Source organism: Medicago truncatula, chromosome 4 (genome assembly GCF_003473485.1).
Source record: "Medicago truncatula cultivar Jemalong A17 chromosome 4, MtrunA17r5.0-ANR, whole genome shotgun sequence".
NCBI classification, from domain to species: Eukaryota; Viridiplantae; Streptophyta; class Magnoliopsida; order Fabales; family Fabaceae; genus Medicago; species Medicago truncatula.
In genome coordinates this window covers 55,230,290-55,374,468 of record NC_053045.1, presented here as the reverse complement: position 1 = coordinate 55,374,468, position 144,179 = coordinate 55,230,290, and the positions used below count along the sequence as shown (strand labels likewise).

General features: G+C 32.4%; 10 protein-coding genes, 1 long non-coding RNA gene and 1 pseudogene across 16 annotated transcripts; 3 read left to right on the top strand and 9 right to left on the bottom strand.

Annotated features, from left to right (window-relative positions):
• Nucleotides 1-17,836: 17,836 nt before the first annotated feature.
• On the top strand, nt 17,837-21,621 carry LOC11439230 (axial regulator YABBY 5). The gene is made up of 7 exons (XM_003609305.4): nt 17,837-18,274; nt 19,327-19,446; nt 20,445-20,571; nt 20,833-20,881; nt 20,992-21,067; nt 21,198-21,266; nt 21,350-21,621. Exons 1-7 carry the CDS (start codon nt 18,188-18,190, stop codon nt 21,395-21,397), a joined length of 576 nt encoding a protein of 191 aa, XP_003609353.2. The 5' UTR covers nt 17,837-18,187; the 3' UTR covers nt 21,398-21,621.
• Nucleotides 21,622-32,116: 10,495 nt separating this feature from the next.
• Nucleotides 32,117-35,097, bottom strand: LOC11441656 (uncharacterized). Of its 2 annotated transcripts, none has more exons than XR_005645648.1 (4): nt 34,978-35,097; nt 33,756-34,037; nt 32,661-33,375; nt 32,117-32,573 (listed from the first exon to the last, which is right to left on the bottom strand). It is a non-coding gene; the product is annotated as an uncharacterized lncRNA (long non-coding RNA). The 2 variants fall into 2 exon arrangements; XR_003011141.2 differs by having other exon boundaries at nt 33,913-34,037.
• A 2,445-nt stretch (nt 35,098-37,542) lies between these two features.
• LOC11441219 (equilibrative nucleotide transporter 8) lies at nt 37,543-42,806 on the top strand. Its single transcript, XM_003609303.4, has 3 exons — nt 37,543-38,308; nt 40,277-40,817; nt 41,867-42,806. The coding sequence occupies exons 2-3, from the start codon at nt 40,319-40,321 to the stop codon at nt 42,562-42,564; spliced, it is 1,197 nt and encodes a 398-aa protein (XP_003609351.1). The 5' UTR covers nt 37,543-38,308; nt 40,277-40,318; the 3' UTR covers nt 42,565-42,806.
• A 9,954-nt stretch (nt 42,807-52,760) lies between these two features.
• On the bottom strand, nt 52,761-54,191 carry LOC11441218 (uncharacterized). The gene is made up of 3 exons (XM_003609301.4): nt 53,534-54,191; nt 53,261-53,433; nt 52,761-53,161 (listed from the first exon to the last, which is right to left on the bottom strand). The coding sequence occupies exons 1-3, from the start codon at nt 54,098-54,100 to the stop codon at nt 53,023-53,025; spliced, it is 879 nt and encodes a 292-aa protein (XP_003609349.1). The 5' UTR covers nt 54,101-54,191; the 3' UTR covers nt 52,761-53,022.
• Nucleotides 54,192-59,914: 5,723 nt separating this feature from the next.
• LOC11446648 (CBL-interacting protein kinase 24) lies at nt 59,915-70,955 on the top strand. Of its 2 annotated transcripts, none has more exons than XM_003609298.4 (14): nt 59,915-60,450; nt 62,688-62,750; nt 62,842-62,913; nt 63,061-63,168; nt 63,272-63,346; nt 63,624-63,677; nt 64,403-64,528; nt 65,460-65,549; nt 66,271-66,393; nt 68,464-68,583; nt 68,830-68,946; nt 69,376-69,432; nt 69,543-69,617; nt 70,483-70,955. In XM_003609298.4, the coding sequence occupies exons 1-14, from the start codon at nt 60,286-60,288 to the stop codon at nt 70,576-70,578; spliced, it is 1,341 nt and encodes a 446-aa protein (XP_003609346.2). In that variant the 5' UTR covers nt 59,915-60,285; the 3' UTR covers nt 70,579-70,955. The 2 variants fall into 2 exon arrangements, with proteins under 2 accessions (XP_003609346.2, XP_039689410.1); XM_039833476.1 differs by lacking the exon at nt 59,915-60,450 and adding an exon at nt 60,797-60,977.
• A 5,950-nt stretch (nt 70,956-76,905) lies between these two features.
• LOC11446646 (EIN3-binding F-box protein 1-like) lies at nt 76,906-82,662 on the bottom strand (annotated as a pseudogene).
• Nucleotides 82,663-86,483: 3,821 nt separating this feature from the next.
• LOC25493959 (uncharacterized) lies at nt 86,484-88,644 on the bottom strand. Its single transcript, XM_024780794.2, has 2 exons — nt 87,050-88,644; nt 86,484-86,610 (listed from the first exon to the last, which is right to left on the bottom strand). Exon 1 carries the CDS (start codon nt 88,078-88,080, stop codon nt 87,325-87,327), a length of 756 nt encoding a protein of 251 aa, XP_024636562.1. The 5' UTR covers nt 88,081-88,644; the 3' UTR covers nt 86,484-86,610; nt 87,050-87,324.
• A 751-nt stretch (nt 88,645-89,395) lies between these two features.
• Nucleotides 89,396-92,676, bottom strand: LOC11444427 (EIN3-binding F-box protein 1). The gene is made up of 2 exons (XM_003609295.4): nt 92,239-92,676; nt 89,396-91,730 (listed from the first exon to the last, which is right to left on the bottom strand). The coding sequence occupies exons 1-2, from the start codon at nt 92,261-92,263 to the stop codon at nt 89,854-89,856; spliced, it is 1,902 nt and encodes a 633-aa protein (XP_003609343.2). The 5' UTR covers nt 92,264-92,676; the 3' UTR covers nt 89,396-89,853.
• A 12,898-nt stretch (nt 92,677-105,574) lies between these two features.
• On the bottom strand, nt 105,575-109,445 carry LOC11441654 (uncharacterized). 3 transcript variants are annotated; one of them, XM_024781011.2, is made up of 5 exons: nt 109,138-109,445; nt 107,301-107,562; nt 106,591-106,681; nt 106,111-106,258; nt 105,575-106,006 (listed from the first exon to the last, which is right to left on the bottom strand). In XM_024781011.2, exons 2-5 carry the CDS (start codon nt 107,470-107,472, stop codon nt 105,953-105,955), a joined length of 465 nt encoding a protein of 154 aa, XP_024636779.1. In that variant the 5' UTR covers nt 107,473-107,562; nt 109,138-109,445; the 3' UTR covers nt 105,575-105,952. The 3 variants fall into 3 exon arrangements, with proteins under 3 accessions (XP_024636779.1, XP_013458086.1, XP_003609342.1); XM_013602632.3 differs by having other exon boundaries at nt 107,301-107,557; nt 109,138-109,443; XM_003609294.4 differs by having other exon boundaries at nt 106,111-106,177; nt 107,301-107,557; nt 109,138-109,439.
• Nucleotides 109,446-111,993: 2,548 nt separating this feature from the next.
• LOC11441217 (uncharacterized) lies at nt 111,994-116,586 on the bottom strand. Its single transcript, XM_003609293.4, has 3 exons — nt 116,429-116,586; nt 116,125-116,281; nt 111,994-112,516 (listed from the first exon to the last, which is right to left on the bottom strand). Exons 2-3 carry the CDS (start codon nt 116,274-116,276, stop codon nt 112,363-112,365), a joined length of 306 nt encoding a protein of 101 aa, XP_003609341.1. The 5' UTR covers nt 116,277-116,281; nt 116,429-116,586; the 3' UTR covers nt 111,994-112,362.
• A 6,887-nt stretch (nt 116,587-123,473) lies between these two features.
• On the bottom strand, nt 123,474-124,487 carry LOC11441653 (uncharacterized). Its single transcript, XM_003609291.3, has 2 exons — nt 124,183-124,487; nt 123,474-124,084 (listed from the first exon to the last, which is right to left on the bottom strand). Exons 1-2 carry the CDS (start codon nt 124,430-124,432, stop codon nt 123,804-123,806), a joined length of 531 nt encoding a protein of 176 aa, XP_003609339.2. The 5' UTR covers nt 124,433-124,487; the 3' UTR covers nt 123,474-123,803.
• A 10,820-nt stretch (nt 124,488-135,307) lies between these two features.
• On the bottom strand, nt 135,308-139,596 carry LOC11441216 (TBC domain-containing protein C1952.17c). Of its 2 annotated transcripts, none has more exons than XM_024781528.2 (9): nt 139,213-139,596; nt 138,620-138,712; nt 137,550-137,654; nt 137,273-137,425; nt 137,089-137,187; nt 136,875-137,003; nt 136,090-136,269; nt 135,890-136,006; nt 135,308-135,778 (listed from the first exon to the last, which is right to left on the bottom strand). In XM_024781528.2, exons 1-9 carry the CDS (start codon nt 139,483-139,485, stop codon nt 135,596-135,598), a joined length of 1,332 nt encoding a protein of 443 aa, XP_024637296.1. In that variant the 5' UTR covers nt 139,486-139,596; the 3' UTR covers nt 135,308-135,595. The 2 variants fall into 2 exon arrangements, with proteins under 2 accessions (XP_024637296.1, XP_003609338.2); XM_003609290.4 differs by having other exon boundaries at nt 139,141-139,595.
• Between the last annotated feature and the right edge of the window lie 4,583 nt (nt 139,597-144,179).

The window sequence follows — 144,179 nt, the reverse complement described above, 5'->3', positions numbered from 1 at the left end:
ATGGATGTGCATGAAAAAAAATCTTGTCTAAGGGGGGGCTAGGGCTGATTGCAATGAAGTTGTGGCAAATGTTAAGACGTTATCATTGTCTTGGTTTATGTTAAGGGGGTGTTTAAGACTTTAAGAGTAAAATTGAAATTGAGATTGATGTTTCTACCTACTTGAATGTTTACGAATTGAAAGATGGTGCTGATTAGTTATATTCACTTATTCTTGATGTCACGTGTAGAAGTATTCCATATATATAATCTTATCTTATTGGAAGATAAATTTTACTAGTAAAAAGAGGAAACACATAGGGACAAAGTTACTTGTGGTAGGGGAAAGCACATAGTCATATATAAATAGGGAGCTTCTACGGTGGAGTCATCAAACTGACTTTTTTGAAAAAGTTAATTTTAATCTTAATGATTGATTCATTTTTAAATTGTTGATTACTGATTAATGATCAATAGTAATTCATCTAGTAATGCTTGCAACATCTTAGACTTGCATGTACTATTTTATTGTTGGCATCTTTAACATGCAAACAGAGTTGCTGATATCATGTGATAGTCTTAAGTGTTACACTTTGTGGGGTGTTACACTTAAAACAAGGTAGGATAAAATTAAATTAAGTGTATTCTTGTTAATCTGATGATACTATGAGGACTGAACTTTTGATGTCACTGTATAAACAATGGGTGTTACTCACAACACTTTTGATGATATAGTGTTAACTTCACCAAAAAAGTCATTCTCATGACTTCACCATAGAATTTTTCACATAAATATATCTCAATTATTAGATAACAAATAATTGAGAAACATATATCTTAAATTATACATCGTTGCATATAAAGAAATCTTGTCAGTAAAAAATAAAAAATAACAATTGACAAGAATTCTAAATTTACTAAATTAACTTTTGTTCTGGATCGATCAGAAGAACAATCCCACGTTGACACGTGGTCCAAACTTGCACCGCCTTAAGGCTCCGCGTCTGAAGGAACACATCAACGTTGGTGCACCACATCACATCCAAGTACGCCTCCGCGCGAGGATCACTCTACATGTGTCCTCTAATTGCTCTCTAATCACACACCGCAAAACCCGGAGACAGTTATTATCATGCGCGCCTATATAAGGGTGACTTAGCTTCACCCTCAAGGTATGATTCACTTTTCACAACACTTTTTACACACTCTTTCTCAGTTCCATTACTGACTTGAGCGTTGGAGTGCTAACATGCCTGCAAGCACCTTTTGTCCCACCCCGAAGACTCGTCGCCATCGTTGCCTCTCATCCATCCTCACCGGACATATCAACTTTAAAATACATACTTAAATTATTCATTGTTGCATCTTCGCTAAAGAGTGTTAGAACGGTTCAAAAGAATAAAGAAACGGTAAATGTAAAACTTGTAAACAAATAAACATACGATGTTGTGTAACGACATTTAGTAAGTTTTGCCTATGCCTCTTGCTTGAAAAGTAGATATAGTTCCTTTGTATTTTGGGCGAAATATTAGAGTTTTACGATTTTTTTGCTAAGTATTTGAAGTGTGTGAATCTTGCTAGTGATGTGCTACGATCAAGACTATGATTGTATAGTTTTTTTTGGGCAAAGTGTGGATACCAATGGAGTTTCTAGCTAGGACTCTATATATAGATGTTGATATGAACGTTTATCCTCAGCATGACTATGATCATGCTCATCGTGTGTTATGTCATAACAACTAGTAAAAGAAGAATAAAGAAACGTAAATCGCAAACAATAGAACACAGTTGTTTGCTTATGCAGTCAACCAAGTGTTCCTAGCTCTATGACTACATATCAACTCTTGATATGTATATTACTTAAGTGAATTAGGATTTACGGTGTTACAAGACATATCTATACTACTACAACCTAGTTTACAACATTACTCCTCAACTGTGCCGTGAGATGATTGGCCTTGCAACCCCTCAGTCGCCCCCCACAACAAACAGTTGAGCCTAACACACATGTGGGTCAAACGCAAGGGCAAGGTAGAAGGGAGCTTCACAACACTGGCTCAACTTCCTCGCCCCTCTTATGTGCCTATGAACCATACTCAACAGTCAACACTCGGATAATTGTTGTCCTTTTCCCTGTTACAATCATGCTTATGTCTGGATTATAGGCCAATATACTCGATGATGGCCATATGAGTCTTGGGTGATAAGAGTCGAATAAATATTTTAAGTTATGACGATCGCAACCCCAAACACGAAGTCTGTATGAAAATAACAATGTTTAATTAGTCAATATTTTTAGCTTACGAACCTTATGATTTAGCATTAATATACAACTTAGACTTAAATACTACAATTCAGATTAGAACATTATATTTGATCGTCCTTTGTTTGACCCGATCCTTTTATCAATAATAACTATAAGCCATAATCAATCAAAAGATTAACTCCAACAATTATTCCTTGGATCAATTAAGACTTGCCAGATAGGAAATGTGCAGATTTGGTAAATCATTTTGTTGTTATTGTTAAAAATAGTAAGAAGCATATCACATGAGAATTGAGGAATTGTGAAGTAGAGCAAGTCCCACCCACGGCCAAAACAAAAAAAGCCATAAAACAGTCCTTTAAACTTTAAAGCAGGTACTAGTACTACTATTAAATGCCTTTCTGGTACCCTCTCAACACTGTCCTCTGCCGTTTCCCCTACAACTCATTCACTACTACCTATCATCTTTCAACCTCATGTTTTACTATTTATGTGTACCTCTCCACAAACACACACAAACACTAGTTAGCTAGTGACACATTTTCCAACCTCCACGCACCCTTTAGCTAGGAGAATATTTTTAAGCAATTTTATATACTACCTCCGTTTCTTTTTAATTGTCACATTTTATCATTTTACATAAACCAAAATAATCAATGATTGTTACTACTTTTGATGCAATAAGTTGTACTTTTATTATAATGACCTTATTCATTTAATATCTCATTTCATATATTTATCTCTCCGCAATAAATAGCTAAGAATAATATTGATAAAACAACATTTAATATTGCATTGAACTTTGAAAGTGACAGTTGAATAGAAACAAAAAATTTCTTCAAAAGAGACAGTTAAAAAGGAAAGGAAGGAGTAATATATTGTAGAAAATGCAATTAAGTTACTGAATTTGATTCACCCCACCAATTTAACAGTCAATCATACAATACCATTACCACATATTGCTCCCATTGCCCCCTGCATGTTTCAATTCTTCCGTACATTTCTTACTTTCACTTTCTTTCATATATAAAAATAAATAAACATTTGTACCAAAATATATATATATATAAATAAACATGTTTGTACTTTGTTTACTTTCACGCATGCTAGGTGGCTGCTAGTTATCAGTGATCTTTTTATGTTGTAGAGAAATAGATACATAGAGATGCAGCTAGTCACTGTCCATTAACTTGCTACTCTGAATTTCGTTCACCTCCCGTGACACATAATAGAGGTCATAGCTAGCACTTCCACTATTTTTATCTTCCAAAAATTGAAAATATATATTTAGGGCATGTTTCCATTCACATTGAATTTAGAGGAGTATCAATGGTTACAAAAGTTGCCATTTCGAGTTTTGATGCGATTTTGTGATGTTCAATGTGAATTCAAACCTCCATATAGTATGTGTTTGGATCTCGGTAACAGAAAATTGATTTTGATTTAATTGATTTTATAAAGTTAAATTTTGTCCATGTGAATTCAAACTTGCATACTTAGTCAATGTGATTTCAAACCTGCATATATTAAAAAAAGTAATAATTATATTCTAATAATAACACTAATATTCTAAAAAGGTGGAAGAGAGTCTCCATAACGGATTTGTGAACCCACCATAGCATACGCATCTCTCAGACCAGAGATAAGTTGAAGAACCAGCCACTATTCGCATGGTACTTAGCATTGCAATATCCAAATCATGGTGTCTCCATCAACTAGATGTCAAAAATGCTTTTTTGCATGGAAATATTGACGAAACTGTGTATATGCACCAGCTTCCTAGATTCCGTGATCCACAATATCCTAAGCATGTTTGTCTCCTCAAGAAATCTCTCTATGGTTTAAAACAAGCACCGCGTGCCTAGTACCAAAGATTCACTAACTATGTTGCCACATTGGGTTTCTCTCGCAGCATCTCTGATCACTCTTTATTCGTTTTTCATTGTGGCCTTGATACTGCTTATATCCTATATGTGGATGACATAATTCTCACTGCTTCATCTGATGCTCTTCGTGACTCTATTATGTCTAAACTTAGTTCTGAATTCGCCATGAAGGATTTGGGTCCTCTAAGTTATTTTCTAGGAATATCTGTCACTAAACACACAGGTGGTCTTTTCTTGTCTCAAAGAAAATATGCAGAGGAGATTATAGAACGAGCAGGCATGTCCTCTTGCAAACCATCACCCACTCCAGTCGACACCAAGGCAAAACTCAGTGGCTCTTCTGGGAATCCATATCATGACCCAACTGAATATCGGAGTCTTGCAGGAGCACTATAATATTTAACTTTCACAAGACCCGATATCTCTTATGCAGTACAACAGGTATGCCTATTCATGCATGACCCTAAAACGCAACATATGTTAGCACTGAAGCGTATCATTCGGTATATTCATGGCACTATTGATTTCGGCCTTCACTTACATCCCTCCTCTGTCAGCAAATTGGTTTCTTGCACTGATGCAGATTGGGCTGGTTGCCCGGACACCAGGCGATCCACCTCTGGTTACTGTGTTTATCTTTGTGACAATTTAATCTCATGGTCTGCCAAACGCCAACACACCCTATCTCGGTCCAATGCCGAAGCCGAGTACCGCGGAGTCGCCAATGTAGTATCTGAATCTTGTTGGATTAGAAACTTACTGTTGAATACATTGACATCACTGACTATTTATTGTGACAATGTGAGTGCTGTCTATTTATCCGGCAACCCAGTCCAACATCAACGCACCAAACACATCGAGATGGATATACATTTTGTGCGTGAGAAAGTCACCCGTGGCCAAGTACGAGTCTTACATGTCCCTTCACGTTACCAAATCGCTGACATCTTCACCAAAGGACTTCCGTTGCAACTCTTTGATGATTTTCGTGATAGTCTCAACATTCGTCAGCCTCCCGTTTCGACTACGGGGGTGTATTAGAATTATTAGAATATCATTGTCATTATTAGAATATTATTGTTATTATTAGAATATAATTATCATTAAATAGTCATGATTGTATAGCTAATAGACAGAGAAACTGACATTGTATATGTATCATTAGAAAATCAATAGAAAGGCAAGGCCTATCATTCCAATAGTAATAATCAATTTTATACTTCTAAAATTAATTTTAGTCCTGAAGTGAAATCAAAACAAACACTCAATTTTGAGAGCTTGGAAGGCAAACATAACAAATTTGTACTTAGATCATGTTTGATAGCCCCAATATAGATTTATTTTTGTTAGATAGACGAAATGTCAAAGTCATTATAAACTCTTACGCATAAGTGGAGGTGTTGAGGTTCGAACCCCCGTCATAACGTGCGGTCTAACAATTTCGACTTTTTACCGGTTGAAAGGACTTGTGAACACCCCAATATAGATTTAAAGGGTCCAAGAAGAGTGTAACCAAACATAGGCGTAAACAATCATGGTCATGCGATAATCTTCATAAAATTTGCAAAAGCCAACACATTGCACTGGCAGTTAAAAATCGTATTACATTATAATTGGGTTGCAAAGAACCTAAGACATTTGATAATTCTCACATTGGGCTAGCCTATAAATATTATCAGATTTTCACTATAAATCGTAAAATATTAAGCATATAAATTTCCTCACTTATATATACCTCTCAACATAATTTTTTTTATCTCCCTCAACAAAAAATTATCTGATGGGAAACACTTCACACGCTAACCCATGAATATTATTTGCTGAATCCATGTGATAAGATGACTTAGGTGGTCTAGATAAGAACATAGAGATTAAAGTAATAAAAATGTCACTAGTTCAACTTCCCTCCTTCACTAACAAAATAATAACTAACAAGTGCAACATTTGCCATTTAAAAGATACTAGTATTTTATAAAAAAACATACATAAGTCTACTGCATCAGTTTATATGACGATGTTTGGGAGAGACTTTGCAAAGTTCACAAATTTTGGTGTAATAATTTTTGCGGGAGGTCTATATCGGCTTATATAATTTTGTTGGAAAATGTTGAAGAATCTCAATTATATGAGAGGTGATCGGAACACCGTTGAAGTGTCAGATGATCAAGTGTTAAAGTGTTTAAAAATGGGATAGTCTTCACTCATAAACTAACTTTGTGAGATTGTGTTAATTCCACCACAAGTTTTAGAATGGTTTCAGAGCTTAGGTCAAAGACGGTTGGACCATCTGCCATCAGATTTATGCTATCTAACTATCCAGTGACATATCCATAAATTTTCATTGGTTAGGGCAAGATTTTATACTGTAATTTTTTTATATAAAAAAACACATAAGTATTTAAGTATTAAAAATAACAACATAATTATTGTTGGGTCTTGTTTTTTTTTTGAAATAATTATTGAGTCTTGTTAATGAGTGCCCTGAGGTACTATTTAAGCATTATAAAATAAGCAATTATTTATTAAAAATGTTATATGTTTCAATTTTCAATACATTGGTTACAAATTTTTTCATAAATACTTACAACTTATGATCCTTAAAGACTTCTAAATATCTCTTACATGTTTTTTCAAAAATTTAGACCAAGAAAGTTATACTACAATTTTATATCTAAAAAATTCAAGACTTCTAAATATCTATGAATTATAATTCTTATTTATATTTTAAAATTATATATGATTTTTTTTTTTCATTTTCAATACTATCAAATAATTATTTTTTTATGTTTCTGATCAAATAATCATTAAACAATTTATCTCGTACAATTGTATACGTGATTTTTCACAAATAAATTTTTTAAATATTTTTATGTGGGGCCAGTACATAATTCTTAATGCAACAAAAATAAAACTATTGAATACTTTAGAATAAAATAATTAAGTAAGGGCATCTGCCCCCAAAGCAACATACATAGATTTGTGCCTCCAGCCCCCACCATTAATATCCACGCATCATATCTAAGAGAGTTGGGTGTGAATATATGTGTTAAAAAGTCTCACCTCATATAATAAATAGTTTAAACATGTGTTTATAAATTGGTGTAATTCACATTTTATAAGTTGATTAAGGTTGTTTTTTAAAAAAAAAAAAAAAAAAAAGTTGATTAAGGTTATGTTAAACACAACCACAATTTTAAAAGAAAAGATTTTGGATAGTCTAATTGCTTGTGGTTTTTGGTGGTTCAACAAGACATTTGGTGCAACATCATTGTATATGTTTGATGGTCGGTGTATTAGTTGGCTCATTTTCTTTTTTGATATAGTGTCTCATTTTTTTTTCTTTTTCACTCTTCAGCATCGTTTAACCTATTATTCATATGATCAAGTGCCATTTGTGTGATTTGATTGGTTTCAATTTCACTTTCTAAAGCTGTAAACCGATTCAATCCTAAGTTCAATTATGTTTTTCTGAAGGAAGTTCATTTTATTTTATTTTTTATCCTAAGTTCAATTTTATTTGTTGCTAGGTTGTTACGAAAACAAAAATAATCCGCATGGTCATCGTTAAATCCTTTTAAAAATAATTTTATTTGAGACACGATTAACTAAAATATTATTTTTTTAATAATTTCGTTGACACAACTAAATATACAATTTTAAATTATTATTTTGGAAAAATCATAAGTAAATAAATAATTCTATTATATACGTTAAATAAGCTAAATAAATATATGATATTTATAGCACACATTAGTATTGTTGCACTAATGCACTATTAACAAGTATTGTTGCTAGTATTTGTGCATCAGTAATTTTTTGTTATTTTTGATGACGTGTCGGCCCTTTTGGCATCAGGTTGTTTGTAAATACTTAGCGGTATCGTACTCTTTGCACATCTTGTGCATGGTGTTCATTCGCAATATTATTATATCTCATTTTAACTTGTGCAAAAAACTACTAACATCTAGAATATATTCAAAAAAAAAACACCTAAATTGTTACACTTTATTACTAAGTTTCAACAACCCTTTAACTACTAAATTATTTGGATTAACTACAATACTTTCCCTTAATCCAAATTATCAAAACAAACTACACCAATTTAATCTCTAAGCTTGAAAATTTTGTCTGTTTCACTAACTTAGTCGTCAAATCTCCCAACTAACGTTCAGTTGGACAATAATACACCACCTTGAGCATCTCTTTTTTACTTGATCCATTAGAAAATATTGAAACCTAGTCTCAATATTTTTTTCTACCATGAGATAATATTTTTAACTTGACTTATTGTTGTGAATTTTTTTTTTTTTTTAGAGCAAAATACTTATAGCATTTTATTACTTAAAATGTGTTCAATAAATTGTATTTCACTTATTGTTGATTTATTGTCTATAAGGAGTGGCAAAGATAAATATTTTATTGGTTTCAACTCTTGGTCATAGCTAGTTACATTTGGCTTATTATATGGCCTTTACAAATAGTGTTCGATCAAGGATATCGTTGGAAGATAGTTGATGGCTCATCTATCCAAATATGTTTTGATGCTTGGTTGTAGAATCAAACACCCTATCCTGCTCTTAATTAATACATTATACTAGATTGCAAAAAAGTGGTGAATGATATTCGCTTGATAACAATGAGTTAACTAGGTTTGAGTCAAAAATATATAAACCTTATAGGCTTTGTCCGATGTGCACAAGAAAAATTGTCCTGCACTATTGATAAGTGTGTTTTTAATCATCTAATCAATAAATAAGTCATATCATATCTCATTCAATTTAATTATATAACTTATTATTCTAATAGTAAAAATCAACGTATACATAATGTAATACATATTTCACTTGTGCATGATAGAATTAGCCAACCTTATATACCTATAACACAAATAATATTTTAGGTTTGTCGATCATGGACCCACATTGCCATAGATTGATTCTAAAAGTCATGTCCTCTATGCATTCAAATTTAAATAATTTCACATTCAATTCATTTTTATACATTACATAAAACTTTGAAAGTATGTAAAAAAATAGGTGTTTTTCTGACGGGAACTATGGTAGCATCCAGCAAATATGAAAACTATATACTATATGTGTTGGAACATTGGTGTGAAGATGGAAAGAAATTGGAAGGTTGAAAGATTAAACACTAAGTTATTAAAGTTTGATCTAGTATTGTGTGAATTGAAAAAATAGTGTGGGGATCCTAAATAAAATAGAACACACACATTATTAGTGTTTAAATAGCGATATTTAATTTTAAATAACTGATATTGATGAAAATAATTATAATTATAATTCTTTATTCATAGATATCATTTCCCATAATTTTAGGTTATGTTTGTTGTGATATGATTGAGAATCCAACTGAATTTCCTATACTTCCTTCATTAGTTTGTTTAAGCTAATCTTGTGGATTTGTTTCTTTTTGAACTTATCCGATTAGTTTGTTACTTGAGCTTATCTGTGGGTTGCTTAATTTTAAAGTTTACTTAATTCTTAAGTTTCTCCAAATCAGTTACAAATTCTCCCTATAAAAGGAGAGCTCATCTAGTTAAAAAAAATACATCAAAGAGTTTCATTTAGTTGTCGGGAACTCTTTCTCTCTTCTCCCTTTATTGACTTGTGTTGACGAGTCATTCTCCACTTCATCTCATTTTTCTGTCCCTTCGAAATTAAGAGTGTTCTTAAGACTATAGTTCCTTTTCGGTTTAATGTCCCTTCGGAATTAAGAATGATCTTAACGATATATATAAAAAGTATTTTAATATTTTTCTATTTGAGGAGAAATGGTGGTATCACCATATTTAAGTGGTCGTAATGTCATATTGATGTTTTGGAGAAATTAAAGTTAGAATGGTGGCAACACCATATTTGAGTGGTCTCAACACCATAACAGAGTGGTAACAATACCATATTAAAGTGGTTTCAGTATTAAAGAGTGGTCTTAGTACCATATTTGGGGGTTTAATTCTCGAACGGTTTTCTACAGTGCAGTAGTTAACCGCACAGTTGTAGTTGTGCTTGTTTTATCCTGGAGGCGGCGTGGTTGATAGTCTTTCTTCAATAATTTTGAACAGTGCCACGAAACGTCTTAAAGAGGGCGACCTGATCGTGACTCAACCTACTAACAACTTCGATAGATAATATAATTTGGAAATCCAAATACAACAGTTTAGAAATAATTCAAAAACAACAATATGAGATGATCCAAAAGAGAAAACTGGGTGGGGATAAAAAAGCTTATAAAAAAAATAGGCTTAATACATCCCTCGATCCCTTAATTTATTTTAATTTCTCAGTGTGGTCCCTTAACTATTAAACATTTCAATTTGGTCCTTATCTTTGTTTTCGTCATCGATTTGGTCATATTTTATTAATTTTAAATCCCTAAAAAAGAAGACCGTTGGATAAAGGAAGTTCATCATATCTAACCGTGTACCACAAACACCTAACTATCTGAAATTTAATTTTTAAAAATAATATAAATTCATTTAAATTAATTTAGAAATAAAAAATTTCTAAAAAATTGGAAAATTAATTTTCGAAAATAAAAAAAAACTAAAAATTTTGAAAAAAATTCAGGAATCTGGAAAATTACTTTTAATTTGAAAAGAAAACTCTGAACTTTTTTGAAATATATTTTCTAATAATTAGCCAAAATGGATTTTTGTTAATTATAATTCAGATTAAATATAATTCAGAGTTTTTTCGAAAATAAAAAGATTTTAAAAAATTCAGAAATTTAATTTTCAAAATACAAAAAAAGCAAAAATTCAAAAGTTAAAAAAAAATGTCAGATTTTTTTTCGAAAAAAAGCTTTTAATTTTTTTTCTACAAAATTAAAATTTTGGAAAATATTTTAACTTTTAATAATCTTGATACAAAATTAGAAAAAATTCAGATTATTATTTTTTTCAAAATTTGTTTATTTTCGAAAAAATTCAGATTACTTGAAAAATCATTTTTTTACGAAATTATGAAGATTTTACGATTTTAGCTGATTCTAACCAAAAGCCATTTTGGCTAATTATTAGAAAATATATTTTGAAAAAGTTCAGATTTTTCTTTCCAAATTAAAATTAATTCTCCAGGTTTTTTTTCTAAAAAAATCCTGAATTTTTTTTATTTTTAAAAATTAATTTTTCAATTTTTTAGAATTTTTTTATTTCTAAATTAATATAAATGAATTTATATTATTTTTAAAAATTAATTTCAGATACTTTGGTGTTGGTGGTACACATTTAGATATGATGAACTTCCTTTATCCAACGGTCTTCTTTTTTAGGGATTTAAAATTAATAAAATTGGACCAAATCGATGACGAAAACAAAGATAAAGACCAAATTAAAACATTTAATAGTTAAGGGATTAAACTGAGAAATTAAAATAAGTTAAGGGACCAATGAATGTATTAAGTTAAAACAATAATAAAAAGACATGGATAGCAACTATCAATAAAACCAAAAGGAGGGTGATGAGCAAAGAGAGTTATGTAGAATTTAATACACCAGACATTGAAAGGGACTAAAGCTAGATGGGCAATGTAACAGTACCTACGTGGCTAAGTCGACAAAAAAGAAATCCCAATAATGTAGTGCTTTTCTCATTTTCTTCGGTTATGTATATCTTTATTATATTTCATTCACAATACTTCATATTTTTCTATATATGTATTATTCTCTTTTGTCTTCTACAATAATTTTAAATCGATTATTTTACCAACTGGGTAGTAGACATCTTAGTGTATCTTTGGTTTTACAGTAAAAAAAAAATTATAATTTCCCTAGTAATATGAAGCTCAATCAAAAGATGAATAAAGTCTAGTAAAAAAATTGTTCTACTCTAGAATTTCAAAGTCAAAATTAATTATGCTCGAGAGTATCAAATCATATCAAAATTAATTTTACATTTCTACAATTAATATTGATTCTTCTAAAATAACAATTTTTGCTTAAAAACAATTTAATAGTTGTGATTTCACTTCTGCGTGATGTGTTTTCACTCTAAGTTTTGCTTAAAAACAATTTAATAGTTCAAACCTCATGATTATATGTTACTAATATAACAGAGAAAATAAACTATGTAATTTGAAGAATTTTAGCTATAACTAGGCATTAAATCTATATTTATTAAAAATTTAGAAATATAAGAAGTAATAATAGCAATTATGTATTTATGTTATTCTATGATAGCCAACATATTAAGATCAAATAAAATATACTTACAAAAAATTTGACCATTATGTATTTATGTTATTTTAAAATTTATTTTGAGCTAATGTGAATTTCTAACCAATGTCCTCGGGGAACTTAATTTTTTACGTGGTAAAGAGTGCATTTCCGTTCCATTAGATGTGTCAAATTTATCGATGGAGCAAGAATTTAGTTAAGGTTCGTCTTATGTCCTAAACTGTGATTGTATTCAAGTGATAACGTTGTTTCTCGGTTGTGGGTTCCCTAACTATGTAGAACGTTAGGTACAATTGTTTTTGTGTTTTTGAGCTACACTAAAATTTATCGATGGAGCAAGAATTTGGTTAAGGTTCGTCTTATGTCCTAAACTGTGATTGTATTCAAGTGATAACGTTGTTTCTCGGTTGTGGGTTCCCTAACTATGTAGAACGTTAGGTACAATTGTTTTTGTGTTTTTGAGCTACACTAAAAAAAGCATAAAAAGATAGATGAATGCAGACTGATAAAGAGTTAAAAACATCAAAATAAGCTCTGCATTTGATTGATTATGTCTAATTATAGTGTACAAACTGAGTATTTATATGCAAAAATTATCTCTTTTAGCGAAACGATGTTGCCTACAGTTTCCAGTCTCTACTCGGCTAATTTTGCGGGGTAATGTCTAAGTTTTCCTTGATGAAGGGGTTGTGACGTCCTATGTCCGGCTTTGAGTCTCGTCGTTTACAATATGATACGTTGACATAGTCTTTGGTGCACAACTCCACTATAAACATGTGTTCTCTCTCATTCTCTTTGCGGTTAATGATGCTACCAACATGGAACATGAGTTTTGTGCATCATTGTTCAATTTCACTTAGTACTTAGTTTTGACTCATTTCGTGGTGTTTACGACCCACGTACTTTGTTAATGGTCTTGAGAAAAAAATCAATTTCCTTCGTTCGTTGTCCTAACATCCTCCTAACCTTCAATCGACTGTTTGATCTCTTCACCTAAAATTCAATCTATCTTTTGATTTTAAAAGTTTATTTTTCAAGGTGAGAGAAGATTTAATGTTTACATTATAACATTTATTAACATAACTAGGACATGCATGTTGGTAAAGAAATATCGAATACAATTAAAAATATGATAAAAGTCTTATAAAATGGATAAAGGAAAAAAAAAAAAACTCAAGAATTAATGTTCTATATATAAGAATGAAGATCTGGTCAAAAAAAAATTAAAATGAAGATAATATATAGAATAAGAGGAGTGTTATTTGAACAATCAATTTGATGACAAATAAATAATACGAGTATGAGAGAGAAAGTTGTTGCAAAAATTGTCAATAAATGAATGTTCAAATATCATTTATCATAAAACAACAGCAAGATAGTATAAAGAATGAAGTATTATTTTGCCTTGAAAAGTTAAACAACCGTTATTGAATCTGGACAGTTATAAATTATCGCCCCCCTAGTCCGCTGTGGGAGTTGCAGGTTTGTCTGAGGATGGAAGTGATCACCTTCATTCCGTAGAATAGATGTTAATAAATAAATCGTACTTATTTCCTAATACTGATTTCACCCCTGGTCACTGTGGAGTTCTGTCGTCATTGAGTTCATCAATAGAATTTTAAATTCTTTAAAACAATTCATCTTTTAAGTGGAGCAAACAATTCTTTTTGAGCTGGATGATTTGATTTTCGTACATGTTTTTAACTTGATATATGCATTTAAAAAAGCTTCATATATAGAATTGCTTTTATAAATTTTAATTATTTTTGTATCTTTTCAGAAAATTAGTAATTACTCCATATATTATTGTATTATTAAAAAAAACTTCATATATGGAGTATTTATGCATCTTCTCGCAAAATTAGTTGGTAGATTAATTTTTCTTCATTGTTTGTTGGAATTTGAATCTAGAACATTCAATTGCTTATATATATTAGTTTAAATCAGTTGAATTACTTAACCTTTCTATATTGTAAATTATCGTTAAGTAGTCTAATGACCATAAATTCATCCTTAAGACAAATAAATAGAGAATTTAAATTTAAATCGAGTTCGGTATATATAATACAATGTCCATACCAACTAAATTATCTTCATGGTGACGTTTTATTTATGTTCAGACTAGCAGAAATATATATATATATATATATATATATATATATATATATATATATAAAGTTAGTTTTTGAGTTCTCTATAATTATAGTGTGTATTTAAATCGTAAAAAATTGAGTTGATAAGGGTACATTCGTAAAAAAAAGTGTGACCAAAACCTAAACAATTGGAGTGAACTTTGAAGAATAACCTTCATATAATGGTAGGATTAGGCATGGCAATGGGGGGGGGGGGGTTTACCTTCCCCGTCCCCATATCCGATTCTCATATATTTATCCGTTACCCTATCCATATCAAACGGGGATGAGAAATTGAATCTCATCCCCGTCCCCGACGGATTTGGGTATTCCCACCCATCCCCATTCCCGTATCGAATAATTTTTTTTAATAAAAAATAGAAGTTTTTTTGCATCCTCAAGAGCAACGTTGTAAAACATTATCCAGCAATATGCTCACTTTAACATTTGATAAATGAAATGATTTAGTTGATCCTTTAAATATCAATGATAGTTTTTATTAACATGACAATTATCAAACAAAATAACATGACATATCAACATAAAATAATTTTTTACATTTGGGACAGGTATGGGTATGGGTTCAGGGTGGGAACCTATATACCCGTTACCCGTCCCATACCCGTGTTTTAAAATCGGAAAAAATCCATACCCATATCCAAATCCAATCAAATTGAGTTTGGTTTGGACGGATAACCGCGAGTATGAGTTTTGTTGCCATGCCTAGTAAGGATTTCCCATTAAATTTTGACACACGAAAATATTCCAACTCAATAATTTTTTTAGCAAATTCAATAATTAGTTTTTTTAAGTAAACAAACGTATCACATATCGTTATAAATAGCTTGCACAACTCAATTGGACATCAACTCAAACAAGCCATGAATATTGAAGCTAGTTGCCCTGGCTAACTCATAAAAAACTACATTGACTTGTCTTGTAGAGAACTCAACGAGTTCAGACCATAAAAAAAAAAAAAAGATAAATAATGAATTGTCTAACAATTAAACCAAAATAAGATAATTCGGGAATAAGTTTATTGAAATTATTCATTTTAGCTTGTTCAAAAAAGTTTATTATCAATCACTCATTTAGCACCGATATCAAGTTTAAAGGTGACCATTTTTGAAGGAAGTTTAAAGATGACATTAACAAGCCACATTTCAGCAATTCAATTTACAGCATAACTATTTATACGCCACCTTCTTTAAAGGATTAAGACAAAAAAAATGAGATATACGACTTCTTTTGAGTTAACTTTTATCTTAAAATGGTTATCTAATATATATGGATCTCTAAAAAATGGTTTAAAGATGAACCCTTGCTTTTTTCAAAAAATTGAACTTAATTGAACAATTGTTTGAAAATTTTACTCATAACAATTTTGAAAGTTTTTTTTTTTTTGAAGGAAACAATTTTGAAAGTTAAAATTTAGTGTAAATTTATAGGGTCTGTATCGTGTATGGACATTTAAAAAATAACGGTACCATAATTTTCGGTAAAAAATGAACCCCATAACAATAAAAGTTGAAACAACAAGTATTGTTTAAAAAAATGTGATGGTAGTTTCTTTTAATGGATATGCTACTTCGTCCTAAATAGTAAATATACAATCTTGTTGTCGAAATTACAGTAGTTAATTTTTTTTTTTTTATAAATTAAAAAGGTTAATAGTGATATTAAATTTGTCGAGAATTAATATTATTTTTAAAAGTTTATCCTTCAAGAGATAGAATCAGTTAATGTGATCATTATAGTATTGTTGTTTGCAGAAAAAATGTAAAAATAATTATGGGCATCTTTGTAAAAAAAATTAGCATGTTTACTATTTTTTTGATTCATTAATGAAGTAAAAATAATTAATGCATTTAAATTTTTGGAACATGGTCATGTAAAAAGGCGGAAGAAAATATCTTAAGAAGATTCTATATTTTTTGTGTTTACTTGATTCTCAAAGAAAATAGGTTCGGATAATTTGGGATTCTGTCAAGGTAAGATATTTAAGAACAAGGATAATATTATTACAAATAAATTAAAAATAGTACAGATTTAGGTGCTCAAATCTATAATAATGTTTGACTTAGATAATTAAGATCTTACTATATTTAACTTTAGAAGGAATGCTATCAACACTCTCTTTTGAACACTCTCTCTAGCATTCACTCTTTTATTGGATGAAATCAATATATGTCCCACCACTTTATATAAGTTTCATTTTCAAAGTGTAGGTTCTACATGAATTTCATCCAATAAAAGAGTGAGTGCTAGAGAGAATTAATGCTCAAAAGAGAGTGTTGTTAGCATTCATCTAACTTTAGATATGGTCGAATCTAGCTAACCTTCGGAATGCATCCTCAATTAACATGTTTTATGGAAGATTTTGTTGACATTAATTGTAAGGGCACTTCTACGATGCAGTCAAAAAACTGAGTTTTTTGAAACATTTATTTTCTTTAGTCAATTTGATAACTGTTGATGCCATGTCAGTTAGTGTACTGCTGATAAACCATTTTAAGTCTAAACTTTTCCTTATTACAAATCGGTCCTCATAGAAAGCATTAATTACTTTTGATTTATTAACTTATTTTATTAATTAATTATGTAGAAACTCTTTAATCATTTTTAAATTACAATTTCACTTTCCTCTTTCCTCGTCTCCATCTTCCTCGTCCTTCTTCATACAAACATGAATTCAAACAAAAGTGAAAATTCAATTTCGTTCGTGTTCGTTTTCATTCGTGTTCTTCATATCTTCCAATTCATATGCGGAACGAAAAATCACCAACCTATATTCATCTTCCAATCTCAAATAACGGTGTTCTTGATTTTCATTTAAGGTACTGAACTTTGTTAGTGATTTTTCGACCTCAATTCATCTTCCTCAAATTTCAACCTCAATTCATCTTCTTATTCATTTAAGATTAGGGATTTTCATGGAGTTCGCCCTGATTTAGGATTTTCATTGTCTTCCAAAATAAAATACTAATAAAAATGTTTAATTTCGATTTAATCAGGTGCGCAATTGCAATAAGTAAAAATCTAATGACACACATCATGGGTAAATCTGCAAAACACCATATAATTTGACGTGTAATGGATTAAATACGATCAATAATTGACCATATGGTTAACTTAACCAAAAAAATCATTTTCATGATTTCACCATAAAATTTTTCTAATTGTAATCTTATCGTACTCATGATATTATTCTTAACCGTTGCGCACATATGATACTGATTTAAATTATTTTTTAAAAAAGTGATGGAATTAAAATGAAAGTAATTATTGTCCACTGAAATCTGGTTTTCCAATATGAACTAAAAAACCAACTTTAATTTCCATTCCGGTCCCAGCATTCCCTCACTGCCGTGGACACTTTTTTATATCACATTGCCTTACCCTATTTATTTTCTCCTTCTCTCTTTCTAATATAACTCATCCTTTGGGTTCCAAACAAACCCCTTCATCAAGCTCTTTCTACCGTAATTCTCTATATATATTACTATCCACCCTTCCCTCAGCTTTTATTTACTGTTCTCATATCCAACCTAGCTTATAAATATACACAAACCAAGTAGAGGTTTGGAAATAAAGAGAGAGAGAGAGACCTTTCTCTTCAACTTTGGTATCCCTTGCAAGATATTTAATTATCTTATCTATCTATCTTCATCTCCTTCTTCTTCGTCTCTCTTACATCTTTGTTTTTGTAAAAGAATCTTCCTTGTAGAGACATGTCTAGCTGCAGCATCGATGTTGCACCTGCAGCTGCAGAGCAACTTTGCTACATCCCTTGCAACTTTTGCAATATTGTTCTTGCGGTATATATATATATATATATATCTTTCATTTCAAAAACTCCTTATAGTTTACTTGGATCTGATTTTTCACCTCTTGCATGCTACATATATATCTTATAAATTTATCTTCTTTTTATTTTAATTGCAAGAAGGTATGCACAAACGCACGCATATGTTTTGTATATGTTGTGTACATATCCAAGTATAAAGGAATTCATTCAGATCCTGAAAAGGAAAGCATGTTGTGTTTGTGTGTGTATGTGTTTGTACTTTTGATGTATTACTAAATACTAATATATATATATATATATATATATATATATATATATATATATATATATATATATATATATATATTTTAATTCTCTCTTTCTGGGCTTGTTAGTTTTTTTCTTAGAGTCAAGTCTCAATCTCCCTGGACTTTTCTTTTACAGTCAAAGAAAAAGTCATACCCTCTCATCAAGGTTATCAAACACACACTCACATGGTTTTTACCCTTTCTCTTTCTCTTTCTTTCAAGCTAAACAAGGCATATAGAGAAAGGGAGGACAAAGTGAAGGTGTGGCTGATTGTACTTGCCACTGAGCTTGCTAGTTTTGATGATAAACATAATGGAGATGTCTTCTTCATAACGCCAAAAACAAATCACTAAATGATAAAATTAAAACACTGTTGATATGACAACTCCTCTCTTCTTCTCTATACCCTTTATTTTCTACCTCTTGGCTACTATATGACCTAATTAATTATCTCTTGTTTAAACTTAAACATACAAGGAATAATAAAACCCTTCATCATAGCACCTTTTTTCTAAAAAGAAATCCTCATTTCTTAAATTCTTATTATCATTTTTCATTTTTCAAGATCAGGTCCCATAACAAGTGTGAAATGTGATGTTTTTTATGGGTTTCAAATATTTGTGTACTTGTTTTAAGTGAGAAACCCTTGATTTTTTTTATTTTATTTTTTGTGTGTGTCTAGAGTATGCATGTATGTAATTGAATTTGAAATATTGGGAAATAATTAATGAAGCTAGTTAGTAATTAATCAAAGGTTGATTTGACTTGATGCAGGTGAGTGTTCCATGCAGTAGCTTGTTTGACATAGTGACCGTTCGATGTGGTCACTGCACAAATCTATGGTCAGTAAACATGGCCGCCGCGTTTCAGTCACTGTCATGGCAAGATGTTCAGGTGAATTACAGTTATATATACATGAACTAATTAAACACACATATTAATACTAATAACTTTTTGTAAATAAAATAGATCTATCCTAGCTAGGCTTCTTTGATTTCTGGATCCTAACCTAGCTAGGGTTTCTGGAAAATTATTCTTTTTTGAGAAAATCGAAGTATCTTGGTTTGGCTTTGGGGAGCTACACAAGCTAGTTAGTTAGGATTTTGAACTTCAAAGCATTTTTGTCTGTCATTTCATTTCTACCTGATGAGCTAGCCCTAGCTAGTTAGGCAGTAGCTGCATACACCGCCTGTAAGTAAGCCGCCATAAAAACACAAACCTATTTTCCTTTTTCATAGACTCGTCAGAAACTGTCCTAACCCACCAAGCCAAACCATACTGAAAATGTTTTGCTTATAAAGACTTTTAACTTTGCTTTGGGTATTACCTTCAGAACTGATTTGATTTGATTTGATGTGTAAGAAAAGTTCATATATCTAGGTTTAATGATTTCTTTTCAACATGTCCTCATCCAGCCAAACACCCCCTAGACCTAGTTAGCGAGTTGAGAGATTATATTAATTAATTAGTTTTAGAAAAAATTATTTATTATATTCATTGAATAACTTATATATTTTGTATATTAAAGGCTAGATACATAATTTATTAAATGAATTTAAAAAATAATTTTTTGTTTATTATATATCTCTGGTGTAGATCCCTAAGCTCTTCATTCATACCAACAACTGTCAATTGGGCTAGGTTTTATGTACTTGAATTCAGATTATTAGTTGTTGTATTCATGTCATACTATGCTCAGTGATTTTAAAGCTGCTTTCATTTCATTTCTATCTCTGTACAAAGCATTGATGAATAAAGCTAAGTTGAAGAAACTAGCTCATCCTAGTATTTCTAACTTAACAAGAAAGAACTGTTTGTTTGTATATATATTGTGTTGATGCTTCTTCCTTGGTGGTACTAATTTACTTTATTGTTTCATTGATTTTCTTCAGGCACCTAGCCACTGCATGAATCCAGAGTATAGGATTCGAACTAGCTCCACTCCCAAATGCAACGATAGGATTGCAATGCGTTCTGCACCAACCACCCATGTTACTGAGGAAAGGGTTGTTAACCGCCGTGAGTTTACTATATAAATTAATAACTCTCTTCTTTCCTTTTTTTCCTATCTATTTAAATATAAAATAACTAATGGTACTAGATTATTAGATGATGATTAAGTACTTAATCAAACTCATCAAAGCCACATAGTATATCATAGCCACGTAGTTTTTCTTTCTTTCTTTTTTCTAAATTAAGAATTGTCCTTAATGAACATAGAAATACTACTATATATATATTGTATTAATGATCTCATGAGTTGTTATTTTCTATTTCCAGCTCCCGAGAAGAGGCAACGTGTCCCTTCTGCTTATAATCAGTTCATCAAGTAAATACTAAAACATTATACTTAATTTTATTACTTGTATATATAGTTGATTTAATTGACAACATAAAATTAAGGAGAAAGCATGATCTTAATAATCTGTATTTATACAGGGAAGAGATTCAGAGGATCAAGGCTAATAATCCTGATATTAGTCACAGAGAAGCTTTTAGTACAGCTGCAAAGAACGTGCGTAAAATTCAAATTAAATTCATTCAACTAATCAATTACTTTATCCAATATATATATATATATATATATATATATATATATATATATATTAATTTATTAACTGAAATTATTTCCTTAATTTTTTTAGTGGGCGCATTTTCCTCATATTCATTTTGGGCTGATGTTGGAGAGCAACAATCAAGCTAAGATAGAGAATGTAAGTATTATTTTTCCATCATTTATATTTTACATCTTAATCTAATGAGATGATAATAATTTGATTATTTTTATTATTTTCAGGTCTCTGAGAAGCGTTTGATGTCTAGGTCTGCGCTAATGAACAAATGAAAGCTATGTTGTTCATATTATGTTAACTAGGATTGCATCAATTTCAATTAAGTGTGTCATGTTAATATTGTCCTGACTTTTCATAAGTTTTAAGGACAATTAATTGACTCTTTTTATTTGTGTTTTTCTTTGTTAGAGCAGTTTGTCACTGCTTACTACTTGTTTAATGAATGCTTTACTTAATATGAAGCAAGAATGCTACTTTCCCTTGTCATCCTTATCAATTTCTATCTTTAATATATAGATGATGATAACCAAATTTGGCTAGTGTATTATGTTAATCATCCACTGTTATGAAGGGTTTGTCTTTTTTTTTTCCTCTTCTATATAAGAACATTTTTTTTATCAAAGAAGTATAAGTAAAACTCCATTCGGTTATAAAATAATAAATAAACAACAAACATCATATAGCCAACCTAAATAAAATGCAATAAATAAACCAGATAACTATCTAACGAGTACACACTATATATTCAAGATTGACAACACATTTAATAAATCGTACTTTCTGATGATTCTGTACGAGCTTATGAGAAGAAAACTCTACTTTTGAAGATTATGATAAGCATTATGAAGATTAAACATTATTGTTGTTTTTATATAGTTTATTCCACTTTAGAATGCATTTAATAATTTTTGGATACTTTTATTTTCATTATCGGGCGAAATTTTATTTATGATTTTTAATCAATATTTTGTTTTAATTTTTTTTAAAATCAATACATGATAGCAAAATTTATGATTTATAAAATTTTGAATTTAATATTGAATTCATCTTTTAAAGTTAAGTTTAATGTATTAGTTATTGTATAATTTTCCTCAAATTTTTTACTATATATTTTGGTTTTATTGCCTTTTTTTGTAATGGATTGGAGATATTTTGATGACTCGTCAAACGTTGTATTGAGACCTGAAATAATATAGGTTATTTTGATGGCAATTTTGGTTTCATTTTGATGGCAATTTTTTAGTATATAGCTTATTTGATCTTATCTCTCTCGTTTTGGTCACCAAACTAGCCGTGATATATAAAAAAGGGAAATGCTAACCGGTGCCCCCGGAGCACTGGTTAAGGATGTGAAAAAGGAAATTATATAATAGTTAATGCATTGAAATAATGTAATTAATTGATAATAAAGTCAAAAACAGTTTCCTTTTATGATAATAATTCCCTTTTATGGTATGTTTAACCAATACCCCGGAAGCACCGGTTAAGGACCCTATAAAATTTTTTATCAGTATAAAACAAAGGTTCTAATACTAGAAGTTTCCCTTACAAAGGTTCTAACCATATGTTTATTATATGTATTTTATATTCAAAGATGTTACCTCCTTCAGTCCTGTATATAAGATTTTTTTTTTTAAAATTGTGGTTTTATTTATAAGAAAATGTCAATACTTTTAAGATATATTTATTGTTTAAAAGATTTTTTTACCTCTTATTTAATGTTGTCTTTATAATATTAACAAGTGTATTTAATGATTCACAACTTTTTATGAGGTATAATTGTAAAAATATTCAAAAAGTTACATTAATTAATGATTCCATTGGTTTTCATGTTTTTTGGTATTTCTTCCATAAAGTAATTAGTACTAGAAGTTTGTTTCCCTTACAATGTGAAATGCTAAGATATGTTTTTAGGACATGATAAGGTATTAAAGACATAAATAATTTTTTGGAAATTGTGCTAATTTATTTTTTAAAAGTTTAAAAACTACTTCACCTTTTCTCAATAAGTACTTATATTATTTATAAAATCTTTAATATGTGTTCTTAGACCATCTTTAATGGGGTGAATTAAAGTGAGTAAACTAAGTTATTTTTTGTACGGTCAAATTGCCATATAGGGTTTAATAAATCCATAGTTGATAGAAATAGTTCTTAATATGATTTTTTTTATAGAGAACTCAATTATTATTTTTTTTATTTGTAATTAGTTTTGATTCAAAATTAATATTAATTTAACTTTTTTGATAAAATGCATAAAAATATCAAGTATTAAAGTTGTAAAAAATATTTCAATAAATTTTACCAAAACAAATTGTAAATAATAGGAGTAATAAATATATAAAATTAAAAAAGATACAAAATACACATTAATAATACATAAAAATTATGCTCGTGAGCTTAGCTCAGTTGGTAGAGATATTGCATATGCAGGGGTTGCGGTTCGAACCGCCCCACATTATAATGTGTGAGCTCTAGCCACTAGGCTACTTGTAGTTTTTATGTTTTTTTTTTGTCAACTAGTCTAGTGGCTAGAGCTCACACATTAATTATAATGTGGAGAAGTGGGGTGTCCGTGGTTCGAACCACGGTCCCTGCTTATGTCATATCCTTACCAAATGAGTTAAGCTCACGAGGATAGTTTTATGTATTATTAATGTGTATTTTGTATCTTTTTAGTTTTATATATTTAGTACTCCTATTATTTACAATTTTTTTACGTATATATTTTTTTTGAAGAAGATAAATTAGCCCACCTAAATTGGTACTAGAAGAATTGAATTTGAGACTTCGATGAGGAGCACACTCACATGTCTCAAGCCAGTACCACCAGACCATCCCAAATGGGTTAAAATAATATTAAATTAATGATATAATATAATAAATTTAATGCTTGTGATTTTTTTATCAATGATTTCAATGCTTGAGTTTTTTTTAGGCTGATTCTATATTTGATGCACACTAAGTTTTTGTTTACCCTTTGTCATGTCATGTTTACCACAATGCAAGTTTTCTATAGGTTCTTATGATCTATAAAAAAAAAATTGGCCATAATATATCATGCACTAAATTTGCTCTTAGGGCACGTATTAGTATGATCTTAGAAAATTTAAGAGGAGCAAAGGTAGCTTAAAGAATTATTACCCAAAATTTTATTGTAGATATTTCTTTTCTTTTATTGTTTACATCTTATATTCAACACCAGGTTTATTTGTAGTACAAAAGGGAGTAAAAAAATGACTTTTTTTGGTTTTAAAAAAAAATATACATCTATAGGAAGATTTGTCCTTTATAAAGCAGACTCGTAATATATATATATATATATATATATATATATATATATATATATATATATATATATAAAATAAAAATAAAAAAACTCCAACTCATAAATCAACAAAGGCCTTTTCAAAAAGGAATTTTTGGACCACATTTTGCCATCATGGATCCCCTCTCTTTGTTGGAATCTCCATGAAAGCACTAAATTGAAGTTGGCACTTTTGCAGGTTGTTTCAAAAAATTGGTAAGAACTTTTGTTTTTAATGCTATGTTATTTCTCAAGGTTGACTGAACTCATCATTTCATATGCAGGTTGGATGTTCATGATTGACAATTTTGATCAGTACGGCTATAGAAATGAATTGAAAGGAGTGGAACTTACTTCAACTTGAGCTTGACACTAATCATTTTATTTACTATAAACTTAACAAGAAAATATAATTTAACTCGTTAGCTCGAATCACTTGAATCAAAGATATATATAATTTGAGTTAACAACCTCCTAGTGAAAAAAAAATATAGTAAAGTTCATAACATTTGCACTGTATGACTCTTTATCCATTATCATGATCGCTCGAGGATCTATTACTCTTTGATACCCCTAGTTCTTTGAGACATATTTGAGGAGGAGTACATTTAAGATTTTAAGTTAACACCACCAAACCAATTCAATTGAGTTTCTATAATTATAATATTATTTACAAAAATTTGCATGTTACTAAATATATGTCCAAACAAATTTTAAGATGCATTTATTAAACTTTCAAAGAAAACAAGCTCAAGTCCAAAAATAAACAATAACAATTTGTTAGATTTGGAATTTGAAATTTATGATCGGTTTTTCCACTTAGGCATCATAAAGTTTAAATTAGACTATCGTATTTTCAGCCCTAACTACAAAATCATTTTGGCATTAAGAAAAGAGAATATTTTATATTTTGCATGCTTCTATGCTGATTATTTTAATTCCTTATATTATTATGTTCATGAATTCTTTCTTCTGACTTACAGAATCTGAAACGTCAAAATCAAGTCTGTTATGCATTGATTTCAATTTTCTTTATGAATGTCATTTCATCAATCTCTGACTTTCCAAACATCCAACCACGGAAACTGTACATCAGTAGTAGCAGAGAAGCTCAGCCCCCTTCTATTTCGCACTCACTCTCCCACGCCTTCAAGTTAAGGTCATAAATGCTAACTTGTGCCTTAATGACTTAAAAATAGAAATAATGTATTGGAATGCGTGAATTAAATTTAATGTTTAATGTTTTTATGAATTGGATGCACAAAATTTTAGAAAATGTTTTTATTTTTTACTTCCTCCGTCCCTAATTATAAGACCCTTTTGAGAATTTTTTTTGTCCATTTTTATAAGACTCATTTGTTATTTCCAACTACATTAATTAATTCTTTACATACATGCCCCTATTTATTATACATCTTTTTCTTCAATCAACAATAAATAACATGTTGAAAACATAAACTAACCTTCTTTCTTAAAGGATAAAATTGTAAAAACAATAGTGATTACAAACAACTTTAATACAAATATTCACTATCTTAATTTCCGTGATTTTGGCAAAAGGGTCTTATATATAGGGACGGAGGGAGTAACATGTATCCTAAGGGCACAAGTTAACATTATTGTTAATAATACTAACATCCATCGTTTTCTTCAACATATTGCTTCGTATCTTCTTTATCAACTTAGCGATAAATGCATCACAATCCATCTTACTTTCAATTCTCATTTATTATATCAAATCGTACCTTTCTTTTTTTGTTGAAGGAATATCAAATCCTACCTATATCCTCCAACAACTTTGCAAGGGTATTGTTATTTATTTTAATTATTTATCTCAATAAATAGTTGCTCTATTTGAAATTCTTAAAATTTGTCTTAGAGCATATGTGAGCATGAGCCTTTAATACTTATACTCACTCACTTTATGTAATAAAAAAAAAAGCTTAGATGCACTTGAAAAAAAAACAAAGTTTTGGTCCCCTTAATTTAAAAAACGGTTTATGGTCTCCTTATTTTATTTTATTTTTCAAATTGTTTGCTCTTCATATCATTTGAGTCATTTTTATTAACATGGATATTGAGTGAAAAAATAAACGTTATCACACCATAATAAACATGTCTCATCATCAAAAGTGAATCCTAAATGAAATGAGAAACCAATTTTTTTCTTTTTTAAAAAATAAGACCCCCCCCCCCCAAAAAAAAAAAAAAAAAAAAAAACGACTTTTAAAGTAGGAGGATCAAGACTTCATACTTTTAAAATAGAAAGACCAAAAATTGCATTTAAACAAAAAAAATGAAACTAAATCACACATATCAAAGAAACAAATTCAAACTCAAAAGTGGATGAATGAGACGAGGCTCTTTCAACTAAACAAATGTTCTAGATTCAAATTATTTAAAAAGCCCCTTAACTAATGTTCAATATTCCATCAAAAAAAGAAACTAACTTCCAACATTTATGTGACCTACTATCCAATAATTAGGTTTGTCATGATAGGGTTGAATGTTATGTGGCTTGCTTGCGTTTAGAGTTTGGACTATGTGGAAAGAATGTAATAATATCTTATCTTATTTCAATAAAGGAAAGTATTGATTGTAAGATGATTGAAGAGATTAGGTATTATCATGGTGGTGGCTTAAATCCAAAAGTAAGACTCTTAATTGAGAGTGTGATTAATGGGGATGCTTAAGTGGTGCTAAGCTATATTTTTCGGTGGTTTCTCTTTGCACGCCTTGTGCGGGTTGAATCACCGTTGTTTATATTAGTATCTCATTTTGATTTGTTCAAAAAAATCTCTCTTTGTTGTTGTTTTGGTCGGGTTATTTCAATTGGAATTAGGAGTAGTTTTATGTCATCGTTGGTTAGCATTTATGGCGCTACATTTATTTGATATAGTTGTAAGTTGTAACTCTTGTACATATTTTTTGGGCATATTTTGTGCTTGAAAATTTTGGTAATAATTTAATTTTGGATTTTTAAACAATGAAAATTAATGCTAAATTACAGGGACAATCTTTTGGGGACTTTTTTTGTTTGAGAATATGACATTTATTATGGAACGGATGAAGAAACATAGAAAAATTGAGGAGTCTCAACTCTCAAGAAGCGGATGAATTTATAGTACATTTTTTTTTAATTTTTTTTAGGCGTCTCAAGAAGAAGCAGACTGGTGCGCATAAATTTTAGTTCCTTCAACAAGAAAATTTGTTTTGGAAATCTTAAAATTTGAGTTTCAATTCATAAGTATAAATATTTATTATAGTTGGTAAGGATAAAAGTGATACTTCATATGGCTTGTGGGGTATGAGGTCTAATTTAGTGGGTATAAGGGGAGATTGTTAAGCTCACAAATGTACCAGTAATTGATATCTAGAAGGTCCAATAGGCCCAAGTTATGGTAGAGATTCAAAAAGTCCAATTGGTCAAAGTGAAGCAAAGAATAGAATGCAAGTTTCAATACCAATAAATAGCATGGTGTGGTTACCAAAAGAAAGTTGGGATTGTTTCATTTGAAGTTTAACTTGATATTTTAATTAGTGAATTTTAAGTCAAATATTGTTTTGGAGGGGGAGGTAATAGTCTTACTCGAGGCTTTTCACTTTGCTGATGCGAACAGATGAGATCGAGTTGTGTTCGAGTCCGACTCATCTACTTTAGAGCAAGCTCTATCGTCTTCAGGCCATGGTGATTCAGATTTATATGCTATTGTTTCTAGTATTATTTATCAATTATCTTTACATTCCAACTTCAAAGTGAAGAATGTTAGGCGACAAGCAAACATGATTGCTTATAGTAACTAGGGCGACATTTTCTTGGGCTAATCACCGTATTTTTTATTCTTATCTTTTTTGTATTGAACATTGGTTGATTAATGATAATAGTTAACTTGCTTCGGTAAAAAAAAAAAAGTCAAATATTGTTTAAAACAGTTTAATTGAATGAGAATTCTTAGTTTTGAATTTTTTTTAAATATGTTTTAGATTAGAAAACATATTTTACAAAAGAAAATATTGTTAGTTTAGAAATATATTTCTAAGCTAATAATTTTTAGAAACATATTAAATATGTTTTCTAAACTAACATTTGTCTCATTTAATTTTGTACGACAACTTATTTTATCGAACGATAGTTTGAAAATAATTGCACTTACATGAATAAGGTGAAGTTAGTTACATTGTGCTTTGTGCATGTACTTTGGTCCACCAAATATTGCTAATTTTTTGTTTATATTTGATTCCATATAGGTATACATTTACTCTATTATTTTGTTCTCATTATTATTCTAGTCAATTGCAATCTAATTGAACCCTAATAAAATCCTTCCTCATTGTTCTCCCTTTCACATATTTTCTTTGATTCCCCAATTATCTATGTATTATTACTTCTAACAAAATCAAGACATTCCAATATACCCTTACCACCTTGTACAACTAAACCTAAAATTTCCACCATGCTTTACAACCATTTAAAAAAATGAACCCTACGAGACAAGATAATGCTCTTTGAAAGCATATCCCAATAGCAAAAACATGATGAGCAAAGCAAGGAAAGGTTGGACCCATTTCATGCAAATTGATGATCTTTAGTGGGGTACAAAGGAATTGCAAGTTAGCTAAAGGGGTTATGGGGGAGATGATTGAGTGGTAGTAACACGTGATTCCTATGGGGTATGGCATCCCGTTCCTATCGCAGTGTTGCTCAATCTTTATTCAAAATGCTTAACTTTGTGATACACAAAGTAACACGTGGTGTCTCAATCTTTATTCCAACCTGTGTTGTCTGTAAGGACCACATAAATTCACCGTATCATTCCGTCCTCTTCTTGAAATTGTCTGTCACTTTGAGACTTGGCATCACCATCACCTGATCAACATGGAAGCCGGAATGTGATTTCATTGTTTTGCTAAAGAGAGCCGATTAGTGTTCATCGATGATAAATATCAACACATCAACATCAAAAAAACGTTCTATTTCTTTTCTCAGAAGTTATAATTAGACTTGATTAGGAAATATGAGATGGAAAGTACTTTGGAGTGGACCTAAAGACAATAGCCGGAGTTGATCACGTGCGGTGGAAGACAATGTTGTTCCACTGTGTGGGGCGGTGCATTTGCAATTACTCTAACACTCAAGTTAGCGAGAGTTTTTAGAAGTCAACTGTTTAAAATAAATTGAGAATGTACATTTTAGCATGGGTCGGAGACCTTTTGTGGATGCCATGTAAGAAACTTTTGGTTTTGTGATAGTTATTTTGTTGCAACATTTCCGACGTATTTTACGAATCGTCGTCGGATTACTCTAAAGGGTTGTGATTTGATCACATGGATTTATCTAGTGCATCGTCGAACAATACAACGTTGCTGACTTAGTTTGATCATGAATCCTTCGTGACTTGGGCCAAGTCCAAGGCCCAGTCTAAACCAAAAAAAGTATTGAAAAAATAAAACATTTACTTTGAGTTTTTCAAAAATCAAATTTTCCAAAAATAAAACATGAATCTGGATTTTAAAATCCGGATTACACAGGCAATTTTGAAAAATTTACAGGGCACGCTAGAAATGTATAGGGTGGGAAAAGTAATACTCTTACTTTATTATAATAATGACTATGTCTAATGTGTATAGTTAAATTGTATATATACCATTTGATTTATGGATGATGCAAGACATGTCTCACTTTTTTTAAGATGATGTCTCACTTATGAATCATATAATTAGCCTATATTTTAACTCTACATTTAATCGGCTTAATGGGTGCTAGTATTGACACTCCCGTTTTCGATACTACATCTAGGGATGGCGAAAAAATCCACATCCGCGTAAAATCCGCAACAAACACGAAGCAAATACCTTAATGAATATCCAAAGATAAAATAAGTGGATATTTCAATTATCCACTATTTAATGGATGCAGATGCAGATTTGATGGTATTTCCACCTGCGGATATCCATACTCGTTATTAAATTAAGTAAATTACGTAATTAAACTTATCACTGGGAATTTATTGAATTAAGAAGCTTTGTTTTTGTTAAATATGAACTTTATTTATGTTTTCTTTAAGAAAGGAACTTTGGTTCTATTAAATGTAATGAACTCTATTTATGTTTGTGTTAAATCAAAGAACTTAGTTTTTGTTAAATGTGATGAACATTATTCATGTTTTTGTTTAGTCAAGTAACTTTTTGTTTTTGTTAAATGTGATTAAACTTTTTTGTTAGAAATAAAATGTATGGATATTAGTATGTATGTATATTGTTATTATAATGTATGATTGTTATTATATTTTTGTAAAAAAAAGAAAATAAATGTGATAAGCTTTGTTGTTAAATTTTATGTAATTATAAAAAAAAATTAACAAAAATATTTTTTTTAAAATGTTATCCATGAATATATGTTCTTCTGGACCGAGCAAATAACTTAGGCCCAATACAAAAATAAACTCAGCATTTGGTAAATTACTCGCAACACCCCCCCCCCTCCTTGGGGTGTGTGCTCGGAGCAACCGGGACCTGTTCAAACTAAACAATAACGGTCACCATCATGGTTCCCGTAAATCTCTCCTCGGCGGTTACGATTCTCACAAATTCGTAACCGCCGAGCCTTACATGTGTCTTACAACAAACACAATCGTTATGCAAACACACACCTCTATATAAAGGGACTCTCAGCAGTCCTCAAAGTTAAAATCTACTCTCTCTCTCTAAACCCTCATTCTGATCTCATACTGACTTTAACGTCGGAGTGTTTGCAGGTACACACACCCCCACCGTTCCAGTCAACAACTGAGGCTTTCAAGCACCGTACAAAACTGCACCAGTAGTCACCTTCTGATCAGGTACGATCATATGTGTATAACCGTGATACCTAAAAACTGTGGATTACCTGCATAACGGATATCCGCACGGATATGGAGAGGGCACAAATATCATATTTATCCAACGGAATAGATATAAATATCATACTATCCGCACTCATGGATATCCATTTACATCCCTAACTACAACTGTTTTTTAAAAATTTATTTCCGGAATAGCAAAAGTTGTCCAAATGTTAATTTAACAAACGACAAAATGAATAAAAAAAAACACTTCAAATGATAAAATTTTAAGGGAACTAGGTGTAGCAACAAAAACTTGATTGTCAATACCAGCGCCCCACCCTGAATATTGTACCCCTATTACCAAACTTGAGTTAGAAGACTCAAGCACCAACAGAGATGCAATTCATTCCTTAAAATAAATGGACATTGTAATGAAGTCTAATTGATGTCACTAATTCTAAAAAGACATTCACTTATATCATTAATTTACTTCAAAACTATAGTAATAGACGTCGCTATTTCTTTTTAGAAATGGAAGGATTCCAACTTATTTGGTGGGATTGATGTCCATGTTGTGCATTATGTGCGAATGAAATGGGAAAATTCATTTTTGATGACTTAAAATGATCACTAATCAGTCCACAACCTGTCAATCTATCTATGACACCATCATGCACACAACAGCACAAGGTTGATGGCCTAATCTAGCATCCAAATTAAAGTCCAACGTGACTGGTACAAATTACATGTGAATTATTCGTGAATGTCCTTTGGATTGAAAACACGAGGGGAGGGAATAGAAAAATAGGACCAGTAACATGTTCTCATTCAAAATGTTTTTTTTTTTCTTATCACTCACCTTTACCTTAATTCTGAAGAAGAACAAAGCAGTAACATAGTATACAATTACATAACCAACTGAAGCTTTGTTTGGGAGTTTAAAGCAGAATGAAACAGAGAATAAACAGAGAAGGAAAAGGAAGAGTTTCCCCTCACTTTGCATGTCAATTTATTTACTTTTTATTGGACTGAAACACTCCAAAATGGAGGAACTCAAAAAACACAATGTGAAATGATTTTTGAGGGTATTGGAGGATTAGAATAAAAAATTCCTAATCATTTTCTAGCACATAATAATACTATCAAAACAATGAAAATATTGCTCATAAGTATTTTCATCCCCCAATCCTTTCCAAAAACACTCACAAACAAAGTGAATGATTTCTTTCCTTTTTCTTTCCTCCCTTTCCCTTCAAAGTCCTCCCTTATTTTTCCATCTCACTCCCAAACAAAGCCAGAGAGAAGGGATAAGGACAACTGTCACAGGAAAAAAAATCCTACTATCAGTATCGTTGTATGGAGAAACAATAAGAAAATAAACAGGCTTCTGTTATCATTTCTTACGTATGATGTTCCAGCATGTCTTTCAATTGATTGATATTGTAATTAGGATCTTGTATATTTGTACCATTTTCTACATGTCGATCAAGTGAAACAATTAGTCTTCCCTCTTCTCTATTATCAAGTGAAGGAATTGCGAAAATAACTACTTAAATTAACTAATACTAAATCTTGTCATTACATCATAGCTTTCCCCAGTTTGGAGAATGCATCCGCGAATGACATTGTATACAAATAAATTATCTAAGTGAAGCAATTTGTGTGCTCCCTATCATGGCCCTATCATATGCGAAAAATATTTCCATCAAGATCTCCGACTATGATAGAAGAATGCAAAATTGGTGTTGAACATAGCCTTTTTTATATTAGTAACACCTCTTCATCAACAGCCTGAAGCCATTGTTACAGAACCGGAGCATGGCATCTCTGAGCATCAAGCACATTATAGAAGGCTGCACCGAGCCGGAAGTCCGGGTATGTTGATCGAATGATGATCTGGATACTAGCATATGACTCTATAATCAACTAGTCGCTTTCTATTTCTTCCTGGCCTGTTGTTGTCAACGATCCGTTTCCTTGAATGAGAGTTGGTCTTCCCGATCCACGAATACTGTTTGTTGTCCTTTACTTAAGTCAACTCACTTTTCAAGCCACTCCAGGAACTTCTCTATCACGATAAAGAATGCCGCACAAACAGCACATGCAGCGTTTGGACCACCTACAAGCACACAAAAGCATTGAAATCATTAACAAAACTCGTGACGAAAAAAGGCAGAGAACAGGTTAAAATAACGAGCAACTATAACAATTCTCAAGTCTTTTATCTCTTTAAATATCATTTTTCTTTTCATCTTTGCAAATTGCAGCTTCCAATGCATAACTTTCTTCAATGAAGGGACAAGATGAATGAAAGAACAAGTAAAATAAGAATCGCATTTACAGTGCTGATATCCAGCCCTACAACCATGATACTACTGTCAAAGACCCATGAAAACTTGATACAAACACTTATTCTTATTTTCAGCTTTCAACAACAAATTAAATTATTTATTTGAACTGAAAGCAATTTTGAAAAAGGGGTGAACAAAATTATTTTACTAGTGATTTTAACTTGACAGGTTTTCAAGATTAAGTGTTCTACTGCCTTGGATCTCGGGTGAAGGAATAAGGCGCCCCGAAGTGACGAGCAATCACGGTCAAAACTTGGCTCTAAGCGATAGGCTAGCAGTAAGCTTCGTTACAGAGAAGTGATTACCAAGTATGAAACCCAAATCCTAAGACTGAAAATGTCCTTTCTCAATAAAATGTATGCACTAGCATCTTTTTCCCTATTACTTCCAACCGCTGCTGCACGCCTGTGTTTCTGTAGTAAAATTTGGGCTGGCGGATTATGATGGAATGAAGTGAGATGGAGTTCCAATGTTTGAAATATTAAAAAATAAATAGAATAAAATGGAACAAATGAAATTTATTTCATCTCAGTTTTACCAATTTTTTTCTTACCCCAACTCGGGGGAATGAGATAGAATCGTTAATTAATTTATAATTATCAAATTACTAATTACCTATTCTCCCTCTCTCTACCTCCTTCCTATCGCTCTCTCTCCCACTCTCTTCGTGTCATATTAGCGATATGGATAAAAATGAATAAAATAGTTATAATTTATTTTATTCACTTCTCAAAATGTTGTCAAATAGAAGTTGAAGTGGCGCTATAGCACCATTGCATAGCGGAATTTTAATGATCCGCTATTTACTGCAATCTGCGTTCGACAACATTGAATGTCGGTCACCAGCAACTCTGCTCTGTGACGTTGCTGTCGTGCCATTGATCGTGCACTATAAACAACTGTTTATACAAGGATTTATGAATTTTGTAGGATTTTATGATTCCATTGTTTACAATATTCATTCCACTTCCTGATCCTAAGCATAATTTCGATTAGAGTATTAGCCAAATTTTGGTTTTAGTGGCTATCAATCAATCACCCAAGTCCTTACAACCAAAAATGAAGCAATGATTAGGCTAGTCACTTTGGGTCATCCAGCATTGGAATTTTATAAGGATCATTATGCTCTCATTCACAAATGCATAAGAAAGAAAGATAATCCCAATTCTGAGAACCAAACTGATACCTAATCCTTCCTTCCCCTATAGAGTGTATTTGGTTATCTATGTTTACATCCCTTCCCTAACTAATAACAGAGGGTCTATCACCCATCATTTCTTAAATAAAGGAGAACTAAAAACATAATAAGATGACAGAAAGAAAAAAGCGAGAAAGAGGAAATTGAGAACAAGTAGAGTAATAGACTAAACCTTCATCTCCAGTAGAAGACAAGGATTTACCGCCGCCAATTACGTCGCCACTCCTATTTCTCTTCCGTTCCAACTGCCTAGTGCCCTGAGGGGTATGGGCATTGTTCAAGGAGTCAAACATTTGTTGAAGTTATAATAGTATAATTTCCGATACAAAAATTGTTACTTTAGATGCTTAAACAGGGTGAGGTTATGGTGCATAAGGAAATTCTTATGCATCCATTTCCACAGCAAAATAGTTTTGGTTTAATTTTAGGTTTAATTGCATTTTTCACCTCTATCTTTTGCTAATTGTGCGATTTTGCACCTTATGTTTTTAAACCAGCGATTTTACACCCCATCTTTTTCCCTCTGATTTGGAGGCCCTCCATGTGTTTTAGTGATGATGTGTTTGATTTTGATGACGTGTCCTCATTTAATGTTTGCCACGTGTGTAAATGTAATTTTAAAAAAATAAAAAATTGATTTTGGAAATTAAAAGAAAATGCAGATCTTGTTAAATTAAAATTAAATAAAATACAAACAAAAACCAATTAAAAAAATAAAATTAAAACAAAAATCAATTAAAAAAATCTAATTATTTATTTTAATTTTTTTCCATTTGGATTTTATTCATAGAATTTTTTTAAAACAAAAAATATCGATTACCGGTTCCGTTCATGGCAGAGCTACTGTCAATTTTTTTCCCTTTTATTTTTGGTCACCAAATTTTTTTTTCCGTTTCTTTTAATTTCCAAAATCAATTTTTTGTTTAATTTTATACAAAACATACTATGATATATACATGGTGCTGGAAACCATTATATTAAAACAGTCTGAATATATTGGTATTTTTAATCCAAATTTTAGTGTCAAGTTGTTAACCTCAACAAGGTAGTGTGTAACAAAAAAAAAACCGTCAACAAGGTAGAGTACTACACAATGATAAAAAACAAAAACTACCATTTTAGCAAATTTTTCATATTTTAATTTCTATAATTATTTTCTTGCATCAACTTTGTCTAATTTAATTGTGTGATTTGAGAGTAATTAAAAAGTAGAACCGAATTGTTGAACTAAATCAAACTAAACAAAAAATTAGTTAGGATTTAGGGATTTAGAGTGATATTTTTTTTGATTTGATTTATGTCACTTTAGTTTCGAGAGCCCGAGAGCCATGTTACACATTCTTGCGAGCCGTTGTCAACTCAGCTTTTAACGTCTAATTTTAACGTTAAGGATTAAAGTGGCTAACACATGTGCACATTCAAGGACTCTAGTTTATATTTGTTTCTCGAGTCAGTGACTAATAGGACAACGAAATGTACATTCGTGGATTAAAATGGTTGTTTCCCCTTAATTTATTTGTTTAAGAGGTATAAATATTCATTCTTCTCATTCTACTTGGGCTTTTTTTGGTAGGTACATGAAATGTCAATAGTCATTAGAAATTCATACACACAAGTGGATGACCCAAGGCTTAACAATTTTGATGTTTTGTTAGTCGAGTTAGAATTTGTGAAACTATTCAGAACTTTTTTAACTAAGGATAAAATGCAGAAGTCTCAAATGGATAATACCAACAAAAAACAGTTTTAAGATTCTCCTTATTTTTCATAAAAATAGTGGGCTCTACTTATGAGAAATAGATGAATATGAAATATTAGTGGGTAATCTCTTATTTGTGTCTTTTTCTCACATAAGCGAATCTAAATTGAAGTCCTGGAGTGTTCAAAAAATAATAATAACGAGAGCTTGAGATTAGAAGATTGGCTTCAAAAGGGTAAAAGAAAAGAACTCTCGCAGTCTTACACAAACAAGACTCTTAAGCGAACAATACATCATAAAAGTAGTGATTTGCCTGAATGGCTCTCTAGCCATACCCGCACACCAATGGCTTTCTAGCCATAACTTCGTGGAACTTCACATCCTAGCATATAAAAACTTTTTGCATCTCTATAATGTACGATTCACTCTAACTCTTACCTCTCGTTCTTGCTCTCATATTGACTTGAGCGTTAGATTGTTCGCAGTTATTCACAACTCGTAGATCAACAACATAAAGATCGTCGAACATTGTTCTCATCATAAATCTTAATAGTTGAATTGCTTTCCATTCTCATTTTTGTTATTTCAAAAAATGATTAAAATAAATTAAATGTTTATAACAAATTAACATATATTTGATACAAATGATTTTAAAACTAGTGAAAAATTTGTGAGTAGTATGTTTCGTTCCTTATAAAAAAAAAACATAGAATCTTTTATTTATTAATGCTCTAAAACCAAAGCAATATTAAGTCTAAAGGAAATCTTTTGCTTATAAAAGAAGTCTAGAGAAAATCTTTTGTGACCACGCGGGACACAATGCTCTTATTGTCAACTTTCATCCAGTCAAATGCAATACATATTGGGACCATACCAGCTCATTACAAAGCTATACATTGAAAAGTCAACAAAGAATCAAACAAAGATTCTATGTATAGCTGTTACAGTGAGCGTTGACATTGACCACTTTCATTAGTTGAGTTTTTTTGGCAATGCTTTCATTACTTAAGTGGAGCGGAGCTTTTCCTTATATGACCAAGGAAGAAGGTTTCTCTTCTCTATAACATAAAATCAAAATTCCAATTTTGCAATATGTGTCGAGCACTGGCTATATGTAATGATCAAAATCAAGAATTTGATACTACACAAAAATATGAAGAAGAAATTAATAGTATTTTAGCAGCCAGACAAAATGACATCAACTTTTTCACATAGTCTAATGGAGGAGTGTCCACAAATCCAAGTGATTCTTTAAGAAGTGGATGGTTACATAAATTCTTTCATTAGCACAAAGATTTCTTTTTTCTTCTTTTGATGGCAGTGTGCTTTTACTCCTAACATGGACATCATTCTAAGTTTGGCCCAGCCAATGTTGTGTTTGTACTAAAGAATATTCTATTCCAATGGCCAATTAAGTCTTGGCAGATATATGTGATACTATTAGATAAGAATCCTTAAGATTTAAAAGCACCCTTTTGACAACATAGTTTACAACTACTTTCCTTTCTAATCATCATTCCTTCCTCCTAATGGTTCTAATTATAATCATTAAATTAAACACTGAAGTTATGCATATCTATCTAACTTCAAAGATTAACCAATACACTGTGGGGTCTACGGTACGCAACTTAAGTTTTGTGTACAGATACACAAATAGTCAAAAATTAAAGTCAAGATGGTAGGATGAATGGACAAAACACTCCAAACGACTGGCTTCAAGGTGAGGCATTTGATTGTTTGTTTTACTGGTTGGATTGTCAGTTGACCGAAGCATGACAGTCGAAGTGAATTTCATAAAAACAAGGTAAGGTTTTCCGAACTACGATAAGAGTGCTAGATCATTATCCGAACTAAGCTTAAATTGTTTACAGATGTTATTTATAGTGTTGGAAAGAATTAGAAGCAAACTAATATTATTGGATCTTAACAAAGAACATTAACAATATAAATCAGTCAGAATCACAATCTCATACCGGACACACTAAAATCTTTATAGTAAAGCTCATCTTAACTTTACCATTTTGAACGGTTGATAAAATTGAATGAGACATCTTGCACCCCCCAAGAGATAAGCTCCTTTGAGAAAATCACTTTATTTTCTTATGTATCATTGTCCTTTTTTCACCTAGATTTAGTTGTATCTTTTGACAAAACTACCATGAAATGAATAGTTTCTTTTGTCATTTTCTCACCCCCCCCCCCCCCCCCCCAAACTATTGATAGTTTCCAAACCAATAATAGAATTTAAGGAAAACTTGACAGCTCACACTTGAAAATATCCAAGATATATTTCTTACCATTAGTTTCACATAATTCCTCTGCAGCTACTATAACTTTATTCTTCATTGATTCATTATTCTGTATCAATGACTCATGTTCACATATTTGTCTGAGCCACATTATTTTCAAGAAAAAGGATGATTGCTAACTACTATGGGGAAAAACCTGAGACAAATGCATAAACAAAAAAGGAAAAAAAATTATGTTAAACTTGACTTGTGTCAAATAATTGCAGCTATACTTTTACAGTTGATAATTCATGTCCATCCAATTTGTACTACATACTGTTAGGTTCAACTCTTGTAGCAATCACTATCATTATTGGGTACTTATTTTGCCTTCTCCACTCACTAAATGACATAAAGAAAAGCTCCACATACTCCTCACTCATAGAGTTGACCCAAAAAATAAAATAAGTTGAAACTTGTAACATTTGTTTTGAACTTTATTTTACAATGTTGTATTCAGAAAGTTCTTTTAAGATATGAATGAATCTTCGAGTCCAATACCGACACTAGTCCTACAGACATCGTGACATGATTAACGTCCAAAATATAGGACATCAGACACATAAATTGGATTCGGATCCACTACCTTTAAGATGGGAAAGTCGCTGTGACATTACAATTTTCATAAGAGTGTATATTATTTCTGAGAGAAGTTCAAGCTAAAAAAAGTTATTATTTATAATTAAACACTGTTATGGGAATCTAATTAAGGTTTATTGATAAATATTCATGCACCTTAACAACATACCATCATGTGAGGGTGGAAAAAAACTTAGGATAAAAGCAACTGATAATCAACTAGACATGAGTGGGGGTGGATGATTAACCTCTACTGTATAAATTCCCTAAAACAGTGTCAAATTCTGCTGAGTTAAACTGATAATCAAGCTTTAAGGGCCCCTTTTTCTTTTCTAAATAGTCATGCTTGACAAAACCTCCTTTGTTTGTGCTCCTAAGTCCATGGACTACACTCACTAAGTGTGTGTGACCATTCATTGGTAGCACATTATCATATAATCCACATTATTACTTTAAAATTTGTTCTAAAGTTTTTCAACTTGTGTAAGCAACAGTTATACTAATGGACTATTTTTCATGAATTATATCAAGCATCCAATTTATGTTAACTGAGTGTAAAAGTACAGAAGATTTCAAGACAGCTTACACGTGTGTGACTGTGTCACTAAATGGTATATCTAATTTCACCCATCCATTTTCTGTCCCCACAAAGCATAATTTTTCTTCTTCATACATTAAGCATATCTATTTCCCATCTCCACAACCCCATCAAATCACATCTATGTTTGTGTATATATATATGTATGACTGCTACAAATATTAGCCACTTTATCACCATAAGTAGAATTTTACTTGTATTAGTCACTTTGTCTTAAAAGCCAACATCTTCAAAATAATTTTAAGCTAGAGTTTTTTCACTAGAATCCCTTTCACTCTATTTATCAAAAGTCATTTACTTCATTCAGAACTTCGGTATAAACACGAATGCTATAAGAAAGTGAAAAAATATGGAAGCTGTTAAGCTAGCATCAAGTGATCCGAGCGAAACAAGAGACGCTTACAAAGTTGCTTACATAATCCATTTCTTGCTTGGAGCTGGTAACTTGCTACCTTGGAATGCATTTATCACAGCAGTTGATTACTTCGCGTACTTATATCCAACTAACCACATTGAAAAGGTTTTCGCGGTGGCTTATATGGTTTCATCTGTGCTTGTACTTCTTGTGATGATGAGTTGGGGAGGTTGGAGTAAAACAACACTGAGGTTGAGAATGAACTTAGGATTTTCAATGTTTGTTATGTCTCTCATGGTAGCTCCTGTCATTGATTGGGCCTCGAGTAGGGACGAGATGAAAGAGAGGCCAAGCGGTGCTTATGGCATGACAGTTGCAGCTGTTGTAATATGTGGTTTAGCAGATGGCTTGGTTGGTGGAAGTTTGATAGGATCAGCAGGAAGGCTTCCAAAACAGTATATGCAAGCTGTTTTTGCTGGAACTGCTTCCTCAGGTAAAATTACAAGACAATTATTATATATGTTCCCTCATAGTTGATCAATTTTACTTTCCTTTTTACATTACTATCGACAACAATGTCGTTAGGTAGGAGCTATAACGCGATATAGCGCCTAGTTAGAAATGTTGTTAAATAGCGGCTATGGCACTGTTGCATAACAGAATTTGAACAAACTTCAATTTTCTGTGATTCGCAATTGACAACACTGATACAAGAGACAGATCTTGTTTTCCTTATTCGAACAAATTCTATGGAATATAAAAAAAACTTTGCCTTAGATGAAGCATACATGAAATAAATAAATTTTAAACCATACCACAATGAGTATTTTATTCTTTGTAGTATATACACAAGCAAGCAATTGGAGGTTAAGAGGGAAAAAGGAAAATAGATTCTAGATCATAGACAGATCCACAGCTACCGTTATGGGGGCATTTGTCTTTTTAATGAAGGATGTGGGCATTTATCTTGGTATATACAATATATTATACTATTATATATCACATATTTGATTCTACACTCCCACTTGAATTTATACATGAGTATTGTTCCTGCAACTTAAAATTTCTAGATCCGTCATTGTAACAAAAAATTTACATGACAATTTATTGTTTGTATATTTAGCATATTCTCTCATGTAAATAATCCTATATATCTAGCAAAACTATGCTAGTAACAACTTACAGCATTTTGAAGCTGTGATAGATCTGATTATTTGAACATTGATTCTATAACACAGCTATTTTCCAAATTGAATTTTAAAGACATACATCGTAAATATTAAAATTGGAATTTAGATAAATTCAAATTACATGAATATTATGAAGCTGAATGAAATCAATTAAATTAAAAGGCTTATTATACAATAAAAAATAATAAAGTATACATACAACGAAGCACAGTAGATTGTTTTTAGAGAAAAACATGTTAGTGCTCATCTTTCCGCTAGTATGTTCAGAGAGATGGTTCAATTGCAACTTTGAAACTGGGTTGCTCTGTCAAACTTTGTTCTCATATTAATAAAAGCCTTTTGTGGTTGACAGGTATTATAATTTCAATCTTGAGGATAATAACCAAAGCATCACTACCTCAAACCCCAAAGGGTCTCAAAATAAGTGCTCACTTGTACTTCATGGTGGCCATAGTTTTCCTCCTATGCTGCATTGTCTTTAGCAACTTGCAGCACAAGTTACCTGTGATGCAGCAGTATCATCAGAGTCTACTTCAGGAGAGTCCCTTATGTTCAGGGACAAAGTTTTGTGCAGTGGCAGGGAAAATTAAGGGACCAGCTTTTGGAATTTTCATAATCTATATAGTAACTCTATCTATTTTCCCAGGATTTATTGCTGAAGATCTTGAATCCAAGGCTCTTAAGGATTGGTATCCTATTATATTGATTACAGTTTATAACTTAGCTGATCTTATGGGAAAATCTTTAACTGCTTTCTATGTTCCACAGTGTATCAAAAGGGCCATTGGGGCTGCCACAGCAAGACTATTATTCTATCCACTTTTTATAGTTTGTCTTCATGGACCAAATTGGTTGAAAACAGAAGTGCCAATGATGGTTCTTACATTTCTGCTTGGATTTACCAATGGATATCTTACTAGTGTTCTTATGATTTTAACTCCTAAGTCAGTGCATTTCTCAGAATCAGAGTTATCTGCTATTGTGATGACCGCGTTCCTCGGATTCGGCTTGGTTGGTGGTTCTGTCCTAGGTTGGTTCTGGATACTGTGAAGGCTTGTTTAGCTCAGGTGCAATAAAATGAGCAGAAGAAAGTAGCATTCATTGTAGCTTAATTTCCTCAAGTAGATTGTTTCTATATTAGTTGTCTAATGTTTTGAGTGCCAAATCATGAGAAGTGTGGACATTGTTAGGAAACTTCTAGGCTTGTAAAATATATATAATGTAATGAATCTATAAACTGGGAATGAAATTTATGATCTTTGTCAATAGAAATAATATACTGTTGGGATAAATGCATACATGTTTTCTATCTAACTGTGGACAATGCCTTATAAAATCATGTGAGCTAACTTAATCTATAGACATTTAAAACCTCTAACTATATAATGGAGTACTGTTAAGAGACACCAAAGAAGTTTGAGAGAGGTCAATGGTACAAATCCAAAAACAACAGTTATATGAAACGGAGGGAGTAATACACCGAGGAAGTAAGATCATCCGCATTGGAGCTCCTTCCTTTTGGTGTTTAAGCGAGTCACACCACTTATCTTATAAAACTTAGCAAAGACCAATTTTGATTCTTGTGACATAAACCCATCCAACAGCTGAGAATAAAATTGTGGGGAAAATTACAGCACCAAATCCGTGTCCAAATAAATTATTATTGTTGTAGTATGACTTAAAATTTGATGGATGGAGAATATTGTTGCTAAAAATATAAAAGATTTGTTTCAAATATATTTTGTGCTCAAAATATATTTATGGACAATAAATATATTTTTGTATCGTATGAAGAACGATTTGATGCAAATATATGCAAATATTCTTTCACTGAAGGAGAAAAAAAAAACGTATCTTCAGTGTGGTATTTGTTCCAAATTTATGAGTTATACTTTTACTATAAATATAGACCTTGTATCAGGCTAAACTTTGAGAGGGAGATAGAGGGGGCTGAAACAAGGGTTTAGAAAGGCAACAACAAAACTAGGGTTTGTATAGAGTTTGTCTCTTCGGAACAAACACTAGGGTTTGTGTTGGGAAACACTATTAGGATTGAGTCTCTTAGTTACGGGAAGAGGCTGGGACTTTGGGTAGAATTAGGCGGGAGACTTATTCTTGTAACCCATTGATTTCTCTTTTGTAACGATACTCATCATATAGTGGATCGGAGGGCTGCTCTCTCCCCCAAACTAGATCAATTTGGACCGAACTGAGTCATTGTTTTCTACTTTTGGCTTGTATTTAATTGTTCCATACACTTTGTTTTGGTTGCTTTATTATCTCTTGCTCCACACATCAAGTTGTTATTGGTGTGATTTCACAACGAATTCGCAACAATTACATTTCGAAACTCATCACACATTAAAGCAAACAGAAATTATGCAATGTAAATAATGTTTGCTCTCTAAATGCGGTATTAGAGTTAAAGTAAAAATCAACAATGATGGATTATCATAAGCTACACCACACAAGAAGGACGACAAAGCTAAAGAAGAAAAATTACAATGGATATCGTAAGTATGCAGCAAGACAACCCTTAGAAAAAACACCCAACAAAAAACCAAAAACACTTAAAGAATACCAAAGCCTAACCAAACAAAAGCTGTAGCAAAAGGCAATCTCTTGGATTTCAACACTACTCGTAGAAAATACAAGATGGAATCTTCAATCTATGCAAGCTCCATTGCCAAGACAAAATCTTGATTTCATCCACCATGTCATCCACCCCCTTGTTACTATCATTGAAGATTCCATCATTTTCATTTCTAATCTTTCATATCACCCATATAGATACATATCAAATCGACCAATAGTTTTTATGTAATTTCTTATTCCGCACTCCAACATTCAAAATGTACAAACAAATTATGTGGAATCAAGACGTTAAAATTGAGCCACATGAACACCTTTTCCCACTCCTTCATCACCACCTCACAATGCAAGAAAATATGAGCAGAAGTTTCCTCACCACCTGCACAAAAGCACATTCGGAACCAATAAACCAAACACGAAGTTATAAACCGATTCCACTGAAAAGATTAGTTTTTCCTCCGCACTCCAACACCACACTTCTTCCCCCTCCGTTGGCTTTCAAAACTCCAAAAAGTCCGTCAAAAATGTCGTTTTCCCACACAAAATATTAGAGTTAAAGTATATTGACTTTTTGAAAAGTAGGCCTATTACGAAGATTGAAGAGTATATTCAAAAGAATGCATTTCCATCATTTCTCTTTTTGATATCTTCTTTCAAGCTAATCGTAAATTTGGTATTTTTCCTCTTACTAATAAAACAACGTTAATGGGGTATCACTACGAAAGATATTGCAAAACATGTAATGCAAACATATCTAGATGCATTTTATATGAATCTTGAACCTAAAGTAATTACTTATAATTATTATATTTATTATTCTTGGTTTATATAATTCAGTTCCATTGAATAATTTAGAGTTTAGACTTTAGACACATGGATTGCATCAAATCTCCGGTTTTTCTCTTCCTTTGAAAGAATAAAAAAGAAGACAGCCTCCCAAAAAGCCAAAGGGTTTTGTCATAACCATGGTTGTTAAAATCGCGAGGAAACTTGTACGAATTTACGAGCTTTAGAGAGAAAAACTAGTGGAATCGTGCATAGAATTAGTTTTAAGTTAGACTCAAATATTTGATAGACATGAGGTAGACTCGTACAATATATGATTCATAATTGATATTGTTAAAATCTCTGGTGGAGATTATGGGAATATAATTTGGCTATTTTCACACATCCACCAAAGAAACAACTAAAGACAGGTTAACATGTTTTAAGCTATGGTATCGCACATTGAAGCAATGGACACTCTCATTAAAAGAATAATAACAAAATAGTCTGATTTGGTATTACCTACTCTTGCTTAAAGATATTAGGCCAAAGCTCGCACAGAAACTCTGCAAAATGTTTCTTTTACTCACTTCTAAGATGCATGAATACACATTACTGAATTTGAGCAGGAAAAGAGACATGATTCAGTGCATGAATATCTGCACATATTAACATGAGAAAAAAGAGAATTTATTATTCTTTGCTGCATTAATTTATGAATCAAGCTCTACAAGAAGATTTCGCAATCTTGATCAACGCGCATAAATTCATCAAATAAATTTCAATATAGAACAATTTCAACTAGTGACCACAATATACATCAGCACTCAATCCAGTTACACAAGTATAAATAACGGTGAATCAAAAAAACCAAGTTGTCAACATTTCCAACAAACATACTACAAATCATTGACAATGTAAAACAAGACTTTATTTATTGTTGCAGCTCAATGGTTTATAACACGAGATAAATATCAATAAAATGGTGAAGGAAAATACAAGTCTTTACTTATTGTTGCAGCTCAATTGTTTACAATACAAGATAAATATCAATAAAATAGTGCAGGAGAATATTTCAGTATCTCAATCTTCTTGGTCTTGCATGTTGTCACCAGGGAGTGAAAGAGAGATTCTGTATACACCACAAATTGGGATCCAGTTGAAAGTAATGGATCATCCCATAAGGAGGCATTCTCTAGAAGCTGTCCTTTGTGATTATACTTCAGCCTTCCAGTTTTGTCATCTCTTCCAATAATGTCACCACTTTTTGTAGAACATATTGGGATAAAGTACCGAGAGGGGTTGACATCAAGAGAAAGAATAAGAACTTTAGTCCAAGATGATTGTACTTTGTATTCTTTCATCACCCTTATTTCAAGCGTAGCATACTCCAAGATGATTGTACCCACAAATCATGTTTTGCACGGTCAAAATCATTTGGAAAAGGCATCATTAAAAGTTTTCTTTCAATTAAATCAAATGCAAGAATATCATACATCGATGACCAATGAATAGACCCATTAAAGACCAACCCTACTCTGGGCTGATAATTGGGACGGTACTTAATATCGGGAAAATGTGTACTCTCGATTACATGCCACATATTATCTCTCAATGAAAAAAACTCCAATCCTGACCACAATACGTCATCTAAGAATACTTCAAAATAGAACATAACCACCAAGTAATCATCTCTTAATTCATCGTACCCAAATCCATATAAATATGAATCATCATCTGCATAGCCATGTGATTCATTAGGAGAGAGAGGTATTTGTCTCTCAACTCCAGTGGATGGATTCCATAGGTAGTAGCTTGAAAGTCGATGCAAAAATATAAAGCCTCTACATGAACTTATAACTTTAATATAATATTTAGTCAAGAGGTTCTTCAAAATCTATTGATAGTGTAGATTTAACAATATTTGACATGAAAATAAGTCGTCTATGAGTGTGTGTTTTGGTGGTAAGTTCAAAATGTGAATTAGAAAAATGTGGGTCGGAGATGAGAGAAAATCAAGACTTCCAAACACTCTTAAAACGTATAAGAGACTTCACCGGTAACTATAATAGGATTAAGATGATCAATTCATGAGGAAGATACACTATCGTGTCTTACGCCTTTTTCCTCTGCGATTGTTCATCATTGTTTCAGGAGAGTGAAAAGTTACAATAGAACAATCACAATGTGATGAACTTTAGGTGATACAAAAGGGCTAACATCCATCAGGTTATTCTTATACAACTTTGTAAAACTTATTATAGTACAAATTTAAACTTTTACATTTTAGGGTGTTTTCCATAAACAATTTTACTAAACATCTTTCTTTTTGTTAAAACTATCCTTTTTAGCTTAGTCAAAGAAAATCTTTTTAATTTTTAACTAAATCGATTTTTTTGTCTTTTAAAAAAGTTTCTGTTTTTACTTTTGTCAAATTTTGTATTTATCCTGTTTTCCAATTTACTTTGAAAAATTATCTTTCTTATATTTACCCAAGAGCATTTGAATGAGATCATGATAATTGTATTTAATTTGATACCAAGAGAACAAATTCAGTTTAATGGATTAACCTCTACACATGTGTGTATAGGATATTCAATTCACACAAAAGAAATTTCTTCTTTGATAAAAGTTTTTTTGAATAAAAAATTGTTGATTAGAAAAGTTTGTGAAAAAAAAAGTATTTTTAAAATATACTAACAATTATTTAAGGTATGTTTTCAATTTATATTTATTTTATTTGAATTATTGACTTTGAAAAATGTGTGTCTGTGGAAAATTGTCTTTTTAAAATTGTCTTTTTTTAATTTTTATCGTTATAACGTTTTTTTTTTTAGTAAATCATTATAACGTTTTTAAAAAGTTGCCTTTTTTTATCATATCAAATTTTTATTTATTGAGAATTAAGCTTTTTAAAAGGGTTTGAATACTTTATTAAAAAAAATTGAATATTATCTTATTTTATTGGATTTGGATCCTCTCATGTGTTTTCTCCGCTGTCCTGTCATCATCTCAACCACTCATCAATGTGTTTTTCTCTTTCCAAAACTGATGTTTTTTTATGTATTTATTTCTTATGAACTCTCAGCCATTGGATGAAGCACGTAATTGATGGCTGAATAATAAAAACAGAAGAGGATCCATTTCCTATTTTATTCATGACGCGGGAACTCTATTTTAGTTTTCTTGTAATGTTAATGGATAATGTTTATTTTTGTACGTAACGAAGGAAGACTTTCAAATCTCATTTGAAAATGTTGTAAAATAGATATTAATGTTACCTTAATTAATAATAATTTCTCTTTTTCCATTTTTTTCTCTAAATGAATGGGTCAGAAAGTTAATTATCTTTTAAAAAACAATTTCTTTTATCTAAATATAAATATTTCTCCCAACCATGATTCAATGTTGTGATAATCTAATCTCTTCCATTACATTCAACCTATGTGGGTGACATAATTACACTTTTAGTCTTTATGATTTTAATCCGTCTCTTTTTAAAATTAATGAAATATGACCATATCATCCATTTTTCCATATAAATCTTTTAAAATCTCATTTTTAATAAATAAAAGGCTTAAATGCATTTTTCACCCTCTATATTTCAAAAAGTTACGATTTTTGCCCCCTTAAAAAAATGGATTTTTTTGACCCCTAACTTTTGCCCTCTTTTGATTAGCTGATTTTGACCAGTCAATGCCCAAGTGACAGGTCACTTAACTGAGAGGCAGACATCGTTCTTCGTCTTCTTCGACGAACCTTCATCAACCCACTTCATCTTCGTAAAAAACGAACAAACCTTGCTATTTCTAGAACACAATTGATTCAAACAAATGGGGCTAAAAGATCGATGAAACACAACGATTCGAGCAATAAGATGAGTGAAACAGACGAGTTTGAGTTGATTTTGAGGATTGGAAGTGATGAATGATTTTGGGAAGATAGGGGGTTGAAACCCTAGATCTGAAAAGGATAACATTGGAATGGAAGAAATCACGTGATTCTCTATATATTCCATCCTTTTTTTTATTTTTTTTAATTGCTAGAATACACGCGTGGAATTTCTTTTTATTTTTTAAATAATATTACACATTTATCTGTCACCTCAGTTAAGTGACCTGCCACATGGGCGTTGACTCGGTCAAAATAAGCTAATCAAAAGAGGGTCAAAAGTAAGGGGTCAAAATATCCATTTTTTTAAGGGGGCCAAAATCGCAAATTTTTGAAATATAGGGGATGAAAGTGCATTTAAGCCTAAATAAAACTGGTCTCGGCGAAATATTTTAGATATAAAATAAAATTAAAAGATTTAAAGACTTATGGTAACCACCAACTTCTATAAAAACTAAAAATGCTTTTCAACAAAGCTAATCTCACCTCTAAAAAAACAAAACTAGTCTTACCCCGGACACTCCCACGTATTCTCCCTAAAAAGGAAATTTCTAACCACTAGTTCCATGACAAAAAAAAAAAAAAAAAAGTTAGCCTTAAAGCTTATGTTTTAAAGGTTGAATCCGCAATGGTTGGATTAAAGAACATGATGAGTGTCATAAAATAAATCTAAGACGATAGAGGCAATGTTGACAAATACATAAGTTTTTTTTTTTGAGGGACAAATACATTATGTGGTGTTTTTTTATTATCGATTGGCTTTATTTAGTTAAAACAATATGTTCTGATGAGATGTGAGACAAGATGTTCTAGAATGTAGTGCATCTTCTAGGCTCAAGGTGGTGTATCATATTTCTCACATATTTTTAGAAATGTTGTTTGTTCTCTTATGCTCAAGTTACGTTGTGTTTTTAGAAGATTATTTATTGTCGGTTTAAGTTGTCGTGCACTTCAAGTTATTTTTAAGATAGATTTGTTTCAAATATATTGTGTGCTTCTAGACTATTGGTATCAAAAATATATTTATGGGCAACTTATGTGTTTAGCCCGTTGAAGAAAAAGCCCATGCAAATGAATAACTTTATAAGCAGACTCAATCCTAGCTACAATTAACGAAGTCAAGATTAGAAGAACTGGGTATTATAAGCAGACTCAATCAAAAGCATAGAGTTTGTTTGTTTTAGTGGAGTTGTAATCTGCCATTTTTAAATTGTGATTGAGTCAATTACTAGGGTTAGTGAAAGGGGTTTCTCATATTTAGGGGAAGTCCTAGATAGAAATACACATGTGGTATTAGGTGAAGATACATTGAACAATGTGTGTTCATATAAGACTAGGAACTAATACTATTGATAATGGATTTCCTTTATTAGGTGGATACTTCCGAGAATATGTGACGTTGTACAGAATTGAGTTACAATTCTTTGTGTTCTCCTTTATTGTTTTATGTTTATTTACTGTGATTCATTATTTTATTATCAGTATGTTATACATGTTGTCACATACATTGTGTCTAACATTTGTCCTACGTGAACGAAAATTTTGCATTAGTTAAATTCATTCTCTAAATTCATTTAATAACTGATGTATTTGACTTATTATATTAACTATATACATGATTTAATCTAAAAAGTGATTGTTTTGTTTATAATAATGATGTGTATCATTTTTATAAAACTCCTTTTCACTTTTTCTTTGTTCTCTAATACAAGACATTTTATATACATTAATAATTTTTTTACAAATTTTCTCCTATTCAATTTATTATTTAAAAATGTAAATTCATTTTCTATCTCACATTAATGATTTTAGAGGTAATAAATATATAAAATAAACACGCATTATGAATAAAAAAAAAATTACAAACATATAACATATTACATGCAATGTCTTAAAATAAAATAAGAAAATAGATTATGTTAACAACTTTTTTAATACCATGCATTTTTATTAGAGATTTATATAATAAAAGACGGTATAGGCCCTTAAAAAAACGGTATAGTATATCATTTCATGCGACCACACCTAATACACGTTCGAATTTTGATTTGTCCCTACGTTATGCCAGCTGACAAAAAAAAAAAAATCAAAAGCCATCATCTAATATATACATACACGTGTGAATACGATAACTCAAAAAATATGCAAGACTACAAGTAATGTATATCACTACTCCTATCCAAGCATAATACAGCTCTACACAGCAAGCATGCTACTAGAAGATAGAGATTTGACAATTCAATCAAAAAGGAAAAGGAAGGGATAAAGTTTTTTTTTGGGTCAAGAAAAAAATAGAGAGTTTTCTTTCTGTATAGTATACACGTTAGAGCATTTGACCATAAGGGCAACAAAAACCATTAATACAGTTGTTTTCATCTGTCAAAAAATTAATAGTAAGGTTAGTAATAAAAAGGGTTGGAAACTTAAAGACAGAGGATATCGTGTGACTTGCGGTAGTGGTATAATATGATTATGATCACTAAATTTCACCATTTTTATATACTTTGTCTTTTTGTTATTCAGGTGGAAGTATTAGTTTTAAATCTTTGTCTCTAATGTCTCACTCAATACATCACTCGACTTTTCAAACAGAATTATATTATGTAATATTAAACATGCAATTCTTTTTTTAGGAAATAAACATGCATTTTATTGTTGGCTCATAAATGTGTTTAGTAAGAACATCCAAAAATAATGTAAAAGGATAAGGATTTAAGGTCCCGTTTGGTTTGAACTTATTTTGAGCTTATGAAAAATAACTTATATAAATAAGTAAGCTTTTATTTTAATTTATAAGATCTCACTAACGAAAATTGTATCTTCATAAATGGTTTTTTCATAAACTACCTTAAAAATTTATAAGTAATACATAAAAACTTATTTATTTGCATAAGCTGTTTTATATAAGCTATAAAATAAGTTAATCCAAACGGGCCCTTAACCTTAGTGTTTGAGAAAATATTTTGTGGCTTCAATCCACTTCTTCACACTAATTAAAATTTAGGCAAATCCAAACATTTTTCATCTTTGGGGCTTTTAACAAAATCTTTCTCCTTCAGGAAAAAATATCTCTCTAAATACCTTATCATATGCGTCTTTTCCATATCGATAAAAAATAAGGGCAAGTCTTTTTTATCATTTGATGTCGTTTCATCACGCGTAGTAAGATAGATTTGCTTTCATGATCAACCTTCCTAACATAAAATCTATTGATTATCAATAACATTATTTTCTTACTAAATTTATTGGGTTGGCTTGGAACCTGGGAGTGTGCTCCTCCTCAAGGTCTCATTCTCTCTGATACTAATTTAAGAGGGTTAGTTTACCTTCTTCAAAAAAAAACTTTATTTTCTTACTCTAAGTTCAGTCACTCTTTCTTATAACTTTTCATTGTATATATATAGCCCATAAAATTGATTATCAATAATTGAAGTTTATTTTCTTAGTCTAAGCTCCAACACTCTTTCTTATAACTTCATTGTATAGCCCAAGTTTAATCTATCTATCTATCATTTACATAATGTTATAGATCAACCTTGTTCTTATTATTTGAACTTTTTTCCACTCGTTCAATATTTTGTTCGACCTCGTAATATCGTTAATAAAGCTTTGAGCCAATCAATGTTTCAATCTTCAAAGACTTTTTCATACCCCAACTATCTCTTGTTCTTGACTCACATGATAGAAGGTATAACATAAGTTCTTTTCTCTAATCTCCAACCTATTAGAATCTAATAAGAACTTATATCATTCACTGAATAATTTACAAAAACAACTGTTCCATCTATCTCTTGTATCTTTTTCATGAACCAAAATTTTATCTTCATCTTTAATATATTTCACTTGATTCAAGCCTTTTGTCATTCTTCCCCTCCCAAAAAAATCATTCACTTTCAACTTATTTTTCTTTCAATTCCGTTTACAATCCAAACACACCAAGTATCTTTTATTCCAAGCATAATACGGCTATACACAAGCATCCTACTAGAAGATAGAGGTTTGAGTTTGACAATTCAATTCAAACAAAAGTAAAGCTCTTCCTGTATATATACGATTCAACATTGATTGATGATAAGGCAAACAAAGACCATTATTACAGCTATTTTCATCGGCCAAAAATTTAATACAAAAGGTTAATTAAGATAATAATAATTAATATTAACAAGGTTAGTTGCCGAAATCAAGCTAAGTTGTGCAAAAGCTATCTGTTTAATGGCTCAATGTGATTTCGACAAATTCATCGTAATATCAAACATGCACTTAAGAAGCAGCAGCTAACTGCTGTGGATGTGATGGAGCAGCTCCATTAAAGAAACCAAAAGATTTTTCAGCTTCATCTTCTTCTTCCTCTTCTTCATCAGCATCCCAAAGAAAATGTGCATATGATGCTAGAACATAACTGTAACAACACCAAAAGAATCATTTCATTAATTCATTATTTTTCACGGATATAACAAGAATTTTAGCATATGAAACTTTGCTTGAAATGAATTATTACCAGTCATCAGGAGCTGCTTTAACTGCTTGATCAAAATATGTCTCAGCACGAGGAGCATCCTTATGACACTCCCATATCAAATCTGCGTAAAGTGATAAAACGTTACCATCGTTTGGATTCGCCAAAATCGCTCTTCCACAATATTCTTCCGCTTTCACATAGTCCTTACGAACCTATAATCATTCCAAAAAACCAAATTAACATCAATTAATACAAAATTAACATCCTAAAATAGTAATTAAGACATAAACAAACTTTGAAGTTCTAACGTACCTCTTTTAAGTACTTTGCGTAATTACCAAGAAAAAGCGGATTTCCAGGATTTGCTTCAATCATTGTACGGTAATACAAATCGGTGCTATCATTTCCATGATTTGAATCACCGAATCTTGAAACTCCACCGTCGTTTTTGTCAAATCCACCACCACCTCCTTCTTCAACCAAAACAAGCATCGAACCACCGTCTCTGGCATCGACTTCACTCTGGCTTTCTTCGAACTCGGTTAAAGAACAAAGCGCGGAACTAAACGACGCCGTTCTTGAACGAGCACCGAAAGTTCCGGTTCTGCTCTCTTCTTCATCTTCATCGAATTGACGACGGTGGAGAGGCTTCCGATTCAACTGCGATGAGAGATCGGTTTCTGACAGTGCTCGAGTCATTTTGCTCACTGAACCGCAAATCGGTGACCGTGAACTCGACGTCGACGATGAAGCAGAGAGAGTAACAGATCTGGATTTCGGAATTCGATGGAGGAATTCAGGTTCAGGAGATGAATCCTTTGAATTCGTATGTGGAATCCATGGATTCATCACCGGCGTTGAAGAACTTCTTAGAAGCATTGTTGTAAATTTGGTTATGGTGATGTATCTGGTTTTGAGATTTTTAGGACTCGGTCACAGAGGTTGGTTTAGGTTAGAGAAGAACTAAAATGGCAACAGAGTTTTATAGAAGAGGATATGAATTGATCTTGGCCGTTGATTTATTTGGCTCCAATCATGCGCATGTCACGTGAAATGGGACCCAAATGTGAGATTTAAGGCCGTTAGATGGATATGGACGGTAAAGATGAACGGATTCGCTTTCGTTTCCCGCGTGATAGAGAAAAATCATAAAAAATCAAGAGCTGGTTGTTGAAGAGGAGAGAGAGTGTAGATAGATTTTTTTAAGGCTGACGGCTGAGGCTGTAAATCGTTGAGGTCACATTCAAATGGGTTTGGACAAAAGTTTATGGGTTTTTGCTTAGGTCCGCCCGTGGAGATTCTCTTGGGTCCCTTTGAGGGTATTTATGTCATTTCGTTAACAATTATGAATTCATGATATGATATCAGCAAGCAGTATTACTCTGTTTCTGTGCGCCTGACACTGGCAGGGGATTCCATGTTCTAGGGGCTAGGCCGTTGGTTTCTTTTTTCTTCCAAAATAAATGAAATACTGTATTACTCCCTCCGTACCTGAATAAGTGATCTATTTGACCATTTCACACAGATTAAGAAAAGTGTAAAGATGAAAGAAAGAGAGTGATATTTTTATTGAGTTGCCCTTGTCATTATTTTAAAACTTTTTCACTTTTAAGTAATGATTATTTTCTTTGTTCCACTACAAACTTTAACATGGGGACCACAAAAAGTATTTATATGGGGTAAATCTGTTAAATTTTGCCTAGAAATCTGAGAAGGTCAAGTATTGTGGGACAAATATTTTTTACAAATAGGTCACTTATTCACGGACGGAAGTATAATTGTCCCATCTCATCAGCTTCTTTGGGTTCATTTCACTTATAGGTGGCATTTAATTTGGGAAAAGAGACTTCTTTCCCACCATAGGAAAGTCATTTTTTTACCATTAGATTGAGTAGTACCACCATTGTTATTATAGTCTATCCACACAATATTTTCTTTACATCATCTCTAACCTTAACATCAACATGGAAATTCAGAAGGACATGGAACATCACAACAAAACATCAACAATCAACATAACAACAACAACACACTCTTCTCTCCTTCGAAAATCAAAACACAACAACATGAAAATTAGATGTTTTCTTTTATTGTTACCTTTATCTTACTTTTCTTCTATTTTCATCATACAGTACATGCATTCATCTATACACCAAATTAAATTAGAATTAGATGTATCTGGATTAAAATTCAGATTTGATTGTTTGTACAAAAAAATCTTTATGTAGATATCAGTGTGTCAGGTAAGATAGTATAGATGGAAGAATCCAATATTCCAATCAAGATTGATGATAAATCAGCAGGTGATGTAAAAGAAGATAAGGTTGAGATAGAAAAAGATCTGGAGATTAAATCAGTAGAGAGAGAGAAGAAACATAAGGATGAAGATAAAGACGATGAGAAAAGGGAAAAGAAGGATATGGAGAAGAAGAAGGAAAAGAAGGACAAAACTGATGTAGAGGAGAATGAACATAAGAAAGACAAAGATAAGAAGAAAAAGGTGGAAAAGAATCCAAGTTTCAATGGTTAGTGAAGATAGTAAGATAAGAATCTAGTGTTGAGAGACTATTGTAATAGTGTGTTCTTTGTATGATCCAATGGTTAGAAAAGACTTTCCCATGGTGGGAAAGAAGTCTCCTTTCCCAAATTAAATGTCACCTCACTTATATAACTCAGTCTAGAGTTTGAAAAATGATAACTTATATCCTTAACTTATGTCTATCATGTATAAGTTAACATGATCCTTTACTTTACGTAAGTTATCTGAACTTAATTTACATGTTTTATGTAAGTTAATGGAGAAGAAGAAAGAGAAATATAGTTGTTGGTTCAAGAGAATATAGAAGAGGCAAGCGAGTAAAAATTAGTTAAAAATATGTTTGAATCAAAGGGAAGGGAAGAAGTTTTAAATGATTTAGTCACGCTTCCTTAAAAAAAAAAATATAATTTAGTCAAGCTCTCATCGTCCCATGCCCTTCAAATAATCCCCCAATTTGAGGGGAAGCGAAAACGAATTAAGATGAGTTTTGTTTCCCTCCTCTCCCTTTCTTAAAAATTACACCGAATGTTATGATTTAAACTATTATTTGTTTGCATCTACTTCCAACCAAACATACCTTAAAAATGATAAGAACAATATTTTTTAGTCTATTGGACAAATAATTCTTACAATAACATTATACGTTGCATTAAGGTTAATCTAAAAATGTGTTTAATAGTACTTAATCTTAATTAATTTCTTTTGGCAACAATATCTCAGTAATTTTTAATTAGCCATTTTTGTCTTTTGTTTTTTATTTTTGAAAATTTAGTTGTATCTTTACAAATTATGCATTATTGGTTCATCTATAAAGGTGTTATCCAATCGTTAGCGAAGGATGTTGATGTACCAATAAATGGACGTTGATGTGCCAATAAATGGATGCTGTTAGTGCATTAGGTTCATTTAGCATATGGGTGTTTATAACCAATCCAATTTGAATTTTTTTTTTTTAATTAAAGGGAAAGGAAAAAAGTAACAATAGAAAAAACAAATAATTACAACTTTTCTATTTTTATTTCTTGTCCCTTTATGTAAGGTCTCTTTCAAATTTTCAAATGCAATACACCTTTAATTGTGTTACAACTCGTGATAAATACTCTAATGAAAATATTAATAATCATCTCTACAAAATTGCAAAACAACGTCAACAATCAACAATTAATCCAGTAATGAATGTAAACTTCAATTGAATCCAGGTTTATTCCTAAATTGATTGACTGTTTTTGACTCGCTTAACGAAGCACATAGATAACGCTAACGGTAGCAAGTTACCGCTGGTGGTTCAATTCTTTGTTGCCTTCTCATTTATGTTTTATCTTCATTCACATATAAAAACAAGGACAAATCATTGTGATGATTACCATCCTCATCCTCATGTATCAAATCCTAATACTTAAATATATAATAGAGTGGGAAAATCACATGTTTTTCTATCAATCTTAGTTAATCAATGTCATGGAATATATATTGAAAACTACATAAATTTAAAACTTATCAGTTGGTTTGGCCTTCTTGATGTTGATGGTGCCGGTAAAGCCATACTGCCAAGACTTTTTACAACCTCGGGTGCATAGGTCAAACTTAGCCTTGACCCGGAGAACTGACATTTCCAGCGATGAAGATCGTATTGTCCCATCGAACGTGTCAAATTTGTTATCGAACTAGAGATTTATCTGAGGTATTGGTTGATAATCCTCAAATGTGATTCCTTTTCTTCAGCAAGTAACTGAGAAAAGAACTATATCCCTCAATTGTGGGTTCCTTAACTGCTCATGTAGAGCGTTTTTTTACTACTAAACTAAGAAATACATGAAAATAAAGATAAATTTAGAAAGATAAAAGGATAAAATAACGTAAATAGATTATGTTTGATTGATGTGGACTGAATACAATGTACAAAATGAGTATTTATATGAAAAAGTATTCATATTGGCCAAATGACATGATCTATATTGTTTAGCATTTCTCGGATATTTGCGTAGATAGTACATTAGTTTTCCTTAGTTAAGGGGTTCGTGGTATCCCACGTTCGGCTAACAACTTTCGACTTCACAACATGATCCGTTGACAAGGTTCAATATGCTCAACCTTTCTCAAAACGTGTCTCTTTACTCATCGTTCCTTGTGGTTATTGGCGCTATAAACATGAAACCTGAGTTCAATGCCTCATTGTCCAGTTCTGTTGAGCTTTGACTTAGTCTAATGTCTTAAATACCCATACACTCTTCAGTAGACTTGAGAAAGAATTGACCGACCCTTGTTCTACTGCAACAACACTCGCCTAATCTTTAATTGACGACTCAGAGGGAGGGGGAACTCCTTATTCTTCCAACTACTAAATGCGAAACTTTTATTAGTACTCACTTTGGCACAACAACACTAACAAACGATTTTAAACAATTTTGTAACTCGCTTACTGATGAGCCTTGCTATATGGTATGAGAGAATCGGCACACGAACTGCACGACGTGTTGATCTACATGTGAGATTCTCTCTTAATGGATACTAGCTTATAACTTTTTCAATATAAAAGACAAAAGAAGATAAAATAAACACTTAGAAGTGGAAACATCCTTGAATTGTGTACTCCAATATATATCCACTTTTTGACACATCATTGAAGAGGTAACTTAGAAGCTAGAGTGAGATATATATGAAAAAGCACCGCTACAAGAAAAAGGTGCATGTAATTTCTCAAATTCTTATAAACAAACATATACGTGATACTAACATGGAGTCAAATGACAATAAAAACTCAAATAACAATAAAAAAAAAAGTCATTCGTGCGTTTGCGACGAAAATACTGTCGTGCACTTAAGCTTTTCCCTTTACTAATAACATAAACACGTTTTAATTTGCAACTTTATATTTTTTTTAGAGGAATTTGCTAATATATTTTTAAAGTCAAAAGCCCCTATGTTACTCGTTTGTGTTGGTTTGTTGCAATTTGCACGTTTAACTCCATTCTGTTTAAATGTTATATCTATTTTAGCTTTTGGTGCGTCATGTTATGAGTTCTTGTGTTATGTTATTTTACACAAGTTTGGATGAATCATTCATGCTCATTGTGCTGTTGAAGGAATTCCAAATGCTCGCTCAAAACACATTCAAGAGTTAGCAAGAATACATGGTCCACACTCCAGGCATTTGCATTAAAAGAAATCACTTTCTGAAGGGTCATATATAATTTCATAATGCTATTCCTCCTGGCTTGAATTTGTAATTAATTTAGTTCTAAACCAATATAAAGTAGCCTAGCTTTGTTTTCCATATTGGTACTTAATTTCAGCTGCTCTTATATATGATGCACAAGAAACCTACCCAGTAGGGTAAGGTGATTAATGGTGTAAATAGATATAAAATATAGAATAGTTAGTTGCATTGCATCATCTACTTTAATTTGGTAAACTTTTTCAAGAACTGGTTGTTGCTATAAATGGATGGAGTATATGTGGACTCCAATAGATATTGGGAAAGTTCTGTTTCCTAATGCTCACCTTTGATCATACAATTACACTTTTAATGTCAACTTTGTTTACTCTCTTCCTCAAAAAAGGAAAAAGTTATTTGTGCACTCTCATAAATTAATTGAATAAATAAGTATAAAAACGTAAGTACAAATATGACACTATTGCTTTCGTATTCATTATTGTTCACCAGTCCCCCACCCCACCCAAATATTGTACTTCTACGAGGGCTCATTAAAAATACTAGCCAATGAACAATATAATTTGTACATAAAAAATATTAATATATATAAATATGATTTTTTTGGCGGACAATATATACATATGAAATTAAACAACACACACCAAATACAAAATGCATTTGTCCTCCTGAGTTTTAATTCAGTTGATAGAGACAATATATAACATATGTAAAATTCGTAGTTTAAATTTCAACCATCATCAAAAAAATAAAAATAAAAAATATATTTAATGTTCTAAAAAAATATATTTAATTATCTACAAACTTCAAACAGTTGCGCGCAGAGAGGATACTTGATTTAAAAAAAAAAAAAACTTAAACTTAAACAAATAAAACAAGTTTTTATGCATTATTCACCGTTTGTAAAAGTAATTTATAAAAAATTGTTCATAAATATACAATTTTCGTTAACTTGTTACTTTGTTAAGCATGAACATGTAAATTAACATAAAAACTTATTTTTGTTCTAAAATAAGCCTAATTCAAACAGAAAATCCTGTGCATCTATTTCTCTTCTGTCTCTTGTTTGTTGTTGAAGCTTCACTTCAATTCAATTCAACCTCTGAAGCTTCACTTTCAGTTTTTCTAGAATCTTCCATTTCCGTTCTTACCTTAACTCTTTCTCCGATCCTCTTCTTCATCAAACACCACAACCTCTACTTTTCTTTTCAAGGATCGCGTTCCAGAATATTCTTCCTCTCATAGTTCGGAGCTAGCAGAAACTCACCTTAACAATTTCCGTTGAAAATTCGCTAATCAATTCGTGTTTCTAGGTCATTTCAACTTTCTTTGAATTGCGAATTGGTCACAATAATGAAGAAAGTGAGGAGGAAGATTGGGAAGTATGAAGTTGGTAGAACAATTGGTGAAGGCACATTCGCTAAGGTCAAATATGCAAAACACTCCGAGACAGGGGAAAGTGTCGCGATTAAAGTCATGGCTAAAACTACCATTCTCAAACACAGAATGGTTGAACAGGTTCCATTCTTTTTTTCCTTTCTAAAACTATGAGGGAAATATTTTATTCAATTTTTAGTGTATTTGTTAATCATCTTTATGTTTTGGTTCGTATGAGGTTATGCTTTTCTTAACATGTTTTACTGCATTAAATTTTTAATCAAAATAAAGATTAAAACTAGGCTACTTTGTCTTGAACGCCGACTTCAATCATAGAGATTTCCTACTGTCTGTGTCGATACTAGAAACTGCACTATGGCTGAAACCTACACTGCTAATGAAGTTAAAAGTGATTGCCTGGTTTCTATGTCGACAGGTAGGTGGTTATTAGGATGTAGTCGAGGAGTTCTTCCTATAACATAAATTCAAAGAAAATAAAGATGTTGTTCACCGAAAGATAGGCAATTTATTGACTTCAAGAGCGGAAAGGAATACTTACCTATGCCTCGAGTCCCAGTCTCCTAGTGGTGGGGATGGTAAAGGAAAATGTCTGGTTCTGGCTATGAGATGTCTTTGCCAAGCCTTTCCTCCCTGGCGGTCTACACCAGGTATGAACTCAATTTAAACTGGGATCAGAGGAAAAAAAAGGCTCTTTTCCTTTCTACCATGCTTTAGGCTGCTTATAGGAAAAAAGACTCTAGTTCCTTGCTCATTTACGCTGTAGGCGTAGAGCTATGGGAATGCTCAAAGGATGAGCACCGACCGGCCTACGTTTTGACTAGTCATCATCGGTTTATCTGTGTGCTGAAACCACCATCCATAGTCAATTCAATGGGTGGATAGCCACTCAACTTTTCACTGTGCATTCAATCACGTTTGCTATGAAATACCATTCCTTCGATTGCAGGACTGCTCATTCCATTAAACATAATTGTTTGTTTGAGAATCATTATAAGGAAAAACAAAGAAGCTAGATGATGAAATTACATGTCATTTCAGTTAAGGTAATTAAGCTACGAGAACATGACAGGGCTATTGAGGTTCTGTAAGGAGTAGGACAGAAAGGTATTTTCTTAGAAAAACGGAGGAAAGACGAAGTAGTTGGTTAATTTTAAGAAGATTAGTTAGATTAATAATAAGGGGGAGAACGGGTTGGTAGATCTTTCAAGGAATTTTTCAAGAGAAATAGGTGTTAGAGATCACACATTTACTAGTGATATGATCAACATAGTAGTTATAAGTGGGGGTAAACTGGTTTAAAAAAAAGGGGGTAAACTGTCACTTCATGAGCTAGTCTTTGAGGTTGAGTCTAAGTCAACCCAAATTCTTAGATGGTAATAGTGTTGTCAAATATTGGCCATGGCAGATATCGGTGGCAGGTTTTTGGCTTTCCACCATTTCCAATTTTGTGAAGGACAGCGGCGCCATAGTGCCATGGTCGGATATGGTGACGCCATATGTTAGCTGGTATGTCGGAATTTTCGTTCTTCGCCGCGATCCGCCATCTGCCATCGACAACACTGTGGCGTTGGCCTGTACTAGATATGTTATTGGGCCTCTTATAGATGTCTAGCCCTGGTCAATATAGTTTTTCTTAGTAAGTGGGGGGCAATCCTTACCCCAGGAGTAAGGAAAATACCCTTGTGAAGGGAAAATATTTGGGGGAAAGATCTTTCTCTTTGTCCCTTTTAATTTTTATTTTAGACTTTAGTCAATCAATCAATAAAATTGTTCTTTTCTTTTCTCTCTTTACATTGCACACTCCATACAGGTTCAAAATATAATTTAAGGTGGGATTCTTTTTTTTCTTTTTTCTTCGGTCAAATAGCCCAGTGGCTGAGGCTCACACATTTTAAATGTGAAGGAGTCCAGGTTTCGAACCCCGGCGCCTGCATATCATTTTCCTTGCAGCTACCAACCGAGCTGTGCTTACAGTTACAGGACAATTTAAGATGGGATTCTATTTCACTGATTCTGGTTATCTCTCTTGAGTATACACTGGACTATTAATGCTTCTGCGAAGTTATTATAAATCAATGCAAAACGATTCGAGTGTGTCATTGTTATGATAGTGTGTAATTGTTATACAAAACTTATGATTCTTTTCATCCAGCAAAATTAAAAAAGCATTTCGTCATGATGATGCCTGTTAGTGGATCTTATGTTGCATCTGAAGTCAAAGTCCTGCTTATATCTTTATGTGTGTGTTCTGTATTTATGCAGAATAATGATGTAGTTTGTTATACTCAATGCTTATCGTAATTCTTTCACCTTTTTGCTATTAGCTTTTCTAACTTGAAAGTTGAAACATGTTACAGATTAAAAGAGAGATATCCATTATGAAGATCGTCAGGCACCCGAATATAGTCAGATTGCACGAGGTGCACATAGATATCTGAATATATCAGGAGTTTCATCGTCTTTCTTTCTTTCTTTCCAAATTGTTTTTCTCACATTGCTTACAAATTTTAGGTTTTGGCCAGCCAGACCAAGATCTACATAATTCTGGAGTTTGTAATGGGAGGGGAATTATATGATAAAATTGTAAGAATTTTCATGCTTATATGTTACGAGATATATAGAGGTCAATTCTTCTACACTTCAATAGTTCCCAACTCGGACTTTTTGAACTAGTCAGCATTGACAAGGCAGATATTTATGTTTACTATTACACCTATTCTGGATCTGTAGGTTCAGCAGGTAAAGCTTTCTGAAAATGAATCTAGGCGCTACTTTCAACAACTTATAGACGCTGTTGCTCATTGTCATAAAAAGGGCGTGTACCATAGAGACTTGAAGGTGAAAGACAAAATACAATATCTGGTGTTTATAAGGTTTCTGCTGTAATTATTTTAACCTAGTTAAGTTTTTATCTTGATAATTTTTTTTCTTTCTTTAATAGCCTGAAAATCTTCTTCTTGATGCTTATGGAAATTTGAAGGTTTCTGACTTTGGATTGAGTGCATTGACTAAGCAGGTAAGAATCTACTCTACTTATAAAAAGGTGAGAGAAAATTATGAAGCATGGATACAGACACGAACACCGGATACGACACGGACACCGACATGGATAATAATTTGCGAAAATGACATAATTTAGTGTAATCCTAGGTGTGCGTCGGTGAGTGTCCCTGCTTCATAGGTTTTATCCCTTTGGCATGTAGTTGTTCATTTGTCTTTGAATATTGATTGTTGGAGATAGCAGAAGCGGCAGATCTAATGTCTTCCTTTTTCTATCCACTTCTTTCTTATAGGGTGACGAGCTTCTTCACACCACGTGTGGGACCCCAAATTATGTTGCCCCCGAGGTAAAATTGATTATACACACAATTCTAATGCCATTATTAATTAATGCGTTAATCTTTTTCTCATATTCCTCTGGATGCTTGGTCACTGGGATCAGGTTAACGGTAACATAATTGTCTGCATCAATTTTAGTCGTGGACAAATAATTGGGGATGAAATAGATCAATGCTATTGATGTCCTGTGCGTTGTACAATTTTTGGAATTTAATAGAACCTGAAATGGAATAGACTATGAGAGAGATGTTATGTAAAGGAGGATGTACAATTGAAATATATATATATATATATATATATATATATATATATATATATATATATATATATATATATATATATATATATATTTGAAGAAGCAATTGAAATATAATCTGAATTTGAAATGTTAAAAGAGATAAACAAAGGACACATCAATCTTTGAAGCAGTGTAAAATAAGACATTGATCACTTCCAGTGAGAGTCATCTTCAGCTCAGTTCATTATTTATACATTTATCATTTGAGATTATGATTATTGTAATTTTCTCATCTCAAGACATTGATATATTCAATTTGTAAGCACAAGGCAAGATAGTCACTTCAGGTAGCAAATTTGTCTGTGTGACAAGTTGCATGTTTCTTCCAAAAAATGTACTTATGAGTTAATATACAATTCATTTTTCTGTTAATTGAATGATGCAAACATATGATTTGTATGTGCTCCAGTTTCTTCTTAAAATAATATCTCGCAGGTGCTCAGCAATCAAGGTTATGATGGTGCAGCAGCTGATGTATGGTCATGTGGAATTATTCTATATGTTCTAATGGCTGGATATCTTCCTTTTGAGGAGGCAGACCTTCCGACGTTGTTCAGAAGGGTAATTTTTGCCTTTTCCTAATAATCTTGAAGTAGAGACCTAAAAGAGCTAGAAAGAAGGAAAATGCAAGTAATTTGTGTACTAAATGAAAGAAAACTAGTGGAACAAAACTCTGCATTGTAAATCTTAATTAATCTACAGCACATGGCATCATAACCATTTTTACTTCTCTTATTTATCTGCATTTTAAATTTTGAATCAATCCCTTTATTTGCATTTTAAATTTTGAATCAATCCCTTTATTTGCATTTTAAATCCTGAACCAATCCTTATCATAAAAAAATAAAAAATAATCTCTATTTTTTTTTTTAAGAAACAAGGATGTTAACACTCATCTAGTAAAATATGGAAAATGCTAACATGTGCCCTTGGGGCACATGCTAAGAAATTTAAAATAGAAATAGTTGTCTCAAAAGTTGTGCATTCAACTTTATTCAACTTTTAAAAGTCAAAATTTTGTTGTTTTCTATGGAAAGTTTCTAATTTTGAATTCCTTAACTTGTGCCCTTAGGGTACAAGATAGCAAGACCCTTAAAATATTCATGGCAACTTCCTTTATAAATAAATATACAGATACAATTGAGTTGCTAAGCCGACAGAGTTCCATTAGTAACTGTAAACTTCCAAAATGAAGAAAAGGTCCAGTGACTTTAATCTTTTGTATCATCCTTAGTCGTTCCTTAGGTGCTGAATTGTACTATGAATGGATAAGATATTCTGTTCTTGTGTTCATGCTCATTATTAGAGCTTTGTAATAGTGAAAACTTAATTGATCCTCCTCTATTTCTTATTAGATAGATATCATTAGGGGGTACCTTTTCCTAGTGTCCTGAATGTTCATTTGAGGAGCGTGCTGCTGGTTAATAGTCAGCTGTTAACTCTTGCTCTTGATTTTGCTGTTGACTTCTCTTTTTGTCATTTGTACCTGTAGATCAGTGCTGGAGAATTTGTTTGCCCAGTCTGGTTTTCTGCTGGCGCAAAGACATTTATACATAAAATTTTGGACCCTGACCCTAAAACAGTAAGTAGATTGACCATTTATTATAGATTCTAATCATACATGCATTCATTATTGTATGAATTGCATTTCTTGTTGATAACCTTGACACATTATTATTATTATTATTAGGGTCTTGCTAACCATTGCCATCAGGGCAATGGTTAAGGAAGCCAAAAGTAGCATGTTTGCATTGGTTTCAACAACATTTTGACTTTTTAGAAGTTAAATTTATCACTTTTCACCATTTTCCAATACTATATGAATGCATGGTTAGCATTCTCCTTATTATTATTATTATTATTAAGTCCCCGTGTTCCTACTACATATGTAAATGTAAGTCTATGCAATGTACTTTGAACAGGAATAACCAATCCCTTTCAATTTAATTATTTTTCTTTACTTCTTTTCCTATCTAGGGAACATGAAAATTACAAATATTCAAAAAATAGATAAGCATAAATTTTCATCTTATTTAAGGATGCAAATTATGATCTATTTCAGTCTTTGTGTATTTTTAATGTTTAAGCAAACATGATTTTTTTCTGATAAATAATTGCTTTTTCTTATACATAGATTTATGTATAACATGGCTTCTGCCTTTGTATATCATTTCCTGTCCAATTAAGTACCATGTTTAAATCAAGATTTTCACTTATCTGTGAAATTCTACGGATTGCTGCAAAACTGCAAATTCAATATACTATTCGTCATAATTAATTATGATATAATTCTATAAACGCAGCGGGTGAAAATTGTAGAAATAAGGAAAGATCCATGGTTTCGGAAAAACTATTCTCCTATCAAACTCAGGGAAGATGAGCAAGTGAATTTGGATGACATTAAGGCTGTTTTTGATGATATTGAGGTCTGCTGTTTTTTTTAGTTCTTTTGTTTATTTATACAGACAAAACTTGTTTTTGCAAATGTTTGTGTTTGTTCTTTCTTACATATCCATTCACAGATGAGAAGGTTTGCTGCAAATACAATGCATGCACACAAAATGAGAAATGATAGGGTCACACATTCTCACACACTCTTCTAACACACACCAATAGTAATTAGCCACATCCTCCAACTTTTATATTCTTTTTACTGGCAACCAGTTTCATCTTTATTGTGTGTAACCCTTTTTATTTTTTATTAATATTTGGAGTTTAGCTATTCATCTTCTTCTCTATATCCTCTCACAAAGGTTATGGTCCCTTGAAGTTCTATGTTTCAACAATCCAACCTGTAAAAAATCACAATAATCCATCGAAAACTTGTTCCAGAGAACATTTGTTTACTTTTGATACAAATATGTTTAGGAAAAAAATTGAAATTGGATTGTTATTGAAAAAGGGATTTAACAACACGAAAAAATTGATGCTCTGCTGCTTAGAAGTTAGAACCCAACTTAAAAACGATTCAGAGATTGATTTGGAAAAACATGCAACAAAAATGGAATCTAATTTGAAAAAGTAAAATGAAACCCAGATATGGAGTCGTGGAGGAGAGTACAACTATGTTAAAGCTTTATTTCTGGGAGAAAAAAGAATCAAATTAATATATCTATGATGAATGAATGAATAAACATTTGAATTAGCGAAAAGGTCTGTGGAAGAAAAATAAGAAGTACGGCAGTGAATGAATGAATTAAGTTAAACAATTTGAATTGAACAGTATGAAATCAGTGGTGGGTGTTGAAGTAGAAGAACAACCCTCATGATCTTTCACCAGAAAACTTAGAAGCATCAAAATGAAGAATCATTGGGCTCTCTTCATTGGGTTGACAGTGAAAACGAAGAAGACAGGGGAAAGGGTAGAAAAAATTTAATTACAAAAAAAGAATGAGTGACCCTAGCATTTCTCATACAAAATATATGGTAATTACATGTAAACAATGTGGACATATGGGAAGAAAAATCTCATGAAAGCCTTGATATTGATTTGATACTGGATGACTGGAGAAAAACAATATAATACATTGTTGAAATAGGTTTTTAATTTCTGCTAAAGAATAATAAGACATGCTCAAATTAATATTATATAATTTTGATTAGTGATTGGATTATTTATAGAAATATGCAGTAAAATGAAAATATCTGCTCCTGATTATTAAAAGAGCATCCATACTATAGGGGAATAGCCCTCATGGTCAGTTACATCAACAGTAACCAGAAGTGGACTTTAAACTTGTGAAAAATGGAAATAATTCCTTCCAACCAGAGGATGAATCCTCGGTAACAAAGTGATACAGTGTTTGAGAACTAAAAAAGAGAATAAAATGGAGTAGTGCTCCTTGTTCAGCCTACGAAATACCTCCGTGATCGTCTACCTTCTTCACTACTCTCCCACTTTATATTAACATTCTCTTTTCTATGTATCTTTAGCCCAATCCCTTCTTGACATCTGTCCATTTTGTTAGCTCCCTCATTTCATCTGTAACAAAATTGCCCTTCTCCATTATGCCCTTATCCCTTTTTCTGTTTCCGTATATACTTTGATTGGAGGTCCAATTGACATTCAGATAAAATATGTCGTATTTTTCAAAACTATTTTTTTCACTTCATAGTGCAGGCATTAGGCTAGTTATCAAAACACTTCAGAAGCTTTATACGCCATTTATACAATCATTTAAGAGTTTGAAGGAAAATCAATTACGTCTTGGATTTATTTTTCTTTATGTAGATAGGAAGTTTGAATAAAAAACCGTAAGAACGTCATTTAATCTTATAAAATGTATCGTGCCAGTAGGCATACATGAGTGCATGTCAAGAGGGTAGTACTCAGTATGTATTAAAGACAACACCTATAAGATTCCGGTTGGTATTCACCCAGCTGTGCTCCATTGATTCTCATTTTTAGCAATTTAAATGTTGCACTTGTTAGACACAGTTAACATGTGTCTCATTTTCTGATACGAGATAGACTCACAATATTCACTGTCTTACAGGACCAATATGTTTCTGAACGGTCAGAAATTGCCGAGGGAGGTCCTTTAATAATGAATGCATTTGAGATGATAACCTTATCTCAAGGGTTGAATCTTTCACCACTATTTGACAGGCATCAGGTATTGTATCCATTCCATTTTCTTGCACAACAATATCATGGTCCCTTTTTTTGTCTCTGGCTGATATGTAACTTCTGGTACTTCCACCTGCCTAGGTTAGGATTTAACCATATTAATGTAACATGAACATAATTCATTATATATGATACTATTTAGCTTTCTTGGAACTTGGTTCACGTTCTGCCTTTTCAAGGCCGTCTGTTGCATTGCATTCCCCCTAATGATATTCTTTTGTTGTTTGAACAGGATTATGTAAAACGACAGACTCGTTTTGTTTCACGTAAACCAGCAACAGTTATAATTTCTTCTATTGAAGCTGTTGCAGAATCAATGAGTCTTAAGGTCCACTCTCGCAATTACAAGGTATCAATCTGCAATACATACTTTACACAATAAAGATGGGGTTATGCTTAGGCCGAAGATGCTTGAGCTGATAGTAACTGGTATTGAGACTGAAGCGGAAGTCTCTAATCTCCACATAATTCAAAGAAACTTATTTTTTGATGAATCCTTTTGTCATTAGTTGTCAATGCAAAGTTCCATTTTAGCTGTAGCTAAATTACTCTCCCTTGTCTGTTTTGCCATATTAGTCAACTTACATCTGAAATGAGAAATAGTATCCTAATTACACTTTGGCCTTCAAAGGAGGTAGTTCATATGCATGATTGTTGGCTGGTTTGATCTTTTAGACTGCGTAGAGATTTTTCATATTGATCCCAATAGAAATGTATGGTAATAATACTGACTTTCATTTTTTTTTCCATTGGTTCTTTAAAAATAATGTCCTGGAAGATGAGGATTGAAAGAGTTTCTTCAAATAAAGTTGGGCAATTTGCAGTGGTCTTGGAGGTAATTTGTTTTCGCTTTTGCTTTGGTTGTATATATTATTTGTGATATGAATTTGTTTTTTTCTTCTGTATGAGGCCCTAATTAAAATCATCGTTGTATCTTGACAAAAGGTGTTTGAAGTCGCACCATCCCTTTTCATGGTGGATGTTCGAAAGGCAGCTGGGGATACTTTGGAGTATCACAAGGTTAGCTGATTTTACATATATCTGCATCTTGACATCTCAAACCATAACACTTTCAAGCTATGCTATAGTCATCACTAAATTGAAATAACATATGCTAATAGAAAGAAGAAGCATTTGTAATTGTGGACACAAACATGCAATGTTTTTCTTATCAATATTTCTATTCTAATTATTTAGGACTTTGGTAAAAGAGGAGAAAACTCATTTAAGACTGCTAATTTTCTCTTTACACTAAAAACCAATTATTATAGGAACATAGTTTATTTAGCTATTTTAGTCATACTGCATATGGATAGAACTTTGGTCGCGGGTTAATCACAAGATTCACAACTTCTGTAGATTGAATGTGTTTCAACGTTCATGTCAGTTTGATGGTTGTGATCAACAGGGCTGGAATTTAGATGGGGAATATTTATATATTCTGATAATTCTTTATTTTCTGGTTTTCTAATATTTTATTTTGTAACTTGTATTCTTTGTTGTGCTTTCTTTTTACAAATTTTATATGATTGAATTGAACTTGATTTTGCTACCTTGAGATTTGAGGAACTTGGGAATATCATGTGACGTCGAAGTTTATTTTCAATTAGTGTGTCAGAGTGATACGATATTATTCTCCGTTTGATAGTCTCATTAGAGGTCCATAATGATTATATTACCTCAAAGCCACTGATTTCTGTGTGCATATTTGATACCAAGAACTTAGCTATATCATATACAAGTCTGATTGTCCTGTGATTCCTGTCTAACATGTCAGTTTCCAGTTACCGGATTCTGAAATGTTTTGTGTACTTATAAGTACATACGTATTTGTAAGTGCATGTGTATCAATTGACAGTAACCAAATCTATTTGTGCCCTTGCAGTTTTACAAGAACCTCTGTTCGAAACTAGAGAGCATTATTTGGAGACCGGCAGAGACTAGCCCAGATTCTGGTTTGCTTCGACAAATGACATTCTGATTCAATTCCTGAGTGTATGTTGCAAATCTAAATAAAAGGCCATTGAAAGCTGCATCTTCTCCCCAGGTTAATTGGAACTGGCATGCTTTCTAGCTATCATCAAAATGCAACGTGCACTTTATGAAACAATGTATACGGGAATGGGTGTCGCTGTCAAATTATAGCATGGCTTGATTACTTAGGTGAAGGAAAGGAAATACGTGTGATTGTAATGCATCCTATAGCGAACCAATTGTTTACAAAATAAATTGAAATTTTGGTTCGGGTGGATATTGTATAAAGTATAGTTAGAAACAATAAATTGTACCAATTTGGTGTTAATAGAGTTAAGAAAATAATTTGGTGAGATAAATTGGACATACTACTATTGCTACAAAGTTGAAAAGTAGTCTCATGGTGAGTTCAAAATGTTTAAACTGTGTGGATATCGTGATGCAATGGTTTTTTATATAGGGGTCAGTATTTTTTGAAGAAGCCAAACTTGTCCACCGAAATTGACACCGGGAAAAATCGAACCTGAGATCTTGAGAGGATCACACTCCAAGGTCTCAAGCCAACACCATCAGGTCAACTTAAGTGGGTTATCTTACGGATCAATTTTTTTTAGACTGGATTATGTTTTGTAAGATTTAAGTTTGATACATTTTGTTGGTAAATCATTGTAATTAGGGCTATTGTTCCCCTTTAGCTTTTGTGTCCTCCCAACAGGAGCGTCTACGTTAGAACTTGAAACCGAGTTCTCCCTCTGTGTTGAACGGAGATGCTATCAACCACAGAAATTGCTCTTTAGACTTCCCACATTGCTCACAGGCCCTTCAAAGTTCCAAAAAAGCCCCTATAAATAACCATCGGAAGTTACGTTTTGAAATTCTCTGAAGTTATCACGAAAGTTTCAATACTCTCTTTAGAAATTTAGTCGTTTTTGTTTCTAGTCTCTTTTAACTACTTTTCAATTCCTATTTGATAATGAGAAATTCTTAGGTGAATAAAAAACTTGTTTCTAGTTTCAATACTCTTCTAACCTACCGTAGGAGACTTTTTTTTTTTTTTTTTTTTGTAAAATGATTTTTTTTTTAAATAGATATAAATCATTGAATATAGGATGAAGCTTTTGAATGGCTGAGATTTCAGGTAATGTAATTCATTAGAATTCTATTTTTTTAAACATATAGAATGATTTAAAAAATTCAATTGATCTTGGAAACACATTTAATAAAGGATGTTTTTGACATTGTTGGAAAAATTATATGACCCAACATGTCAATTTTTTTTTTCTTCTAAGGACTAAAAACAATATTCGGTATATTTATTGGGACTAAAAACTTATTCAACCTTCCTCTCTATTGACCATTCAACTAATAATATTTGGATTGTGTGGAACGAACACAATGGTATACTTATTGTTATTAGAAAAAGTATTGTTTGGAAATTTAGAAAATACTATTCCACAGTTATTAGAAAAAGTAAAATATTTATTGTTATTGTGACTTAAAGTTAATAAGGTCAATTTTGTTTATGGCTCGTGGTTGAACCCGTTTAGGTGTTTGGGTATCGATTAACCTTTTTGTATATTCCTGGATTGACAACTTGTAATTATATGTGGTTTCCTTTATACACTTTGTGTTAAGGAGATTACACTGTCATTGCTAATATAATTTATTGTTAAAAAACCTAATAATATTCAATCATTTAAAAAAAAACTTACATTCAATCTACAGTAAAAACGTTAATATATTTTCAACTACCACTCATTATATAAAGTCATTATATTAATGTCTTATTGTTGAACGAGTTGGAAAATATTGTCTATATACTCTAGGTGAAAAAATATTATTTTATTTAAGAAGGAAATCACAAAATTGACTCTAGAATTATTTAAGAGTTGTGTTATTTGAACATCCATTTATATGACAACTTTTGAGACAACCAAAATTTTATAAAGAAAATGAGGTATTGACACAAAAACAATAGAGAGAGAGAGAGAAAATAAAAAATTAATGTAAACATGAGATAGAAAATTGTCACAATAATTATTAAAAAATAGTTGTTTAAATATTATTTCTCATTACTTAAATACAACTAACATGCAAGTAACTCCCTAAAAAAAAAGAGAAAAAGAAAGAGCGAGAATAAGAGTATAACGTGAGTATGAGAGAGAAGGTTGTCAAAAAGTTATCATAAAGTGGTTGTACAAATACACCATCTGGTCACTATTCTATTATAAGCAAAAATCAACGTTTTAGATACATTCATTAAATGATGTATGTAGTCTGTATTATAAACCGCATACATCATTTAATGAATGAATTTAAAATGTAGATTTTTGCTTATAATAGTGACCGGAGGATGCATCATTTCTAAAAAAATAATAAAAAATGCAACACTAGTATCTATTGTGCTAACCACCAACAAACACATGTCAATTTAGTTGTAAAAAAACTCTTATATGATCTCCTACGGTAGTTGACCTATTGCCCTCTCCTGCCGTAAACGCCGCCCTCTAATAAAAACTTGTGTAGTTTAGTAATTTGTAGGAACTAGAAAGTTGACGTAAAGACAATAAAATTCAGTAGAACTAATAAATTACATATTTTTTAGTCTCTAAAAAGGACTTAATAATATGTTTAGTAATTTGCAGGGACTAAAAGGTTGACGTAAAAACAAAATAAAATTCAAGATAATTATATTTGAGATAATTATAGATATTAGATCTCATTTTTATAAGTGTGATGGCCAACCTTGTTTTGTGTTGCTGCTAAGAAATAAACCACAGAGCTCCTCCAAACAACAACAACAAACTATTTCACTTTAATTAACCCAATAAGCTCCTCCAACCAATTTGAACTAAAAGCAAACAAATAAGTTTCTACTCAAGTTTGTTTGGAATTAACTGCTATTTGGAAAAGACATGGTTGTTATATTTGGTTCCATTTCATACTATTACTACAAACAAGGTACACAAAGAATTGCTCAATCTTTTAAACTATATACATAGGAATGCCAATGCCACTATATCCTGGGCACAATATCTACCCAAAAGTTTATAGCTATATAACAACTTTCAAGGTTGAAAGAACTTGTTACCACACTTGCATTTCCATGACATAAGATAGTATCCCTCATCTTTTTCAGCTGTTATTTTTGCTTTGTGAATTTGACCAACTTTGTGATGAGGAGAGATAACTAAAGTAGCCATGCAAGGTCTGCAATTCAAGCATTTGTTAACACACCTAGGAGGTCTTGATCCCAATACTGATTTCTTTTGATTTATAAGACCCTTACTTCTATGATATTTCTTCAAATTTTGTGACCCTTCTGTTCAATGAAAAGCAATAAACAAGAACATGAGTTAGACCAAGAGATATAAAATGGTATAAGCATAATTAGAGTACTCAATAGAATGTTCTATATATTTGACAGAGAAAAAAAAAGTATATGAACATTGATATGTGTACCTAAATTAGAAGCAAATAAGGTAAGAAAAATTATGAGAATCAGAGTAACTGAAGTTTTTAGTCTGCTGTGGTGTATTTTTGGTGAATCCATGAGTGTAAAAAAGAGAAAGAAATAGAAAGAATTGAGAAGAAGTTTTGGGAGAAAGAGAAAGGAAGGAATGGCTATATGCAATAGTAGTAGGGATGACGAGAGGTTTGCTTTTGATCATTGATACAAATAAATACAATAAAATGCTCAATGATTCAATGCATCTCATCAAGTTTTAAGGGAACCAAATAGCTAGAACCTAGAAGAATAAATTTGGCGTTTTTTGAATATTTTTTTAGGAGAAATAGAAGCTAGGTAAGCTCACAGAGATGAGGTTTTCAGGGTGAATGACTGAAGTCATCACAGTTTCTTTTCATCTTTTGCTGGCTGAATTGACTACCCTATGTTAACTTTTGAAATTATTGAAAGTACTTGCACCCTCTTTCTTTTGTCATCATACAAGGAGTGGATGTGTGTGAGTTTTTGGTCATTTTCCCTATAGCTCTCAGCACCAGTACTCAATAATAGTTTAATTCTAGAAGTACTATTAAATACTACATGTATACAGTGTTCATTTGCCTCTACACTGTTACAAAGTACAAATAAACAAATTCATGTATATAAATCAAGTCATTTCAATCAGTATTTACTATCCAAAAGAGCCACTGTATTGAATATATATACTAATTTGGCATCATATACAGCATATTTGTTACTGTTTGCATGATTTTGGCAGTTCATTTTGCTAGAGGACAAAGATATCCATTATCAGTCATTAGTTTGTGTATGATTGGTTTCAATTTAAGATGTTAAAATTGATTTTAGAGATGTATAATTGATTTTAACATGTTTGATGTTTTAGTAAAATTGTTTTTTTTATCTATAATTGATTTTAAATTGAAGTAAAAATTTATAGTTTTTAACTCGAACAAGTAATCAAACATCAATGTTATTGAAGAACCAAACATACATTTTGACTTTAATTCTTGTTATTTTCAACAAAACCATTTTAGGAACATGTTCAACTCTAGAAAGGACAGAGATGAGTAAATAAACATTTTGGTGTTTGAAATTGTAATGAGAGGTATTTTAGTCCCTCAAATGCTATAGATGTTGAATATAATTTTATCAATGGTACAAAACGGTCCATAGAGATCAGATTTAATTTTCTGAAGTTAGGTGAAAACATGCACAGCTTTGGCAGAGAAATATAATATAATGAATGAATGAGGCAGGGATTGGACAAGTGGTGTGGTTTCAATGTTTTTAGTGTACTATACATACATAATCATAATCATGTCAAGATTACTGCAAACTAGAGAAGACACCACTTCACAGAATCTTCTGAAATGCTGATCAATTTTGTTACTTATCGAAAGCATTCATAACTCATGTTATCTTCACACTGTTGCTGTAACTCAAAGATGTTCACCATGTTTTTATTTTATTTTATTATTTATCTCATTGAAAAATACATACTCCTTGAATATATTATAGAACGAATAATGCATCAAAACCAAGTTTAATTTAAAGTATTTAAATTTGACAATTTTATAATGACCAATACTTAAAATTCGTTCAAAACATTTGATGACGACTATAGTCGCCGTTTTAAGTAGAACATATACAGGTTGAATTTTGAAGTACTAATATTTGTTTTTTTTTTCTTTCTATTGAACCGACGTTGATTTGATCACCATTTCAATCGTGATGATGAGTAATACTATGAGCTCTCTCTCTCACTCATAAGGAACACCACAATTGTCGTTAGAGTTTCAAACAATTTTCAAGTATCAGTCAACCATAGACCATATACATGAAACACTTATCCACTCTAACTCATGTAAAGTGAGTTAACTCACGTTGATTTTTCACTATCATTTTCCTTCTATTCTTCTTCTTCACTTTTTTTTTTTTTTTTTTATCAAATTAAACGGGTTAATCACTCATTGTATCATCACCGACATCAAAATTGAGGTCGCTGCCAGTGAATTAAAAATTGCTGCTAGTGAAATTCTTCCTTTTTTCTTATTGATTGAACAGAGGGCTTCTAAGAAAAGTGAACACAAAACACCAGAATTTATAACAAAACAAATTGTACAGATTTAATAAAAATAAATAGTGATTAGTTTACATAAGATTAAAATTGATCTGTTAGAACTTGAGAATTGAGGCGAGAGGTTTGAGAAAGAGGCAGTTTCATATGATAGAGCCGGTGAGAGGGGTGCAAGGAAATAACTTTGTTATTAGATGAAAAGGGTAGTAAAAAGAAAGAACAAGGAGAAGAACATAAGGAAAATGGCACTGAGAAACCAAACGTGAGTTAACTCACGCGTGGTTAAATCCTGCGCGACTTAAGTCACGCTGAGCTAACACTAGCGTGAGTTAAGTCACGCAGCATGACTTAACATACGTAAAATATACACAAGCGTAACTTAAGTCATGTAGGGGTATTTTGGTAATTTACTTTGGGAACGAGCGAAACCGTTTGGGTCAAGAGCAGAATTCTTAATCGCTTATGCACAATGTTTTTAAGCCAATGTATGTTTCTGCGACAGCTAAGCCCATCAACGCGCGTCCGGTCAATGCTACTAATTTGTAGCTTTGTAAAAATCACGGTGGTTTCGCTTTGGGACACAGCGAACGAGTTGAAACAGAGTGCAATGTGCACATAAAGATTTTAGAGGGAAAATGAGAACTGCATTATTTTATGATAAATAATAAATTAAAATACTTACACAAATAAAAAATAATTACACCACAAAGTGCAATGTTTTAATGTGCAATATGCATAGCATAATCACAATAACCACCACTATCAAATCTGCAACCACAAATCCACAATCACAATTTAAAAACTTTTCATTGATCAAATACTAATTAACATTCTTTCCAAAGAATATACTCCTAATCATGAATAGTACAATCTTTTATTAGATTTCTAATATTATTTGCAATGAAAAAAAAAACTTGTCAGATGTCAGTGTTGAGACACATGTCAAAAGGCAAAGATAATTGAAGAGGGTATCCCTGGTATGGTACAAGCAGCAGCAATAGTTCAATACAATGCAGAGAGAGAGAGCCCATGGTGGTAGTTGTGATCTGGAGAGTCCAATGCAATGTGAGAGCATGAGGGTCCCACATTTTGCTTGCTTAAGCAGGACAAAATGGTCACCGGAGGAAAAGATATTATGAACATATAACAGCTCTCTTATACAATACAATAAATATCCTTTTTTTCAACATACATATTTTCTCAGAGAAGAATCACTTGCATATCTTGCTATAATAGATCTTACAGCAAAAAAGTAAAAAGTGTTGGTACAATGATTATCTTATGGTGTTTTGCTCTCCTTTGCTTAAGCATTTCTCTATACTTACATTATTGCTTCTGTACCTTTGTCCTTTTTATTTTTGTAAACTCTGAAACAAATTTTCCTTTGTGGAGTATGGGCAACTACCCCAAGTTCCAACACTGACATGAGCATCCATGACCATGGTCACCAAGAACATGAATGGGTCTGTGTGTGATGAATGATGATGCCTTTCTCATCATTGAAAGAGTGGCTGTGACGTGGGGTAGGGAAAGTCAATGCTCATTTACTCATAGTACTATTATTATTCATGAATGAAGGTGAGTGAGTGAGTTCACCTCACTTCAACACCATGATTTTTTTTTGAGTAAACTACTATTTTAGGTCCTAAAATTGTAAGTGTCCGACAATTTGAGATTCCAAATTTACGAAATATCAAACTGTTCCACAAAGTTGTCTAACATTAGTCAAAATGCTTCCTCTGTCAAGTAATCTTATGCTAATGTTAAATTACCGTGTCTTGTCCACGTTGATGTCAAGTCACACAGAACCTTAAACGCTCGTTTCATATCACTTAAAAACTTAAATTTGTATGCATATTGAATTCTCATCAATGCTAAGTGGTTTTAGGATTACGATGATGGAAGTCTAATATGCATAAAAGTTTAAGTTTTATAGATGAGTAGCCTGGTGGCCACACTCACACCCACCTGGAAGAAGGAAATGTGAAAACCTAATATTGGCATCAAATGTTCTCACAACCAACCACTAGACTATAACTACGAGACACTTCAACACCATGAGATGTTAAAGAAAATAGGCAATCACCTACTCACCATGAGATGTTAGAAGACCAAGCAATGTGCGATCTAGAGTGGATACAATCAACCAAGACTCGGTAACTGTATTCTCATGAAACTATAGCCAAAAGGGGTTGTGATAAACAATCATTTGTGTATTAAAAATGCTTGCGAAAAAAGGGCTAGTAAAGGAACAAACCAAAGCTCTTTGGAAAACCACCGTCCACACTTGATTGTCACATCAGCCAAGATAAGCATGCTGAATTTTACCACCTGCTGCTTCATTATTAATAACTTGATAAAATTAATAAATTATCATCTCCTTATTCAGCAGTTCTATTGCGATTAGGCCAGAATATCACATCTCCATAAATTCTCCACGAGAAACTCAATTTCGTTGCTGCCAATTGCATTGCAATATTTAATATTCAATCCCAACAACGCCTGGCCTAATTTCATAAGGAAAGGCACGCAGTTGTTCGATATACCAGAACAGTCAGACATAGAGAGCACACGCATACTAACATGATCAGCACGAGTGAGAACGGCTATGCCTGCATCGGTGATTGCACACTTTGAGACGTCTAGATCATTCAGCAGGAGGCAGTTGTCTTCAACTGCAACCAAACTTGCATCAGTAATATTCTGGCATCCATCGAGATTTAGTATTTCGAGAGTTCCACCATGTAGCCTGGCCAACTCGGAAACTATGTTGTCTGTCAAGTTGCAGCAACCTTTAAGGTTCACCTTGACAAGTCCAGCTTCACAATTCTCCAAAAGAGGGAGAAGGCCAGCGTCTGTTATACCGCAAAGTCCAGTCAGATCAACATCCTGAAGTTGGGGACACAATTTCCCAATCACAGCCAAGCTAGCACTGCCGAAACCAGGACAGTTTCGAATGGTTACAGATCGGAGATACCTGCAAGGTGAAAGCATAGATACTTCCACATCAATGTCTTGAATTCCCAAACACTTCACAAGTGTAAGTGATTTCAACTTCGTTTTGATGAAAGAAAGGGCATAGAAAATCCCACATTGGGTGAATCTGTTACACTCTTCCAACTGCAAGGTCCCGAGAAATATTGCAGATTTGGCAAATGCTACCAATCCATTGTCGGATACAACGCAACACCTACGAAGGCAAATCTGCTTCAGGTTTGGGAAACCTCTACCCATGGCTTCGATGCTCTTATCAGTTACCCCTTCGCAGGAAGTAATGGTAAGTGCCACCAGTTTCTGTAGACCTTCACCAAACCCCATGACCAAAAATCCTCTTTCGTTTACATTTCGAAGACCACTTAGAGCCAGATTCAATATCACTTTTCCACAATGGCCAATATTAGCCAGAGAAATATCGGTAATATTCAAATTATGAAGCTTTACCCTTGACAAGTCGGAAGCCGATGATAACAAACTACACACGCCAGGATCTCCAACAAGAGGACAATCCATGATAGAGATTGAATGTAACTTAGGACATAACTTTGCAACAGCTTGTAAACCCTCATTTCCAATCATAGAACATGATTCAATTTAAGGTTGTCAAGTTAGGGCAACCTTCAGCTATTGCAATCAAACCCTTGTTGGTGATCGACGAAGAAAGGCACAAGTCTAGCGTCTCCAACATATGACATCCTTTTGCAATCTAGACAACCTCTAGACACATTCACAATGAAAGTGATCTGAGAGAAGGGCAACCATGAGCAACTGCTGATAGACAGCTTTCCAAGTCCACCACGGTCTGTCACACCTCGAACTGGGTTGTTTCCTCTGATAGACAGCTTTCCAAGTCCACCACGGTAACCAGTCCCAACAGCAATAGCAGCAAGCCTTACATCAGTGGCTTTCCTCCCTTCCAAACGCCTTGTAAGGTAGCCATCACCTTCAGCATCTTCATCACTATCATCTGAAGAGACTGTTTCTACACCAGATTCGATGTCATCTTTGCAAATACTACTCATAAGCATAAGCCATCTTTTAGATACGCAAGCACCTGAGCTTCTCTCTTTGCCACTTGGAAGCCGTCTGAATATCTCAAAGAGACATTCATCCAAAAGGACCTCGATAGTAGGCTTAAGATCTTGCTCATGCTCAAGAGCTCCAAAGCTAAATGGGACACTGATTCGAGGTCTCTTTGTAGGAGAGCAATGCACATCACCAATAGCGTACACCCTACCCCCGGTATCCATAGAACCCCCAGGATACAGTTCAACATCACCTGGAAAATCCATTCACAATATCTAAATCAGCCACATGCACACATGATTGTTCCAAATTATTATTATCATATCATAATAAGATACCCCTTAAACAAAATTCACTATCTAACTCATATATCACACACAAGATCTATCACTTGCAGTCTAGCACATGCATCATGCATGTTCATTTCATGTCCATACAGAGATTTGCTCCAACTCTAATTGCGGCCCTGCTACTGGACGGTGGGATTGTTCCCCTAGTTGGTTCTTGGGCTGGATACCGAGTTTTCAAAAACAAAATATTTCACATATATCACACACAACACAACACCTATCACTTGCAATCTAGCACAAGCATCATTCATGTTCATTTCATTCCACCAAAGAAAATGAAAAATGTTCCTTTTTTGCAAAGTAACTTCTTTGTTCATAAAGAAATCACAATTAGCACTAGATTCAATCTTTTCTTTGTTATTCTTACTAAGGATCCTTATTTCAACAAGTTATAAGATAAAGTGTTTTTTCTAAGCATGCCACAAGATATACAACATCCATAGAAAGAAAAGAAAAAAAACACTTTGTGTCATGTTAATGTTATAATCCTATGATCAATTAAAACCACAAACTTGAAAACTTAAGAATTGAAGAATCAAACAACAATACATGCAGGAAAAAAAGAGAGCAATTAATCACAAGAAACACAAAACAAGAGTGAAACATTAAAGGCAAATGAAATGGAATGAAAAAGGGATGAAGTAAACTTACTACTCTGATTGACACGACCAGACATGAGCACAAGAAACAGTATACTACTCCAAGTAAAAGCTGAAAATCACAAAGGGAAGGCACAAGAAGAATACACAACACATAGAGGTATATAACAGAGTAAAAGGTCAAGAGCATTGGTTGTCAAAAACTCCCTAAGAAGAAAAAAATGAAAAAAAAAGGAAGAAGCTTTAAATCAGTTTCTGTATTGGGGGAATATATTTTTATGTCATGTAAATTGAAAATGTTGTCATGAAACAAACAAAACAAAGTGGTTTTATTTATTGGAAATTGGAAAAAAAAAATATTAGGTGTCATTCATGAAAAGGAATAAAAACACAGAATAGGTGCAATGCTATGCTGCAGGATTCAGAATGCAATGAATCCTTTCTTAGTCCAACCAAACCAACCAATACCATTTTCACAAAAACCAATACCAGGAACACAAAATCACTCTCTAATTTCTTTTTCTGTCTTCAGTAGTTTTTGGTCTTTAATATTTAACTAATTTATTATTCTTGAAATCTTTTCATTTTTTTCCTTTTTATGAAATAGAGCCGTTGAGGTTGAAGAACCTTGCCTTACAAGGTGGTTATTCAATTCATTATACTGTCAAATCTACAATTACAATGGCAATTTAAAAAGTTTTAATGCACATTATAAGATATGAAGAATCTGAAATCTTTTCATTGATCAAATACTAATTAATATTCTTTCCAAAATATACTCCTAATCGTGAGTAACACAATATTTAATTAGATTTCTATTATTATTTTGTAATGAAAAAAGAACTTGTCAGATGTCAATGTTGAGCCACATGTCAAAAGGCATAGCTAACTGAATAGGAGTTCAAGAAATAGCAGTAGTTCAATACAATGCAGATAGCAGAGAGAGTCCATTGTGATCTGAAAAGTCCAATGTGAGAGAAGAATCAGATAACAACTCTTATACATAATCCTTTTTTTTTTCTTTTTCCAACAGACATATTTTCTCAGAGAAGAATCACTTGCATATCTCATAGTACTATTATATATAATTCATGAATGAAGTTGAGTTGATTCACCTCACTTCAAAACCATGATTTCTTCTTATAGAAGAGTGGTCTAGTGGCCACATACCGCAGACCAATAAATTGAATCAACATATTATAATGAGGAAAGTTTGTATGAGTTTCAGAAACCCCCTCTTATGTTGTATTCCCTTTCTTTCTCCTTCCACCATCCCCCATGACCTGGAACATTCATAATGTGCATTATGGAAAGTGTTAGAATCAAATTCATCAATGCAAGAACAAATTCATAAAACATTGTTAGGTTTGAAGTATTAAAAGTAGACGAAATAATAACCAAAAATGAAAACACAAAACCAAATGGATTCCAAAGTTTTTGTATTACCTGCAAAATGACAAGGAGTTGGTAGCTGTAATGATTGGCACATGCAGGGACAGCTTGAAGAAGAGAGTGTGTGAAGGAATGAAAGTGATCGGCGATGAGAAAGAGATGGTGCCCCCATCGGACGGAGGCTCAGAGAGATATAATTGGGAAAATTGCATATTTCAGGGAAGGGAGGTCTAAGCATGAGGGTATTTTTGGGATTTGGATTCCCTTCTCTACCTTGGCTGGTTTTAAAAAAAAAAAAAAAAAGGAGAAATGGGAGTTGTCTATGACTACTCTAATGGTTGGATTAATTCAACGCGTATGATTAAAGATGAAAAACTAAGGATTGAAAAAACATGATGAATCATTTTTAAAATAAAATACTGATAATAATAATAATAATAATAAGGGTTAAATATGTTTTTAATCCCTATAAATATACAAACTTTTCGTTTTAGTCCCTCTAAATTTTTCCTTCAACTTTTAATCCCTATAAAATTTTCAATCACTACTTTTAGTCCCTATTTTTAAATTAATTTTAGTATTTTTTAGTGAAATTATGCAGAAATGTGTAGAATATTGTAAAAATATTTCCCAAAAAAAATTAGAACTTTTTAACAAAACATAAATTTAATATGAATTTTTAACCATAAAAAATAAAAAAAATCATATTAAATTCATGTTTTGTTAAAAAATTCTAAACATCATTTAAGGGTGCTAATTTCTATCATAACCCTTGCCATAAATCGTTAACTAACTACGGTTTGAGAGAATATGAAATTGAGTTTAAATAATTAATGAGTTCTACCAAAAGACGAATTGCTTATTAGAATATAAGTTTGATTTTTAGGTGAACAAATTTTCGTTAAACTTTTCTCATATCTCGTTTGATTTCAGATTACCATGACTCTTTTCTCTTGATAATCGAAAACTTAACAAAAAAAAAATGACATTTGTTTATTGAAATGGATTTACATCCTATTACTTCCTCCGTCCAAAATTGTATGTCGCTTTGAAAAAAAAAATTGTCCCAAATTATATGTCGCTTTACAATACCAATGAAATATTAATGTTACTTTTCCTATTATATCCTTAACTAATAATTATTCTCTCTTCTTTCAATTATTTCATTTATCTTTTCCATACCATTTATTAGGGATAATTTTGTAATACAACTCATAATTTCTCTTCCCCGCACAATATTAATTACATTTCTTAATACGTGTGAAATGGCCAAAACGTCATACAATTTGGAACGGAGGGAGAATATTACAGTAGAATTTTGATTAATTCATGATTTTAATACTCCAAACTATTGTATTATGCAATGAAGTATAGCAATTCCAAATTATTTTGTGTACAATAATGATTGAAATATGTATGGAGCTCTTTGAGTTTGAATGGAACTATCTATCTATCAAGTAATCAAATTGGGTCCTTCATGCTCTTATCTTATATCATCCTTGTGGTGATATTAGTATTTCAAGATTTTCTTAAAATTACTGTTAAAACAAAAAAGGTTTTCTTAAAATTTCAACGTGAGTTACAGAAATTCTTAAGAGGAGGTGCTGGAACGGAGGCTCTGATATGTCCCATTGATACTGATGGATAAGGGAAATTTCCTACCACTGTTATTGCGTTAGCCTCCGACGGTGGTTGAACACTTGAACTTGATAGGGTTTGTCATAGATCGTAAATAGTTGTTCAATATAGGCTAAAATATGATAAACCTTTTAAACATAAGATAAACCTTTTAAACAATATAGGCTAAAATATGATAAACACTTGAACTTGATAGGGTTTGTCATAGATCGTAAATAGTTGTTCAATATAGGCTAAAATATAGCACTTAAGACAATATGAGAGCAAAAAGTTAAAGGTGTAGTCGTATTGAAACAATGGAAGTTGTGTACCTTGTATTTGCGATGAAATATGTCTTTTATAGGTAAAGAATAAAGATGTGAAGTCGTTGAAAGGTTGACGGTAGACCGTTACAAGTCGTGCGCCAACAATGTCGAGATTGTGTATATGTTGGTGAGGCCTTACGGAATAAAGGTTCCTAAGATAGTCGTTGGTGTGATGATGGGTGGAATGGATCCAATGTTATTGAACTTGGTCCAATAACATGTTCATATCAGGATGCTTTTTGGGCTTAGTATGTGGAGAATTTCAAGCCTTGAACCAGTCTATAACATTATATAATTGTTGTCATACTTGAAAGTTAGCATAATAAATAGCTCTTAACTATGATTCTTTCTGCGCTTCAAACCATTATGCTTAGAAAGAAACTGTCTCTCAATTGCAGGTTTCTTAACTCTTTCAAATAGTGTTAACTACAAAGTTGAGTGTTTTTGTAAGTTACTAAACTAAGAAATGAATAAGTAAAAAAAAAAAGATAAAAGGATAAAATTGGGAAGAAAAAAAAAGTTTGTTTGGTTCACTGAGTGTACAATAAATTGTACAAGTGTGATATTTAAAGGTAACACTAGTTCTATTGACCAAACTATCATGGCATACAAAATTTAGCCTTACTCGCCTACTTTCATTGATGGTGCTTGATTCTTATGTTGCTTCAGGAACACGACACCCCACATTTGATTTGACTTTTCATCATTCAGGATGTTTTCTACTTCTATCCACATATGCATTCCTTTGAACTTGTTTCTGTGTAAATCATTACTTCAGTTAATGGCACTATAAATATAGAACTCGAATAAAATGATAAGTTGCCAAGTTTTGCTAAGCTATGACTGTTACTAACACTGCTACGATCTTCATGAATTTGTGTGACCCTAAACTAGTGGGTTATGCCACACATATTATTTTAGCAGGACAAAATGGTCACTCAAGGAAAATATATTATGAACAGTATACAATACAACAAATATCCTTTTTTTCCAACAGACAGATTTTCTCACAGAAGAATCACTTGCATATCTTGCACAGAAAAAAAGTAAAACTGTTGTGCAATAATTTTGTTATGCTATTTTGATCTCATATGGTTGAGTATTTCTCTATGCTTTACAGTTTACATTACTACTTGTGTACCTTTGTTATTTTATTTTTGTAAACAATGAAACAGACTTTCCTTTGTGGAGTATGGGCAACTACCCTAAGTTCCAACACTGACATGAGCATCAATGACCATGGTCACCAAGAACATGAATGATGGTGCATTTCTCATCATTGAAGGAGTGGCTGTGACGTGGGGTAGGGAAAGTCAATGCTCATGTTCTCATAGTACTATTATCATTCATGAGTGAAGAAGGTGAGTTCATTCACCTCACTTCAAAATCCGCGTGGGGACAATTGAGAAACTAAGGGGGGGTTAAATGTGCAATTAAGTTTATATATATAGAGAAAGGTGGAAAACATGAGATCAAACTCAAACATCTACATAAAACGTAATCATGGTGCAGCACTGGATTGTAACAAGGACAATTTAATTCAACACCATGAGATGTTGAAGCAAATAGACATGACAAATTGTTTCCACCAACTCAGCATGCATTATATGATACACCTTTAATTTGTAGTATTACATAACTTTTGGAAACAAATTTAGAGTCATTCATCAAAATACTTGAAAGATTAGAACAAACAATTTGGTCTTCTAAATCAATCTAGTAGCATTAGACATCGAAGACCGTCAATTAATGTTGAGTCAGTCAATCAATTTAGTCTTCTATTAGAGAATTCAATCAATGACATTACTCATCAAAATACAAAAGTACAAGCATTTCTAATGTATTTAATGTATCTCGCAAATAGAGAACAATAGAAGTTCAACTAAATGTTTAGAACCAGACTACTGTGATAGATGATGGATGTGCTAACACAGAAGCTTGAATGAGTTTTGATTTTCCAATAACTTTACACAATAACTCTTAATCATAATCTAAGCTCAGAGTTATCGAAGTTCCATATAAAAAATTGAAGCAATAACTATCATTATAAAGTACTAACTGGTTGATGGTCTTTACTCCGAACAAGTATAGGTCTGTCAACATTCTCAGGATCATAGGGATCGCCATTGAAGAAATCAGGAACAACCACATAATACCCAGTTGCTGCAACCTTGTCTGCAAACATCCTTCACAAACAGATCAACAAAATGTAAACCAAGGGAATAAAACAGCCAATTCTTTTGTAAGCGAAAAAAGGTAGGCATACCAAAAGTTCACATCTGGTTACTGAAAAGAATTTGATTTATTTCCATCATTCACAGATACTCAAATTCTTGAAAAAGTTTTTTTTTTTTTTTTTTTAAAATTTATGAACAATTGATGTACTAAGTTTAAATTTCTGTATCCCTGATAGATACTATATGCATAGCAGCAACAGTTGTATAAAAGCCAGGAAGGTGACCGATTTACCATACAAAGAGTAGTGAGTCATAAGCAGCTTTATAGACAAAAAACAAGTAGGGCAAAAATCAAACACACACAAGATATCATGCAAATCAGTGATCAACTCTCTAGATTTAAGTGTCGTTGTCCAAATCAACATATTCAACTAACTACAGAAGATACCTCTTTCACTCAAACACTGCTTATCTAAGAGTTCTTCTTAACCTCGCTCGAACAAGAACATATTCACCATCTAACCATACCAATGATAGGGTCATCCAGGTCCAGCACACTAAAGGATGCTAGAAAGCACCTCAATTTTCAACCAAAAAAAAAAGAAAAGAAAACGGCTGAAGCCAAAAAAAATTCTCATTATCTTCAGCAAAAATATTAGTCTTCTGAATCATCAGTCATTTTAATCTCATGATTCAATTGTTGCAGGTATTGCCATCTCTCACTCAATCCATGGTCCTGTCTTTGAGAATTTCATGCAGAGGTTTGGGATCCTGGAAACCAGCTGACGAGCTTTCACAATGTGAACTTTCACCGGACTTTTTCTTCTCTTCTTTTATTTCTGCAAGAGTCTTGGGCCCTGAAAATGCATTGGATTTCTGAATAGATCTCTGTTGCTTCACAATTGGTTTCCTGGATTCTTTAGAAGATGGAAATGGCCATTTAGCTGGTTTTTCTCTATAGTGCTTTCTTGGCCTACTTTGCTGGTAAGGCCTGAATAACCTTCGCTTGTTGGCAATTGAAAGATCTTCAACTTCTCTGATTGAACTAAATCCTACTTGTGATGTTAATCTTCTATTTTGCCGCTGACCAATGTCTTGCCTTTGATGCCTTTCCCGGTTTTGAACCATCAAAGAAGACGACTCATGTCTTCTTAAGAGACCTGTGTCAGGAGGACTATTGACCTCCCTGTGTCTTCTCAGATGGTGACGTAGATCTAAGTCAGAGTAATCACAAGCAGCCATCTCAGAAGTGGACATTCGAATACTTTTCCTGGAAAATATAGTATCTAAGACCATCTCTCTGGGATAACCACAAACTTTCCTTTCACTAGGACTAGTAAAATCCCTATCAAAACGTCTGTAATCATCATATGTTTTCCGTTCATAAAGAATATCAGCGCCTGAGCACATGGTGTCGTAATCATTTGTGTTTTTAAATTCATAACCCAAGTATTGCTCATTCAGTTCATGGTCATCCATATCAAGCACTGGCAAATATTCAGAACCGCCCTCATAACCCAGGTTGTTCCCAGATTCATCATGAACAAGAACATCAAATCCAGGGGAGGATTCCCATCGTTACTCAGGCTCTACTTGACTATTTTCTTGCTCTTCTGAACTCTGCTCAGTGCATGAAGAAGACATGTTATGAGCAAAGCAGTCGTCTGGTAATGGAGAGTCTGACCGAGTCACAGCAGCTTCTTTGAAGAAGAAATTTCGAAGCAATCACCTTGCTGTTTAACATTTTCGGGTAATGGTGGCGGAAGATCTTCCTTAGGCTGAGGTTTAATATCGGACAAAGCTTTTGGAGCAGATGAAGATTGGTTAAAATGTGTATCCCTTGGTGTGGATGATGCTACACTTGTTTTATTTCCCGATGCAGTTCCATTTTCTAAGTTGAGTTCATTAATGCTTCCTCACAACATATATTACACTTCCACTTCTCTAACTCTAAGTATGGTAAATAATTACTCCGTCTTGTTTTAAATATAAGCAAAAGTCAACCTATATTCGGTTTAAATTTGGCCAAATACATTTTTGACTTTTGTTCATATTTAAGACCAGAGAGAGCGTTTAGTATCAACATTTCATATTGAAAACGTGAGAATTGGTAATCATCATCATACCTTAAAATTGGGGCTTTATATCCTACAAAACAAATTAAGCAAGTGAAGTTAACTTGTATATATTGATTAAAAACAAAAACTGTTCAACATGTGATGTAGATGCATTCAATATATGAAACCATGACATACTCAAAATACTACTGATTTATCAAAATAATCAGCTAGATACAGCTATTAGATAACACATAGATTGAATTGATTGACAGCTTTTCATTTCAAGGAGTAGAAGATCAAATTATACACCCCAATAATTTCAAGAGCTAAAATGGTTATTCATTCAATAATTTTTTTTATTTTTTACCTTAAAAGGAACATAACTTTACAAAAGGAACTATTGCGAAATATGGCTAATTGAAAACCATTCAAGGTCCATCATCATAGAATAGCCGAAGTAGTCTGCAGAGTACCATTCATAAGATCGAAAAAATATGGTTGAGAGGGGAGATTAACCATTGACCAAAGTCGGTGGATACTTCACACCAATAACATGATTACGGAACAAAATAGCACAGTTCATAAGCAAGATAAACATAAACCTGCAAGAACAAAGACTTGATTTAAAAGAAAACAACCCAAAAAACAGGTTGTTGTGGCAGACCAAACGAAAGCCCTTGAGCATGACATTACCAAGCCTTATTAAAATTGAATTGCAAAATAACAGAGAAACATAATGAAAATAAGCTAACTCTTTATTCAGAATTTATGCGTTTTAACACGCTTGATTGTTATTACAATTGAAAAAAATGAAAAAATACATGAAAATAAACCTACAACAAACAGAATATAACATTCCAGTGATACAAAGTAAAACCCAGGCAATGTGCGATCTAAAGTGGATACCATCAACCAAGACTCAGTAACTGTATTCTCATGGAACTATAGCCAAAAGGGGTTGTAAGAAACAAGCATTTATGTATTAAAAATGCTTGCAAAAATGGGCTAGTAAGGGAACAATCCAAAACTCCTTGGAAAACAACCGAGTCAACAAACCGCGCCGCAAATCCACACTTGATAGTCATATCAGCCAAAAAAAAAGTATGTTGAATGTTACCATCTGCTGCTTCATTATTAATAACTTGATAAAAGTAATCCATTAGCATTTTCTTATTCAGCAGTTCCATCGCGATTAGGCCAGAATATCACATCTCCATAAATTCTCCACGAGAAACTCAATTGCATTGCTGTCAATTGAATTGCAATTTTTAATATTCAATCCCGACAACGCCGGGCCTAATTTCACCAAGAAAGGCACACACTTGTTCGATATACCTGAACAGTCAGACATAGAGAGCACTCGCATACTAAGATGATCAGCACGAGAGAGAACGGCTATGCCTGCATCAGTGATTGCACACTTTGAGACATCTAGATCATTCAACAGGAGGCAGTCGTCTGCAACTGCAACCAAACTTGCATCAGTAATATTCTGGCATCCATCGAGATTTAGTATTTCGAGAGTTCCACCATGTAGCCTGGCCACCTTGGAAACTATGTAATCTGTCAAGTTCCAGCAACCTGTAAGGTTCACCTCGACAAGTCCAGCCTCACAATTCTCCAGAAGAGGGAGAAGGCCAGCGTCAGTTATGCCGCAAAGTCCAGTCAGATCAACATGCTGAAGTTGGGGACACAATTTCCCGACCACAGCCATGCTAGCACTGCCGAAACCAGGGCAGTTTTGAATGGTTAAAGATCGAAGAGACTTGCAAGGTGAAAGCATAGATACTTCCACATCAATGTCTTTAATTCCCATACACTTCACAAGTGTAAATGATTTCAACTTCGTTTTGATGTTTGAAAGGGCATAGAAAATCCCACATTGGGTGAATCTGTTACACTCTTCCAACTGCAAGCTCTGGAGAGATCTTGTGCATTTGGCAAATTCTGCCAATCCAAAGTCGGATACAAAGCTACACCTGCGAAGGCACATCTGCTTCAGGTGTGGGAAACCTTTACCCATGGCTTCGATGCTCGCATCGGTTACCCCTTGGCAGGAAGTAATAGTTAGTGACATCAATTTCTGTAGACCTTGAGCAACTCCCATGACGCAAAACCCTCTTTCGCTTACATTTTGAAGACCACTCAGAACCAGATTCGTTACTGCCTTTCCATAATGGCCAATAACAGCCAGAGAAAAATCAGTGATATTCAAAATCTGAAGCTTTACCTTTGACAAGTTGGAAGCCAATGATAGCAAACTAGAGACACCATGATCTCCAACAAGAGGACAATCCTTGATACAGATTGAATGTAACTTGGGACATAACTTTGCAACAGTTTGCAGACCCTCATTTCCAATCATAGAGCATGATTCAATGTTTAAGGTTGTCAAGTTAGGGCAACCTTCAGCTATTGCAATCAAACCCTTGTTGGTGATCGACGAAGAATGGCTTAAGTCGAGCGTCTCCAACATATGACATCCTTTTGCAATCTCACAAAGACCCTTATCACCAATAGAAGACACATTCCAAAGTGAAAGTGATCTGAGAGAAGGGCAACCACAAGCAACTGCTGAGAGACCGCGGTCTGTAACACCTCGAGTCGAGTTGTTTCCTCTAATATATAGCTTTCCAAGTCCACCACAGCAACCAGTCCCAACAGCAATAGCAGCAAGCCTTACATCAGTGGCTTTCCTCCCTTCCAAACGCCTTGTAAGCCAGCCACCACCTTTAGCATCTTCCTCACTCTCATCTGAAGAGATTGTCTCTACACCAGAGTCAATTTCATCTTTGCGAATACTGCTCATAAGCATAAGCCACCTTTTAGATACACAGGCACCTGAGCTTCTCTCTTTGCCACTTGGAAGGCGTCTGAATATCTCAAAGAGACATTCGTCTGGAAGGCTCTCGATACTTGGCTTAAGATCTTGCCCGTGCTCAAGAGCTCTCGGAAGAGGTCCAAAGGTAAATGGGGCACTAATTCGAGTTCGCTTCGTAGGAGAGCAGTGCACATCAACATTGGAACTAATAGTGTACCCCCTACACCCAGGATGCAATTCATCATTACCTGAAAAAGTCACTCACACAATCTAAATCAGTCACACACACATGATTGTTCCAATTACAACTTATCATTACAATAAGATACCCTAGAAACAAAATTCACTATCTATCTTGTACATCACACACAACATAATATCTATCACTTGCAATCTAGCACATGCATGTTCAATAAAAAGGGTTCTTTTTCAAACAAATAAAATTAACTTCTTGTTCTTAAAGAAATCACAACTAGTACTAGATCCAATATTTTCTTTGTTATTCTTACTAAGGATCCTTATTGCAACAACAAGCTATAAGATAAGAGTGATTCTCCTAAGCATGCCACAAGATATACATAACATCCATATAATAATGATATAGAGAAAGAAAAGAAAAAAAACACTCTGCTATGTTATGAAACGATATGCTATAATCCTATGATGAATTAAAACAACAAATTTGAAAACTAAGAATTGAAGAATCAAACAACAATACAATTGAAATAGAAAGAAAAAGAGATGAAGTAAAGTTACCACTCTGATTGACACGGCCAGGCATGAGCACAAGAAACAGAATTCTACTAATCCAAGTATAAGCCGCTGAATATCACAAAGAGAAGACACAAGAATAATGAACAAGAAAGAGAGGTATATAACAAAGAAAAAGGTCAAGAGCATTGATGCAAAAAAAAAAAACTCCTTAAGGAGCAAAAATGCAAAAAAAGGAACAAGTTTTAATTTAGTTTCTGTATCGAGAAAATGTGTGAATATGTCATGTAAATTGAAAATATTGTCCTGGAACAAACAAAGCGGTTTTTATATGTTGGAAATAGAAAAAAATCTTAGGTGTCAGTCCACAGAATAAGTACAATGTTACACTGCAAAATTTCAGAATGCAATGTATACTTCCTTAAAACCGGATTTTTTAATGTAACACACTCACTTTCTTTCTTTCTTAGTCCAACCACCTCATCAAATACCACTTTCACAAAAAACCAAAACCACTCTTTATATTTCTTTTTATGTCTTCAATTGTTTTGGGTCTTTAATATTTTATTTAATTAATTTTGATTTTTTCTTTTTTACCTTTTTTATGAAATTTGGCCGTTGAGGAGGTTGTTAAATAACCTTGCCTTACAAGGTGGTTAACCATATTTGTTCTTTGACATTGACCGGTACATGAACATTGAGAAGAATGACACCGATTCCTCTATTCAACAACATTGGTATTTGGTTGGGTGTATTCAATATTTTTGTTTAGCTTTTTATGTACTTTACTTTATTAATTTTCATTTTTCAACCATTTATTTTTTTCCCTATATTAACATATTATTAATTTTAACCTTCATTTTTTTAAACTGTTAACTGTCATTAGTTGTCAAAAAATAACTGTCATTAGTTGTCATTAATACAAATATAGTTATAAAAACTGTAGTGGTCATAAAAAAAATATTGTAGTTATCAGATTTTATTTAATTGTAATTCTTGTTTGGTTTTTTCTCCATTTATGCCTTAATGTAATTTATTATCAATTTCATTATTATTTTTCACTATTAATTGTCATTAGCTGTCACTTATAAAATATGAAATGCTCTTAAAATAGTGTAGTGGCCGAGTTTTAATTGTAATTCTAGTTTGGTTTTTTGTCCATTTATTTTGGCCCTAATATAACCTACTATTAATTCTCATTAAACATTTTTTGTCAAAAAAATAAATAAATTCTCATTAAACATTTTTAACTATTAATCATCAATAATAAAAATATGAAATGTTTATCCCGTAAACGTAGTTCAAGTGACAGCTACCAAAAACATTATTTAAATGGGTCATGTTCGAATCTCGAATTCCCTATTTTTCATGTTTAAAATGTATGAATTTAGTCACTATACTACTTGATAAAATAAAATGAAATTTTTTATAATATTGTAGTGGTCAAATTTGAATTGTAAATTGTAATTCTAAATTAAGATAAAATGTCATTTTTAAAATTAGTGCTTATGATTTTCGGTCCATTTATTTTTGCCCTGGTAAAATTTGTTATTAATTGTTATTAAATGGAACGTTCTATAATGAAACTATCCAAAAATTTAGGTTCATTCAAATATAAAATAAAACATCTCTACCATTAAATAAAGTCGACTTCGATATACAAAGTTAACAACTTTTTGGGTAGACTTTATTTTGAACAATTATATTTCGCAACTCAATTCTTTTTAAATTTAAATTTAAATCTAAACCTACTCCAAAATGATAGTAAATCAGAAAGCTAACTAACTTTCTTTTAGTCGGATATTTTTCTATTATAAATTTCTTCTTAATAATCTAAGCTTATTTTCAAATTCAAATCTTAAAACACATAAAATAAATTAAACCAAAATAAATATTTTATAAGTTAGTTGGAGGAAAATGATTTGCGATAACCAGCTCCTCCAAAATATTTGCTTGTTAATTGGTTATCTATGTAGGCTAGATTGAATAAAGTTGGTATACATTGGGACCAATTGTGTATTTTGTGTAAAAAGGAGAATGAAATTCATTCTCATCTCTTTTTCAATTGTGAGTATTCTGATGTTGTTTAGACATATAATTTTCAGTAGAGTGACATAAGTATCAACGCTAGCAACCGATAATTAATAATGCAATGTGATTAGAGATGGTACAACGGGAACAATGACATGCATCAATCGAGCATAATGGTTGAGTGTGACTCGATATTTGATGTAAAGGAGAGAAATGGTAGACGATTTCAGAATTTGCATCAAGCAGTTGTTTACATTAGAGGATTGTAATCTAAGAAGTTGAAGTACTTGATTTTAAGTTTGTAAGACCTTTAGTTGTTCATGTGTTTAAAGCGGTGTTCAAGTCTCTTTATTTTTTTATTTCTCGTTTTCATGTAGTTTGTAATAAATGTTTTGGTTAGTGAAATTTATCTCTATTTACCAAAAAAAATATGTAATTTAATGTTGTTTTAATATATATATTCTTCAACTTTCTTCATTTTTTTTAAAAAAAAATTAGTTTTTAAAGAAAAAAAAAGGACGGTCCAATAAAAAAATAAGGTGTGATCTTCCATAATTTCTTATAAGAAATTGTCAAATGAAAAATTTTGATTTGTGTTAACAAAGTATTTGATATTCATTTTATCTATGATATTAGGGTCTGTTTGGTACTGTTTTTTTTTATTTAAAAAGACTTTAAATAATTTCAGCTGTTTGTTATAAATTTTATAAAAAAAGTTGCTGTAACTTCTTTTAAACATAATTTTCAATAAATGTTTGTTTCTTAAAAGTGATTTTTTTTATTTTGAAAATAAATAAAAATATATATAGCCAATTTTTTTAAGGGAGTATAGCTCCAATTTATTTCCTGTTTATATCTAAATTAATTATTGAATATTACAATTTTTTAATTCTTAACAAATGACCATTTTATAAGGTAAAAAGCTTGTTAAAAGTGCAAGAATATTTTAAATTTTTATTACTTTTAAGAACTCGTTTCGCCTACTCATACAATTTCATGGAATAAGAATGGTGAATTCATAGGTAATTCTTTCTTTTGATCTTTAGGTGCTTGTGATAATCAACTCGTGTCTTCAATAAAATTTTCAAATTTGTCATGCAAACAAAGTCAAGTAGGGAATTAAGGTCAGAATGAAACTTCTTACTTTACGTGAGTCTGCTGGGAAATGGTGAGACAATTTGCATAGTATCTCTGTTGACTTAGAAAAAGAAGAAAAATATGCATAGTGACACATATTCAAATTGGTAAATGCATGTACGAAATGAAGTTTGATGGTACTCAGTACTCACCTCTTTTGGACAAGTTTGTTCAATGAATTTGTTTCTCAGCCGTAACATGCAAAATTACGTAGGGTCCATTTAAAATTAAATGACCCAATGAAAGGGACCAATAGTGACTTGTTTAAAAGGATTCAAAACAGTGTGTAACATTTTAAGACGAAAAGAATATCAAAACTTTGGGTTAAAATCAATGGATCTATTTTGTTTTAAGCTTTTCACTTTTGCATGTAACGTTCACATTTTGGCATTTCCTATCCTAGCTATGCAACTTTACTATTAGCTGGTTGATGGTTGGAACAATTGTAGATGTTTAATTAATAATTTGGTTGTACACTTGTAGTCTTGTACTACTACTAGGTGCTGCCGACTTTGGCAATTGGAGATTAATTTAAATTTTGATGATTTATAAAGGGATTATTTAGATCATATTTTTTATTTATTTTTTTACAAAAGTAAAACGATATTCATTCATTCATTTAAATTGATAGAATACATCACAGACAATAACAAACTCACATCATCCAAGTTAATAGCATACAACGATAAAGTGCATACAAATAAATGATAATATCTAAATCAGCAGAATACTCATACTTTCAGATCTGCAAATGATGACGGCCAAATCATTGATTGAATCTGTGATTGTCTGAAGTTAATCTTTCAATAAGATCCAAACAAACAACACATAACAAGATGTGAAATCAAACAACGCGCACACGAACAACAAAACACCTCACTTAGATGACGAAATCACAAAAAACACAAAAGAAAAAACTTGATATATGTGGAAATCACTTATTTAAATTGAAAGAAAGTGAAAAAAAAGATGCAAATGAGTGATTCTAAGTAAAAAATGACGTAAAATCATCCATCATCGATGAGTGAAAGATAAAGTGAACTTAAAGAGAGTGAAATTTCTCTCACTAAAAAACTAGGGTCGGCTTTTCGTTTGTTTTGCGAGCTCTGCTAGTTTTTTATATTTTTTTTTATATCTTATTTGTATCGTATCATATTGGACATATAATCTTTTTAATTCTGAATTAATACATATATTCATGGTATTTATAATAAAAATCCATATACAATCTATTGACAAAAATGTATGAATTTGTACTAAATTACAAAAAAAAAAAAAAAAAAAAATGGTAGGTCCAACCGACCTATCTATATCAACTCTGTTGGTTAGATCAAATGTATAATCAAGATAGTAGATTGTTTTATAGAAAATGAAGATAGTAGGTTAAACTTGCATGAATCAATAATAAATGGATGACACGTTCCACCAAGGGGATGATACGATACATTGCATAAGTTAGAGCTTTTACATTTTTAATTGATACCAGAATCATTACGCAACTAGCCGGATGAGATGAACTCCTTCTATTTTTGGGAAAATGATTTATTCGTGAGACTCTTTAATTTGAAGTTGCAAATATTTCTTACCCACGTTCAACTCGAGGGAAGGAATATAAAAAGAAAATTGAAAACAACTTGAAAAGAACTTTTATTTTTAAGAAGTTAGAGTTTAAAAAACGGTGAATTCTAGGGTGAGGGTTCAATTAAATCCCTCACCGGTGGAGCACCTAAAAAATACCATTTGATTGAATCAATGATTCAGATTGATCGAAAACAAAAATGAGAACATTTTTATCTTTCCACACACAATTTCATCCATATTTCTCTATCATCTCCAACATGAGAAAGATGCAAATCTAATGAGGTTTTGTTTTTGATTTCTGGATCGTGACTAGCCATTATTTTTCATCAAATCAGCAAAATAATTAGCCATTAACAAGTAACATATGATAATAATTGAATTGAGGGTTATGAAACTAAACAAACAAGTCGAGAGCCCAATTGTAACTGTCAACATTCATTCATTTTAACAGATTTGCATCTTTTGGCCTTTGTTTGTGTGTTTAAATGTAGTATATATGCTTCACTGATCATAGTGGTAATTGAAACATAATTTAAACAGATGATCAAATTTAAACGTCAACTTTACCCTTGTTACTAAACCCAATCAAAACAAAACAAAAAACAACCACCATCTTCTTCAATTTCATACTCTGTGCCCAATTTTTATTTTTTTACGTTAATTTCATCATCACCAGTTCCATTTTATCTTCAACAAGCATGTTCTAACATATTCATGATGAATTTGAAAGAATGTAAAAGGAAAAGAGATATGGGTAGGATTCTATGTGAAAATGTATAAATGTTCTAATTTTAATTTTGAATCAATCTTGATCATTGATTAAATCAAATGGTGTTTTTTGGGTGCTCCACCGATGAGGGACTTAATTGAACCCTCACCCTAGAATTCACACTTACAAATTTTAAGCAGTTAGAGTTTAAAAAACACTTACAATTTACAAATGTATATATTTATTTATTATTTTTTAAATGTATTAGCAGGGTAGGAATTTGAATCTTTTAAGAGTCGAGGACATGTCTCTTTTTCACTAGACTAATTCTTTAGAGTTTCTAAATCATTTTTTATTCAAAATACAATTGAAATAACAAATAAGTAAACAAAAATTATATACTTTTTAAATATTATAAGAGAAATTAGTGAATAAAACTATCCATCAAGTTATGCTTATATACTTTTTAAAATACTTTTTAAATATTTTTTATTCATTTGTACCTAGTAACACTTTCAAGAGTTATAGAATTATGCACAGATAAGATATATAACTTGGACTATCCATGAAGTTTTTTTTTTTGTTACATCCATGATTTTTTTTTATTTTTAAATAATGGTTACATCCATAAAATGTAAGTTTAGTAAGAGTTTGACATTATAATTTTGACGAATGAAGTTCAAATCTCGTATAATAGGCTTTAAGTCTTTAACGTATTATTAGAGTTAATTTAATTTAATTTAATTTTTATTTTTATAGAAATGCATTTCCTATGTAAGAGTATATTTTTACTTTTATTTAGAAACCCTACACGTTATTTTTACTTATTTCCCATACGTTTTTAATAACTAGTGTCATATGTCATACCTATAGTCAGTTTCCTTTCATCAATATTGTGCATGATTAGTTTTTCTTAAATCAATAGACAAATATCTTTCTGAAGAAATGAGGATATATCTATCTATTTGGAATGGAGAACATGAACCATGGAAGCCATATCAATATAGATTGCAGTAGTGGCTAGAAACATTGGACCTCCCACATTGATTGAACCAACTTGCCACGTTCCCCACTTGCCACAAGCTCTATCTATTCTCTCTGCATTTTAATTTAATTAATTTAATTAGGCTTAGTAAAACAATACAAGATATTGAAGGAAAAAAACAAAAAAAAACAATCAAAGATAAAGCTACTCAAGAGTTCTTGCATGTAGTTAAGCTGTAATCAGCAACTAGGCCACGACATAAACTATAAAAATATAGTATGAATTGGGTAAGGTACAATATGTCTATCTATATTTATTACAAATTAATACTAAATTACAGGTAGGAGTATATAGAGAGTGATATTTATATAAAGATTTTACAATTAAATTTTGGAGAACCCACACTGGCTTAATTGTGAATTTGGGGCGTGTAACACTTTTCAGAATGTTTGTCCAAGGATCACGTTTGGTCTGTATACAATGATATCATATCAGTTTTCCAAATCTTTTCCTAATTGGATATATATTCTTTTAGGATTCTTCAAAACAAAAAAAAAAATCTTTTTGGATATAGTTTTTTTTTTTTTTTTGACTAAGATATAATTCCTTATTGGGATTTATTTGGAAGGAGATTCTCTCAATTTTATTCACTCATGTCTCATTTCATTTTTCTCTTCTATCAAATTAATGACTTAGATTACACATGACTCTTATGCCGCATGAGAGAATTTTTTTCCAACAAGGAAACAATGCTGGACCCTCAACCTTGTCATTGGCTTTGTTATGTCGATCTAATTTATCCCTTGATTAGAAGAAACACTGATTAATGAGTTCTTTGAAATATTAATATTCATTTAGAATTAGATTTTGTATAGAAGTTGTAAAAGAGAGGGATTCATAAGATTTGAGAGATTAGTCTTCATAACAACAACATAAAAATAGAGGGAGCAGAAAGGTGGATGGGAAGAGAAAGAAAAAGATGAATTTTATTTATTTTTTTATCTGTGAAAGAACTTTTTTAATTAGTTAAAGTGCTTATTTTGTATCATATTAAATGTTGCAGTTTTTTTTGAAAGGCCATCAAATTTTACGTTAAAAACTACACTTTATAGCTTCAATAAAATTATAATGACATGGTAATTTGGTAAAAGAAATGCATACGATTTTTCAATATTTTTATTTTATTTTAACACATTAATTAAAAAAACATGGGTACAATCATTGTCACGACATTAGATTAAATGATATCTACATTTTTAACCATATATAATGAAGTGATGGTATGCCAATTTTATAGTATAATAGGTGTCAAAAATTAACTGGTGATTGGGATTAGTCTCTCATTAGGATTTAGATGTCATATCGTTCTCTAACGCGATTTTTTCTTGCATGTGATAAAGCTTCTCTTCTTCTATTTTTTTTTCGTTAATATTTTTTTTCTTCCATTTTGTTGCACACGATAAGCTTATCTCATATTATACTTGTGTACTTGGTAAGAGGTTAAAGAAATTAAATGACTCATGTTCAAATTAAAAGAAAATAATGTGAAAGATCAGACATATCACGAGCATCTCAAATTAAACCCAGAGTTTCTCTTTGAATAGAATCGAACCTAATATGAGGTGACTAAGGACGACAAATGAAGTTGGTGATGTGTGGTGGAGGAAAGTGGCAGTGCATTTTAATAGATGTACTATACTTGTAAATACTTTAACGTTCAAGTCATATCTTTTATAGGTAGGGTTTTTGGAGAATTGGGGTGAAAACTCGTTGAGGTCTTTGAGTGATGCACACAATGATCGATAATCTTTCTCCGATCTTAGTTATATGGTGAGTGGTTGCTAACGGATAATGCTTAGATGTGTGGTTTTAGGAAATTTCTCTTTTCACTTTTCGAATTTCTCCTAAACTTACTTTAGCGGCAGTTAACTGTCGTTCAGTTCTCCAACGCTCATTAAGTGTGGTTCGACACATTTCAAATCGGTTCAATCACTTTTTAAATCGATTTAACCGATTTTACAAATGTCCAATGATATTTAACTGTCATTTAAGAGTTGAACAATAGTTAAATGCCGTTGGGACAACCACGATTGAAAGAAGAAGAAGAAGAAGAAAAAAAGAAGAGAAATTTGATAAGTGAGAAGAGTATTTATGCCCTTTATAGTGAAAGTCATTGAAAGTTGGGCCTAGGCTCTGTCCTAAATATAACCAAAGTTGAGTCGCGCGATCATTGGCAAATTAATTTGTTTTGGGTTTTTTTTTTAAGGAATTTATTTTTGGTTTGTTTAGTTGAAATGGGAAAATATCAGTTTAACTGTTCGAAAATTGTTGTTGACACACTAAAAAAGACTAAAGCACACCAATAAATTACTCAAATGCCTCCATCGGCAGTTAACTGCCGCAGAAATTAATCAGCGGTAGTTAACTGCCGAAATCCAATTTAATCCTTCGACACATAAGTGTCGTGGAAATCATTTGATCAATTAAGTGAATGAAATTATTTGTGCACTCAGATGCTATATGACTTTTTGTATCATGATAAGAATGAATTGTTAATGAATGAATGAATGAACGTAGTTAATGCATTCTTAAAGTTAATTTGGTGTTGATTTCCTTTATTCAATTTGGTCGGTGCTTTGCATTCATTCATTTTTTTCTTCTGAAGTTAATGATTTCCACGGTAGTTATGTGCCGATGGATTAAATTAGATTTCGGCAGTTAACTACCGCCGGTTAATTTCTGCAGTAGTTAACTACCGATAGAGGCATTTGAGTAATTTACTGGTGTATTTTAGCCTTCTTTAGTGTGTCAACAACAATTTTCTAACTTTTCTTGCGTGAGATTAGCTTCTAGGCAAGATCCATTGTTCCTATTTGTCAATTATTTTTTATAATCGAAATAATATAAAGAGATTAATATGCAATGATATCGCTCACAATTATGAAGGTGAGAAAAACACAAGAAGGGGGGGTTGAATTGTGTTTTCTTTTTCTTTCAAAAAATACTTCTTCTGATAATACTTCAGAAGCAGTTTGGGATTGCTTCTGATGTAATAACCAGAATCAGATATGCAGCGGAAAAGATCAAAGCAGAGAAAAGAAGAATAAGACACAAGCAGTTATCCTGGTTCCTTCCACAAATCGGAAGTAGTCCAGTCCCCCTTGCACTTCCAAGGAGATTTCACTATAATCACAAAGATTACAAATGCTCAATACTCTCTAAGTATGAGACTTCTCAAAATGCTCAAGCACACAGGCAAGAGTCTTCCAATGCTCAAGCACTAAGCAAGAGTCTTCTAATCAAACAAAGATACAGGGAAAATATGTTTGACTTGAACACATGATATACAATCAGTGGTGTTCACAATACAATACAATAAAGACTCTAAACTTGTGAATTTCTAAGATGTATCAAATCAGTGCAGAAATTCAATGTGCTTTGTAGAATCAAATTGACAGAGTTTTGGCGCTTTTTAACTTGTATGTCTCTATCTGCATTCTTCAAGTCTTCACTCCTTTATATAGAGGCGTGAAAGAGACGTTGAGATGATTAGCACGTCTAAAGAGTCGTTGAGTTCCTTTGATCATCCACCAGTAATCCTTTGCCTGATTTGGGTGTAGTCCTTTGAAGAATTAGCTTCAAATTCATTCCCATCTTGAAGGAACAATTCTGCAGGCATGGTTGTTGTCTTGTCTTGTAGCGTAGATAAAAACAGAGTAGTGGAGGTAGTGGTTGTACACTTGTACTTTGTCAACTCTGTTAACGAAGGACAAGTACTCAGGGCTCTCCAAATGACCGTTGATACCTCCCTTTCAATTCTTCGTTCTTCTTAGACGAGGTTGAAATGTTAAACAACTACTTTGAATCTTCAGTTTGAATTTTACTATTCAAATGTAACTTCTGGTGATGATTTTGCTTCTGATGAAAATCTTGCTTCTGATGACCTTCTGCTTCTGATGACGTCATCACTTCAGAGGCACTTCAGCTTCAGAAGCACTTTAGCTTCAGACGCAGTTTTCTTCAGATGCTTTTAAAATTCCTTTGCTCTCCATTGTTCTTCCAAGACCTATTGAAATTAATTGACTTGCCTTTGGTCCTGTACACTTGAACAATTATTAGCAATAACCAATTGAGAATTTTTAATACCTTGTTATCATCAAAACTTGTTAAGGTTTATTGTGAAACACATTTTGTTCCAACAAATTATTTAAAGTTGATAAGAGAAATGTTTGATCGTATCGTGTGACCACTACAAAATAATTTTAGGTTTTATCAAGATCATTTGGTAAGCTTGATTTCTTGGATTGTGTTGTGAATCTTTGAGGCGAATACATGAGATTATGACATGTTTGGTTTCATTTTTAAAGAGGTTAAAATTTACTCTTGAGTATAATTGATTTTAACATATGTTAGAGAATTGACTCAAAATTTAGGATTTAGAATCTGCCAAAATCGTGGTCCGATCTAGCAAAATCGTGGCATGATTTTGGACCAGGTTTTTGGACTTGTGATTTTGGAAAAATCGTGACTCGATTTTACGCTGAAGGATAAAAATAACAGTATTTTTCAGCGTGACATTTGTTCCAAATTTTGAGGGTTTTATTTCTCCATAAATATAAACATTCTATCAGATGTAAACCTTGAGAGATTAGAGAGCTGAAAACAAGGGTTTAGAAGCCAACACAAAACTAAGGTTTATAGAGTTTGCTCTTGGTAACCAACACTAGGGTTGAAATTGATTCACCTTGGGAAACACTGTTAGGATTGAGTCTCTTGGTCACATGAAGAGATTGAGAATTTGGGTAGAATTAGGTTTGAAGACTTATTCTTGTAACCCTTTGATATCTCTTTTCTAAAGTTGCTCATCATTATAGTGGAACAGATAGATGTTATCTCCCCTAGACTAGGTCAATATTGGACCGAATTGGGTAAACTAATTTCTTGTGTTCTCTCTTTCTTTCTCTCGTTGTCTTCTACTTTTGTTTGTGTTTATAATTGTTCCCACATTGATTTTGGTTGCTTGATTACTTTGCTCCACACATCAATCAAGTATTTTATTTGTGTGATTTTCAACAAATTCACAACAACATCAATCTTTTTGAAGGATTTGACATTAAATTTATTGTTTAACTCACTTTTACGTAGATAATATATCAAAATATAAATCATTTTATATAATCAATTTACCAAACTTTTAATTTCATCAACGCAAAACGATGTTATCAATTTTATTGAATCAATTTACTAAAACTTCCTTCAAAAAAAAAAAAAAAATTTACTAAAACTTAATTTCATCAACGCAAAACCAAAACATACACTAATGGTTGAGTCACGAAACCCGGTCAATCTTAGTAAATTGTGATTGCAAAAAATTTATCAATTTTGGGAAAGTTCTAGTTCTAGACTCTGCTTGAGCATATTTTTCTCACGCAATATGGTATCTCTTCCACAAATCTTGAGGAGTGGTCTACAGATACAACTTGTTCTCCACGGACATGCAAAGTCTTATTTCTTATGTGATAATTATGCAATTGTTTAATCAAAATGTGCAGAATATATAATTAAATCTGAGTCATCATCCAATTAACTTTAGAAGATCATATCAAACCGATACTTCCATTTTTGTTGCCACTCACCACTACCATAATCCAAGGATATGTAAGTCTTTGTATTTTATTTTTAAAGTAAAAATCTGTCGAATGGACTATATTTTTTTTTGTATAAATTGAAGATTTCTATGGTACATTCATCAATTCAACGTGTACCGTTGACTCCAATTGACTATGGTTTTCTACCGAAAATGAAAATACTAGTATATGCTTTTCTAGTTTAGAAAAAAAAACATTGCTTCCTAGAATTCAAAACCATAAATACTTATGAGAAGGAAAAATTATAAGTCATTGTAAAAAATTATCATTCATCAATGGTATATTAAAGATAAATTGAAGAATTGAAAGGAAATAAAGTAATAAAATAATTGAAGGTATAATAGAAGAAATAACATTTAATATTTTATTTATATTGTAAAGCATCTTATCGTTAGAGACAGATTTTTCTTCAAAACAAATTATAATTTTGGGACGGAGGAAGCAATTGGCATGGTAGAAATTTTCAAGGGTGATCGTTTATTGACCAGTTTTAAAGGAAAAATCATCGAATTCAGTTGTATCAATTTTTTCAGTGGACCGTCCACTTTGATTGATTATTGTGCCTTATATATCATGTTTATTTGAATTCTAACAGCACCCTTCATAATGAACTTCCGTATATATATATATATATTTTTTTTTTATGGATAATGAACTTGTATATTGTTTTATGTTGTAATCCCTTATATAGCATGTTTATTTGAATTGTAAAACTACCCCTCTTAACGAACTCCTGATTTGAATTCTAACACTACCTCTCATAACAAACTCGTGATATTGGTTTATGCCGTAAGCACCTTTTGCCATTGCACAACTTTTCTCAGCGATTTGTAAGGAGACAAGCAAATAAAATTGCTCATAGACTCATAGTATAGTTAGAGCTTCCTTATCCCATCCTAGCATGTATGTACCGTCATGTTTTTACCCCATTATTATTGAATGAAATGAACTAAGCCCCGCCTTCGCTAAAAAAAGTTTTATTTGAAAATTCCAGAAAATTTATGTAATTGAATATTGATGCCAACATACCGGCGTGTTCAATCAATGACCAAAACAAAGCTAGCAAATTCGTAAGCCATACAAATATAGTTTTTGTTTATGTTCTCGCAAACCATAATCCCTCATACTAACCAGTGAGAACTAATAAAGAATTATGCATGCAAACAATATGGCATGAAACCAATTTTTCCAATAAGAAAAGTAGTATAGATAAACTGAAAAAAAAAAAAAAAAATAAATAAAATATGCAACCGTTAAGTCTAAGCACTGCGTAATACTACTAAAATTATATTCATAAGGATTAAAGAATAGAGACATCTTATTACAATATTACCTCAAGCACAATGGAAATGGCTGGGGAAAAATAACAGAAGGAGTCTGGCAGCAAACAAGAGTCTGACTCATGTAAATGCATAATTACAGGTAACAGTAACAACTTCTGCATCCAGCAATGCCGGTTTTAGTTGGAAAACGGTATACAGTCATTTACAGGAGGGCAAAAACAAAAGGATTGCCTTAGGGATTCAAATTACAATGGAAGAACAAACTTGTGTTTGATCTTTTAATCTTCTCAGCAAGACTATAAATTAAAGCCTTTCATGAGTTAAATACAGCATATGAAGTATTAACTAATTTAAAGACAGCTTCAACATTTTAACCTCTCAAGTCTCAACCATACATTCCTTCACGCTCCCAAACATCCACTAGAAATTCAACCATTTCCTATTTATTGAAAATCAAATTGCCAATTAGTAATTTTGCGTTATCGCCTCAATAGTCCCAGCAAGGATCTAACTATATATAATAAATATACACGAGACACTTACAGATAAAGGTACGGACTTCGGGAAAGGTTGTCTAGTTCCAAGCAAACTTTCATAAGTTGCATTCCGACTACAACAAACACAATGATTGATAAGCCATTCACAGGGGAGAAACTCAGAAAGACAGGAAAGCACAAACGGTCGAGATGAGCTAGCATCAAGCCAAATAAACAGAACACATATCAATAAAATACTTTAATTTGAAAAACTAAGAGCTTCGAGAACTTAAACACATGTCTTTCCCTTTCAATCATGACAATATTGCAAAGGCACGAAAGGAAGAAAGAAAAACAAAACACAATGAAAGAAAAAATATCAAAATATGAGCTAAAGGTGCAGTTTGCATGTGCAGTTGAGTGGTGAATCAGGATATATCTTGGATATGGTTGTAGAATGAGGTTTGTAAGTCAAGCCCCTGTTTATATTTACAGTTGGATAACGAGTATTTAATTAATTGAGCCAAATGTGATGCAGTTAACATACTTTAGTCGGGATTCTTGTTTTTGTTGGTTTTGCTTCTCGGATAAGCCACGCCCAACCCACTGAAGCCTGCTTTCATTCCAAAGATGAAGACCTGCAATGAAGAACAGCATGTATGTGATAGAAATTAACCTTAACCTCTATTTTTCCTTCAAAGCAAAGACAGTGAATTTCACAAATAGTGTACAACAGCATACAAGTACACCAAGTTAACAACAACAGCAATAACAACCGGGCCTTATCCCACTAATTGGGGATGGTTACATGGATCAAACAATGCCATAATGTTCTATCATATATCATATCTATCCAACTCATTAATCTCTAGATCTTTCTTAATAGTTTCTTCTATAGTTTTTCTAGGTCTTCCTCTGCCTCTAGTGATCCGACTACTCTCCATCTGATTTACTCTCCTTACTACATAATCCACAGGTAAACTAAAATAAAATGTTTAGAGTCATGTATCCAAATAGTGAACAAAAACAAAACAAGCTAAAAATAGCATATGCCATGTGCCAACAGCTTTGTGGAGAAAACCTTGTTCACATGACTCGACCCTGATCCCCCACTTGTTAAGTTTCCCCCTCCCTATCTTAGTTCTAAGGGCTTTTGTTATACACAAAAATAATAGCCTCATGTGTTCTGCTAAAAATATAGATCAGCATTCCAAAATTAATTAGAAGGAAGAAAACAAAAACCAAAATAGGACTTGCCTTGGTTTACAAATTCAGGCTCGGTGCCTGGCGTAGAAGCTCCATTGCTTTGATATAGAATTTGATTTAATGTACTGACAGATGATATACTTCGTTGAGATTGAATGGTGCTGTTATCCAGATCACAAGGGCTTGAACTCCAGAATCCATCTGATGTGGTTGGTTTTCTCATTGTCTGACCCTGAATTCTTAGTCCTTTAGCCGGCTCATCGACAGCAATAATTGGTGTAGGTTTCACACAGCATCCAAAACAACCACTGCACTGTTATAAAACAAGTTAAATAACAACAAAACATAGACCGGTGTAAATAGTCTTCAAGCCCATGTCGCCCGTTCTGTGATTCACTTTTCCAGAATTGTTTCCTTAAAGAGGCTATTATATAAAACATCATTATTCATTAGCAATAATAATCTTTCTTTTTGTACCAAAAAAAAAAAATATCTTTCTTTTAATTTTTTCACTTATTTCCTAGGAGAAGCACCAGATTTGTCCCCTAAATGCAACTCGGATGGTAAAAAGCCGCGGGAACATTTGATATGCTAGGGCACGGGTTAAAATCTACAACCACCCTCTTCTCTGCACTTAGTGTGTGAAATTTGCCGCTAGGCACTTTAACACCATTAAAAAATAAGCACCAGTTTCTTGCTTCATTTAATAGCAGAATTTCTACTTTTGTTGCTATTTAAAAGCTTATTTGACTTTTGGCCCAACACCTTAATTGTCTTTTTTCCCAACTAGAGCAGTTTCTAATGACTCAGTACAGCCAAACAATCTCTAAATCCAGGAGAGATATAATTGATTTCTCTAGTAGATCGGAATAGCAATTACTACTAGGGTAGAATAAGATACAGGACTAAAGTGCTATAAGTAGAAGTTAACTCTTTTACATTTAAAATTGTCAACAACACACTAATCAATAGTCACGTCTTATCCACTAATTTACTATAAAAACATCTTATCCACTAGTTATTGAAGCGCACATATCAACTATATAAGTGCATCCAATGTACAATACCTCCCAATAAAGAAAATCATTTTCTTATCTTCACACCCTAATTTAGGGCCTATTTGGATTGACTTATTTGAACTTATATATTGGCATAAGCACTTGTGAGACTACTTGGGAGAACCTATGTTCATAAGTTGTTTTCACCTTATTTTCATAAGCTCTTCAAGACAGTTTATGAAAAAAAACCTGTTGCCTATACGAAAAAATTCAGTTTTATTATATTGTTTCTTATAGAAATAGCTTATACATAAGTGATTATTCTATAAGCCACAAGTTAAGTTGTTTGTCCAAACAAGTTCTTCATTCACCGAGAAGCAAAGAGTTTATATAGATAGAACTGAGCAATGTTGGTTCATTTCTTATCGATGAACATATGAATAAATGCTGGTTTCCTTATAAGTCATTTGGTTGAAAATTAGGTGTTTAATTTAACCTTGGTGACCTGGGTTTTGATACTGGCACACCGCAAATACAGGAGAAAGCATATGAATAAATAACCACAAGAGAAGTCTACAAAGACTTGTTTGGTGAATTTATGACACCAAATTGCTTTGAGTAGTAAACAGTAAAAACCTAATTTTGTTTTGATATAAATATATACAAGTAAAAGAATTGAAAGATGAGGGCAGAAAATCAGCCTCTAAAATGTTGGGTAATTGAATTGAATTCAATTGGCACAAACAGGAGAAACAGCCATTTAGGCAGAAGTGGAAAGTGAATAATTGAATTGAATTGATTGGAAATAATTCCAAATCTAGTCTAATCCTATGGCTATAATAGAAAATAAAGAAGAAGGGAATACATAGGGAGGGGAGTGAGTGACTCACCCCATGCAAGCGAAGAGGTCAGTGATCCAAGCAGTAATCATCATCACCATCTATTGTTGTTACTATTTGTTATCAACACAACCACATACATACATACAGAGGAGAGGACAAGAAGCAGAAGGAAGAAGTTTCTTCGGAGCGAGCGAATGAAAGACACACACGGCTGTGTTGTGTTGTGTTGTGTTGTGGGTGCGGAGGGTACTTGCTTGGATATTAACGTGTCTGCTGCTGCACTACTGTCACTGTCTGTCGTTTAACTAACGCTCCCTCATTCCCTCCTCAAACATACATACATACCTATTACCTACACTACAACTCTTTTTCTTTTCTATCAATCTTATTGATATTATTAGGGGAATTAACCACATTAGTCGCTCATTGGGAAATATGTCGTCACTTCAGTCCTGAATGCAAATAAATTGCAAAACAGTCTCTAAATATAAACTTTGTTAGTCAATTTCAAGGACTAAAGTGACCAACGGAGTCTGCATTCAGGAACTAAATTGATTAACGGAGTCTTTATTCAAGGACTAAATTGACTAACTGAGTCTACATTCAGGAACTAAAGTGACGACTCATTAACTATTCGAGGACTAAAGTGACTAATTTCCCATATTATTAATTCGAACCTCGGTAAAAAAAAAGTATAGTATTTATGTACCAAAGAACACTTAATAAAATTGTAAAATATATCTTTTGCCTCAACAAGATGTGTTATCCCTTACAATTTTACCCGATTTAGGGAAGCGGACTATTCAATTGTTCGCAAAAAATATCTCATTCACAAAAAAATTATAGTATTCATGTCTCTTATTGTGATCTTCATTTATAAATTTTAATATAAATTACTCTGATTAAATATTGTTGTATTCATTGTTATCTTAAATATAAAGTGGAGAATGTACAGTTTTTTTAGTAGATAAAGTGAAAAATATTTATTTGTGAATTATGAAAATAGTATATTAAAACGTAAAATTGGATAAAATTGAGTTGAAGATATATTGATTTATGTTTGGATACATTCATCTAAAAGTTAGTTGGACAATAAATTTTAGCGTAAAAATCAATTATAGAATCATAAACTAAATTTTTAACTTCAAATTGAATCAATTTTAAAAACTTCTATAAAAAGTTAGTAAAGGCTTTTTTTTTTACATATTTTGTTACATAAAATTAGGCTTATCTACCAAAAATAAAATAATAAAGAAGAAAGTTAGGGAGGCTTTGCTGCCCAATCGATTTTCATAAAACAAAAAAAGAAACACTAATACCAATAATTAATATTCTCTTTATTGGTTCTTAGTCTGTCAAATACCTAAGATCATAATATTGCCAACTGGCTCCTGAATCAACATATTTAGTATGTGGACTTTTATAATAATTCATAAATTACTCACCCTTTTTAGGTTCATTCATTTAATGATGTATGTGATTCATAATATATACCACATACATCAATAAGTGAATGAACCTAAAAAGTTAATATTACTTATATTTAGAACGGAGGGAGTATTATATATGGGTTGAATATCTTCAGTTGAGTACTAAAAATGATCATTTATCATCCCATAAATTTAACTCAATTATCATCCCATAAATTTAACTCAATCTTCTTATATATTAAAGTTAACATGTAAGCCCTAATTTTAACCTAAACCTTATTGCATAATTTTACTGTTTTAACCCTAATGCTCACACCTAATCTCCTATTTTCATGAACAACCCTAATGCTCACACCTATCTTCTTATATATTAAAGTTAACATGTAAGCCGTAATTTCAACCTAAACCGTATTGCATAATTTTACTGTTTTAACCCTAATGCTCACACCTAATCTCCTATTTTCATGAACAACCCTAATGCTTACACCTATCTTCTTATATATTAAAGTTAACATGTAAGCCCTAATTTTAACCTAAACCCTATTGCATAATTTTACTGTTTTAACCCTAATGCTCACACCTAATCTCCTATTTTCATGAACAACCCTAATGCTCATCTTCTTATATATGTTAACATGTAAGCCCTAATTTTAACCTAAACCCTATTGCATAATTTTACTGTTTTAACCCTAATGCTCACACCTAATCTCATATTTTCATGAACAACCCTAATGCTCACACATGAAAAACCGTAATGCTCACACCTAATCTTTTTATATATTAAAATTAACCTGTAAACTCTAATTTTAACCCTAATCTATATAAACAGGTGGAAGAAACATTTCAACAAACAGTTAAAGGGTATCATTTACGGTAAAGGCCAAATATTCGATAAAAGGAAAATTATTTAAAGAAAACATTTTACATGTTGAGGTTAAGAATGAGCTATTTTTAGGTACATAATATAACATTAACATATAATTTTTACAAAAGAATGAAGTAACATTTTGTCAAAAATAAAATAAAAAATATGAAGTAACATACCAATAATTTAACATTGAGATATAATTTTAACAAAAGAATGAAGTAACACACAATCGATAAAAATTAATATTTTTAAGGTGAATAAGCATGGTGTCTGAGGTTCGAATTCTAACATCTGCATATATTTGAGACCACATATGTCATTCTCTTTGATATGCATTGAGATTTGTTTTTGTCTACTACATCTACAATGTATATGACCAGTGCGGCAGCACGGGTGGAAAGTCTAGTTGATAGAAATGTTGGGATTTAAACTCCAAATTCCGCCTTAAGTTTGATCTACGTGGTCGTTCTCAACTAAAATTTGGTTGTCATTGTTGTTGAAGTTTTGGTGTATTTCTATCTTTTAATCATCGTGCAGTACCCAATTTCCAAAATTATGATTATCTTTAAATTGATATAGCTAAAAAAAAACTTTAAATGAAAATTATTTTATTTAAAAAATCCAAAAACACAACTCATGTTAAGGGCCATGATATTAAAGGAGTAGGTATTACAGGAATAGCAAAGATTTTCTTCCATTCTCCAGGTCACACAATTCATGGAGGTGGGCACCTATTAACTGTGCTCCACTGATCCAGTGAACATTCAAACATAATGCAACGATGGTACTTTCTGTTGACCATATTGACGAAGAAACAAAATCCAAGAGTGATGCATATCAAATACGGCGCAGAACAAAACAAGTATAAGGAGATAACTTCATCATCAAATACAAAGAAGAGAGAGAGCTAGAGGCCCTCAATCCAGTATGATTGACTAACAATATCTTCATATTTATTCTTTGATAATTACTTCCCTACTTCTTAGACAGAATAGAGGCCAGGCCAACTCTCCATCCATACAACATAGACAAGCTGTGCCTTTGAGGAATAATAGAAGCCAGACCTGTTCGTGAAGTATGGAGTGGCTTAATCTCCTGCGCAGCGCAACTTGAACTTATCTCCACAGACCTGAATTGATTTTAAAATTTTTAGCAATCACATTACTGGAATTCAATACGCATTAAGACTACATGAAACAGAAACAAGTAGAGCATCATTTGGTTATTCACAAGTCAGTTGATGTAACATGTCAAAAAATCTAGTGTAACTGAGCCAAGCAGAAGAAAATTTATGCCGATCAACTGTGACGTTGGCGAGTCTCATCCACTAGCTTATAGAGTAGTTGAATAGTTTACAAACTTGTTTGACCAAAGTAGTAGCGTTTAATAAACGAATTTATCTCGTTTAGCTTATAACATTTTTTTTCAAAAGCTACTTGAATATGTTACGAAGCCAAGAAAATAAGAAAATGTTATAAAGAAGGATATTATCCATTCCTGAGAAAAGGTCCATGACCTTCCAAAGGAGAATCTCCTTATCTCGCTGAAGAACAGTTTTCTCATTCCCCTACCATTTTGTCAGCAAAAAACAGTTTTTCTTTATTACTGTCCTGATGCCTCTTTGTTTTCTTCCTTATTCCTTTTTATATCCTAATTTTACTACCTTGCTGCTTTGACGGCTACACCCTAATGAATTCTAATTTACTGTCATGATGCCTCTTTGTTTTCTCTCTTATTCCTTTTTATGTCCTAATTTTACTACCTTGCTGCTATGACAGCTACACCCAAATGAATAACAAACAACCACCTGTGTCTCACTATGTCATCAGAAGAATTATACTTTGTAAAATATACACTTGGCTTTAAATTTGCAGATGTCTCCCTATCAAATTAAAGTTACAAAATTCCCAAAGTGACTCTTTGACGTATTCCTTCTATTATCTCTTCTTCTACTTCATTTCACCGTTTCTTTTCTTCTTATCGTTTCTCCTATGTGTATGTTTTTGACTTTCAGAGGTAACAAACACCTCTCAGTGTATTTTTTCTTTTCTAAATTTCATTTCAGTTCTTATGTTTTTTACTATAGGTTGCAAGAAAATGAGTTAGATAAGGGGAGGAAATTATGGCTTTAAAGACCACAACTGTAGGCTTGATTAAAGAGAAGGTAGGACTGGAAGGTAGAAATGAATGGAAACCATGATAAAACACAATTGCTTCAAAAATATTCATACCCATTCCGACATCATACATTTTATCGAAGACAGACAGAATCCCACAAGTCAAGACTCCAATTGACAGTCCAATAAAAGAAACAATAAGACACACAGCTGCAACCATGCCTAAAGCTTTAAACTCCCTATGAAAATCTCAATACAAGCTGAAAATCAGCAGATTTTTTTGGGTTGTAGATAAAAATTTTAAATATCAAGATTAGAACAATCTAAAGTAGTAGGTATCTTAGATACTAATATTAGAACAATCTAAAGATACAAATTCATTTACTAAAAGCTTTAAATTAGAAGCAATACCAATGAACTCAATAAAAATCTTCTTCTGCCTCAAACACTAAAACAAACAGGTATACCATGCTTGAAAACACTTAAAAGAAACCGTGGTTTTGTCACTTTCGAGTGTTGGTCAAACATCAACTTCAAGAGACTATGAAGCTTAAACTTGAAGAAAATAGCAAAAGTCTTTACAGATTTTGTGAAATTGTTCTTGGGACCCCGTAATAATTACACATAACTTTAGGCTTTAGGTTCTACTTTAAACGGTTGGCTTAATTGTTACTTGGAGAGTGTTATCAGATATACCGTTTAACTTAGGCCAAGTAATTTGGGTATATGACTACCTGCACCCAATTTATTTCTTGGGTATGTTATAGTTTACTTTCTAAAAATCTCCTAATTACTTAAACAAAAACAGTACCCTAATCACTAAAATAATTGTTGTTCGTAAAACGCCCTGAACTGCATTAACTAGCTGAGCCACTTCCCACTAATTCTTCCGACTTGTATACCCCTTCAAGATCTCCCCTCGTGACTGCTGTAGCCAGTAGCGGATTCATGTATATCATCAAGGGGCCTCTAGCCCCCAAAAGGGAAAATTTTTGCTTAAAAGTGTTTTATATTTTGTTATTTGTCCCCATAAAAAATAGTTGTTTCACATGTGAAAAGAGTTTTTAAGAAAACAAATGTAGACATTTATGTACGAGTTAAAATAAAATAAATTAGCACTAATCTTTATCACATATTCTTCTAATTGTTATTATTTTTTAAATGGTAAACACAACTAAACAAAAAATATCATATTTTCAAAAGAAAATATTGTCCTACTCCTACATATTAAGATTATTTTGGGGGATTTCGTTCATAAAATTGTATATTTTATAAAATTTGAAGTATAAATTTTTATAAATATGTATTATAGACTATTTTGTTACCCCCAGTTACAAATATTTCTGGATCCGCCACTGCCCATGGCTAACATTACTTCCGTCTACAAGATCCACCTTGTTGTCAAAGCTGAAATGGGGAAACAGCTCCTGCATAAACTTCTTATCATCCAATGTAACCTAGCCAGCACTTCCACTGAGCCAGAATCTGGTCTAGCAGAAAACCATGTCTGCCAATAGATCTGGCAGTCAACAGTCTAGCTAACGGGTGCGAGTCAGTAGGTAAGTGTGCTTCCACCGCGTACGCCACATCCTTCTTCTTTAGATGAGAGGTATGGAATACAGGGTGAGTACAGCACGGCTCTAGAATGTGTAAATTGAAAGTAACAGAATCTATTCTTTGATAACTTATTAAGGCCCATAATACCATGCTGCCAATTTGCGGTCAAACTTCCCTCACACTGACCTTTACTTGTCCGTAGTCTAATGATTCATATGCTCTTACGCATTTGGCAAATGATGTATAAGTTATTGCAACACTCCATGCACAACACTCCATGCATTTCGATTAGGCCTTGCACAACAGCATCCACCAAAACTTCCCTAGGTATGTGCTTAGATAGGGAAGGTGAAGCACTACCGTAAAGGCATAAACCACCTTGAATGGTGTACAGTGTACACTATGCTGCCCATGATAACTTCTACACTAATACTCTGCCCCATGATAAAATTTATATAAACATATTTTTATGTTATTTTATATTTAAAAACCAGTTCAACAACTAATTCACCAAACACTTCAAATTCAATCAACTGACTTATCGATTATAAGCTATAGACTACAAGATTATTCAATTACCACCGGTGCTAGTTCATCTACTATCATTAACTAATCCTCTACTTTTTCAAAACAAAGCCTATAGCATTCGGAAAAGTATGTACAGATGGCAAATGGAATTTGGTGGACTCAAAAAAATAATAGAACTATGTACCACCAACATTCATATTGAAGGCATGTCCGTTGTCCGACATGACACTAACACATGCAATTACATTCAATAACTTCAACTTTCCCAAAATTATCATCTACTTTAGTCAAACAAAGCCTATAGCAAATGGAATTTGGTACACCCTAAAATATGATAGAATCAAGTAGCACCAATACTTCAGAAACACTGACAGATGTAGTTACATTCAATAACTTCAACTTTTTCAAATTATTATTGTTTCAGTGCTTCATATTTAGAACCTATCAGCTTGAATCTAAACTACATTCTTAGAAAAGAATCTACAATTAATCGAAACCACAAGCAGCATAAAACAATGAAAGAAGGAAAACATACAGCTGATGCGACGGAGCTTCATATGCAAAGGTTGACATGCCTTGTCTTTGTTTATGCTTAGGGTTAGCAGTGCACATGATATAAACTCGTCCTTTACGTTTAATGGTCCTACAATACTCACACATTTTCTTCACAGATGAACGCACCTTCATTATTGCTGAACAAGTAAAATCAACAATCAATTATACAAATACTATATATATGCTAATTAATCATACTACATCACAAATCACATTTCATATAAATCATATGAATAGAAAAGAATTAAATTGAATGAAAATGAGAATTTTGAAGAAAGGGAAACCTGTGGATGCTGTTTCTGTCGGTGTTCGTTCCTACGACGACGAAATCCGGCGGCGATTTCCGGGAAGTGGAGGTGTGGTGAGTGCGAATTCAGCTGGTTTGTGATGATACAACGGCAAGAAGGGCAAAATGGGCTTCTTCAAAAAATGAACTGGATTGGGCCTTTTGGGATTAGAATCTCATCTCTTTGTTTTTTTTATTGTTTCTTTTAGCACCCTCCATACTAATTCAGATTAATAAACTGAAAAAAATTTAGAGTGTTGGAGAATGTTTTTAACGTGTTTTTATACTTTTCAAATTATATAATTGAAAGTGCGCATGTAAAGTTAGTTGGATAAGAAATGGTCTTGTTATTTATTTTTTCTTAAAAATATATATATAAGTAGGTTTTTTATTGTTGTTATTCTCACATAGCTAGACTATTTGTCTTGTATATAAACAACAAAAACTTTTAAATTGATTCTAAGCTTATGTCTTGGCTATCAGCTATACTTTCTCGAACCTATAAATTATTGACAATGTTCACTCGAACGTTAAGAGCTCCCTCTTATAAACCCTCTCGTCTTCTTTTTCGAAATCTTATCCGTAACTTATTACTTGTATTTATCTTGTAAAAAAAAACTCATTATTATTTATCCTATCACAAATCAAGTGATTTAGCAAGAGCGAGCCTTGCATTTCACTCAGCTAATGATTCGTTTGATGTTTATGAGAGGATAAAGTGAAATTGTATAAAAGAGTTATATAAAAATACGATAGATTGCATATTGATTGACCTTATCATATGATCATATATTGTGTTTGATTTTAATATGATAAGAAACCAAATAATGATATATATTTTTAAAAACTTTGTCACTCAATGCAATCTCATCCGATTTATGGGACTAGCTTAGTCTCTACACTTACTTGCATAGATACTCGATTCACATAAAAAAAAAAGTAAATAATAATATGATATATATTATGTAAATGAAAAAATTACAATTGTGATAAAATTAACTTAATTTGTTTGAAAACTTATATTTTAATTTAAACACTTTTATTTCAATATTTTTTTTATTTTTGTAGATTACAATAAATGAACAAATTTGTCAGTCATAAAAATACATACAATTTTTTTTCAAATTAACCGTTCACTCCTAAAGTCGCAAAGAAATAAAGACTCAACAAACAAGTGGAAAGGGTTGTGCATATACAATTTTAAAATAAGAAAAATGTTAACAAATATTTATATGGAATTGTTTATGAAATAAAAAAAAAATTGTATATAAAAATGTCTATTCATTAGTTTACCAATTTTTTTTTAAAGAAACAAATATTTGTCTTGTATTTCCAAATTGAAATTTAATTTTATGAATTCCTTAATCAATGTTTTTAAGATATTTGTTAACACGACCTAAAGAATAATTAAATTTTACTGAATTAGCTGAATTGAACAAAGTGTAAAAGTAGCATATGTTACACATCTACAAGTTGCATGGCAAACTTTACTTATACTTTCATTCGGAATGAAATCTAAGTAAAAATAATAGTTGAAAAATTAATGTATATGGAGTAAATGTTTAACAGCATACATTGACCTTTCAACTATTATGTTTACTTCTCTAAAAAAAAAAAAAAAAAACTATTATGTTTACTTATATTTCATTTATGAGGAAATTCAGTCTATTTTTAATTAGTGTTGTAGCAGAGTTATCAACACCCATGTTAACAGTAAATTGAGCAACTATCATCTGGACCATTTTGCAATCAAAACTCAACAAGTTGAACTTTATTGTTGCTTAGAAACCAGCTGCTTCCATTTGCCAATACCGTTGTGGAACACCCACCTCAGTCATCTGCTAGTTTGAGGTAGGCAAGGAGCAACACTCATACTCACGAGCAAGTCTTACCTAAGGAGAAATACAAATAAAAAAATGTTTAAACACACTCATATAAAATGAAGAAAAATAAATAAGAAAGAATTTAGTTATATTATCCAATTTTTTTTTTCGCTAAAATATGGTTTTGGTCCCTGCAAATATGTCTCATTTTGGTTTTAGTCCTTGTAAAAAATTTTTGTTGTTTTTGGTCTCTACAAAATATTTTGTTTTTGAAAATAGTCTCTGCAGGGACTATTTTCAAAAACAAAATATTTCAGAAACTATTTTCAAAAATAAAATATTTTACAGGGATCTTTTTCAAAATCAAAAGATTTTGCAGGGACTATTTCTCTAATAAATGGTTCAGTCATCATGTGCCACGTGTGCAAATCATCACAAAAGTGGAGCCAGGGACCAAAACCAAAATGAGGCATATTTGCAGGGACCAAAAACAACAAATTTTTTTTACAGGAACTAAAACCAAAACGAGATATATTTACAGAGACCAAAATCATGTTTTAACCTTTTTTTTCTTTTAGCTTCTAACCAAGCAAGCATTAACAAATTAATTAGTTATAACGAGTGACTTATTTGTAAAAAATATTTGTCCTTAAAAAATACTATAATATCATTCTATTGTGTGCGAGTGTCTCAACAATTATGACCACTAATAAGTATAAATTCTGAACTATTTGTAATTGTATATTGCAAATTTAAAATGACAGGTCATGGTTAGCAACTATGTGTATAATAAAAGCACATCAAACTAACCAATTAATTAATATGAATGACATCTAAGTGAGTAAAAAAAATGAATTACGTTAAAGTGCAAGCATATTCCAAATTAATTTTAAACGTCTTATCCAAATAAAATATAGGAGTAATAATTTTAAACCTTATCTTACCTCAGCCACCTTGTTTACCATCTACTCATGGTACCTACTACTTAAGTAGTACATGGTAAATAACAATTCTGCTTGCCTTGTATAGTAAGGGCTTGGCTCTGTCTGTCACCCATTTCACAACTTGGAACGTCATCTTTTGTTGCTTTTTAATAAACAAACAATGGGAATAATTAATTAGTATTAATAATTCTTAATCAAATGATAACAATTTACTTAGCAGATAATAATACAATAATATACAAGCCTTATTCATAGATAAGAATGACGTAAAAGGAGAAAGCATTATTGGTGAGTCTTTATTTATTTTATTATAAAATGGCTGGTTAAGAGCATACGTTTACTCTTTAGGCCAAAAAGCATGGGATCTTTTTTATTTTACAAGGTGGAGAAGCACGTATGCAGTGTGTGGTCCACATGAAAAGAACCAAGTTAATTTCCTAGAAACTTCCTTTTTGTTCAATAATATTACACAAAAACAAATGAAAAATGATATTTGTTCAATCAATTTATGACAACTTTCTTTCTATATTCATATTATCATTTTATTCTTTCTTTTTCTTTTTCTCTCTTTTCCTTTTTCTCTCTTCATTACTTTTATCCAATAAAAAGAGAGAAAAGAAAAAGTTGTCACGAAAAATTATATGAAATAGTTGTTCAAATATCACTACCCAAAACAAATACATAATGTTGATGAAGTCATAGGGAAAGTGAACCCAATATGCATAGGTGAGATTTGAATATGTCATCTTACTTTTTTGTAGTTGCCGTTGGAAGTGGGATGTGTGTGTCGACATTTTCCACCCTCATTAGCCTTTGCCTATAGAGCTTGGGTCTAAACATGAAATTTAAGGTCATAAAGTTAGCTTTGATTAAGAACACATCAAACACTATTATTTATTCTTAAGAAAGGTGTTGAAGTTGAGTTTGAAGTTATTTGTAGTTTATTTTTAGTCTTATATTGGTCAGATTTTTGAACTTTTGAATGTATAAATATATGTCTGAGCACCATCATTATTTTAGTTGGTTTCTGGTATGAAATTCAAAATCATTTAACAACAGAAAACCTATTCATTTAAAATCTCAAATATTCATGAAAATAAAATAAAAAACTTCAAAAAGTTGAAGGTATTTCTCCCTAGTTGTCAAATTATAGCAGTCTAATAATGACCAAGACCAATATATGGTTCATAGCTCCTAGGATTTTAAAAAACTATATCCACGTGGTCCACGGACCCCACAACAACAAAGTGTTATTATTTTTTTATTTCTTTAAATTGTAGTATTTACATATTGATTTGCTTGGAAAACTCCCATGGACTAAAGTCTAAAACTATGTTTGCTTCAATATATAGTGATCAGATAAGGAATCACAGACAGGTTGAATGTCAATTCGTGTATAGCTATGTGTTGATTGATAGTAACTTTGTTTTTGTTACAAATACACGACAAGAATAAAGTTTGAGAGGAAAATGTGGCAGCAGATCATATCCTTGCAAATTACCAATCAATACTTATATCCATTAACTTGAAGATTTTGGTTCTTTTCAAGCATATGATTTCAATATTGGCCATTCATTATCAAACTTTTATTCCTAAGTATACGTAACATGGATAACGTACGGGCTTCTTTATTTAATCTTATCTGTTTTAAGAAAATTAAATAAAACTACAAATTAAATTGAGAGACTTCCATAATTGCAGTGATTTTCCCCGACCGTATTATTTAATCTAAAGATCCCTGACAATGCAAGAATTAATCAATTAGTAGTATAATAATGCAACATTGGAATCTTTTCGCTAATTTGAATAGCCAAATTACAATTCGAAAATAGTTTATACTCACAATTCACAGATCACATGGTTTTGCTACATTTTCTATTTACTAGTGTGAATGAATGATTGAAAAATATATCATCTACATCTGCTAAGGTGCAACAGTTTAAGGGACGAATTCGACTTTGTTTGATTTATTGTTTATTTATAAAAAAGATAAACATAGGTGATAATTTAATGAAATCAACCAACATAATCCACTAAATCACTAATCTATTTCTTGTGTCTATCTATCTTATAGATAACAATAAATGGAGCAAAACCTAACTTCACACCGACTCTTCAATTGACATGGATAAACTTTCCATGCCCTATACAAATATTGCACCATGCACATCAGCTACAATTCAGATTCGAAGGATTAGCACCCTTCATGTTATTTTAAATGTTTATTAAATATTCACTATTTTTATTTTTCCATCACAAATATCATCGGAGAAATCCCTTCATTTCTTTTTACTAGTTGTTTTTGCATATACTAAGAAAATTTATAAAATTATGTTACTTTTGATATATACTCCCAAAATAATAATCAAAGTTGTATTGAATTTTAAAATTAACAAGTAAATAAGAATAATTTTAAAAGAAATGAACTTGAGTGAGTATTTTATTACACCCTCCCTTGGGGTGAATTTGATTGGTTCAAAGTCTAATTTGGAGCCTGAGACTTCACATGGGTATGTATAGTCCAATAATTGGGCAAGCATGTTGAGTGACGAAGGGGATGTAAACTTGGTGGTACCATTTCAAGTCTCTTTGGTTTCTCATTGGTTGAGATAATTAGTCAAACACTCAAGATGTGTTGGTTGGGTAACCGACTCTTTGGAACATGCAACTGCTTTCACGCCACCAACACTGAATAACATATAATGCTATTACTAATAAACTTGAATTGAATAAGATACAAAAAATATGGGAGGCACACATAGGGTAAGAGCCCCACACGCTGCTACTCCTAATTTTGCTTTCACATAGAGGCAAGGGTTTGAACAAATTGGCCTAATGGGACAAATAAGCTGATATAAAGATTCTGTTCCACTATAACACGACCCAGATTACCCAACAAATTTTTCAGTTGCCTATGTTTGTAGTCTTTTTGAAGACAACATCCATTGGTTAAGTGCCCTACTCTAGATCATTTTCAAGACCAAAACAAAGAGGATATCATACAATTTTTTTTTATTTTTTTTTAAGCATTGTTTTCTTTCTTTTTTTAATAAAAGAAGGAGATAATTATAGCAAACTAATATTGGGTCAGCTCGAAGAGAGTAAACTCCCACGACATGGGAAACCGGTGGAGAGCGCTTACGAAAAAAAAGAGTGAATTGAGTCAAGTCGAAGAGAGTAAACTCCAACGACATGGAAAACCGGTGGAGAGCGTTTATGAAAAAAAAAAAAAAAAAAAGAGTGAATTGAGTCAAGTCGAAGAGTGTAAACTCCCACAACATGGAAAATCAGTGGAGAGCGCTTGTGGAAAAAAAAAAAAAAAAAGTGAATAAATAAGTTAATCATCAGTATTTTGTGAATCAAAAAAATAGTCTCTAAATTGTAAGAATTGGCCGAGTACATTTTTAAATTGTAACATTTTAGATAGAATGGACATCAATTAGCTTATTCTATTTGAGAGAACAACGTTGTGTGGTCTTTTACACAAATATTGTATAATGTCACATACTTGAGGCTAAGTTGTGTATTAAATTTATGCTTAACTAATTTTCATATGCAATTTAATTTTTTTGGAGATATGACATTGATGGGATAACATGTCACAATTTTGACATAAGCTAACTGAGAGACCATTTTGTCATTATGTTATAGTTTCATGAATGTAGTTGCGAATTTGTAAAATTTAGAAGCTATTTTGACCGACTCACAATTTCAATAACCAATTAACCTATCCACTTAATAAAGAATTAAATTGGAGTTTAATTGTTGTTCAAAATTGGCCTAATTGGGTTTCTCATTGAGAGTTTTGGTGAGGGGGGCTGAATTGGGTCACAATTTGTGTTTGGTAGACAACCCCTCCAACAAATTAGGGGAGAACATGGATAACTTTGGTTGATCCTAAATATAAATATAACCTAAAGTATGAGTTGGGTTGAGTAACGTTTGTGAGGTTAGGTCAATGTCTATTCTTCATTTAACTATCTAGTCGGGTTCATGCACGGCTTAGGGTTTACCTATTGAGAAAGGTAACTTCCCCTCTGCACATGACCATGTTCACATTACAGCTTCAAAATTCAGAAAGTATTAATGTCTCAAGGAAGAAAAAACACATACCATGTTGTAAATTGACAATTTAACCCCTGCTTCTAACCCAATTTACATGATTCTCTATCTTTACAATTCACTTCATTAAAGTTAACAGCAAGCAAACAACAGTTTTCTGTGACAATACGTCATAAAAATTGACCTCATCATATAAATTAAAATAATAATAATATTAATAAAAACAACAACTTGGTATTTTCATTCAAGATCTACTATATTATTTTGGCATTTACATGTCACAAATTACAATCACAACCGAACTAGAATTTGAACATTGGATTGACCGCATAATTATCAAAAGACAAATCCTAATCCTAATTCACCTAACAGAAAAGAGGTAATAACTGCAACTATGTTTTTGTGGTGGGTCCTTGATCAACTTCTATTTCCTACTTTTACTGTGCTTCTAGAAAGAAGAAAAAAGTGAAAAGAAAAAGGAAAAAATAAAATAAAAAGAAGCATAATCACAGAATATTCACACAACACAAAAAACAAATCAAATTCAACAATAAGCCAATCGTTGATTCACACGATCTCTAAGAATTCCATTATACAAAGCTGCTCTGTTTGCAGGCATTCCTCTGTTCTCGTTTCCACCATTACAATTCTTTTGAACCTTTGATCTTGAATTCAACTTCAAAGAATGTTTAGTATTATTCATAGTACTAGTACCATGTTGTTGTTGATGTTGTTGTTTTCTGTACTCTTCTCCGTCTTTACATGAATCCACAACATCCTTAGCAAAACTTACTCTTTTCTTCAGTTTCTTTGTTTTCTTTTCATCTGGTCAAAAACCAAGAACTATGTTAAAAAAAAAAAAAAAAAAAAACTAAAAAGAGAAAAACCTTGTTCAATGTGTGTAGTAAAAAGTAATAACTTACCAGAAGATAAACAAGAACGTAGAATAGGAGTTGAAGAAGAAGAAGAAGAAACATGGTGAAGAGAGAATTGAGATTTCTGAAGACGGAGAGCAAGGATGATGACTGTGCCGGAGACAGCCATGGCGGTTGCAAAGACAGCACCTTGTGAGGTAATCATTGAAGACATGTTTTGAAGAAAAGAAGAAATGAAAGAAGAGAGGTTTGGTCTTTGATGAAAATTAAGAAAAGTGAGAAAGTGGTATAGTCTCATATTAGAAGCAGCCAAACAAGAGTGAAAATATATATATTATAGTCCAAATCAAATGTGTGTGTGTGACATTCTTTTATTTTATATTTTTATAAGGTAAAACTTTAATAGCGTAGACCGATCCAAATATTACGCACTTCTTTAACAAACAATTTTTTTTTTCCCTCATTTTTTTTTTTAAATACACTTCCTCCCCCAGAAATATATTAGAAAAAAAAAAAGCTAAACTTTTTATTAGCTTGAATTATATTCTCATTATATTACAATTACAATCTAATAATATTCCTTCTTCTAATTATTTTTAAATTTTAATAGTCTAGCAAGTAAAATCTTACATACAAAGGGTGAGAAAAAGGAACCCACTTAGGTTGACCTGTTGGGTTGACTCACTATGCTCACAAATCAGGAGAATCCACGGGTTTTGCAGAACACTGATTTAATTTGGCATAAACAGGTTTCTTTAAAGGTCAATTTTTGCTTGGAGGTTGCTCCGTGACCGCTTGCCTACCAAATCAAACTTGGCGTCGCGGGGTGTTATAGATACTGAGGCGTGTCAGTGTGTTTCAGGTTGCAGCCAGGTGGAGGATGCTTGTCACTTGTTCTTGTTGTGCCCGTGCTTTGGGTCGTTGTGGCCTTTAGTGCGGTCCTGGATTGGTTTCGATGGTGTTGACCATGCTGAAATTTATGACCACTTTATTCATTTTACTAATTATACAGGTGGTTCGAAATCCCGGAGATCCTTTTTGCAGCTTACATGGCTTCTTACAGTTTGGGTGTTATGGAATGAAAGAATGCTCTTTAGTACAACTTTTAGACAAAGTAAAATATCACTCTTTGTGGTGGTTGAAAGCCAAAAAGGCTATTTTTGTTTTTGGTGAACACATGTGGTGGTCTAGTCCTATGTCGTGTTTAAGCATTGGATAAATTCTCTTTGTATATTTTGTGGTCTGTTCGGCACACCTTGTGCTGGGTATATTGCTATTCCAGTCAGAGCCGTCCCTGAGAATTCGGAGGCTCGGCTCTGGAAATGAAAAGAGGCCAGTGATAAAATCAAAATGTATTTTTTTTAAAAGAACAATGTTCTATTTATATTTTTTAAAAGATAAATACAAGGTGCCGTATATATGCGGTACACCCAGAGGTAAAAATGACTACCGTATACATGAGGAACCCCCACCTAACACCAAAATCAAGAGGAACTAATTCTAATAATCCTAAAAGGCTAAAACAAGAGGACAGAAAATGAAACCTACACAAAACCACCAAAAGCCATGCACGCACAAAGCTGACAGCACAACAACAACCAAGCGGTCACAACAACAACAAAAAACCCACAAAGCTGGCAGTAAAGAAGCCAAGCAGTCACAGCAACAGCAAAAAAATCGCAGCCCTGTTTAAATTAAAAATGAAGTTTGTAAACATAAGAAATAAATAATATAATAAATAATATAATACGAGTTTAGGCGAATACCTTCAAAACGAGTCTTCATTCACACCAAAACGAAATTGAACCATAAAATAAAATAAAAACATAATTAGTAATTAGCAACATATATGATACATATATAAATTCAATTATACACTGAAATTTGAATAATTTTAACAAAAACTCCCAAAACAGTAAATATGCAGAAATCAATTATTACTACTTCTGTTAATAATCAACCAAATCTCTATCAATCTCTATTTTAGCAATTTCAACATTCAACAAACAGTGTTGTTTTGGAAAGGGGAAAACCGATTGAAATTTGAAACAGTGTTGTTTTCAACATTCAACAAATCTCTATCAATCTCTATTTTCACAATTTCAACATTCAAATTAATGAAAGAGAGTTTATTTACTTACCAAACAATGTTGTTTTGGAAAGGGGAAAACTGATTGAAACTTGAGAGTTGAGAATCACTGATGATTTGGTGAAGAAGGAAGAAGAAGAAGAAGGAAAGCCTGATGATGTGAATCAGTTGATGATTGATCAGTGATGGTGGTTGTGAATCGGTGATGGAATGGAAGAAAATCGGTGATGAGAGCGAGGAAACGCGTTTCAACTTTTGTGAGGGAACGAAATAATTTTTTTTATTGGAGGATATATATTATACTAGGTATAAAAAAAAAAAAATTGAGGCCCATCCTTGAGGGAGGCCCAGCTCGTTTGGGCTGTTTGCACCCCCTCAGGGACGCCCCTGATTCCCGTGTTTCTAGATATGTAACTCTGAAGTTGGTTATTGTAACACCCCGACTTCCCAACAGTTATATTAATAAGTAAAATCAGAGTTAAATCAACAACGGAGTGTTACACTGCTTTTCAAAAATTCTTGAATAGGATAAAATGCTATTCATTAAATAATAGTTCATTAAAACATATCAATTCATCGCAGCGGGAATAATTTTCAACATTAAACATCCTTCAAATAAATCCTTGGCACTTGGCCTCAACAAAATATCTTTAATGATTAAAATCAATATCAACAGGTTCATAATGATACATAAGGAATGAAAACATGACAACGATATCCCATCCCGTTACGTATCAGAGCCCTAAGACACTTGAGCCACCACTTCTAATATTCTTCAATACCTGCAAATTACCCATACGAAGGGCAACAATTCCAAGCAGAAGGGGTGAGATTCACAAACAATAATAATAGATATATATATAAATCATCAACTTAATTAAATAACATAATTAACAACATATACCCAATGATAATATTCATACTTCTTCAATTTTAATAACACTTACTAATCCAATCAACAACAACGACACATCAGTATTTATCAACGACTACAACAGCTCATTCAACAACACTCAACAACATCAACCACAACAACTCTCTCAACAACATCTACAACACCAACTCGCTCAACAACATCTACAACGTGGTACTAATTTCAACGGGTTGAATGACTAAGCATTCCGGGGCATAAGCCCCCGACAATTTGAATGACAAGGCATTCCAGGGCATAAGCCCTCAACAGATTCCTAATCATGAAGGACTCAACTTGTGTATATCAGCATACAACTCAACTACGACAACGACAACATAGGCAACGACAACGACCGTGCATAATAACTATGACTCACTCCCCAACTTGATCAACATCAACAACCTATGACTCCGTTACTTAGAACGACAACTAGCCACTTACAACTCGAACCAACACATTGTACATTCTAATTGAATGCAGTTAAGTATAAACCAGCGATCATTAACAATCATAATCAATCAACAGCAACACAACAGTATACAACAGCATGATATAACAATATCTTATACAATCCAACGATGTCTAGCATTTTCACATAATCCAAGTATTACTTATACAATTTTTATCACATTAATAACCTCAATTTACCCTATCCAGCTTCACAGTTCATCATTTAAATCCTATACATCTTTCATTGCTATCTCAAGGTTCAACTCACAGCCTCTCGTGCGACAAAGTCACATGAAATCCTAAACAACGCAGTCTGTCAAGCACTAGCTCGCGAGGCGAGAGCCTCTACTCGCCACGGCGAGTTAGGGTAAAACACTCTAGAATCCATTCTGACCCTATTCCGAGTTCAAACTCATTCTAAAACTTTGCCTAATCATTAAGGTACATGTTCAGGCCCTCACAAACACCTAAGGTTAAACTCACAGCTCAAAAACACAGAATCTTGCAAGCTCTCTGCCCACACTCGCCACGGCGAGTAAACTTGCTCGCTATGGCGAGCTGCGAAATGCAACTCGCGAGGCGAACAACTCCTGCTCGCGAGGCGAGCGATGATCTTCATCACTCGCTATGGCGAGGATCATCACTCGGGAGGCGAGCGATGAATAACAGTACGGCCAGGTTACAGTTTTTCTCAAAAATTCACCCAAACCCATTGTTCTAACCTTAAAACTGATTCTAAACATCAATATATGAAACATTTAAGGTCTGTTCATCATTTCTACATCAATTCACCATAATTCCATCATTTAATCATCAATTCTCATCATAACCCTAATTCCCAATTCTCCAAATTTATTCATAACTTTTGTTAAAACATAATCAGAATCATATACACTAAAATTAATGTAAGTTAGCCTCACCCTTACCTTAGATAATCGAAATCGCAGCCCTTCTTGGTTCTCTTCCCTTTTCTTGACTTTTCTCCCTTTTCTCTGTTGTACGTAAAAACTGCTTCCCCCACTTCTATTTTCTAATTCTTTAATAAATATAATCTCCCAATATTCACTTTACTCCCCCTAAGTTTACTTAATTCTCGTATAACCCCCAAACTCCAATTAAATCCAATTTCTCACTTATTCTATTAAATAATAAAATAGTCATTTAATAAAATATACCACACCACAAAATCAACGTAAATCATTTAAAAATCATATAAAAGACTTTTAAATCAACTAAAAATAATTAAATAAAAATGGGGCGTTACAACTCTCCCCAACTTGAAGAATTTTCGTCCTCGAAAATATACCTCAGATCAGACGATCCTCATTCGCTGTCTGAGTACCAGCTAAAGCAAACACTCTTCCACTCGCCTGACCCTTCTTAGGCTTCTTGCACTGCGAACTAAGATGACCTTCCTCATCACAATTGAAACAAACAATATCACCACGCTTGCATTCAGCTATTGTATGCCCTTTCTTCCCACATCGGAAGCACTTCTTCTCCTCACCATTGCAAACATTACTCTTGTGGCCCTTCTCACCACACTTGTAGCAAACAATCTCAGCAGGATCATCTCTCCTCTTAGGTCTCCTCTCATCAGTCAATCTCTGTTCCCCTTGGTTTACAGGAGCACTGTAGGGTTTCGGACGACCTTGTTGACCCTTGTTCCTCCGCTCATTTCTAATGTTATAGTGAGCTTTGGTATCCTCCTCATATATCCTGCAGCTATTCACCAACTCGGAAAAGACTCTGATCTGCTGATACCCAATAGCTCTCTTAATGTCAGCTCTCAACCCATTCTCAAACTTAATGCACTTGGAGAACTCCGCTGTCTCTGCACTGTAATGAGGGTAGAACTTAGCAAGTTCCACAAACTTAGCAGCATACTCCGTAACTGACATATCCCCCTGTTTCAGCTCCAGAAATTCAATTTCCTTTTTCCCTCGGACATCCTCCGGAAAATACCTATTCAGGAATTCTCTCCTGAACACAGCCCAGGTCACCACAGCACCATCTTGTTCAAGCACAGGTAAAAGACTTACCCACCAATCATCTGCCTCTTCAGCTAACATGTGCGTACCAAACTGCACCTTCTGCACCTCTGAACACTGCATAACTCTAAAAATTCTTTCAACTTCCTTGAGCCACTTCTGGGCTTCGTCAGGGTCATACCTTCCTTTGAATGTTGGTGGATGATTTCTCAAAAAAGTTTCTAACATTCTTACTCCATCGTTACCAGCACCAGCTTGTGGGTGTTGTCCTACAGCTTGAGCTACAGCCTCAAGCGCAGCAGCAATAGCATCATCATTTCTCCCAGCCATTTTAAAACTCTACACCACAAACAACAATCAGAACAACAAAAGACAGATTAAAGTCGACACACTACACTACGTGGCTCAACACGACTCTACTACGTGGCCGGACGGACCAACCTGCTCTGATACCAATTGTAACACCCCGACTTCCCAACAGTTATATTAATAAGTAAAATCAGAGTTAAATCAACAACGGAGTGTTACACTGCTTTTCAAAAATTCTTGAATAGGATAAAATGCTATTCATTAAATAATAGTTCATTAAAACATATCAATTCATCGCAGCGGGAATAATTTTCAACATTAAACATGCTTCAAATAAATCCTTGGCACTTGGCCTCAACAAAATATCTTTAATGATTAAAATCAATATCAACAGGTTCATAATGATACATAAGGAATGAAAACATGACAACGATATCTCATCCCGTTACGTATCAGAGCCCTAAGACACTTGAGCCACCACTTCTAATATTCTTCAATACCTGCAAATTACCCATACGAAGGGCAACAATTCCAAGCAGAAGGGGTGAGATTCACAAACAATAATAATAGATATATATATATATATATATATAAATCATCAACTTAATTAAATAACATAATTAACAACATATACCCAATGATAATATTCATACTTCTTCAATTTTAATAACACTTACTAATCCAATCAACAACAACGGCACATCAGTATTTATCAACGACTACAACAGCTCATTCAACAACACTCAACAACATCAACCACAACAACTCTCTCAACAACATCTACAACACCAACTCGCTCAACAACATCTACAACAACAACAACGTGGTACTAATTTCAACGGGTTGAATGACTAAGCATTCCGGGGCATAAGCCCCCGACAATTTGAATGACAAGGCATTCCAGGGCATGAGCCCTCAACAGTTTGAATGACATAGCATTCCAGGGCATAAGCCCTCAACAGATTCCTAATCATGAAGGACTCAACTTGTGTATATCAGCATACAACTCAACTACGACAACGACAACATAGGCAACGACAACGACCGTGCATAATAACTATGACTCACTCTCCAACTTGATCAACATCAACAACCTATGACTCCGTTACTTAGAACGACAACTCGCCACTTACAACTCGAACCAACACATTGTACATTCTAATTGAATGCAGTTAAGTATAAACCAGCGATCATTAACAATCATAATCAATCAACAGCAACACAACAGTATACAACAGCATGATATAACAATATCTTATACAATCCAACGATGTCTAGCATTTTCACATAATCCAAGTATTACTTATACAATTTTTATCACATTAATAACCTCAATTTACCCTATCCAGATTCACAGTTCATCATTTAAATCCTATACATCTTTCATTGCTATCTCAAGGTTCAACTCACAGCCTCTCGTGCGACAAAGTCACATGAAATCCTAAACAACGCAGTCTGTCAAGCACTAGCTCGCGAGGCGAGAGCCTCTACTCACCACGACGAGTTAGGGTAAAACACTCTAGAATCCATTCTGACCCTATTCCGAGTTCAAACTCATTCTAAAACTTTGCCTAATCATTAAGGTACATGTTCAGGCCCTCACAAACACCTAAGGTTAAACTCACAGCTCAAAAACACAGAATCTTGCAAGCTCTCTGCCCACACTCGCCACGGCGAGTAAACTTGCTCGCTATGGCGAGCTGCGAAATGCAACTCGCGAGACGAACAACTCCTGCTCGCGAGGCGAGCGATGATCTTCATTACTCGCTATGGCGAGGATCATCACTCGGGAGGCGAGCGATGAATAACAGTATGGCCAGGTTATAGTTTTTCTCAAAAATTCACCCAAACCCATTGTTCTAACCTTAAAACTGATTCTAAACATCAATATATGAAACATTTAAGGTCTGTTCATCATTTCTACATCAATTCACCCTAATTCCATCATTTAATCATCAATTCTCATCATAACCCTAATTCCCAATTCTCCAAATTTATTCATAACTTTTGTTAAAACATAATCAGAATCATATACACTAAAATTAATGTAAGTTAGCCTCACCCTTACCTTAGATAATCGAAATCGCAGCCCTTCTTGGTTCTCTTCCCTTTTCTTGACTTTTCTCCCTTTTCTCTGTTGTACGTAAAAACTGCTTCCCCCACTTCTATTTTCTAATTCTTTAATAAATATAATCTCCCAATCCCAACCCCTACATAAATTATGCAGTGTCCCTACTAACTGAATTAAGCTCACGGAATACTTCAAGTTCAGTTTTAAAAAGGTATAAACAAACATAATAATTCACTCCTTATATATTTGTAAGTTTTTTTTTCCTACAAACATACTTTGGTGTTTAAACACCAAAGTTTTTTTTTTTTTTTAAGGAAAACACCAAAGTATTGTAACACCTTAATAATCAAAGAAATTAACGAACATTTCTCCCACAACTTTTACATACGAGTATTGTAATTTGTGGAGAAAATTTAAATTTTTGGATCCATCATTTGTTTTGAGGAATTTTTGGATTCCTCGCTGTTGTCTTCAATGTTACTCCATTTATTATCATATTTCAGTTTTATTTGAAGGTGCTTGTACCATTTGATAAATATTTTTCTACACTTTCTTTACAATACCAGACATACAATGAGTTTTTTTAGTTTTATTTACTCTTCTATTAAATAAATATAAAATTATCATATTTTCTATTCTTTGTATTTTTTTTCTTCTGATCACCTTGACATTATTTTCTTTGATTTTTTTTTTTCTTTCGAATCCACAAAGTGTAAACATAACATAAGAAAGTAAGAGACAAGTTGATATAATAAACAATGGAAGAAGAAGGAGGAAAATGAGTACAAAGAATACTATAAAGTGGCTTATCATCCAAAAAAAAAAAGAGAATGAATACTATAAAGTGGCATGGTTGCTTCTCCTCAAATTATTGGTTTGATGATCTTAGAATATGTATAGCTTTGGTCATCCATGACATGCTGGTGGGCCTATTGATAAATTTGCCTCAACAGTACCATAGTACAATTTAATTGAAAATCATAACAGAGCACTTATAAATCTATTAATCTTCTTCTATTTCCAAATACCAAGCAATGATTTAATGACTTTTCAAATTACCAAAGGATGCCCTCAGATTCTCCTGGAAACAAAATTGATTTTAGAAATATAAAATGAGCTGTGTATGTATTATTTTATGAAGAATTCCATACAAGAAACGCAAAGAAGTAAACGTGGCACATCTTTTCCTTTTTTCTAACAAATAATAATTAAAAGAAGAAAAAAAAATAAAGGTGATTTTGATGGAATACACGGTCGTGTTTGTGCAAGAAAAATCACTTCGGAAAAATCAACATTTCTCATATAAAATTAAAATATGTTAGGACTACGGCCAATCAGACAAATGAGACAATCACTACGTTTACGAGTCTTCCCACCATGAAATTTAAGAAGTTACAAAGTGTAGTTTTGAATTGAATGCACTTTTAACATTATTCCAACGTGAAAACAAACACATACTCTAACTTGAAGCTAGAATGCTCATGCACAACAAACACGAAACTGAAATTTGAAACTTTTATTGGTACAATTATTTGTTAGTCTTGAATTTTTCGTGTAACACACTTTTGCAAAATTTGTTTCAAGCTAATTCTAGTAACTTTTCTATAGTTCTTAATGTGGTTTGTCGTAAGATTGGTGATCAGAATAATTGTATGCTTACTGCACCATTTTCGGTGGATGAGATTTGGACTGCAATTTTTCAAATGCATCATGATAAAGCCTTTGGTCTAGATGGTCTCAACCTAGCTTTCTATTATAGATTCTGAAACTTGTTTGGGGGAGATACAAATTATGTAGGCTTGTATTCATTGGTTGGATGAAGGTGAGTTGCATAGCTCTATTGGGGGACAAACATAGTGCTAGTTCCTAAGTGTGATAGTCCCTCCACTATGTGTGATTTATGCTCTATTGCCCTCTCTAAAATACACTAGGCAAAAGCGAGTCAAAGAAGTTGATGTAATTGGTATAAAATTTGGATCAAATACATCACTTTTGCTTATATTTTGTTATGGGAAAGTATATGAGTATTATGGGGGAGCAGTCTACAAAATTCTTTCAAAGAGTCCCGCAAACAGACCACGTGTTCTCTTCAAGTGTATTTTTGAAGAGCAGTGTGGTTTTATTGCAGTTCGGTCGATTCTAAACAATGTCTTGATAGCTTTAGAGGTTGTCCGTTTCTTGAAATTCAAAACTCGAGGAAAGTTTTAGGAAGTTGCTCTAAAATTGATATTAATAATAGCAAAGCTTATGTAGATTGGAGATATCTCTTCACTATCTTGGAAGAAAAGGGTTTTAAACAAAAATGGATAGGCTCGATGCGGACTCGTGTTACTTCGGTGAAGGTTTATCTTTTTATTCTTTGTACTGAAATTTTATCTGTTTTATTACACTAGGCTCAACTGCAGAGCATTATCCATGGAGTCAATGTGTGTCATGAAGCTAAATAATTGACATGTCTTCTTGGTTTGGCCATTTAGTTTGGAATGTTGGTGAAAATTGGGTATATGAATGTGCTACAATCTTTTATGGCGAGTATTGAGAAATTTTGAGTAGGCTTTTTTTCATGGCATGCGAACATCTTGATTCTTGACGGTACAAAATTGGTATCTTCTTGCATGATCTTGTGGAGTCTTTGGAGAAGAAGAAACACAAAGCTTTGGGAAAGTATATTGGAGCAATGTTTGCATGTGATGGCTAGAGCAAAAGAGGTATTTAGCTTATGGCAGTTTGCACACAAGGAGACGCACAACAGAAAACAGACAAGTCGAATTGAAAACACGGGTTGGATGCATCCTTTATGACTATGTAATGTGTAATCTTGATGTAGCCATCTTCTCAACCATGAAGAAAGTGAGTATGACTGTTTGTCTTAGAGATGTAGAATAACATTTCAAAAAGACATACAATATTTGGTGCACATGTGTTATGTCTGCAGCAGAGGGAGAGGCTTGAGGACTTAACCAAGCTATAGATTGGTTGATTCCTTTGCATTTGAATTGGGTCACATTATAGAGATGGATTGCAAACAAGTAGTAGACGATGTTCACAACATCAAATCTGACTTATCTGAGTATGGTTCTATCATTTCATTATGTTGGGACCTTTTATCTTTAAAAAAACAACTATAATATTGTGTTTACTAGGAGAGAAGCAAAATGATACTGCTTATGCTCTTACAAAAACATTGCCAATTATACTATTCACAATGTTCTTACGTCTATTCCTCATTGTATTTGGACATTTTTATTGAATGAAATGTCTTGATTTTGCTTGTGTAAAAGAAAGGTGAAAACGAAACATATGTTAACTTGAAGCTAGAACGTTCATACATAAAAAAGACGAAATTAGAATTTGAAACTTGCATGTGCAATTAATAGTCTTAAATAAGTTTCAAACTTATGATTTTATTTCCCTATGAGTTCTCACTCGTCAAATCTATAGTCCTTCACCGATGTTTGCATATGAATCTTAGATTGAAAGCTTGAAAACTCATGCAAACAAACCAAAAGGACCAAAATGGCATGAACTCCATTCTAAATATCTACAATGGCCGTGCCTAGTGCTATGTTAGGTATAGAATGTTCCCTTTTTCAAATAAACTTTAACTAAATCATTTGAAAAATGTCCATTGTCATAAATCAAAGCGACATTATATAAGAGGACGTGTCTGGACTAATGTCCTGAGCTACCTGAAGGAGGTATTCTAAGTTAACATCATCAGGATAGTGTTGTAAAAGCTTTATATTAGCCACAAAATCACCACTTAGTAGTCTGCTTTTCATGCAAAGTAGCATTGCACAACAGAACCGAAGAAGCATATCCTGCAAAAACCGGTATAAATAGCCATAACTATTAAGTTTAAGTAAGAATATTGTAGATATGAATTTTGATTTCATTCTAAGAAATTGCCGAGGCATTCAGCTGAGAGAAACCTGAACACCAAAAGTATTACTCAGAAGAGTATCCCATATTCTCAAAATAGATTCAAATTTGAACTCTTGAGTGAGTAGCAGTGTAATCCACCGGAATGCATAGAATTGTGGTTTAACCTGTTCATGAGGTTCTACGGCATGAGTTTTAAATAAAATGGAACTGTACAAGGTGTTGAATTAAAAATGCTGAAAGGTTCTACCTTTGTTGTAAATTCAAGATGATGCCATAATTGCTCATCATTTACTTTAAGTAGATCCGACAAACGAGAAAGAGTAGCAAGGATGCCACTTGAACTGTTGTCCAATTGTTGACAGAAATGATCCACAGAGTCGCCTAAGATTCGAACAAAACAAGAAAAACTATCTGCTTCTGCATTAGCCTATGAGAGAAAATAAAGCATAAGGAAATAATAAACAATAAAAGCCATTATCATAAAAAGGGTAACATTATATTCCTTTATGCCAACTGTTCATGCAGACAATCCTCAAGAAAGAATTGTTATCGGTGATATGAAAGGATGCTTATCATAATATGTAAACCATGTAATTTAAAAAGTCAAGTTGATTTAATCCATCTGCAAGGTATACAATTTGTGATTATTTAGTGTAATGGATATTATTTGTCCAAAAAAAAATGTAATGGACATTGGCCAACACATTATGAAGGACACTGAACCATGCTTGGTTGGTTTTGATTCATCTCTAAACACAGACAAAGTTAAAAGTCAAAATTGATTAGCAGTATATCGTTCAGGCTTCTGCACACGATTGGGTGAATCGAGGAAGCATTATGGGAAGAAATATTGCACTCAAATTTAAATTTTCAAATACAAGTTAGAGCCTCTTTTGACCTTTAATTTTGGTATCCTGCTGAGTAACATGTATTCATCTTGAAAAAAAGTATGCATTCACCCTATCCAATCGAAACAAATAAGGGACAGGTGCATATGACGTGATAAACAGTTTCTACCAAGAAAGTGCTTACAGCATTTTGATTGTCATTATCGGCACTAAATACGTAGTATATAGGCGCCAAGACCTCGTTCATGCCTTGCACATAACAAATTGCAGGATTTAACTTCGCAAAAAGGAGAAGAATATTCTTCATTGCTTCCTGTTGACAAAAGTATCAGTAAAAACTTGAGTCAGAGGCGAATCCCCTAAAATCTATTACTTAACACAAGGAGGAGGGAATTTACCCTATTTTTTCGACTAAATGATGTCTCCGCTGAAAAGAATGGCATGTCTGGATGTGTGCGCTGCAAATCTCGATCTATCTGTTCTGCTATCTCTGTATGCTAGAAAATGGGTAGCCGGTGATATGTATCCACTTCATTATCTTGAAGGCGTCCAAAGTAACTATAAAATGGAGAAGAAACTAACCTGAAAATATTGTCTCCAAAGACTTTCCTTATCGAGGCTCAAAGGGTGATCTTCCACGGGAATTTCATGTCGCCTGAGGGGGCCATCAATAGCATTGTTGTCATGCCGCTTAGTCGAACTTAAATGCTTGGGTTCCTTCCAAATGTGCTCTGACTGTCTTAGATTCAACAATGTGATCAGTGAAAACTGAAAAGCTGGAGCTACAACACGTCCACGCATATGTTCAATATAAATATGACAGCTCATGTGAAAATTGTGCAAAACAGTAGAATATTACCGGATTCGAGAGAAGCTCCTTTTTCATATTAACATACTTTAGCCTATTATCTTTTAATTGAGTCTCCCATAGTTCATGACATAAAGGTAAGTAGCCCAAGAGTAGCTGGATATGAAAATCATAACAGGACAATCAGTTGCTTGTGTGCAGACATAGCCACAATCAGAGAGCTTTATACTTTTGCAAAGTTAATCTTATTTCTTTTCTTGTTGAACAAGCTAATCAAAGCATAATAAACGCTAGGTAAGATTAGCACAAAATTTATGACAACATTGTCCGTATCAATTGGACACCAACACCATTTGTGTACATCAGAAGCACAATTTTAGTTACTTTGTGTGCTCCTACTGCTAAAGTACTTATCAACATCAAGCCTTCCTCCACCTCCAGTGCATCATATCTCTCTAGGTTACCGCTCCTTCGATTTATTTATCCATCCCCTCTTATAATGTGAATTAAGCATGACAGAGCTCTCATACCCTCCTTATGCATATCAAACAATTCATATATGTTTTATTCATCATTACCCGATCCTATATTAACACACCATTTCTTTGTTCCACCACCAACGCAGCAGGCCATATATTTAGCACGATTTTTCCTTTTCCCGCATTATTCGTGCTTGTCCCTCCTTCACTAACTAAATCAATATGACATTACAATAACTCAGCAAATTCAAATACAGAATGCAGTTCTTTACACCAATTGTAGAAACCTGCATATATTAAAATTGCAAAAACCAAACACTCCAACGGCTCAATTACGCCACTGCCAACACATTCAACTGCTAATCACAGTGAGCAACAAATATTTAACTTCCCCTCTAACTTCAACCGATGCCCCACCAGTACTAACATATCTCCAATTCTAGTGTTACATTCTTTTCTTTCTCTACTCTTATAGTCTAATTCTGATGATGAAATGGAAGTCCTAAACATACAATACATATTATATTCCTCAATATTGTAAGTTGTCAAAGTCCTAAGGCATCACACTATCACATTAATATGCAAAGTAAGCACCAAAGTTGAAAATTCAAACCAGTTAAATGAACATGATGGAGTTATCACCTTCCAAGCCGTAGCACGCAAACCTCCTCCATCAGGAATCCCAGTGCTGGCAATTCTTCGCAACTTTTCCAAATTAATCTCCTTTCGAGAAAGCTAGATTAACAAATAAATAAATAAATAAAAAAGAATGAATGAACAAGAAATAGCATAAATTAGAAGAAACCCTGACAAGACAAATACATAATAATCCACACTTCATTTCAATTTTTCATGACCTAATTAATTTAGGTTGTGTTTGGATAAACAACTTATTTGCAACTTATAGCACAAGCACTTATCATTTATTTCTATATCAAAAGATAAAACAAAGTTAAATTGTTTTCATATAAGCTATAAGTTGTATTCATATGCTATCTTGAAGAACTTATGAAGATAAGCTGAAAACAACCAATAACAATGTCATGAGTTGTTTTCATAAGTTCTTCCAAGCAGTCTCACATAATTTATGCGGGACGCTGGTAGATAAACTCAAATAAGTCCATTCAAGCAATCCCTGAAACAAAACATAACCACACTCCAACCTCATATTCTAAATCCGATCTTTTCTCATCCAACGAAATAGATTTCAACAGCGAAACCGAAGTTGCAACAACCTCTTTATTCATCTTCTTCCTAATTCTTTGATCACTCTCATCTTTTTCCTCATCCATAGCTTCATCACCACCATCACTCTCTTTGTGAAACCCTAACGCGCCAGGTTTAATCGATTCCAGCTCTTCACCGGACTCAACTTCAAATTCCGAACTCTCGACTTCATTTCCCTTTTCATCCAATCCAGTGATCATCACCAAGCTTCCAAGGCTATCAGGAAATATGAACCTTCCAGGCTTGTCTGGAGGTGGAAGCTTGAACTTGCCTTTGTGCATGGTAGGAAGTGGAATTTGGAAGGGTGAGAGAGAAAGAGTGAGTTCTTGTTTTGCAAATGCTTCTTCTTCTTCTCCACGACTCGGATATCAAAATTCAGTTTTGTCAGAAGAATGGTAGTTAAGGAAGTAAACGGTTGAATGGCAGGTAAGCGCCAAAAACACAACCTTTAGAGGGGTGCAAATTCCAATTTTACCCCCACATTTTTTACTTTCAGCACTAACTTCATTTTGTTACACTAGGTCCCTTCTCTAGATTTTCACTTTGCTATAATTACAAGGGATTTGAGATTTGCATTTTGTTCCTACAGTGAAGAATATTAAATCATTTATTTATTATTTTTTTCTAGTTTCTTTTTGTTACGATGTCTTGATTTGGCATGTAACTAGTGTGCGACCCGTGCGCAAACGCATGAGTAAATTTATCTTCGAACAACGCACGTCACAACAACTAACAATTGTACTTCAATGCTTGACAACGCGTGTATTGATAAAAGACAATGGAACCTCAATGTTTGTATAACGCATGTCTCGTCAACGGACAATCGCACCTCAATGTCCATCACTAACACGATAGTGATACACATTATTACGTAATCGATGTTAGTTTGTCAAATTAGTAATAACAGATCACACATCAAAGTCCATGTCATGTCTGATGTTAAAACCATTTTCGCTTGTATAAATGTGTCTCGATACCAAGCAACTATCTATCCATATCTGACATCGACGGAATACTTATATCAATGATTAAACTGAACAACGTTATTCCATTAAATAATAAGAATTTGTCGAAACACCATTGTTAACATCATGTCTAATGTTCGTATCGATGTATACAATTTACAAACATAACTATAGCGGTTCATGGCAACATTGACATCACAAATTTTTAAATAAAATGGTATACCAAAACAACAACATTGCATAAACATAAATGGAACAATAAAATTGTAATTTTTAACATAATGTTAAACCTTCATTTTAGGCAAACACCACTTCATTAAACCCGCAATGCTTCCAAAATGGTAACACTACATGATTCAAGCATAACGATGAAAATAGTGAAATAAACAAATATTACACGTGCCATAAGACAAACATTGTTATCAAGTAGTCCTCCTACCAACAAAAAACATGAAAACAAAAGATCAAATTGAAACCAACATATTCTTTTTTAAAAAGAACAACACTAAAAATTAGAAACCACAATAACAATTCATCAGATCAGTGACATATCTCAGAAGGAACAACCCGAGCAGAAAGAAAATTCGGGATACTTCAAAAACCAACACGTCACAAATACTCAAACTGCTATCACTCGTAAACTTATACCGTCCTTCACCGATATATTTTTCTTCATATTTGCTATCAGAATTTCTTACATAAGTGACGATATCACACTATAAATATATCACCCCTCAGAAACTATAATTTTATTTTTGGGTAATAATAAAATGGACTTTTTTTTTTCATCTCTTCTTGAAAGTTTTTGTTGTTATATATGTCACCCTCTACAATTTTTGGGTAATAATAATATTGGATGATCTAGGAAGAAGACTTACATACTCAACCCCTGTGCTGAAAAGATATTATTTCATGTCAATAAAGTAAGACAAAGAAACCGCACGTTATTAGCTTGTTAAAAAAACAAAAATATTTAAATTATATATGAAAAACTTTTTTACAAATGCATTTAATTAAAAACAGTCATAATGCCATATTTTTGGGTTAATTCCTAACATATTACAATTATTTGCTTGTCATGATTTTATTGGATTATAAGCAAAAAAAAAGTTATATCATCAATATATAGAAATTAATCTCAAAATAAAAAAAGTCATACCAACGTGTATAAAAATTAATCTCAAAATAACAATATCATTATATTTTAATACAACATTGAATTGTTAACAAATTTTAAAATTTAAAGACAATTAAAGTAAACAAAGATAGACAATCACCACAAAAACTTGGACAACAAATAAAAATAAGTTATTACATCCTTTTATAAAATCACGTAACTTTTGTACAAATAATTCAAAATCATTCCACAAATTGGTCTAGGAAGCAACTTAAAATTATCATGTTCTTTTGATGGTTTTAATTTAGATACATATTCTAACTACAAGTGAGTGAACACCTCATTTAAAAGAAGAGTAGGTAGATTATGTTTTTGACAAAAACTTAACACTCGAAGTCGATGAAATCTCTGAAAATATATAACCACGTAGCTAAAGACAAACTAATTTTTTTTAGGTCTGGTTCGAGAAAAGAACAATGAAATATTGTGCGAGCTTCTTTGTGTAGCAGTGTATGCGATTGAAAATGAGTTCTTCTAAATTGTTATGTTGTTGGGCTACAATATAACAAGACTCCAGACATCCTGTCTACATGTTCTTCTTGTCTAATCAATCTGATATTGAAAAAGATGCTTTATATAGTCAACTTAACGCTTCTCGAGTTGTGATTAACACAATATCCATGACATATCAGTGTTAAAAGTATAACAATTAACAACAGATCATAGTTGTAACGATTTAGAAACGAGATTAACATTGCAACGACAACTCAGGATCCAATATTCTTATGAATGTATGAAATGAAAGGTATGTTAAAGGTTTATACAAGATTTGATTTTTGTTTTTTAACTCATTTGTTTAAATCCGTTTCAATGATGAACAATTGCAAAAACACAAATAAGAATTGTTTAATTGATATCCTCTGGAATCAAACATCAAAGTTCATGGCTTTGATCAACTTACAAAGGGAATATTGGTATCTGATAACACAAGATAAGCTAACAAAATTATTTGATACAAATTTCAAGAATTGACAAACTAATATTTTTTAGGGCTGATTTGAGAAAACAACAATAAAATGTCGTATGAACTTCTTTTGAAAACAGTGGATGCAACTAAATAATAGCTTCTTTGTGTTGTTAGGAAACAATAGTTAAAGACCGCGAACATCTTATCTATAGGTTCTTTTTGTATATTCAATATAATATGGAAATTGACGCTTTATATAGCTATCCTTGGCGATTCTCAAGTTGTGATAACAACTAACAACAAAATTGAGATTGTCATTGCAACAACAACATCATCAAGATTCTAGTATTCTTACGAAGGATGAAAACAAATGGAAGGTTAAAGACTTATACAAGGTTTAATTTTTTGTTTTTGACATTCATTTTCTATTATTGTAATTTATATGAAAGGGTAAATAGTTACTAAGGAGTTCCTTCAAAAAAAAAAAATACTAGGGAGAGTATATACAATATTTGTTATAAAATATTTAGTATTAATGTTTGTTATAAAATTCTCTCTCCACATGAGCATTCTGTTGTCAATTATTTCATTGGATAATATATATTCAAGGAATGTCACCCATAAGTGTATATGGTGGAATATAGAGAAACAATCCCTACCTAAGGGCTCAAAATCGCGCCACGCCACCAGAAATCGTACCACGATTTCCGTGGCAGAATCAAACCTTCATTCTGGTCACAAAATCGCGCCACAGTTGCTAATTTCCAGCACTTCCAGAATTTCTGCTTTTTACACCCCCAGGCTGTCTAAAATTGCTACAGACTCAATAAAAACATCAAAACAACTGTTTCTTCAAAATCTTGTATTTTTCATGTTTTCCTTATTGTTTAAGCTTGCTTGTGAACTCAAAACATAATGAAAATGACACTAAAAATAAAGAATGACTGACTGTCATCAATTGCAGAAGCAGTTTAGATGGCTAGAATTGATGCAATTGCTAAAAGTTGATTCAATCCAATGTTGATACAAGGGACCATCTGTTGGAGATGCCCAAGATCCAATCAATTATGTAACCAATTTTAAAACTAATAAATATTCATTATCTTGTTTACTGTTTAGTAAAATAGTTAATTTGATAATGTCGTTGATTAAAACTATAGACTTGTTATCATGATAGAGATTATGATAATGAGAAACAAGTCTTTTATTATTTTTAATCTAAATTGTTCTTGATCGTATGATTGTTGTGAATAGGACATCAATAATTCAGATAGATCAATATATATGCGATAGTCTTTATTGGATAAAGATTAATAAGTCTCATTTATTAAATTACATATATAGATGATGCATATAGAGATGTGATCATTGAACTGACTCAACTGAGAATTTCTACTGGTCGATATTACCTTAAATTGTCAATAGAAAAAGTTCTCAAGAAAGAATATAATAATTTTCTTTGACCTGAGATTGTCATAGTAATTAACATGTTATTTATTGTATTTTGATTCTGAACATCTAATACCTTAGGGTGCTAGTTGAAAGGATATTGGATACGATTAAATGCTTGTATAATTAATGACTAATCAAGATGGGATCCGTCAACTCTTGGTAATGAGTTTGAACTCTATAATAAAATCAAAACCTTAGCCAGGGAAAGTAAATGAAAGAAGAAATTAGTTTATTAAATCATATATGTTAACTTATTAGAGTTTGACAATTGTATCATGCTCTAGAGTTAACAAGAGTTGTAACGACGAAAGAAAAATATCATATTATTCTAATTGGTTCTTGAAGGTAAAGTAATACTTCATACTACCTGGACGTCAAGGAGTGTTACTAGACGCCTACCTTAATTAATATATTAATTTGATTAATCTATTACCAGTTTAGTATTGAACCTACAGGGTCACACACTAACGAGTG

Excerpts from the sequence above, each read along its gene's own strand:
- LOC11441217 (XM_003609293.4), bottom strand. The coding sequence starts at position 116,276 with ATGAAGGTGCGTTCATCTGTGAAGAAAATGTGTGAGTATTGTAGGACC. Across the intron at positions 112,517-116,124 it reads GAAGCTCCGTCGCATCAGCT|GTCTGTGGAGATAAGTTCAA; the intron begins GTATGTTTTCCT and ends AAATCAATTCAG.
- LOC11441653 (XM_003609291.3), bottom strand. The coding sequence starts at position 124,432 with ATGAGACTATACCACTTTCTCACTTTTCTTAATTTTCATCAAAGACCA. Across the intron at positions 124,085-124,182 it reads ACGTTCTTGTTTATCTTCTG|ATGAAAAGAAAACAAAGAAA; the intron begins GTAAGTTATTAC and ends GTTTTTGACCAG.
- LOC11441216 (XM_003609290.4), bottom strand. The coding sequence starts at position 139,485 with ATGCACAAAGGCAAGTTCAAGCTTCCACCTCCAGACAAGCCTGGAAGG. Across the intron at positions 137,188-137,272 it reads TTTGGAGACAATATTTTCAG|CATACAGAGATAGCAGAACA; the intron begins GTTAGTTTCTTC and ends CCCATTTTCTAG. Across the intron at positions 137,004-137,088 it reads CATTTAGTCGAAAAAATAGG|GAAGCAATGAAGAATATTCT; the intron begins GTAAATTCCCTC and ends TTTTGTCAACAG.
- LOC11444427 (XM_003609295.4), bottom strand. The coding sequence starts at position 92,263 with ATGCCTGGCCGTGTCAATCAGAGTG. Across the intron at positions 91,731-92,238 it reads TGGCCGTGTCAATCAGAGTG|GTAATGATGAATTGCATCCT; the intron begins GTAACTTTACTT and ends TGACTTTTTCAG.
- LOC25493959 (XM_024780794.2), bottom strand. The coding sequence starts at position 88,080 with ATGGATGACCATGAACTGAATGAGCAATACTTGGGTTATGAATTTAAA.
- LOC11439230 (XM_003609305.4), top strand. The coding sequence starts at position 18,188 with ATGTCTAGCTGCAGCATCGATGTTGCACCTGCAGCTGCAGAGCAACTT. Across the intron at positions 19,447-20,444 it reads TGTCATGGCAAGATGTTCAG|GCACCTAGCCACTGCATGAA; the intron begins GTGAATTACAGT and ends GATTTTCTTCAG. Across the intron at positions 21,267-21,349 it reads ATCAAGCTAAGATAGAGAAT|GTCTCTGAGAAGCGTTTGAT; the intron begins GTAAGTATTATT and ends TATTATTTTCAG.
- LOC11446648 (XM_003609298.4), top strand. The coding sequence starts at position 60,286 with ATGAAGAAAGTGAGGAGGAAGATTGGGAAGTATGAAGTTGGTAGAACA. Across the intron at positions 62,914-63,060 it reads GGGAATTATATGATAAAATT|GTTCAGCAGGTAAAGCTTTC; the intron begins GTAAGAATTTTC and ends CTGGATCTGTAG. Across the intron at positions 63,347-63,623 it reads TGAGTGCATTGACTAAGCAG|GGTGACGAGCTTCTTCACAC; the intron begins GTAAGAATCTAC and ends TCTTTCTTATAG.
- LOC11441654 (XM_013602632.3), bottom strand. The coding sequence starts at position 109,187 with ATGGTGATGATGATTACTGCTTGGATCACTGACCTCTTCGCTTGCATG. Across the intron at positions 107,558-109,137 it reads GACCTCTTCGCTTGCATGGG|TGGTTGTTTTGGATGCTGTG; the intron begins GTGAGTCACTCA and ends ATAACAGTGCAG. Across the intron at positions 106,259-106,590 it reads AAACAAGAATCCCGACTAAA|CTCATCTCGACCGTTTGTGC; the intron begins GTATGTTAACTG and ends GCTTGATGCTAG.
- LOC11441219 (XM_003609303.4), top strand. The coding sequence starts at position 40,319 with ATGGAAGCTGTTAAGCTAGCATCAAGTGATCCGAGCGAAACAAGAGAC. Across the intron at positions 40,818-41,866 it reads TGCTGGAACTGCTTCCTCAG|GTATTATAATTTCAATCTTG; the intron begins GTAAAATTACAA and ends TGTGGTTGACAG.
- LOC11441218 (XM_003609301.4), bottom strand. The coding sequence starts at position 54,100 with ATGCTTCTAAGAAGTTCTTCAACGCCGGTGATGAATCCATGGATTCCA. Across the intron at positions 53,434-53,533 it reads ACGCAAAGTACTTAAAAGAG|GTTCGTAAGGACTATGTGAA; the intron begins GTACGTTAGAAC and ends GAATGATTATAG. Across the intron at positions 53,162-53,260 it reads AAAGCAGCTCCTGATGACTG|TTATGTTCTAGCATCATATG; the intron begins GTAATAATTCAT and ends GTGTTGTTACAG.